At 45.7% G+C, this 144,179-nt stretch overlaps 5 protein-coding genes across 8 annotated transcripts in view; 1 reads left to right on the top strand and 4 right to left on the bottom strand.

Annotated features, from left to right (window-relative positions):
- The window catches only part of LOC142771803 (uncharacterized), a 479,046-nt gene extending 450,658 nt beyond the window's left edge, over nt 1-28,388 (bottom strand). Inside the window, exon 1 of the mRNA XM_075873675.1 lies at nt 27,965-28,388. Within this exon, the coding sequence (XP_075729790.1) occupies nt 27,965-27,978 (14 nt within the window). The 5' untranslated portion in view covers nt 27,979-28,388. The remainder of the gene's footprint in view (nt 1-27,964) is intronic.
- A 3,876-nt stretch (nt 28,389-32,264) lies between these two features.
- LOC142771341 (uncharacterized) lies at nt 32,265-64,361 on the bottom strand. 2 transcript variants are annotated; one of them, XM_075872820.1, is made up of 11 exons: nt 64,056-64,361; nt 63,360-63,446; nt 56,577-56,659; nt 52,126-52,171; nt 48,981-49,063; nt 41,832-41,921; nt 41,280-41,303; nt 39,233-39,268; nt 36,819-36,878; nt 33,583-33,633; nt 32,265-32,444 (listed from the first exon to the last, which is right to left on the bottom strand). In XM_075872820.1, exons 3-11 carry the CDS (start codon nt 56,628-56,630, stop codon nt 32,391-32,393), a joined length of 498 nt encoding a protein of 165 aa, XP_075728935.1. In that variant the 5' UTR covers nt 56,631-56,659; nt 63,360-63,446; nt 64,056-64,361; the 3' UTR covers nt 32,265-32,390. The 2 variants fall into 2 exon arrangements, with proteins under 2 accessions (XP_075728935.1, XP_075728936.1); XM_075872821.1 differs by lacking the exon at nt 33,583-33,633.
- Nucleotides 64,362-67,993: 3,632 nt separating this feature from the next.
- Nucleotides 67,994-88,520, bottom strand: LOC119165640 (uncharacterized). Of its 3 annotated transcripts, XM_075872817.1 has the most exons (10): nt 88,370-88,520; nt 84,884-84,965; nt 83,901-83,946; nt 78,359-78,441; nt 74,882-74,971; nt 73,838-73,873; nt 73,037-73,072; nt 72,176-72,235; nt 70,376-70,426; nt 67,994-68,123 (listed from the first exon to the last, which is right to left on the bottom strand). In XM_075872817.1, the coding sequence occupies exons 2-10, from the start codon at nt 84,935-84,937 to the stop codon at nt 68,067-68,069; spliced, it is 513 nt and encodes a 170-aa protein (XP_075728932.1). In that variant the 5' UTR covers nt 84,938-84,965; nt 88,370-88,520; the 3' UTR covers nt 67,994-68,066. The 3 variants fall into 3 exon arrangements, with proteins under 3 accessions (XP_075728932.1, XP_075728933.1, XP_075728934.1); XM_075872818.1 differs by lacking the exon at nt 70,376-70,426; XM_075872819.1 differs by lacking the exon at nt 83,901-83,946.
- Nucleotides 88,521-89,497: 977 nt separating this feature from the next.
- Nucleotides 89,498-105,372, top strand: LOC142771340 (uncharacterized). The gene is made up of 5 exons (XM_075872816.1): nt 89,498-89,753; nt 90,790-90,913; nt 96,346-96,567; nt 104,041-104,189; nt 105,101-105,372. Exons 1-5 carry the CDS (start codon nt 89,534-89,536, stop codon nt 105,148-105,150), a joined length of 765 nt encoding a protein of 254 aa, XP_075728931.1. The 5' UTR covers nt 89,498-89,533; the 3' UTR covers nt 105,151-105,372.
- A 26,406-nt stretch (nt 105,373-131,778) lies between these two features.
- On the bottom strand, nt 131,779-137,861 carry LOC119165054 (uncharacterized). The gene is made up of 3 exons (XM_037417246.2): nt 136,605-137,861; nt 133,949-134,278; nt 131,779-133,265 (listed from the first exon to the last, which is right to left on the bottom strand). Exons 1-3 carry the CDS (start codon nt 137,646-137,648, stop codon nt 133,128-133,130), a joined length of 1,512 nt encoding a protein of 503 aa, XP_037273143.2. The 5' UTR covers nt 137,649-137,861; the 3' UTR covers nt 131,779-133,127.
- Nucleotides 137,862-144,179: the final 6,318 nt, after the last annotated feature.

Below are 144,179 nucleotides of genomic sequence, written 5' to 3'. Positions count from 1 at the left end.
TTCAGTATTTCTGTTATTATGAAGAGGTTTCCCGAAATATTTATTCTCTCTTACATAGCACTTTCTGTTCAATTTTTGGGGTTCTCGTAGTTAGTTTCATATGCAAGACCATTTTGTATTCTTCAGACTTGCATCGTAGAAATAAACCAGTGGAGAAGGTGATTTTCTATTCAGTGAAGCTGTTTGCAATAATGAGAGCAAGCTTTTTAAACATTGGCATCAAGTGTACACACCATAAAAAATACTCTCCTGTGGTGCTAATGTTAAGGACTTCATGTTCAGACATTGTTGGGCTGTTCAAATTGTATCGTGCATCGATATTTGCCGGGAAGTGTTGCTCCGAAATAAGAGCATTCAGTGTTCCAGGTGTTGAGGGTGCTAAATATCGGATGGTTATGACATTTTCGTTAAAAAGTCCGCAATGCCCCGCGTCATTGCCAATTGCCTCTCGATTCAGATGCGGTCTCGAACAGAAGACATTGTGGTAGCCCAACGTAAAAACATTTGAAAAAATATTCTCTACTCTCCCCCGCCTCTTGCATTCTGAAATGCGTGTCTGCGTCCCAAAGTGAAATCCCGGTATTAGTGACAGGGCGCAGAGGCTTGTCGCGTACTACCAATAGTATATATATACAAATATGTGTATCTATATATATAAATATATAAATATATTGTGTATACTCCGCAAGCGTACATGTGAACATGACATCTAGCTGTATAAGCCCCGTCAGCAAAGGTTCTCTTGTTCGCTTTAGTGAATGTCAACTAGTCATTGCCTGCTCCAAACTGTTTCTCAACACAGATACCTGCTGTCCTCTCTTTTCCTCTTCTTCCCTTCCTTTCTTTCTTTACTCTGCTGTAGTCTCTTTAAGCGAATAAATTAAATTTTTTGGCATTTTTACACGCTGTCCTTGGTTGATGACTGGTCACCTCTCAGTCTTTCGTCTGTGGGATATGATTTGCATAGAAGACAAGAAATGGTACGAACTATGGGACAGAGCCTGTTGCTGTCATGTTGTCCATGCTGCTTATTGTCCATTGTGGACTTACCAATGGGCCCGAATAAGCACTCTATTGCAGTTAATGTTTTTGCTGTCTTTCATTTGTGTGAAAGGGAGGGGCTACTAACGTGACTGTGAGAGAGCGAGTGATTTCTATTTTAAGTACTAATGACGCGACATGCTAATCATACGAGCCAAGCTGTAAGGGTTTATTACAGCACACCCCATAAACAGAAGCACCACCATGACAGAATGTCTGATTCAATATCAAGTGTTTGTCCTCTTTGAACTTTTACGTAGCCATGCCGTAAAACAGCAGCGTTTTTTCAAATATGTTTTCATGCAATAATAAGTACTAAATATAAAAACTGATTATGTTTTCAGTACACTCAAACCTCAATATAACGAACATGGATTTAACAAATGATTGGTCATGATGAAGTTAACGACGAGCAGTCTTGTAATGTATACAGTGTAATGGATAATGTAATGGATACCCATAATGTAATGTAATGTAATGGATACCCCTTTATAAGAGACACTAATATAAGAGACAAATGGGTATAAGAGACACCAGTTTGCTTTCAGTAAAATACGAGTGGATAAGAAAATGCATACAAGATACCCTGCTTAAAAGAGACATCTCTTATAAAATACAAGAATTGATGCCCAAAGCTCGCCTCTTAGCAGTTTAATTGTATCACAAATTTTTGGGTATAACAAGCTTTTTTCTCTACAGATGTGACTGTTATAATGAGGTCTGAGCCTATTAAGAGGAAATGCGAGTCGAAAATGCGTTTTTTCCCAAAATTGCGTATTTTTAATTTTTGTTTGGTATCAATACATTCACAAAAAAAAAACAATAGCAGCAGATTGAAATTGAGCTCGAAGTAGGTTAAGATCGCTTTTAACAAGCTCAAAGTAGATACCAAAAGCTAAAAAGAGCTAATTGTCTTCAGTCCCCCAAAAATTGTCACCTGGCTCCTTGCCGTTTTATTACATTGCGTTTCACTATAGTCACAGGGCTCAAAACACTGGTTGCCAAGCTGTCATGACGAAAGAAATCATTTTTAAAAAACTTATCGTTGCCGCATTGACGAGCTCTGACTTACACCTTTAAAATGCATTTTTCTCAAGATCCACTTATGGGCAACTTCTTGAGCTTTGACATGTTTTCGGTACTGATAGCCTGATCAGGATGAAATTTCGCCCAGATGTTATTCAACATGTTAATGATACAAGTATCTCCTTTAAAACTTTATTTATTTATTTGTTTATTTAAAAATACTGCCAATCCCTTGTCGGGATTTTCGCAGAAAGGACATCGGGAAAACACACAATAAAAGCACACAATAAAAACATCCGTAAGTTATACATCGTTTAGGATACGCGTTACATTGATGCTACCAAGTTCTCACAATTTCTAACAATCAAATTCAAACAAATTCTAACCAAATTCTAACAATAAAGTTCTAACAGTAATTGTACTATATCCAAATGATTACAGTGTGGAAGAGTCAAAATAACACAGTCTAAAACAATGGATTTTGCAAAGATGACCACAATAGCGGAATATTAGGGTTCCAAACGCAAATGTTCTTCAACAAGACGTGAAAAAATATTTAAAGAATTGCTGCTAGTAATCATAGCTGCTAAGCTCTTCCATTCCCTTATTGATGCTGGGAAGAATGAGTGTTTGAAACATTCCGTACGGAATGCGTATTCTTGTAGCATTTCGGGGTGCTTCTTACGGGTGGGTCGTGATAGTTGTAGTGTAATGTACCTGGAGGCATCGATGTTGGTTTGCTTATGGCGTAGCTGGTACATGAATCGTAGGCGTGCTAGTCTTGCTCGTTTTTGCAGCGTTAGCATGCCCGCTTCTTCGAGCATTTCAGTTGGTGAGTCTGTTTGCCTAAACTTGTTGAAGATAAATCGAACAGCTTTTCTTTGCACGCCTTCTAGCTTCGCAATATGTTTTTTGTGTACGGGAACCAAACAATGTTCGCATATTCAAAAACAGATCTCACGTACGTGTTGTAGGCTAACAGTTTAATTTCAGAAGGTGCTAGTCGAAGGCATCGTCTCAGAAAAAAAAAGTCGTTTCAGTGCGGTAGCTGTAACGTTAGAAACGTGGGCATCCCATCTCAGATCGCTAGTAAAGGTGAGGCCAAGGTACTTATGATGACTTGTTCTAGGAAGTGGGATACTATTGATGGTATATGAGAACTCTGACCATTCCCTTTTTCTTGTTACTGTCATTATAGCTGATTTTTTAACATTAAGTATCATTTGCCAATCTGAACACCAGTTTGATACTATTTCGAGGGCTTTATTTAAGGCAAGATGATCTTCTGCAGAGTTTATTTCATGATAAATTATACAATCATCCGCGAATAGTCTGACGTGGACGGGAATTTGACAGGGTAGGTCATTGATAAAAATTAGGAATAAGGTCGGAGCAAGAACACAACCCTGAGGAACACCGGATTTGACGGGAACTGTTGTGGATACTTGTCCATTGAAATCAACAAATTGTGTGCGACCGGTAAGATAGTTTTTTATCCATTTCGTAACGGAGCCATTGCCTAAGGTACATTCTAACTTTTGTACTAGTTTTTTATGCGAAACCTTATCAAAGGCTTTTGCAAAGTCCAATAGGATAAAATCGACCTGTTTTTGGTTGTCCACACTTAAGGATAAATCATGGGTTAGTTCTGTTAGTTGCGTGACTGTAGAAAGCCCCCTACGGAAACCGTGTTGAGAAGGCGACAGGATGCGTTCGTTTTCAAGATATATATTGATATGTTTTAAGATAATATGTTCAAGAAGTTTGCTGCAAGTGCAAGTAAGAGATATAGGCCTGAAGTTATTTACGTCATCTTTTGGGCCTGATTTGTGTACCGGTTTAACTTTCGCTTTTTTCCAATCATCCGGTATGGTGCATGTTGCTAGGGATTTATCAAATATGATGCACAGATATTTTGCCATCCACTCCGCATATCAGTTGAGAAACAAATTTGGAATGTTATCTGGTCCTGAGGCTTTTTTTGTGTCAAGTTGGAGGAGCAGATGAAAGATACCTTGTTCGGTTATCACGGGCAGTTCCAATGGTTCTTTGTTCAAAATGTCGATTGGTGGTTGATTGCCGTCATCGGCCGTGAAAACTGATTGGAAGTGCTCATTGAGCGAAGAAGGAGTAATAAGGCCATCTTGAGGATGACTAGCGTTTTCGCTAGACTTTGAATTTTTAAGAAAGCCCCAAAATTTTTGCGGCGAGTTTTTGATGAAACTAGGAAGGGTGTTAGTGAAAATAGGAAGGGTGTTAGTGAAACTTCATATCACTTGTAGAATTACTATTAAGCTAAAGCAAGCAATTAGTATGGGCAGAGAATTCTCTCACTAAAATTTTTCTTGTCCCATAAAAATATCTTTTATGTTCTTTCTTGTTAGTTATTTGCATTCTACAAGTAATGAGCAGCAATATGGCTCACTGAAGGCTCAGAAGCGTAAAAGAATAATGGCATAAAAAGCTTGTCCAGAATTAACTGTACTTTACACACTGTCATGGCACAAAACAAAAACTGTGAAACTTACTACAGAACTAACTACGTATTAGAAATCTGTATGAAAGCCTATGTATACAGCGAAAAATTTTGTTGTGCTAGCCTACAAATTCAAGAAATTTCTTTTTCGAACTGAATCTCTCCTTAAGTACAGGATATGTCTGCTAATTGTATTGGTAATTTTGTGTAAAAAGTTTCAATTTTAGTTCATGTCTCCTTTATCATGATCTCTGTTTCTGCCTTATTGCAATTCAAAAGTTGCAGAAGTAGTTTGTGGGTTTCGCTGTATGAATGAAATCAGAGAGTCTAGTTTTGCATTCTTGTCATCTGCATTTTAGATTAAGCAATTACATTAATTTGCTGTTATTGTTCTCATTAGTAATGCCCTCCTGGTATATATACAGCATACAATATATTTTAGCTCCACTGCTCACAAGGGCAGAACATTAAAAAGCTCCACAGCTTTGCATACATGCATTGCAGTTTGTGCCAATGCCTGTGGAGCTGGTGGTACAGTCGGAGCTAAATGTAAATGTCTTCAGAGCAAGTTTCAGGACACACATGCAAACTTAATAGTAAAGGCAAGGGTCTTAATAGCTTGTATCTCAATGCTTGGCTACTGTGAAAGGAAGAAAGTATGACAAAACAGGGAAATTACGCAAGGAGGGCACTGCTTCAGGCTTGAAGCTCAACATGCCTGAAATGTTTTGCTTTTTTGCGTATACTGCGACCTGCGATCTGCATTCCTGTTGTCTTGAGCAGGTAAACTTTCTCGCCACGCCCCTACTAACGCATACATATCTGAACCTTTATTTGAAGCTTCCATTCACCCCACATTGTACAACCATAACTATTCGTGGTCCGAAGACTGGCCCCCCTTCTCACACACAACGTGGGATTGCCAGAACAGGCCACCTGTAATTATTGCGCCGCAAAGAGCCGGCAAAAATTTCGGAAGGGAACAGCACATACGAATACTTACTCAATTTCTTGCATACTATGTATAGCATCCGGTGAAACAAGCTAAAATATAGTAATACGTTTTTATTTTGCATTTGGCAGTGCAGTGGAGCTTGCATGAACACCAAAGAATGATGAGATACAGGAATCAGTGGCGCCGCCATTTCTGCTGTGGATCGCACTGCGTGACGTCACGCCTGCCGCAGTTGCGCCAGAGGCGCTCGCACTTGGGCAGCTCAAGGTCACTGCGACGCGATGGATGACCTTGGGAGACGCTGCGGTGCAACAGCTTGACAACTGAATTAAAACGGCAAATTGGGCGAGTTTGTAGTTGTACATACTTTTGCTGTGTGAATGGCGGGAGCCATCATATGTGTCCGCTCCTTGAAGTTTCTCTTTCGGGTCGCAATGCCCACATCGCACAAGCATGTTCTTCTAAAAACAACATTCTTCTCGTTCAATTTACTGGCATTGCGAAACGATCGACCTCTACATGTCCTGTCAATTAGCTAGAGCGCACTTAAGCTACGCGTCGTTAGCCTGCACAGTGGACGTGTTCTGCGGCAGATCTGCATCCACGGCCGCCTTCGTTGCCGCGAACGCGAAGCTCGTGCTGCTGGCGCCTCGTCGCCCTACGGTTGGGGCATCTAGCCAAGGCGAAGGTGGCATGTTGGCTTCTGAATTACCCGCACCGTCTGCAGTATCTTCCTCTTCGCCCCCAATTTTTGCTGCCGCCGAAGTTTTCCGCGTCTCGCGAGCCGCCGACTTCTCACTCGCAGACCGCTCATCCTCCGATGGGGACGCAGGATCGTACGGCTCGTGCAAGTGAGCCCTCCGTCTGCTCGCGGTGGCATTTGTCTTCCGTCGTGTGACTTCAGTGGGTTCACCTTCTCCGGTGGTAGTTTCGGCATTGGCGGTGATGTTTGTCGAGTTGAACGGGACGGCGGCTGTTTCGTTCTTGGCGTGGAGTTCGTCGCCCCGAATGCCGAGATTCGTGTAGTCCGCGTAGACCATGAACAGCACGATGAACGCCAAGGCGAAGACGCTTGCGGGAAAGAACCAGACGTTGCCCCTGCAAATTTTTGCAACGTAGCTGTTTTTAGTTGACCATTCGGCGTAAGGCGGGCACGTCATGCGCGGCCGCGACGCTTGCAAAGCTGCTACTTGCGTTCCAGTGTAGCCGTAATAGTGGACTGCACTAGAGTGGACTGCTTTGAAATAGGGTACACGAAAAACTTTGCGTTGGCGTTCGTTGCCTCTGCGTTTGCGTCGAACATAAAGTCTGCGGAGATGCGTTCGACGCATCTCCGCAGGCCAGATGAAGTACTGCAGTGGGTAACTGACACCGGCCTTAACACAACCTGAAGAAGTGCTGCTTCGGCGCAAGTCAGCTCGCCGTCCTCGGCCATGTTGTCTGCAAATACGGTGTTCTTTTGACACCGCCAAACTTCGGGCAGTTGCAGAGTTTCCTAAACCCGCGTCTCTGAAGGAACTGCGCAGATTTCTTGGCATCTATTCGTATTTCGCCGCTTTATTCGGAATTTTGCGATGATCACCGCCCCCTTGACTGATCTACTACGGAGTGACTCGAAAAGTAACGCTTGGTCGCCCGTCTGTGATGATGCCTTCGAAAAGTTGCGCCGCCTGTTAACCTTGCCGCCAATCCTGCGTCACTTCGACCCGACTGCTCCGACTGAGGTACACACCGATATGGCAGCGGTGTTGGACTCGGCGCCGTGCTCGCGCAGCGTGAATCGAGATTCCAGGAATACGTAGTCGCATACGCAAGCTGTACCCCCACCAAAGCGAATAAGAACAATTCTGTGACAGAGAAGGAGTGTCTGGCAACTATATGGGCTCTATGTAAATTTAGACCGTACCTATATGGTCACCCGATCGACGTAGTCACCGATCACCATGCGCTTTGCTGGTTATCCACGTTGAAAGACACCTCCGGCAGCTTAGCTCGGTGGGCTTTGCGGTTGCTAGAGTTCAACATGCGTGTTGTCTACAGACCTGGCCGGCATCACACTGATGCCGACGTCCTATCGCATTCACCCGTCTCATCCGGTTGCGTTCCCAGCAGACTGCGACATGGCGTCTGAGTAACTTAAGGATGACTGGATCAGCGCTCTTCTGCGATTCCTTTCAGACTCGTTGACTTCTCGATCTTCTCGAACATTACGCCGTCAAGCGGCTTACTTTGAGATCCGCGATGACCTCCTTTATTGCAGGAATCACACGTCTGATGGCCAAAAGTGGTTACTGCAGTCATACCTCGCCATCTTCGTGCTGCGACATGTTCAATTTCCCACGCTGACCCTCATTTCGCACATGCGGGCGCCTTAAAAACATACGCTCGCCTTTGCTTCCAGTTTTATTGGATGTACACGTTTGTGCGCAAGTACATTCAGTCATGCCCGTGGTGCCAATGACGCAAAGCTCTACCTCATCACGCCTCTGGTCCGATTCGGCCACTTCCTTAAGTGCCCAGCCAGGCTTTTCAACCGCGTCGGAATTGATCTGTATCGGCCTCTTCCATTCACGGCTTCCGAAAACTGTTGGATCGTTGTCGCTGTCGACTACTTGACGCGATACGCTGCAGAGAGAGCCGGTTTGCCTGCTGCCACAGCACGTGACGTATCATCTTTTCTCCTGCGGAACTTCATTCTCCGTCACGGCTCACCGCGTGAACTTCCCAGCGACAGATGATGTTGATGATGATGTTTGATGTTTTATGGCGCAAGGGCCATTTCACGGCCAAAGAGCGCCAGTTCATCTTACTAGAATTATGGACAATGATTGTGATAAGCGGCTGTATAAGGGCCATAAAATTCCTCGCAGTAAGGCGGGTAAAAACATACAAGTAATAAAATCATGACCATGCGGTGAAAGGTGTGTGTGATGTGAATAGATGACAAAAGTTGGTGATAATAAAAGACGATGGTGCATATGTATGGCATTAGCACAAGTGCCTCAATCGTTCATACCCTTGCGTCCAAGGGCCGTGAGGCATGTGCTTTCTTGTGTAGCCACCGCAGCAAAAACCTCTCTGGAGAGGTCATGCTACGGTATGCCCGGGTATATGACATGAAAGCTATGAATTTCTTTTAAAAACGCTAACAATGATTTATAACTAAAAAGCGGTTCCCTACCGACAAACATTGCAGGGTGTAAAGGTATATGTTGTCGGTAGGGTAATGGAAAGTGTTGTTTTCTTACAGTGTCCAATTGTTTGCACTCAATTAAAATGTGAAGGACTGTCAATGCTTCACCACATCTGTCACACAATGGTGGATCGCCACCGGACAAAAGGTGTGTGTGTGTCGTGTATGTGTGTCCTATCCTGAGTCTCGTTAGTATCACCTCTGTATAACGCGATTTCGATACGGGCGGCCAATGACCAAGGTGTGGCTTAATAACGTGTAGTTTGTTTTGTGTGTGTGTATCCCACTTGCTCTGCCAGTATACTCTGAGGTTTCGTTTGAGGGATGGTTTAAGATCGAGGGCCGGGATTGATATGGGTGTAGGGGCAGTGCTTTTGTGCACGGATGCAGCGAGCTGATCCGCCCTCACGTTGCCTTGAATCTCACGGTGCCCTGGCACCCAGCACACTACAACATGTTGTTTGAGTGTGTAAAGTGTGCATAAAATAGAGTAAAGTGAGACAAGGACTGGGTTTTTTTGTTTTTTAAGACTGTGCAGAGCCGTTACCACACTTAGGGAGTCTGTATAAATTACTGCTTTTTGTATTTGTAATTGTTTGATGTGTTTAGCTGCCACAAGTATCGCGTACGCTTCCGCTGTGAAGATACTTGTGCGTGGATGTAGTGGACCAGCATCCGAAAAGGATGGGCCTACAGCAGCGTAGGACACAGAGGAGTTAGTCTTGGAGGCATCTGTGAAGAACTCAGGACATGTGTATTTGTGTTGAAGTTCCAAAAAGTATGTTCGGATATGGGCAACAGGTGCATGTTTTGTAACTTCTAGGAAAGACACATCGCAGTCTATAGTCTGCCATTGCCACGGTGGCGGATATGCTACAGGAGCCATTAAACTGTGTTCTAGTGAGATTCCAGTTTCCTCAGCTAGACTCTTCAGGCGAATAGAGAAGGGCTGCCTCATCGAAGGCCTGTTTTGAAACAAAATTGAGCTCGACAAATCATTAATAGTAGAGTATGAGGGGTGCTTCTTGTCTGCTTTCACCTTAAGGTAATAAACAAAGGACATGTAAGTTCTCTGCAGATGAAGCGACCACTCATTTGACTCAACATAAAGGCTTTCTACGGGGCTGGTGCGAAAAGCACCCGTAGAAAGGCGGATGCCCAAATGGTGCACGGGGTCCAGCATCTTCAAAGCACTTTGAGTCGCAGACTGATAAACAACAGCCCCATAATCTAAGCGGGTGCGAATGAGGCTTCTATAAAGGTTCATGAGACATTGCCTGTCACTACCCCACCTAGTACGTGACAACACTTTTAAAACATTCATGGCTTTTAAACATTTTGTTTTTAGATACTTGATGTGCGGTACGAAGGTCAACTTGTTGTCCAAGATTAATCCTAGGAATTTATGCTCCGTATTAACAGACAGACGCTGACCGTTCAGTTCAATGTCGGGTTCCGAGTGCATGCCTCTCTTTCTGGAGAACAGGACACACGTGCTTTTTTGTGGGTTCAGTCGGAATCCGTTTTCCTCTGCCCATTTTGAGAGCTTGTTTAAACCTAACTGAACCTGCCGCTCACACATTGCCAGATTGCAAGACCTAAAGCCAAGCTGGACGTCATCCACATATGTACAATAAAACATATTGCGAGGGATGGTCAAGCGCAAGGAATTCATTTTTATGAGAAAAAGTGTGCAGCTAAGTACACCACCTTGTGGAACGCCTGTTTCCTGGACAAATGTTTGAGAATGAACCGTGCCCACTCGGACACGGAATGTCCGGTTTGACAGGTAACTTTTGATTATGTGAAACATTCTTCCGCGCACGCCAAGGTTGGATAGGTCTCTTAGAATTCCAAAACGCCATGTTGTATCATAAGCCTTTTCGATATCGAGGAACACGGAGAGAAAATATTGTTTATGGACGAAGGCGTCTCTGATCTGTGCCTCGATACGAACAAGGTGGTCTGTCGTGGATCTACTCTCTCGAAACCCGCACTGAAATGGGTCGAGCAAATTGTTTGTTTCAAGAAAGTGTACAAGTCGGCAGTTTATCATTTTTTCGAAGACCTTGCACAAGCAGCTTGTAAGTGCAATAGGCCTATAACTCGAAGCTAAAGAAGGGTCCCTGCCCTCTTTCAAAATGGGAATAACAATAGCCTCTTTCCAGGAGGTAGGAATAGTGCCAGAAGACCAAATAGCATTGTACAAACAAAGTAAGGTTTTTCGCGTTTCGATTGGTAGGTTCTTTAACATTTCATACATCACACGGTCAGAACCTGGGGCAGAAGTACTGCAGGAGTTCAGAGATGTTCGGAGCTCAGCAAGACTGAAAGCTTGGTTATATCCCTCGTATCTAGTGGATTTGTGTTCAAGTTTCTGCTTTTCGATTCTTGTTCTGTATTTTTGGAAAGTGTCAGTATAGTGGGACGAGCTGGATACCTGTTCGAAGTGTGCACCGAGGAAGTTTGCCTGATCTTCCAAGGTATCACCCTGAGTGTTTACGAGTGGAAGTGTGTGTACTTGTTTTCCTGCTATCCTATGGACCATGTCCCAGACTTTAGCCTTCTGTGTGTATGAATTAACCCCTGATAAAAACTTCTGCCAGCTTTCTCTTCTGGCCTGCCGACGCGTTCTCCTGCCTTGAGACTTTATTTTCTTGAAGGTTTCAAGATTTTCGGCTGTCGGCGAGTTCCGAAGCAGCCTCCAAGCTCTGTTTTGCTGTTTGCGCGCGTTTCGGCATTCAGAGTTCCACCATGGCACACGTCGTTTTCCAGGGTGTCCATTTGTTTGTGGGATGCATTTTGTTGCAGCATCGATCAAAAACGCTGTGAAGTAGTTCACCGCAACATCAATGTTCAAAGTACGGATGTCATTCCAACCTAGACTAGCAATAGTATAAAACTGTTCCCAGTCGGCTCTGTTTATGAACCACTTGGGAACACGTGATGGACACTCAGTTACTGTCGTGCTCAAAACTACGGGGAAGTGGTCACTTCCGTACGGATTACTGACGACTTTCCACTGGAGTAGAGGCACAAGAGATGGAGATACTATGCTCAGGTCTATGGAGGAGTAGGTGTTATTGGCGAGATTATAATAGGTTGGTTCTTTTCGGTTTAGGAGACACGCGCACGACGAGAGAAGGAACTGTTCGATCAGTCGACCTCGCGCGTCATACCGAGAGTCTCCCCATAGCCTGCTATGCCCATTAAAGTCTCCAAGGAGAACATAAGGTTCCGGAAGTTCATCAATTAAAGAGTGTAAATCACGTTTTTGTAGCTGATAACTAGGAGGAATGTAAATCGTGCAGATTGTGATCAGTTTATCAAAAAGAACCGCTCGAACAGCCACTGCCTCAAGGGATGTTTGGAGTTGTATGTGTGTGCATGCAATTTCTTGATTCACTATGATGGCAACACCTCCGGATGATGTCACGGCATCATCACGGTCCTTTCGAAAAATAACGTATTTGCGAAGAAAATTTGTGTGTTTTGAATTAAGGTGTGTTTCTTGTACACACAGCACTTTTGGTGAGTGTTCGTGTAGGAGTTCTTGGATGTCGTCAAGGTTTCTGAGAAGGCCCCTGACGTTCCACTGTATAATTTGAGTGTTCATGGTGAATGTAAAATAATGCTGTGTGTACGAAAAACAAGTGGCTGTTTAGACGGGGAGTTTGAGTTCACTTAACAGGGCCATCACCAGGCCCTGTTATTTGCTTTTTTGTTTTCTTGGCGCGCTCCAAGGAGCCACGCCGCTCTTTCGGCACCAAGGGTGCCGACGTATCCATTGCCTCCTCGGAGGCACTGGATGCCCGCACGTGCGGGCTGTTAGTTTGGATTTTGGGCCTCGCCTGGTGAGGGGAGGCCTTGAGACCCGAAGACTCTGGAGTCTCCGGTCTCTGTTTGAGAGTAGGCGGTGTAGCCTGGGCTACAGCCGCCTTGGGGGCAGGTGCCACAGCCGACGGCTCGCTCTGCGCGGGCCGAAGGGGTGGCGGGGGCTGGTGCGGCGGTGCCCCCTGACGCGCCGCATCAGCGTATGTAGGTCCATAGAATGGAGCGACTCTTCGCCGTGCTTCCTTAAACGTAATGTTCTCCTTCACCTTCAATGTAATTATTTCTTTTTCTTTTTTCCAGTATGTGCAGGAGCGTGAATATGCGGCATGGTTTCCTTCGCAGTTCACACAGTGTGCCGGTTCTTTGCAGTTCTCGGACACGTGGCCTAGGACTCCACATTGTGCACAAGTCTGGCGACCACGACAGGTCTTAGAGCCATGGCCATACTTCTGGCATTGGAAGCAACGACGAGGATTTGGTATATACGGCCTGATAGTTGTTTTCGTGTACCCTGTTTGAATGGAATCTGGTAGTTTACTGGATGCAAACGTGAGTATCAAGTGTTTCGTTGGAATTTCCTTATTATCTCTTCTGATGACGATTCTCTGTACATTATTGACATTTTGGCTCTTCCACCCTTCCAAAAGTTCAGTCTCGGTGAGCTCAAGTAAGTCTGCATCAGATACCACTCCGCGAGTGGTGTTCATGGATCGGTGTGGTGTTATGGTGATCGGTACGTCACCAAACGTTGAGAGGCTGTTTAGCTTTACATATTGTGCTTTGTCCCGAATTTCTAGAAGAAGGTCTCCGCTCGCCATTTTGGTTACTTTGTATCCAGCCCCGAGAGTTTCCGTAAGACACCTGGCAACTACGAAAGGAGATACGGTCCTGGCTTGCTTTCCGGTTTTTTCACAGTGAATGACGTGGAAGTGGGGAAAAGTTTCTATTGGCTGGTTGAAGAGATTTATGTCGTCGGTGCGTACCCGCTTTAGGCCGGTACGATCAGATAGTAGAGGAAATGCGCCTTGCATGCCGGTCTTATTTTTGTTCAGCAGCGTTGGCGGCCACCCACCACGGAGCCCAACAAGGGGACGCTGCAAGTTTACAGGTGCTGAAAGCTTGCAGACGTCAGCCGTACAACACTGCCATAACCCAATGCGCCTAGACCAAGGTAGGCTATTTGCACAGGGTTAACCCTTGCCGCCAGGAAAATTGGAAGTATACAGAAGAGAGTAGAAGACAGGAAAGATGTAAAGTGAGAACAAAAGACGAAGATGTAGGGAGAGAGAAATAGGAAAAGGCGACTGCCGATTTCCCCTGGGTGGGTCAGCCCAGGGGTGCCGTCTACGTGAAGCCGGGGCCAAAGGGGTGTGTTGCCTCTTCCGGGGGGCCTTAAAGGTCCAATCACCCAGCGTCGGCTCAACCCCCAGGATCCCCTTTTCCCCGGACACGGCAAAGCCACGCACGGCTAGGCGTGGGAGGGAGTAGAAACTCCCCCGTTAGCTCGGGTCCGTGGTGTCGCTACACACCAAACGCCTACTTGCGCAGGCGCCCCTGCGGGGTCCCAGCGACAGAGGACGTGTGTTTCTCTCTGAGGTCGTCAACGCACTCCTAGTCGAATGCCGTATCATTCACCGGTCTACCGCCTACCATCCTCAAACGAATGGCTTGACGGAAAGACATGATATCCAAGTACGTTGTCTCAGACCGCTACGATTGGGACCTCATTCTGCCTTTTGGGACGTACGAATAACACTGCTCCGCAGGCGACTACGCGCTTTCCCCCATTTTCCCTCTTGCATGACCGAGACCCTTCCACCACACTAGCTACCTTTCTGCCCTACCACCCCGATTCCTCTGAGTCTACGCCTATCTCTGAAGCTGACCGCTGCGCCGAGGAATGCCGTATAAGCTCGCCCGTGCACTCGTTTACAACCATCGACTAATGGAGACAACAATCTCGGCGTGACGATAACCACCCATACCCTAAATTTGTTCCGGACACCCTTGTGTGGCTTCGAGTTTCTGCTGTTCCTACAAGCATTTCCTCGAAGCTTGTTTTGAAATACCAGAGACCTTACCACGTTGTCTCGTAGACTTCACTTGTTAACTACATCAGTCGAACCCGTTACGCCATCCACAGACCAGCGCTTTCACGGTCGTGACACCGTTCGCGTACAGCTGTTTAAACCGTATTACGATCCGCTCGTACTCTGTTCTCCGTGAGTCGCCAGGATGGCTTCTTTTCCGACGGGGGGACGAATTGGAATGAAGAGGAATGCCCACTACTGCAGCGACATCGACACGTTGGCGCGAAGCGCGTGCTAGGACTGCCTGGTTGCTGCTGCGACGCTGCCCGTATACCCGGCCAGCTCTTGCCGCTTCTGTCCCGACGCTGCTACCGCTTTTGACCTTGCATATACATTATACTTCTAATTTGGTTAGTGGGTACGTTCATGAGTGCTTAAATTTGTTAAGTCGTACTCGCAATATTTTCTAGCCTACAGTGGGAAATAATAATTTGTTCGAGTAAGCTAATTTTTAGTGGGGCTCTTTATGCGGTCACAATACGTTGAAACAATCTTAAATGAAGAGTACCTAATTTCAGTGTCTACTAACCGATTTTCGAGTGAAGATACCGTAGTGGAGTACCTCGTATTCTAAATCGTTAAAAACTTTTTCCAAACACACAGTTTGTTGTTGGTATGCGTCTCGAATCCTGACGTCAAATCTGTTGCAGAAATGACACATATATGAAGTAAGGAGAGAGGTCATCTTTCAAATAGTAACGTTAGCTAACAAACTTTGTTACACTAACTGCCCCCCCCCCTCCCTAGTTTTAACCTTTACTCTCCTGGCCCTTGCGGAATCATATTTGGTGAATGCGGCTCGCAGTCTGCTGGTTGAGGTGAGCTTGAACCTCGAAACCCCTGGGTAAAGGAAGTTACATCTCACTGTCGTGTCTTATTGAGACCCCTGGTAAAGAAAGTTGCATCTCACTGCCGTGTTTAAAAAATCGTTATAGACTCCAGCAGTCTCTGTGAGACAAAACAACCTCAAGAATGTGCGAGCCTTTATCCTTATAGACTAGCCCGGCTAATCATCGTTTAGGTACCGAGACGTAAGGCGCGCGCTTTGGCCCATATGGAACCAACGCCCCATGCAGCAGAAGCAGGCGCTCACCAGTCCCAGACGTAAACAATCGAGGGCCGCCGTGGTGCCGACGACTCCAGGTCGGAGGGCAAGACGAGCTCCGGCAACGGTGGCCGCTTCAGAGGCTTGAAACTCGCCGAGGACATCGCGCTTCCCTCCATTGTGCTGGAGGTCGAACCGCGGGCGCGGCCCGAGGTGGTCGACGGCTTGGAGCTCACGGTAGACGAGTGACCCTTGGTAGACGACGCCGAGGACGATTTCTTTTCCGCAGAAGATCCCTTCCTTCCCTTCTTTCCCTTGCTGCCGTGCTTGGGTTTCTTGGCTTTGCTTCCAGTCTTCTGCTTCTTCGCCTTGCCCATGGTTGGTTCGAGGTTCGGTTAGCGGGTTCCTCGGTGAACTGGTGCAACCTGGTCTGGGTGGTTCGTCATGAATCAGTCCAAATGATGATGATGATGATGATGATCCTTGACACTCTGGCGCACACCCACAAAGGGGGATCGGCCAAGAACCGGGCGGCAGGATCTTAACTAAAAGGCTAATGGTTTTTCAAAGAAAACGTAATTTTGGGCTAAAAAAATATAGAAAGGAAAGCCGAAAATCGAAAAAGGAGTATATCTGAGCAGGGAGCGATGCAGGCCATCAGATGCGATTATCAGTCCAAACAACGACCGCCAGCACACGAGGCAGCTGATGCTCTTCTTCTTCTGCCGAAAAGCAGCACGTGCTACTTGAGGTTTGCGATACTTATCGAATAAGTATTGTTTTGTCTTCAAAAAAAATGGCGCGTTACTATAGTTAATTCTATGACAATACGCTAAGGCATGCTAAAACCAATGAAACTAATGCTTTTGTCAGAGGGCAATGTTACAGAGATGATGGTGATGCTCCTGGGATGATTGCTATCTGCAAAGAAAGCTGGTCTACCACGTGGACGTCCATTCGCGTCGTTTTCTCTCCCCTTTCTCGTAAGCAGTGCCCACCAGCAGTGCCCACCAGCAAAGAACATTGCCCAATGCCAAAAGTTGCATGTGCGTTACCACCAGGCCACGAGAAAAAAAAAAGCTACGAGAGAACTAAAGCTGTTGCCTGTGGTTAACTGTGAAGAAACCTACAGGAACAATCGATGTGTCTGCACGACGTTCAACCGTTGCTGATGGGTCGCCTCATCATGGTCACTGTGCTACGCTAACACGCCCATCGCTATACTTGCCGCTCTATTATGGCGGGCCCGCCACCGTAGTCAGTGGCCTAACCGAAAAACATTTTTTATTAGAAATATTCGAAATAGCTCCAAGGGACCTCTTGCGAGGGTATTTCAACAAATACAGCTTCAGCCGCTTCAAGACAGTTTCGGTCAGCGTACGTACCAAATGATGCCGATGGACCTGCAGTCCTTAAAGGGACACTAAAGGCACATAACATATTATGCCAGAGTGAGAGCTCACTGTATGATAACGTCTAAATAGGCAATGTTATCAACAAGAGTGCCCTTCTTACCAAAAAAATTAAACTAAGTGTTCCATATGACGGGCCCCGTGAGTGGGATCTTTTGTAAATGATCCCGATGACGTGAGCGCGACCGACTGCATTTGCCCAATATTAATCGAACTGCAATAAAAAAGAACCTTCCGCGCATCAAGAGTGGTTTAAAAGTTATATTTCCGCCCACTTAAACCGGACAGGTGACGCGATCAAGCGGGGTTTAGTTGAACCAAGCACGCCCGCCATCTCGAATGCCATGGCAGAAAATTGTTCAATGGTCGCTGTCGCTGCTTTGGTTCCCGCTGTTTTCGCCCTACTGCGAAACAGCGGGAAACAGCATTGTCGGCGGCCGCGCAGTAAAGCCGGGCAATGTTGTCCACGGTAACAGTGACCTTCAGGTGGGAGATTTGGAGTGCGCTAACACAATGTGCACCACTGAAACGTGATTTCGTTTCAAAATAAACACTTTCTTGGCACAAAAGTAGTCCTACGAGGTTTCCGGACCGCTATTTAAGCAATCAACATCGACTTAATGTTTGACTTAAGTGTCCCTTTAAACGCCGCTTTCATCTGACCCATTTTTTATATGTTAACTACAACCTATTTGACGTTGAATCGTTTGTCACCTAAACACTTTGAAGTTTAGAACTGTTAAGATTCATTGTTTCGGCAAATGAACACTCATTTGAAACTGTCTTGAGGGCCACTCAACAGGGTGCCCATTATAGCAGAAGGTTTTCAAATCCTTCTCAGTTAAAATGGATAACAAGCTAACTTCGATAACTGTAGCAGATACCAAGGTGAATTCCTAACTGCAGTTAGGATTGCTATAATATTATCATACCGACTGTTTATCCTTTTCAGCAGTTACTGCTAAAGGAACAAGGACGAAGTATGAAGCAGGTGATGACAAGGGTGCTGACCTCTACTCTGGGATACATTCACACGGATGTTTTATTCGCCATTGAGCAATTCATCAGTCAGTCTAAAAGAATATATAGCTAAATTCTTCATCCTTCAAATACTTCATTACCAATAATTCGTACTTAAATTTGTTATATTAGTTAATTCAAGGTTATGCGAGTATATACATACACTAATGAACACACTTGGAAATTCGCCTACTGCTCCGGGCCAATCTCCTGCAGCCATGAGATGAGAAGATCTCCGTACTTCGTCCTCGTCCCTTCAACGTTGAGAATTATCAAAACTGAAGTAGGGTATCATAAGCAGGCCCAGGCTTCTCTTACTGTGACTGATTTAACAGCAATGTTGTTATGGCTGAGGCTTGCTGCGCGTCGCAGGTAAACAATTTTCAAAAATCGGCACGTGCCCAACGATTGTCCAAGCAGTCTGTGCAGATGGTCACCAAGAGAAGAAGCTGAAACGTGCACACCAGCTCTGATCGAATCAGAATGGTCGGGATCGCAAATCTTGAAATCGGAAAGAAATCTTCTTCCAACCATTTGACAATTCATTAGATATACGATAAATATGTGATCTCTTCTAACTAACTATTCGTTTCTTGTTCAATCACCCACAATGGGTGTGAGCCATACATATAGCCCATTATCATCTTCATCAGCTGTGGCTTCGACTCAGCCTTGCTCGTGGTAGAGTGTGAGCTGCGCCAATTTTTCTTAAGAGCGATGCGTTTCCACTAACCACTTTCAACACTGTAACAGCCCGCCGAGTCTTAAACTTTCTTTGCCTTAAACATCCATTTATGCGTTTACGTAATCACACTTAATAAAGCGACAACTTCGGAGTCAGTCTGTCGTAGTGGGTAAGCGCCAGGTATTGAGAAGGGGCAAGAAAAAACGCTGACGGCCGTAGCTTCCGCCCCGTGTGCTCGTCATGGCGAAAGCCAAGAATGCGAAGTCCGGCGGAAAGTCGAAAAAGCACAAGCACGCAGGCAAAGGAAAGAAGGGCAAGTCCAAGGGAAAAGGTAAGAAGCACAGGTCCGACCGCAAAGAAAAGGACGAGCTTGAGAACCAGGAAGAAAAGACCGGCAGCATAGGTAGTAAGCACAAGGCCGGCGGCAAAGGTAAGAAGAAAAAGCTCGGAAGCAAAGGAAAGAAGGGCAAGTCCAAAGGTAAAGGTAGTAAGCACAAGTCCGGAAGCAAAGGAAAGAAGTCCAAGCGTGGAAGTAAGGGCAAAAAACACAAACCCAGAAGTAAGGGTAAGAAGGGCAAACACGGAAGCAAAGGAAAGAAGGGCAAACACGGAGGCAAAGGAAAACAGGACAAACCCGGAGGTAAGGAGAAGAAAGGAAGCAAAGATGGAATCCTTTCTGTTAAGAAGTCGAGCACACCGGACCGTGCCAGCAGTTCGGCACTGGATCGAGCAAGCGCCGCCTCCTCGGAGAGTCTTATCAGGCCGTTGAACCGGAAGCCATTCTCGCCACTGGTCTTACCCGCCGACCGACAGCTGACGACGGTGCGGAGACCGACTACCATATACATATGGAACTGGTGAGTCCGCGTTGGTGATTCGGTGGTTGTGATTGTTGAATAACACGCAGATGTTTTTGTTAAGGAACGTCTTGCAACTGAGATGTCTTCCCCCCCCCCCCTAAACGCTGATGGCGGCATGGGAAGAGTATCCTCTCCTCTTGCAGTTTCATCGAGTGTTTCGTTTTAATCACCCAGTTGTGCAGCCGCATCTGGCGTGAACCAGCTATCTCACATTTCAGCATTACGTTTATTTCTGGCATCGTTCTTTGTGCGGGGAGACGAGCAGAAAACACCGTCCTAGCTTTCAGTATAGATGGTTAACCAGCGAAGTTGAAACGTGCGGAAGCGTTGTTAATCACTTTTCCGTTCGACTCACGAATGTCCCTGAAGGGAACCATGATAGATGCAAAGCAGCAGCGGTGCACGCGTCCTTGACCCGGCTGAAACTGGTGTCGACGCGGGCGGCTAGAAGAACGGTTTGAAGTGAAATTCGTCATAGCCTTTACGCAAGTAAAGCTTTTTTTTAGCGCGACAGCGTTAAAGAGCTCGTGTTGCAGAAATTCCACCGTTGACGTCGGTACCGTTGGTTGTGAGCGATAACTCGTCCGTGAGCGAAAAATTGATTGATTGATATGTGGGGTTTAACGTCCCCAAACCACCATATGATAGTGAGAGACACCATAGTGGAGGGCTTCAGAAATTTCGACCACCTGGGTTTCTTTAACGTGGCCCCAAATCTGAGCACATGGGCCTACAACATTTCTACTTCCATCAGAAATGCAGCCACCGCAGCCGGGACTCGATCCCGCGACTTGCGGGTCAGTAGCCGAGTACCTTAGCCACTAGACCACCGCGGTGTGGCGAGCGAAAAATTCAGAAGGAAGCATATTCAGAAAGAAGCAAGAATAAAATTGTCTGTCCCATTGAGGATCGAAACCCGGCCGTTTGCGTGGCAAGCAGGTGTCCTACCACAAAGCCACAATGTTACTTGCAGCTGCTTCAAAAAAAAAAAAAAAAACACTACATAAATGTCACGTGGTGGAAGGAGTCTCCTTAACGCATTTTGTTCGACAGGTGTCACGAAGAAAACGAGCCCATTCGGCGATTTGTAGGCACATTTGGGTGGCCATCAAACTACGTCAAAAAAGGCCGAGATAGGGCAGCCACCGCTGCTAAAAACGCACAGAAACTTTCAAACGGCTCTAAATATGGACAACTATGTCCATCTAGCGGGAAAACATATCATGCCTTTCCAGAGGCGTTGATCAAGCAAGCAGCAAACGCTAGATAATGTGCTGCCACGTGTGAGGTATTGTGGGACTCTTCATGCCACTTCAAGGAAATGCCATTTCAACGAACCACAACACTTGCATAGATTTACCTTTTCAATCTCAAGACACCATTGAAGAAGTTAAACACTGCAGTTGCCATTTCACCGACCATAAGGCGATGCTTGCTGCGGTTGGCCGGAAGAAGTCTCCAGTAGAACGAGTCGAACAATTGCTAGATAACTAACGCAAGACGGGCGACAGAATGTGACCATTTACAAATACAAGTGCCACGCCTACGCGCAGTTCATAATACAGGACCATGCGACTATATCACTGTACAATATTTCCATGAAGTTGTTATAAAAGTGATGTTAAATAGATCGAAAACCTGTGCCATTGCTATAGATACGTCGCGCTTGCGCGCGCGCGTTTGTGTGTGTGTGTGTGTGTGTGTGTGTGTGTGTGTGTGTGTGTGTGTGTGGGTGTGTGTGTGTGCGCGTGCGTGCGTGCGTGTGCGTGTGCGCGTGTGTGCGCGTGTGTGTAACAAAACATATTAATAAGTATGTACTTAGCGGTTGAAGGGTGCACAAGGGGCCGGATTTCGCTATCGCGTTCAACTCTTAGAGGCGAAGCTTAAAGGTCCTCCAATTTAAAGGTCCTCCAAGTAAAGAGATGAGCAGCGGGTTGGGTTTCGTGTAGGTTTTAATGCAGATAAACTCTTTCGACTCGACGTGAAGTCGAGCGTTAATGGGCAGTGGAGAAGGCTAAGCGAGAGAAAAGTGTGTTGCGAACGGTTGGAGGAGCAACATCATCTAAATGCGCAGCTTCTGCTAGTGAGGGAGAGAGTGACGTCAATATGCAGCTGTGACGACCTACTTGGCATCGTTCCAACAAATGCGGCGGGGGGAACGCGGTGTGGCGCGTTGGCACGGAGACATGGACGGACAGCGTTACACAGGCTAGTCGAGAGCTCCTTCGCATCTAAAGAAACATTCGTTGCGCGCTGAATGAGAAATGTCACCGCGGAAATAAACTACATCACAACACATTTCTTACTTTACGCAGGGACAACGTCTGGTTCTTCCCCACGGGCGTGGTCGCCGTGTTCCTGGTGGTCCTCGGCATGATCCTCATGTCGCTAAACGTGCAGGAGGCCGACGAACTCCAGGCCGAGGAAGCGATGAATGCCACTTACGCCAGGAACGTGACCACTGCCGCCGGTGTCGTCGCAAGACGGACGCGTTGGTCCAGGACTGACTATTCAGAAGCCACGTCAGCCGAGACGTTCACCACGCGCAGAAGAAGAGAGCGTGCGAAAAATCCAAATTCGCCGAATCCATCTTTTCCCGGACGCATGTCAACGTCGGAGACCTGGTCTGACTCGACAGGGTCAAGTGGGGACGGTGATTCTGCGGTCGTGATTGTGCGGGGTGAGGCCGAAGAAGAGCTTTTGGAATCTGATAGCACGCATGTTAACGACGCTAAGACGCAGGCCCCTTTACTCGACGCTCCTATAAAGGGCTCGCAAGGAAACGAGTCCAACGATATTGTAATTTCTGATTCGAGGGGTGATATCAAAAGGCGTTGACAGTGACGCGTGGGCACAAAATGCCACCGCTGTAAACGTGTGACTAAATAAGACATCACAGGCCCGACTGTGACGGAATTCGAAGAACGTCGACTCGCTGGAGCGCGGGCGTTGATCCATACCATTGTTTAGCTTTAAGTGACAGTACACAATTATTACGCGTCCGTTAGGAAACGGGCTTCTGAAGATATCTGTGTTAATCACAGTTGCGATTGGGATGCAGTAAACGTATTTCTACCATAATAACGAAATGGTGCATACATTTACCTATACACCGGTAATCACCTCTTATCAACGATTTATCAATTCTTAACTTTTTCAGCTTTATATATACTCAAGTGAGCAATGATGGCCCTCAAGTATTGAGGAGAAAAATAAAAAATAACCAGCAGAATGAAGTGCATGCCTTCAGGTAGACATTTTAAATGGCAAACATTTCTTTGCGTACGGCAAGCACTGCAAGCGCGGTCAAACTCACTGAAATTCGCTAAGACATGCTTAGCATTTAAAATAAATGTCAGTGTGCCAGCCGGAATTGAACCCGAGCATTCTGCGTGGCAATGAAGGATTCTACCACAGAGCCACGCCCGGTTTCCGAATTACTTTTCAAATAGACCGTAATATTATTCAAACGTCAAATTCAGTTGCAGTGCTGGCAAATAATTTTTTAAGCATTGCACATTTACTCCTATCATACAGCCGTTACGTCAGGTCAGGTTAACGTCAATTGTATTTAGGTGCCATCCGCTGAAGTTGGTTTATGTAGCCGTGTCAAATGGAGTATACCATCCACGCGAGCTCCAGCACTTCATATCAGCTTATTCCTTCTGGTGTTGCTGATACTCACGTTCCTGTGGCCCATCGTTGTGCAAGTGCAAACAAATGGATATATAAACATCTGCGACTGCTCAAAATATGACTGGGCATGCCACATTTGTGCATATATCTAGCGTGATTTCATGACGTGTTGCTCAATAATACAAAAATAATGGCAACGTTCCCGCCGCATGCTTCGCATAACGTCGATTCCCAAGGTATTTGAGATCTGCCGTACTTCAAAGAAAATGGTCTTTTTTTAAATAAAGCATGGCGTTTCTACTGAGATTAGTGAACTGTTTAAGTAGTGTGAATGTGACTTGACCAACCGCGTCCACACAATATACAGGTGCATTCTGCAAACCTCGGATAATATATTAAATGATATGTGGAGTTTCGACGTTCCAAAACCACCTTATGATTATGAGAGACGCCATAGTGGAGGGCTCCAGAAATTTCGACCACCCGGGGTTCTTTAAAGTGCACCCAAATCTGAGCACACGCGCCTACAGCATTTCCGCCTCCATCGGAAATGCAGCCGCCGCAACCGGGATTTGATCCCGCGACCTGTGGGCCAGCAGCCGAGTACCTTAACCACTAGGCCACCGCAGTGGGGCTCGGACGATACATAATAAATTTTTTTTTTGTTTTGGCTCGTGTTTTGCACACTACACCGTAACAGGTCCATGTAGATTCGCAATCATAGTTTTGTTGCGGAGGCAACCGTACGGAACATTAGGTTGCATATACAAGCGCGATGCTTTAAGCACGCTCTTTAATTGTTAATCCCGGCACTCGCCGCATATCGCGAACACATGCCTGTGGCACGGAAGGCAGAATGAGGTGTTGATGAATATTAGTATTTTTTTGAATGAATGAACATATTTAATTTCTGGAGAGATACAGGAAAACGAAGCGAAGCTAAAGGCCATTCGGTCTGACGTGGTTTCGCTACGCAAATTAATGCGGTCACACTGATAATGCCATGATATTATTGCAAATTTCCGTCGTCTGCGTGTTATTGTTTCTTTTCACGTGATAGTTATGGTGCATACCCAGAAAGATTAGCCAAGACTTGAGTCCTTTTAATATTTTGGCTTTCGGAGCCTCTATTTCTGGGTTCTCCAATGCGACGTTATGCGTGGCTGTCACGGACTACATTATTAAAATCGTTCGGTTCACAAACTAATCACAGTAATCAGTATCATTATCCTAGTACGTCTGCACAATATTATACGTATAAAAAGTAAGAATATTACTTTTTTGTTACCTTTTACTTAAAAAAAAGGACAGAGAGCATGGTTTTGATTGTATGTTTTTAATAGAAGTATATGCATTAGATCGAGTACCATAATTTTATGTGATATATAACTTGTCTAATTTATAACTTGAAATTTATATTCTTAAACTTCTTTTGTGTTCCTTAGGTGATTTCTCGCCTTTGCCGCGCTGTAAAAAGTAAACCAGTACTACATAGCCCGCCTCAATGTACTATAATTCAATATTAATAATGAAAGCAGTGAAGCGTCGAATAAGAAAGGCCACACAAATGTCTTGATGAAGTACTGGCCTAGCTGCAAAAGCGTGGCCAGAATTTTTTTATAGTTCATTTTCGTGAGTGCGTTTTACGTGTATCTATATATACATATACAAAACAGACAAAAATTGATAAGTACTGGTTAACGCAGAAGGTTGAACATCTACCCTTTGGCTACGCTGTGTCCACCAAAGACTCCAGTAAAATCAACTCAGATTGGTGCGGCTAAGAAAAAAAGATGAAAAAAAAAACGCCGACGAAGCACTTGGGTTAGGTACTGTAAAGTTCGAATAACAATATCTGAAAACGCAAAGAGCGAGAGATTTATGCTCTCCTGGCGTTTCCAAGTCTTTTCCGCACAGTTCTTGACTCTAGCAGGCTGTTCACGTGACTTCACTAAAAAACAAGCTCTTCATTGGTCTATATACGAGGCGCCACAGTGACGTTTGGCACACATGGGCCCGTGCCCCAGCCCCACTGGCCTCCCCCTATTCTTTTTCTGCAACGTATATAGGAAAATCTGAATGAAATGACATTCGACTTGGCTGTCCAGAAGTCATCAAGGGCGGATGAAGGTTAGATACACTGCGTATACTTGCCAAACGCAGCAGTAAAAAAAAAGAAAAGCGCTTCGAAAGGCCGGAAAAGAAAGCTCTTTTATCAACATCTAGTGTCCCTGAAAAAAATCGCCGCTTGTCGTTGTCACCGCTTATTGGAACAACGGCTCTTCCATCGACGATGGACACGTGAAAAATAGCGTGCACGCGACACTTACGGGAGTGTTAATAGCAATGCTCATCGGCATTACCATAAATGTCTAAAATTCAATAGGAAGAAAAAAAAACGCAGTATATCCATGAATTGAATGAAGATGAGTGGGCAAAGCAGTGGCATCATTCAGTGTTACCGCAAATCACCCGTGATTAGTTACGAATCTAGATGACTTACAAAGTGGTGTATATTTATGTACAATGTTTATAGGTCACAACAGGTATGTTGTGTTGAGTAGTGAATTTTGTTTAGCCCTCCATTATTACTACTTTGTGGTGTCGGATTTAGTCTTAACTTGGCGAAGACGAGGTCTGGACACGTTCCCCTGGTGGTTGGTGGTGGTTTCCAGTCACACGTTTGTATCGTAAAGCTCAACTGCGCGTGCAAGCCAGTGGTTGTCTGAGATCAATAATCGTAGTCGTCATGACGTATAGTGGGTACCTTGAATATTCTGTGCCGTGACGGGAGAAAGATAATGTGTGGTCTAGAACGCGCTTGTTCTTCATCGTCATCAGCATCATCGTCAGCGGTGGCTACGACGCATGACTCCAATACCGCCAATGGACAAGCTTCGACCTTAAGAAGCTTCGCGCCTTAGAGAAAAAAATAAAGCTTTATGTTCCTTGCCTAAACGACGTGCGTGGCCGGAAAGCAAACGAAATGCTGTTACCACACGACAACGTCCCGGATGTCTTGTGTGTCCCGTCCACATTTGTGGCAATGGTTTTGGTCGACCCCCGCCAATGCCCCGACCAACTGTGTATTTCAGAGTAGGCTAAAGTTCGTAAGCTTTGAAAGTTGTTACTTCGAATTTTTTGACGATATAGCCCACCTAAAATCGAGAAAATATAACAATTTAAAAACGACAGCATTTTGTGAAATTAGCAGCATGTCGCCGACGCTCGGCGAATTGTGCCCGATTAGGGAAATTTCTGCGAAGGGGCACCCACATCACCTCTATAGTTTACGTAAGATGACCTTGCTCTTCGACTCGCGAATCTCCCGCCGGAGAGAAAAAAAAAATCGAATCCGTTAGGTGTAAGCGTTGTATACAAGTCTAGCTCATAGTTCGTGAACATGAATACTAAAATAGCGTGGAATGTACGAGACAAGTATTAAAATGAAAACAAAAGGAGAACCAACTTGCAACTGCCTTATCAAAAAGAAAAAAAAAGTATTCGTCTTTATTTTCATCACTTTTCTTATGCAGTGGTGATATTTACAAATCCTGATGCTTATTGCTTTCCATTCAGTGTAAAGCTCGTCTTGTAGATAAATGGCTTTCGCTGGCGTCACCGCGATGCGACTCTGTGACGTCACGTTAAAGTTATCAGTACGTCGCATGCTGCTTCCTTGGTTATTCATGCACAAATGCAAAAAAAAAACATTCTAGCGACGCTGTTATCACAATGAAGCCGACTAATCATCTTAACGTCATCTAACCCACCATGAAGGAGTTATGTTATGCGTGCACGAAGTCACGCGCAGTCTATCAATATGAACGTCATTTCTTTAAAGGAAACCCGGCTGCTTTCGCCCAGGCGCAAATTTATGCATGGCGTATTGCTGAAAGGAATGATACAGAGGCTGCTGCCGGCGGCAATTATGGCAAAAACTAACAAGCAATACAACACACGTATCGCAACGCAGTGGTTACGCTTAACGTAACCACTGCGCGAAGTAATCGTATATTGATGCACCTGGACTCGATTCTGAGAGCGAGTCGACATCACACCGCAAACCGCTGTAGCAACAGCTTCAGCCGGCTTCGTAATATTCGTGGCACTTCCTCTTAGTGGATAATGTACTCGCAAAAGTAGTCGCACTTCACGCGGAAGTTCAGCTGAGGTGGTCTTTCGTAGCCACCGCTATCCACCACGCTTTGTGCGTGCAATTTGGGCGATCTTCGCGTTCCTTAGCGTGAGCAGCGTCGTTGGGCGTGCGTTTGATCGCATGAAAACTTTTAACTTAACGTTCTGGGACATGTAGCTGTCCATTCAACAACGCCGCAGGACTCGGGACGGTGCATGGAAAGCCCGGCCACTCCCGCGAAATACGGAATGGTTTAAAAACACTGATATTTGGGCGAGTTATAAATACCGGAATGGTTGGTAAACCTATGTAGATCGACCCCCTTTGTTTTTCAGATAGAAGTAATGTCTTTTTCAAGCAAATTAGCGTAGTTTACTGTCCACTCTTCATCACCGTCGGAAAGCTGCATGCCCGCCAAACGTGGCGCGACCTTATTAAATCTACAGACAGTGTCGCGCAGTGTTTCACGATTACGCCATGAACAGCTGCGCTCGCTAAGAAATCGTAGTGAAAAGCGATAAGGCACTCAATCAATCATTCAATCAAAGCTTACCGACATCCCCGCATCCTTGCACACAAAACCGTTGCTCCGAGGCCAGAGAACAGTGTGTTTCGAAAGCGGGCGCATCGTTCTTTTGGGTCACCGTTGTCTCACGAAGATTTACCGAAGCCAACGCCCACCCGGTATTTCACAATCACTTCACTTACAAATGAACAGATCACTCTCGACGCAGGCATCTTCCGAAACTGGACGAAATTCGGGCCCACAGAAACTCCGACATCACACGGTAGAATCCAGGGCGATTTGAAGGTTATCGCGTCAGCTTGCACAGGCCTGCATACCGGCCCACCCGTTTGGGAATAGTGAAAATCAAATATTTTGCGCTCTTCTTTCTCTCGTTGGCTGTTCCATGCTGCAGCGATCACCCCAACAAGGAAATCACCATCTTTTCTCTCTAGATTGAGTATTTACTGACGTCGCTACGGCCGCCACTTTGTAGTACGAAAAGCACAAAGAAAGGCACTCTTTCTTATCTTAATCTGCTTAACTTCAGAACAGCTGAAAGCTGAGAGTTGTATAACAAAATGGCGTGTGACGACGGCACGTAAATATCCCGTATTTTATGTGTTGCATTCGTCGCGATTCTGCGTAGACTCGGCTGGCTCTTCACGAACGATAACAAAAGTTGCGGGAAAGATCTGGCTGCTGCTTGGCATCGGTTCATTTCAACGACTCGCTGAGTTGCTCTTCTCAGTTCTGGTTTCAGTCTAATAAAAGAACGAGTAAATAAGGACGCAATAGTTTTCTCCCACAACAATAATCATGTTCTGCATTTCTTGCATTTTAATTCTTGAATACTCGACACTCAGCGCTTTCGTATGGACATAAATAGTGTTTATGGCCCTGTTATAAGAGAGGACAACCAATATTGGCATAATATTCGATGTCGGACCAGCGTCACCACCCCAGCTGATTTTAAACAACTGTCACCCTAACTGCTCTCGTAATAGGCTTGTTTGCGATCTGCACTACGCGCTGAAGACCGGTGAAGCACGTTTGCCTGCTACGTTGAAATCGCCAACAATAAAAAAAAGATTGATCTGTCACTTGCCAAACTACCGCGAAATGCATTCTCCAATTACCCGCTGTGAAAGCTAAACATAAGGGGCATAGCAAGGGGTGCTCTCTGAACTCTTTCAATATTGCTTGCGTATATATACAAGCACACATACAAACGCACGCACGAACCCACATAAAGTATGGCTGAGCCTCCCCCCAACCCCCTTCAAAAAAAAAAAAAAAAAAGTCTGGCATAACTCTGCTGGTGAGCTGGTGAGCTTGAGCGCGCTGGTGCGGTTCCATAGTATGACGGTTGCACATAGAAGGCGGAGACACTGAAAAACGAATATTATATATAGCAGCCTCACATAGGTGGGTAGCCAGACTGAAGGAAGGGCGGAATTCTTCGACCTCAAGTTCCTAGATTCTTAAAAGAACCGCTGTTAAACCACACGCACTAGTTGCAGTACGTCGGCACGTGTCTTTTTGACGCGGTGTCGAGCTTTCTCCCATGTGAAGACAGAGAGAAAGAGAGAGAGCGGCTTCACGTAGCCACGCGTCCACACGGCGCCGTGCTAAGGGCCGTTCCACGCGCTTCCCGCACTGCCGCTCCGCACGAGGCGGGACCCCCACTGCACGCAACCTGGAGACAAATAAGCCGATTGGCGACGCTGGGGAGGGTGAAAGAGCGTCGCCGATTGGCTTATTTGTCCCCCACTTGCGTGCGGGAGGGGTCCCGGCACGTGCGTTGCGGCTGTGCGGAAAGCGCGTGTAAAGGCCCTAAAGAGCCTCGCACTGACGCGCTGCGACGGATGCGTGCTAGATGCAATGACAACGACGAGTGTGGTGCAAATGTTTGCACGGCGTTAATATTCACGAACTGTACAGACAAAATGATCGGCCATGCGCCGTCTCTCGCGTGGGTGACGCGGCACCCGGTCACCATGCCCGTGTTCCACGTAAAAGCTCGCAGGTCATCACTGTGCAACCGCGGCGACCTCGTGCACGGTGTGAACGTGGTTGCTCTATGCCTAGGGACGAGCTTAGCAAGCCGAACTGAAAAGGGGTCTTAATAAAAACACGCACGTGCAAGTTACTGTGGGCACATCTAACACGAAATTACGTATGTGCATGACGCCCTCATTGCGTCTTGAGGGTCACAAATGTTTTGTCCGTTGTCACAAGCAGGAACACTGCACAACCGTCATTCACCTTCGAGGCGTTCGTCGTGGTTCCGTTTTGTCATGGTGTCCAAACGCAATTTCGATGAGCACTTCAAACACTTCATCCGTCGCACGGCACATGGATATGCGCGTTCGTTCTACGCACTGTTGAAACCCTGTGGCTAAGAAGAGGTTTTCTAAACGTGGCTAGGAGAACAATATCCGCTGGAAAAACACTGCGTATCTATTAACGCGGCACGAAGCACGGATTTTCCCCGCCACGGCTCAGTACGAGACCTATACGGAGGTGCACCCGCCACCATCACTCACTGCTACACCAGCTACACTGCGCAACGCGCAACCACAGCAACGCCGCAATTGTGCCCAGAAGATATGACCGCCGTGACGACATTTCTTCGACACGTTTCGCGTAGCGCGTCGGATGGGCATGTGCTCTCCGCTCATTCTTTCCTCCGTGGTCATGCAGCCACACGCAGCATTGTCAAAGTAGCAGGTACCTCGTTTGTGCGCAGAAAGGCGAATAATGGCGCAGGGGGTGCTTCTTGCGGAAAGCCAAATCTTGAAGCACATTGACTTCGCCCCGACATGAAGCTGCATGCGCGCAGAGTTCACATTCGGCAGCGCCGTATCGTCAGTAAATGTTTTTACTGGTTACTTTAGGGTGGCTTTTCTTGTTTCTCTTTGTTTTATTCTCTATCTCTATGCTTCTTGTATAGTTTTCTTGTAGTTAGCATTTCTTGCTTCTGTCTTTTTATCTGTCTCTTTCTTTGTCTTTCCGGTTCTTCCTATGTTTACAGCTCTATTTTCTCTGCCTTCGTCTGCTCCTTTATTTCTCTCTTGATTTCCCTTTGTTCGTCATTAGTTCTTTTATCTATGGCTTGCTTTCTGTTTAACCTGACTCTTTCCGGTATCAATTCCTTTCTTTCTGTTTCGATGACTTTCGGTGTCTATTGTTGTCTTTACTCCCTTTATTGCTGTCTATATTTGTATCTTTTTTTTATTGCTTCCTCTCTTTCGCTTTCTTTCCTCTCTTTCTACCTCTTTTGCCCTCGTTCTCCCATGTTTCACGTGCTCGACATCGGCGAGCAAAGTGTTCATTTAATGCTCGCACATGCATTTGTCGGTGCGCACCAGCGGAGTTTTGCATAATGGAGCCCAAGTTACCGATAGCCTTAAGCAGCTTCGCTGTTTGAAAAAAAAAAGCCAACATTTAGTGACGTCGCTAAAGCTGATGCCACCACCGAAGCAGGCTGCGGTTCCTTATTCACAATGCTAAGTCTTAGACAACTTTTTAAAACCAGGTCATCGACTTGTACAAGCCAAGACCATGGCCCAGTGGTTATCTGTCCATGCAACTCTGTCTCTCCTTTTGTAGACCACGTATGCTTACTTCTTTCCTGAACGAATATACAAAACACACCCGAAGACCATGATGTACGGTCCTAAGACGTAAGCGGTATGCGTGTTACGTACCTCATATACGTCATAATGCGTCAACTGATTGATTGATTGATTGATATGTGGGGTTTAACGTCCCAAAACCACTATATGATTATGAGAGACGCCGTAGGGGAGGGCTTCGGAAATTTAGACCACCTGGGATGCGTCAATTGCGCTCATTATACACCTGTGCACTCATATAATGCGAATATTGGATCTAGGAAGCTACGCGCTATCTATCTATCTATCTATCTATCTATCTATAGATAGATAGATAGATAGATAGATAGATAGATAGATAGATAGATAGATAGATAGATAGATAGATAGATAGATAGATAGATAGATAGATAGATAGATAGATAGATAGATAGATAGATAGATAGATAGATAGATAGATAGATAGATAGATAGATAGATAGATAGATAGATAGATAGATAGATAGATAGATAGACAGACAGACAGACAGACAGACAGACAGACAGACCGACAGACAGGGACAACGCTTGATGTGATTCATCACGCTTGATGTGATTCTATTGTTTGCTCTCGCATCATGTTTGCGTGCACATTTCTGTTGGCGTTGGCCATGGGCAGATCATTTGTGTGCACGTGTGTGTGAATTGCACAGCATGTTCCCACAAACAGAAGTCAGAAAGAAAAAAAATTAACTCAAAAACTTTAATTTTGCGGTGCAGTGTGTGATGTTACACAAAATCGTTAGCAGTGTTGCACTGCGTAATCGCACGACGTATATCTTGCGCTCGTAGCTTGCCAGCACAGCAGGTGCCTACTACTGTCCCAGCTTGTTGTCGGAAAACACTTGCACCCGGTAGATGACGAACGCCTGCGAGAAAACAAGGAAAATTATTGACTCGAGGGCCTTAGATGCGTCATAAAACGCGAAAACTGACCGCCCGTGGCGTCAGCGCCCAGCAATGTCGGCGTCAACACGATGGAGTTATCAAAAATCATCACGTGCTGACGTTATACACATGGCTTCAGTGGCGTAACCAGGGGCAAGGTGGCACACCGGGCACACGCTTACAAAACCCCCGAAATATATCTTTGGTATCAAATCGCATAAAAAGTGAAAAATAAACTTTTCAAGGAGATGCCCTTCTTTTTTTTTTTTGAAATCAAGGAGGTTATCTACGAAAAAAATTCTCCTTACGACCCTGTATGGCGTATGGCGTTATAATGAATTAGACAACTCGAGACGCTGGGATTGGCGCATCTTTAATAATAATTCGATGACGTCACAGGACATGACGTCACTGTGACATCAGTATCACGAGAGCTAAAAGAGGAAGTGCAGAAAGCTTTCAAAAGAGTCCGGGAAGAATCAATACATTTAATGAAAGGAGAAAGAAGATTGATTTCGCCTTCAAGTCACCTGAGGCGTATGCATAATCAATCCTCAGATTTCTATGAAAGCCAGAAGGCTTTCATAGAAACCGGCAAGTCTAACTGGAAAACCGGTTAGTTTACTTTTGATTTTGGTGACGTCACAGAAATATAAAACATCGGATCACAGTCACGTACAGATTGCAGTGCTGAACATAGAACAGTTCATCAGCCTAACTGTTCGTTGCGTCAACTCTGACAAAACTGAATAAGGCTGTGACCACACAAAACTGAGTCAAGAATGTGAACGGCGTCAGAATTATCATCATCAGCCTCACTACATTCACTGCCGGGCAACATGCCCTCCATGTTTCCGCCAATCAACCCCATCCTGTGGTTTTTGCTGCCGCGTTATACCTAGCAGACTCCTCAATCTCATCTACCCACCTAACTTCTGTCTCCCTCTGATGCCTCAAAATATAGTAGGACAATTGGTGGCTTAACCATGGAACGAGGAAGTTATGAGAACGGTAAGTGAAAGGGCGCGTAAAGAAGTCGTAGAAACATTATGGGACTGCAGAAGCAGGTTTAAGAAATTTTACTAGCAGCCTCCAGAGTAAGTTTTATTGTGCACTTACGTCGGCCAGGATACTGATTATGATGGTTATCAGGATTGCAGTGTCGCTCAGCTGCATAAAACAAGTGATACGCATACGTTAACCCTACGTAAGTAAAACACGTGGACAAATTAAGAGTAACGAAAAAAAAATACTACAGATCATTGCCACTCGATTGGTCATAAAATAAGTAAAGCCACATTCAAGCATTGATAGGGGTCAAAACTGCGAAGCGCTGTTGTGTCTACTCCTCCGTTAGAGGTTGGCAGTGCCTTCCGCCAGCGTATAAGATGCTTTGCGCATCTTTGGAAAGGCTACACCACATATGTATACACCGCCGCTCTTATAGAACCGTAGCTGAAAGAAAAGCCAGGGTCGGAATCACTTGGTTGTGCATCGTGTAATCTTTTTGCGTGCTACAAGGAAACTAAAAATCTACGAAGAACGATACATAACCGCATGACCGTGAGCTAACAACTGTTTACGTTTACGGAAACCTGACAATATATATATATATATATATATATATATATATATATATATATATATATATATATATATATATATATATATATATATATATATATAGAAAGAAAGGGGTGGAAAAAACAAAAAAAATAAGGAACCAATAATGCTTCGCCTTTAAGAGTTGAACGCGAAAGCTGTATCCTATTCCTAGTGGGTACTTTGAGTACACAGTGCATGAAACCGTTTCGGACTTGCTATACACCCACTACGTGGCCTTAAATGGAAGAGGTGCAGTGGCGTGTGTGCCTTTGTATTGGGTGACCAGCTTTAAGCCACAAAGTCATAACGACAATCACATGTTCTAACGCCCGATCGCAGTGAACGCTTATACCATGCCATATTACAGCAATATTACAGCAATATGCAGGACGTCCCCACTCTTCCCCATGAATTCATTTTTTATTCGCATTATTCTCGATTTTTCGGTCACGCATAGGATGATGATTTTTCCCTCACAACCAATGACCCGATGCTGGAATTTCTGTGAAACGAGCTCTTTAAGGCTATTGCATTAAAAAAAAAAAAACACCCGCACATACGACAAAGTGACGGAAGTATATCTCTATTTCTTGCGGATGTGGGAGTATTTATGTTGTTTTTTTTTTCGCCGCTTTCTATGTGTGTGTGTGTGTATTTTTTATGACTCTCTAAAAATAACAGATGTCAGTTCGCGCTTGTGTTGTCTGTTATCCTTCGTTCTTCGTCAATATTGTTTACCTGTAGCGTGCAAAAAGCTTAGACCAACGCCTCCTCTACAAAGATGGCCACCGTGTGATCCAAAAATTTTCTGCTCTACCCTTACCCTCCTTCGTTGTTTCTAATGAGCGTGGTAGCTGGCGACACTTGCGGCTGCTGCTTGCAACGAAGTGCGCATGCGCAAATTCTCGCTCCGTTGCAACCCCCCCCCCCCCGCCCACAGCTACATCTTACACCGTGTCCCAGTCCCATCAAAGACAATAGGGTGGAGTGTGGTGACATCGATCTGCAACAGATGACAAACAGCTCTAGGAAGCACGGCTACAATGGGATAGCGTGCCCATAGAGTTTATTAAAATAAACTAGAGGGCACTCTGGCGCTGCGATCGTTCAGCGACCATGGGAATGATGGGTAGTACACACATTTGCCTAGTCTTCGCACTTGCGGGCAGTGAATCATATTTGCGGCTTTGTTTATCACTGGTTACGGTTTTGCTATGAAAGAAAGAACGAGCCCTTTTGAACTTAGTGACTCGATTCGAAATGGTAAGCCTAAAAAATAAGGTTGTGGAGCGCAAACGGTGAACATTTGCTAATTTATGTTTTCGTGAAAAAAAACAGCTCCGAGCCACACGAACACACACGGAGCCAGAAGCAGGCCAGAAGTACGAAAATTAGAGAATTGTGTGTACTACCCATCATTCCCATGCTCGCTGAAGCGCCGTGTGTTGCAACTCCCATAAACACTAGCGCCAGTGTTCCCTCTAGTAAGTATTGTGGGAAACTCTACGAGCATGCCACGCCACAGGCACCTTTTTAGAGAAGGCGTTGACTAGACCCACAGCTGGTTGCTCTCGTCTCGACCGTGACTCTCCCATCGGGGCCCAGCGCAGCCGCGCATTGGTCACCACCTCTCCGCTGCGCCCCTACTGCCAACGCCGCCTAAAAACACCGCGGGAAGCCACCGAAAAAAAGTCCCTCCTGTAAGGCAACGCTGAGAAGCGATAACGAAGCTGATAGCCCTCTTCCTGAACTGTTCATTACGTCTAATGTTCTGCTCTCCGGGAGAGAACGCCGCTGAGGTTACCGACTCTGATATCGACACTTCAACTGTTCGTGAATGTAAAGGGCAAATAGAATTAGTGTTCCGAGCGCTACTCCTCACGTAAAGCCTCTAAAGCGCCCCGCAAGCCAGGATCCCCTGGTACTTCTCCAATACATTGGCAGGTGTGGCTAGGCTCTCAGCGAACTACTGTGATGATGCCGTTTATGAGCATTGAATCTACGTCAAGTGAAGATGACGCCTATGTTCTGTTCAGCACGTACAAAAGAGGATGAGAACATTTTAAGTTAGAATCACATGGTATAACTGTCAGTTCAAGCGCACGAATAAACATAAAGAAAAAAACTTTCGATTCTGTTAGAATTGCATTGCATTCCAACCCTAATATAGAGACAACTGCGTGCATCAGCTATGGGTAACGTGGTAGCGATCGTATGCATTGTTGCTTTTTCCGCGGGTGGGATGTCAAAATCAATGTTTCACGACATTAGTGAAGAAAAGGAACTAGAAATGTGAGCCTAATGAAAAAAAGTAGAATACCAGTGAACACAACAGCAAATATTTCCGTTTCCCTTAAGTCCTGTTCCTAAAAGTTTTCTGTCCTTTTAAAGCAAATCTCTAATTCACAGAGCAACAATGGCGTTCGGCGGGGTGTAACAAGAGAAATATGCAAATTAGGCAAATTGTTGGCCATTTATGGTGATGTGCGTGCCGCGCGTCAAGAAGACATGGATGCAGGGTGGTAGGCAAATTGAGTGCTTGTTTTCTTCCTGTGTCCTGCTGTTTTTGCGCACTGCAATTTCGTCATGAAGTGGGCAGTGCTCTAAATGGAGCATGAAAGCCCGTGAACAAGCTGTCATTGCGTTTTTATCTATACACGGTATGCGTGTGAGTGCATGCAATTCACATGTATGCAGAGAGTGAGTAAACAAAAAAGTAGATGCAGAAACATCTGAACCTGCAGACTTACCTGGACATCAACTACTTGCTCGGACTTGGCCATCTTCGCTGGAAGCCAGGCCAGAACATACTGAGAAACATAAACAAATGTATCCATTAGATTTCGAACATTACCGTGTGAACTTGTGTAATTCTCAGGCCATAACAGTGCGGTTGAAGTTATACGTAGCTCCAATGACGACTGCTGTCTTGTGGTGAGAAGACACTGTTGATTGATTGATATGTGGGGCTTAACATACGAAAACCACCATATATGATTATGAGAGACGCCGTAGTGGTGGGTTGCAGAAATATCGACCACCTCGAGTTCTTTTACGTGAACCCAAACCTGAGCACACGGGCCTATAAAGCATTTCCGCCTCCAAGAAGGCACTGTTGCGCTTGCTTTGTTGTGAACAGACCAGTGCGACATCATATGGCCCAGCTAGTGCTCAACTTAGTGACGACAAAGCGTGTGCTTTCAGTTCATGAAGTACGTACGTATACGTGCGTGCGTGCTTGTATGTGTGTGTGTTTGTGTGTGTTTGTGTGTGTGTTTACGTGTTATTTACAGTGGGAATTCGAGCTCTTTTTATAAAATATGAGTTTCAAAGCAAATGTTTTGCGATAGACTTAGTTATTGAAATAACATGCTAAATAAAGTTAGCCGCTGATTCCTTTAACATGGAATCACGCGGATCTCAACAAAACCTTGGCGTAACGAGAAACGGCCGCTGCAGCGAGTTAACTGATCGACCTTTGAGCTGTCTTTCGAATCAAGGCTAAATAACGAAGCGAACGAAGCGCGTACAAAGTTGTGAGCCATCTTTTGAAGCACGTCAACATAGGCCACGCGCGACCACGCCGTGATATATCGACGTACTGAGTTGCTGAGAGCGACGGCCCCTCCCGTTCATTGCCGTCTTCTATGAGTGTCTTCATCACCATCAAGGATGTCTACCCTCGTACGATTTAACTCGCGCATAAAACACAATGCGTGGAGCGATGTTACTGACCCTTCCCATTATGTGGAACCTCACGGCGACGGCAAAAAAAGAAGAGGCCGGTGTTTTCACGTAATTGCCCTAGCAACAGTGTAAATTTAGAAATCCTATTCAAACAAACGTGTAAGCCATCTGCAGAGCCTCGTCAATGTACGGGGAATGCCACCACGCTCGGCATATCAACTTGGCGAGTGTGCAAGAGCGACGACTCCTCCACTCCTCGTTGCTCCGTCGGCTTAATGCATGAGCATCAAGCGTCGGCTGCCCTTGCTCGCTTTCATTCGCACATTGCACGCCTGGTGAAAGAACCTGGTGTGTCCACATATTTGCCATAGCAAAAAATACTGTTTACGAAATCGGCATATAGTTTCAACATTTTGGCGCAAAGTAACAGTGATGTTGTATGGGCGTCGTCACGTTACAAAAATATTTGCGTATTCAAGGGCTTATTTCAGTCAGTTGGTAGGGGACCGACGACGCGAAAACAATATTTCCGGAGCCCTCCACTTAGGGCGTCTCTCATAATCATATGGTGGTTTTGGGACGTTAAGGTCCACATATCAATCAATCAACGAAGCGAAAAACAACACGACACACGAAGCAGTGTAGCAGCTAGAGACTTAAACAGCAATGTGTCGTCGAAAATTCGCATCGAATACGTGATTCGGCGCATGTTTGAGCAGTTCGCTTTCTTAGTAGCAGTATTTGTTGTGCTCTTGTTTTCTAAAGCTTACCCTGTATAAAACATTTGCACGATTCAAGCTCGAGTATGCTTTATCGATTTGAGACCCATCCAAAACGCAGCTGACATATTTAGTTGAAGCAACGTAGCATTAGTCTGCCCTATTTACTGTACACAATTGTTCTCGCAGAGTAAGCGTATCTGCTACCAAAACCAACTTCATTCAGTCAGTTCTGTCTTCCACAAAAAAAAGACCAATTAGTTTTTTCTGTTTCGCAAAATTCCTTCAATTAACCAAGAATAGCTGAATTACCATCTTGTACCACATTTTAATGCATCACGCCTGAATCGGCATCAACTTTAAGGTACAAGTATAATGCTGCGAAATATTTTTTTTTTCATTTATTTCGGGCCAAAACTGCATCGAAATGAAGTCAGTTTCCCGCTTCGGTTTCCAACCATTCGTCTATTCAAGTTGGTTCGTCTAGAATGGCAGAACGTCTCCGTAAACCACTTCCTTATGCAACGCTAATATACGCTGAGAACTGAAGTAAAGTGGTGTACTGGTCGACTAGGTATGAATTCATGGTGGACTTAGCGGGCAGAAAACCGGACGCGCAAAAGGAGACACGGGCAGGCGCTGATGGTCAGAGCACCTTAAATAAATAAATAAATAAATAAATAAATAAATAAATAAATAAATAAATAAATAAATAAATAAATAAATAAATAAATAAATAAATATATATATATTCTCACCGGAATAATCATGAGTGGGTGTACGATACCATGGCCCTGAAAAAAAAACACAAAAAAATCAGTTCATACGAAATTTGCGGATTAAGAGAAAAATAACGGTTACTGCTTTCACTTGAAACACGCCAAACCATTTTGATTCCGTACTTAGGTGTCCACACAAACAAATTGAACAGACAAACAAATACAGGCGGGTCCACTGCTAAAGCGAACACTTGCGTGCAGGGCAGCAACATCCATGCAAACAGGTTTCGAAGCTTCGGGAAAAAAGACGTTCAGAACTGATGACTAGCGTGATTAGCAAGGGGAATTAGGTGTGCTGCGACTGGAGCGTGACTAGGTGTAGAGAGATGAAATAATAATAACAAAAATCAAGTATTTTTCAAAGGAGAAGGACAACATCAAGTCTTATGAATAGAACAGAAAAACGTCAAATTTGCAGACAACATGTTTATATCCCCAGCAAAATTATGCAGGTGCTACGTGAAAACAATTCAGACAGTGTCTAATTACAACAAAAAACTTTTTTTTTCCGCGCCTTCTGACGAGAGACGCAAGCCATTACTATTTTGCGCAGCTAATGCGGTGCGCGGAAATGCGTGCTTTTAAAGTTCGTCTGCGATGACAAGCCCCTTCACGCTATTCTAAGATAAACAACACCAAATTGTACGTGGGGAAAAGACAAAGCTCAAACGAAAATTTTGGAAGCCTTCCACAGCGGCCACTAAATAACAGAGGAAAGGGGAATATTTCTGGCAGTAACAAGTCGGTGCAACTGCCTGCTAAGTAGATGGACGTTTTTAGACGCCGGGATAACTCGTTAATTGAGATTTTTTTTGTATGACGCATGGCTGCGACACGCACGCTCAAGTTGGTTGCCGGCGGGTATAAATTTGTGTTTCAAGCATGCTTTGATCAGTTGTAAGTGCTAGCGTGTCCCATCGCGTTCTTTCTTTGTAGTTCGTGTTTCCCACTGTAGTTGTCGTCCAATTCGAAATGTACCAACTAGTTCAGTCCATCACCTTAAGACATTTTTACAGAAATTCAAGGGAAGACCAAGGAGAGCTCTGAGATCACAACCTATGGATGCCGAACCAGGGGTCATGCGCTAAATCTATATATGGTCACCCACAATTTAAGGAGGGTTGACAGCAGATACGGTGCTCCGATCGTTTTCTCAGCACCGCATTAGTTAGCGAAACTGTGCCTCAAGGTGGGCAGCGGCAACCAGCCGATTCCGCAGGCTATCTAACGAAACACATCAAGCCATACGTGCCGTGTGGCACGGGTGTGATCTGTACGAGTCATTCGCTTTATCTGGCACGCCGGTCAGACAGGGCACTGCATTAACTAGCGCGCCAAGGAACATAACAGTCGTTAGACGATTTCCTGGCGTCGTTTCGGAACCTATTGTCACCCATCGTAGCACGTGCATAAGTTGTGAACAACGGCTTGAGGAAAGCAAAATTGTAAGCAGACGTAACGACAGATTAGCTTGCGATTTATCGGAAGCAGGTTTTATCACACGGAATGGCGACACGTGCGTGAGCACCGCATCCGTGTTTTTGCGTGCCTGCGATTATGAAATGCTCAACGAAGGGTGACATTTCTGCGCAAAGCCCACCGTGTCTACTGTTCCTTTATGATTTTGCACGCGTTCGTCACCCTCCATTGCTATAAAATTCAATACATGTGATTTACACGAAGACAGTTGGAGTCAGCTACTGTCCTCTAATGTACTTCATGTCTTGTCTTCGCGAAATGTAGACCTATGACATTTTAAGTAATGAAGAATCGATGTGCAGAACGGTATTAAACAAAGAAACATTAAGACAGCTCCTTTTTTAGGTTACTCTGGCTGCGTATGTGAGTGCGTCCATTTACATACCGTGTACACCAAGAGCGACTCGTATGATAATGCTGGCAATCTGCATGGCCATAGACAAACAGGCAAGCTATTCTTGGTTAGTTACTCCAGTTAGCGTTGTGCTGCCGAATTATAACACTTGCAACCATAACAACTTGGAAAGATTGCTACGCTCCTACTTACTTTGCTGCCTTTGGAGCTGTATATCTGTAACGAAAAAGAGCACTCCAGATGATGCACTCAGAAGAAGCAGTCTACCTCTCGGTTAAAGCCGATTTTCTCGGCTGAAGTGTGCCAGGTATGCAAATAGCTTTATAAAAAAACTACCAGTTTCTTAGTTATGTCCCTGGGTGATTGGCGTATTGGTGCTGTGGACAACAAAATCAGTACTACGAGCAATAGTTACATATAAAAAAACATGATCTCACGACTTTTCGCAAAGCCCAGCAAGGCTTCTTCAAGGGTGTAGGTAACGGTGATTTATATATAGAGAACCTGCCATGGGAAAAAAAATCTTTCAATATATTTCAACGCATTGGGCCGTCCGGCAAGCCAAAGATGCCGCCTGGGTCCAAGGACTTGAAGCGGTCACTTGAGGCACCGCCATCATCATCGACAGACAGTGGGAAGGGACAGGGTTTAATTCCCTCTTCCTCCCGCCTCACCCGAAGGGCACTGCTGGACTTCAAACGAAGTTTGTTCATTCATTCAATCAATTGCACAAAATGAACTTGCCGTAAAAACTAGGAAACCAGCCAGCAGGCAGTACAGCAACAGCCGTATCTTGGCGCACAACACGAAGAAGTCCACCATTCCTTTGTTGCCCTGTGAAGAAGTACGTCAATTAAAGAAATGCAAATGACGTTGAAATACGCAAGGAAATGGTATTCAAATTAACCTATAGATTGTAGGATTCATGTTAGTATGCTTTTCTGGAGTCCTCCACTACGGAGTCTTTTGTTATCAAATATTGGCTCTCGGACGTTCAAGCCCAAATATTTTTTATTATGGTTAGAATGTTTACGGGAATCTGTGTCAGGTGCGAATTAGTGCAGATGTTTTTCCTTCTAACTTTTCAAGCATAGATACACTCTCAGTGCGGCGAAGTGTGGGCCTGTGGTGCACATTCCAATGGTGCAAACGCGCATTTTCATGCAGTCACGAACTATCTCTCCAACTTGGTGAAAAAGCACATCCCGCGTAAAACAGACACTGCTATATGAAAACCCGAAGTCTGAAGTTTCATGTACCAAAACCACGACGTGATTATAAAGCACGGCGTAGAGGAGAGCTGCGGCGATTTCGACCACCTGGTGTTCATTATTGTGCATTGACACCGGACGGTAGACGGGTCTCTAGCCTTCTCTGGATAGGCAAGATACCGTTTTCCCAAGCACTTTCTTTTCATAAAAAAGCCGGCACACACTCTCTGTACGTCTGCAGGCTCCCGCTGTTAATGTGGCCGATGGGTTGACCCCGCTTTACCGTATTTGCACTGCGCAGACGTGTCGTTAATCTTAAGAGACCACTTTCACGTTGAAAAGATAAGCCCCCGGATGGACAGTGTGCTATCGGCAAAGTCATTTGAAGGTGTCAAAGTGGAAATACCTGTGGTACACATGCACGAATACGCGAATGAAACCATACCATTGAGGGATCTTTCAAAAGCAAAAATATAAGATGGAAAAGAAAAACGTGTTGTCCCGTGACCGAAAAAAAGATGTCTGCAATTTACAACTCTCCTCGAAGATCTTTTTTTTTTTGTATTAGTATATATGGCCCCTTCGAATGGTTTTAGGAAGAAGCTGGCCTCTTTATGAAGTCTCATCTACAAGTGTGGCAGCTTGGGCTAGTTGGTATGACATGACTATAGTTATATAGCGCGAGAACAGAACGACGACACAGAGACAAGTAGCGTCCTTCGTGTCCTTCTTGTCTCTGTGTAGTCATTCTGTTCTCGCGCTAAACTATCCTCGTCTACAACACTGCATTGCGCAACTCACCCGAAACTACGCGCCTCCACAGAATGCTGTGACGCGAATTTAGGAGCCAAATAAAAAATCCTGTCTTGCTCAACCTTGTGCAAATTCGTGCCAGAGTGTCGCTACATTCTCCGGTCGAGGGGTTTTACCATCGCAAAGCACCAGCCTTGCACTAGTGTGCTCGATTTCATCAAAGACAATACTGTACATTTTTTTTCTTTATATTATGTAAAACAGTCGCTTTTCTGAAATAGAACCAGCCACGGTGGTCTGGTGGCTAAGGCACTCGGCTGCTGGCCCGCATGTCGCGGGATCGAATTCCGGCCGCGGCGGCAGCATTTTCAATGGAGGCGAAAATGCTTGAAAGTCTGCTTAGATTTATGTGCACGTTAAAGAATTCTAGGTGGTCCGGAGCCCTCCACTACAGCGTCTCTCATAATGATATTGTGGTTGTAAGACATTATATTATTATTATTATTATTATTATTATTATTATTATTATTATTATTATTATTATTATTATTATTATTAGTAGTAGTAGTAGTAGTAGTAGTAGTAGTAGTAGTAGTAGTAGTAGTAGTAGTAGTAGCAGTAGTAGTAGTAGTAGTAGTAGCAGTAGTAGCAGTAGTAGTACCAATCTTTTTCGAAGCAATACACTAACAAAAGATGGGCACCGGTGCGGCGCTGTCTGCCAAGCTCTCGCGTGGTATACCGTAAAAATGACAGCTGTACACAACACTGTGAAGCCAAACAGAGAGGCGAACTAATCGGTACTGATTCATCATCATTATCATCACCATCATCATCATCATCATCACCATCATCATCATCATCATCCTGACTACGTCCACTGCAGGACAAAGGCCTCTCCCATGTTCCGCCAGTTAACCCGGTCCTGTGCTTGCTGCTGCCAATTTATACCCGCAAACTTCTTAATCTCATCTGCCCACCTAACCTTCTGTCTCCCCCTAACCCGCTTGCCTTCTCTGGGAATCCAGTTAGTTACCCTCAACGACAAGCGGTTATCCTGTCTACGCGCTACATGCCCGGCCCATGTCCATTTCTTCTTCTTGATTTCAGTTATTATATCTTTAACCCCCGTTTGTTCCCTAATCCACTCTGCTCTCTTCTTTTCTCTTAATGTTACACCTACCATTTTTTTTTCCATTGCACGCTGCGTCGTCCTCAAATTAAGCTGAACCCTCTTTGTAAGTCTCCAGGTTTCTGCTGCATAGCTAAGTACCAGCAAGATACAGCTGTTATATACTTTCCTCTTGAGGAATAGTTGAAATCTACCTGTCATAGTTTGAGCGTGCTTGCCAAATGTGCTCCACCCCATTCTTATTCTTCTAGTTACTTCAATCTCGTGGTTCGGCTCCGCGGTTATTACCTGCCCTAAGTAGACATAGTCCTTTACAACTTGAATTGCGCTATTACCTATCTCGAAGCGCTGCTCTTTTCCGAGGTTGTTGTACATTACTTTCGTTTTCTGCAGATTAATTTTAAGACCCACCTTTCTGCTCTCCTTGTCTAACTACGTAATCATGAGTAGCAATTCATCCCCTGAGATACTCAGCAATGCAATGTCATCGGCGAAGCGCAGGTTACTAAGGTACTCTCCATTAACTCTTATCCCTAACTGCTCCCGTTCCAGGCTTCTGAAAACCTCCTGTAAGACAAAGACTTGAATAATTACAGGCCGATTAGCTTGCTCTCTGTAGTATACAAGCTATTTACAAAGGTAATTGCTAACAGAGTAAAGAAAACATCAGAATTCAATCAACCAAAGGAACAAGCAGGATTTCGAAGGCTACTCAACAATCGACCACATTCATACTATCAATCAGGTAATAGAGAAATGCTCAGAATATAACCAACCACGATACATAGCCTTCATAGATTACGAGAAGGCGTTTGATTCAGTAGAAATATCAGCCGTCATGCAGACACTGCGGAATCAGGGCGTCGATGAAGTATATATAAACATCCTGGAAGAAATCTACAGGGGATCAACTGCTACCATAGTGCTTCATAAATAAAGCAACAGAATACCAATCAAGAAGGGTGTAAGGCAGGGGGACACAATCTCCCCAATGCTATACACCGCGTGCTTACAGGGGGTACTGATTCACAGTGGCGTAAAAATAGCGCAAAAAGATCAAGACAAGAAAGTCAACACAACAAGCGCTTGCTCACAACTGAAAGCTTTAGTGCTTGAGCAGAAATTTTATATCTAAACTTGGTGCGTTAGACGAATTTCCGCGCATGTGCATCATGGCCAAATGAAAAGACAAAAACCCCACCTCCTCGAAGACAAGAACACACCTCCTCCGACCCCCTACTTCTCACAGGCGACCCCCTCTGCTCGGGAGTATCGCTTTCTGTTTAGATAAGGCTTTTTCTCGAGTTGTTGCCTTTTGCCTTGCGCGTGATGCGCATGAGTGGGAAATGGTGATTTGTCAAATTTAGATATATCCACAAGATTTGATTGATTGATTTGTGGGGTTTTAACGTCCCAAAACCACCATATGATTATGAGAAACGCCGTAGTGGAGGGCTCCGGAATATATCCACAAGAACGTAAATGTATCACGAAAACGGATAAAAGGTATCGGTGCACGCAGTCACGACACGGCTCAAAATGATAAAATAGCTGTAACGCTCTCACATCTCAAACAGCGCTCTCACGTGGGCTTAAGAAAACCGCCTAGCGGTTTGGTTTGAAGGTCGTTTTTTTTCTGCTAATAACAAGCTAGGTAGACTATGTTCAATGGTCGGCAAAAAGCTTTACAAGGTCGCACGCGCGGTTGCTCCGTTAACCAGAAGGTTACATTCGTGTCGTGTAGAGCTAACGTCGTTTATTGCATCCCTCTGCCATGTGCTCGTGCCTACATGGGCCAGACAAGCCGATGTTTAAACATTCGACTTAGGGAGCAGCAGTCTTCCTTGCAGGGAAGACCCCTAACGCACCTGGCCATGCACTGCACTGAGTGCCAGTGAAGCGCCATTCTCTGCCACAGAGATACTGTTCAGACACCACGATTGCACGATGCAAGAACCTGTCGAGGCCTAGCACATTAACGCGAGGGCTAGCATGTACGTTTTCAATCCTTCTTTGGCCTTATCGGACAAGGAAGTAGCGCTACTCAAGAAAAGCGGTTAGACCGGTGGGGAAGGGGTGCAGAAGGTGTGTTCTTGGTTTGTACAATAGTGCCTTTTGTTTCGCCCACGATGCACATGCGCGGGATTCAGTTGGCCACCTGGTGTAAGGGTTATATATATTTTCGGTTCAAGCGTTAAAGCTTTCAGTTGTGGTAAAGCGCTTGTGGTAAACCCTTTCTTGTCCGTGTTTTTCGCACTACATTTACGTCGTTATGGATCATTACCATCTCACTCACCTCTCCGTTTTGCTTTACTTTAGATATATATTTTTTGTTCAATCAATGAAGGTTTCACTTGTGAGTGAGTGCTTGTGGAATTTCTTTTCTTCTTATTTTCGTGCTACTTTTACGCCATTATTTGCAGTGTCGCCCTCTCTTGGTACAAACACGGCACCACGCGCCGCGGTGCGGCCGCGCATCGAAGCTTATCGGCGCAGGCGCACAGGCACTGCTCTTGTGACGCGCTGGCGCGCCGTACTGACCTTGCTGTGAAGCACGCCTATTTTTCAGCGTGCCAGTAGCGATTGAGTGCGCGTCAACGGCTGTTGCAGGAAAGCGCACTTGGCTTACTGCATTTTTGTGCAGTTGTCCGCGAACGATGTAAGTGGTTCCTCCTTTCAGAGCCACAACCCGTGTTAAGGGCATGCATCTTTTCAAATTGCTCGGCGTTACTTTGGCTTATGTGATTGAAGACCGACAAGCAGATTTGCATACGCGGAAGACGTTGTAGAAGGCGACTGCGGATGATTTCGACCACCTCTGCTTCTCTAGCACGAGCTGGCCTTAAGTAGCTCGCGGGCCTACTTGAATCTCTTGTTCATAAAGGTTCACCCAGGCCGCTCCAGTTTCGGTCGCGCAACATTGATCTCGAAGTCTGATGACAGCCTTCGTACTAGAATATTTCGGATAGTGTTCATGCACGAAAGACGATCGTCCTGCCCTGGTATGCTGAATGATAATGCAAAAATCCACTTTGCACAGCATTCATGGCTTGTTATTTGGACGCAGTGGTCCGGTCACTTGTTGGTACCCGCTACGTATCCTTTCTTTTTTGCTACAAAACATACTTACCCGCAATGAAGTACTGCTAACACTGACATTTTGCAATGATGACCAGTTCGCCCCACCGAACAGCTTCTCGGTTCTTGGTGTTCACAGCTTTTGAATTCTCTTTATCATCCGTAAAGAAATGGCCTGGTTGAACTTCATGCAAAGAAAAATAATCAATGTTCAGCTAATTTTCATCTATGCAGTTGAATCCAGAAGAATCATACAGCATCCTGCCATCCATCACATTTGCTGTTCAACATTGTACGACGCGAGGGAAATTCATTCTCTGCTGGATTAAACGGGTGGCGTTCTACATCTAGCTTGTACACAATCCTGAAAAATTTGTAACCCCTTCAGAGACATTGTAACCAACTCTAAAGCTATTGTGGTTGATGCTACCATGGACTTGACATTCTCGTTGCTACTAGTGACACTGCAAAGAGGCTCCGGTTGCTTTCCAAGCTATGTTCCTTGTTAGGCTACAACGAAAACGGTCTAACTTGGTTTTGCATGCTCAAGCCAGAAGGCTTTTTTTTACTCGTTGTGTTCTCGACTGCAGTAATCTCACAATATGGTAATTAACTTTACTATTGTGCTCTATCCATTTCATTACCAGGCTTTGCTACTAGTAAACGTTAAATAACGGTTTTGTGACGTTGAGTAAGCACGGGTTGTGAAAATAGGTGTTACCCCACGTGCTACCGCTTACGCAGGGGCATCAGTCGAAATTATAGAGATCCTTCTTCTACGTCGCCTCTTATATATGTGAAGTGGATTTGCTGTGTTAAATTCGTTAGTGCAAAGCAATGCTGCGCCGTTTGTAAAAATACACGCAATGAACAAGGTCTGTGTCAAGGAAAACAGGAAAAGGTCAAAGGTATCAAACTCACCTCAGCTAGCGGCCCGCCGTCCCGAAATTAATTTTTCCCGCAAAGGTCGAGACCCGGAAGTATGGGTTGAAGCGTGGCAGAGAAAGGGGGCTAAGGGGCAGTGTTGCTGAATAAAATAAAACCTAACACTACCTATTGAAAGAACGCATTTCCGATTTCTCATATGTGGATCACTTCTGATATGGACTTGGCGTCCAGATTCGAGAAACATGTCGATAGAGGTTTCCTTAATGACAGATGTAGGTGTCGGTTCTAATATATACTACAATTTCTTCCACAGTACCTTTCAATACACTGTGACCGTGTGAACTGTCAAGACCAGTCCGGCCTCCGTAGCTTGCCCCAACAACGAGTTATTAACCGCGATAGGCAAGTACGTAAGGCAAGTGCGGTTGAGCAACGTCAGAAGAATTTCATTTCAGGAGAAGCCACGGGCTGCATTCGTCTCGTGGGGAGCATGTTAGATACTCTTTCTTTACGCAGAAAACCATGTCACGCTGCAGCAAGTGACGAGAGCTTTCCAGCAACGACAGTGCGGCGCGCTCAATCGCTATTGGCATGCTGACCGTTAGGCATGCTTCCCGGCAAAATAAGCACGGCGCATCATCGCCTCACAATAGATCACGCAATGCCTGTGCGCCTGCGCCGATAAGCTTCAATGTGCGGCCGCATGGTGGCGCTGCCCTCCACCCTCCACGGTGTGCGGCCACGTGGTGCCGTGTTCGTGCCGAGGGTGGACGACACGGTACATACTGTAAACACTACAGCAGAGACTTCACATTGTTCATGTAAAATTCTTACCATCATGGCACCCAGCAGCAGCACCAAAGCGATCGCTGCAGATGCTCCATAATAGACAAGCGTGACGTAATCACTGGTTGTTTCTGAAAGCAAAAGAAAAAAAAAGTTCTGCACTTGCATTCAACGTGAAAGCTGTAGAAAGTGCGTAGCAGTGATTGGCCTTTTTTGAGCGACACCTCCAGGGGCGTGTGTTGGGGGGTGGTAGTTGGTAAAATACCATGTGAACTTCGGCGTTCCTTCGCCGAAGCTTGTATTCGCCGGTAAGCGGTCTCTGGCGTTGTAACAGTGCACACTGCAAGGCTTCCAGGGTGGAAAAAGAAAGCATTGGTGTTGAACTGGCGCCATCTACCCTCCCCCTTTTCACCTTCCCTCTCGTGCCACCTTCTCACCCTAATTTAAATTTTCCCTCTTATGGTTCTACAAGTCCTATGCAAGAGTTATGCAAGTCTATTCAAGTCGTATAGCATAGAAAGTTGTGCTAAGCTCCACCCTCTCAACCCTTCTCCTCATTTGCTATACATGACCATGCCATACCTTGGTTCGCTACGTATATTTCTGCCTGCCTAATTTCATACTTAACTATGCTAGACTTTACCCTCTCCCTGCCCATTTTCATGCTGCTAACCCTCACTTCCTTACGCTTGCTAAACACGGCTATCCTGTGCTTCAGTTTTGCCTGCGTCACGCCATACATGGCTATACTGTGTCAAAAAAAACAGGTATCTTTACCCTTTTCTATCCTGCTTTCCATCCTCAGCCACGCTTTCCTTTCCCACTCAATTGTCAAACACGGCTATGCTATGCATTGTTCGACCTGCATTACGTCACGCATTACTATGCTATGGTTTACCCCATCCTTTCCTTCTTCCTCGCAAACTCCCCTTTTCCACCCCTTAAAATACACGGCTATGCTATGCTTGTTTTATCATGATATTAATTTATCATGTAGTCATTTTACCAGTGGCTGCACCACGCCGCTCGCGCAGCTCATGCTGGAACTCGATATGCGAACCGGAAAAGAACGAGCTCACGCTAGTAGTGGACTGTAAGACTTCAGCTGCAGCCGCTCCGCTTAGTTCGTAATAAATTGACGAGACCGACACGGTCACCTCGGCCGCCGACACGTCTATCTCCTTCCTCGCTAGAACTGCTTCATTTACCCTTTCCCTCCCTTAATTCCATCTTCCTCCTCCCCGTTTCCTTTTCTTACCCATAATATATCATCATCATCATCACCACCATCATCATCATCCTGACTTCTCCCACCGCTGGACAAAGGCCTCCCCCATGTTCCTCTAGTCAACTCGGTCCTTTGCTTGCTGCTGCCACTTTATACCCACAAACTTTCTGATCTCATCGGTCCGCCTAATCATCTGCCACTCCCTCACCCACTTGCGTTCTCTGGGAATTCAGTCGTGACCCTTATTGACCAGCGGTTATCCTACCTACGCACATAATATATGTGGCTATGTAATACATGATTCCGCCTGCCATACATGACTATGCTATGCTGTACCCTCTCTCTTCTTTCTATCCTCCTCACCCTGGCATCAATACTCCTCACACTCACTTTATACATAGCTATGCTATATCGGCTTTGCCTCCGTGAAGCCATACAAGGCATTGCTAAGCTGTACTCACCCTCTCCCCTGCTTATCCTCACCGCGCTAACTTTCCTTTCCCGCCTGCTTGCTTTACATGACTATGCTCTGCATAATTTTTCTTGCCTAATTCTTAAAGACAGACTGAAAGTTAGAAGGCAACACACACACCAATGCCATAGATGGCTTTTCCATGCCTTAACCTGTACACTACTCCTTTCCATGTTCCTCGCCCTCACACCACTCCTGGGCCCCGCTTCTTTCTCCAGCCTACTTGCTGTACTTGGCTATGCTATACGAGGTTTTGACTGCGTTATGTTAACTACTTTTCAAAATATCCTATTGAAGAGTGTGCAAGAAGTGGCTGGCTATGGACCTTCCATCGGGCTAGAAGTACCAGACTGGCAACACAGAGCTTTCCTACTTTCTAGCTCAGACACGACAGCATCGAATGCGCGGGATGGTTTGCAAGAACGAATCATGATGGTCTCGTTCGCTGATTCGTAAGAACTACAGTTGTACTTATCGTGCCCCGAAGGACCTGTTTCAGTTGTTTGGTATGTAAGGTTTAGCGTCCCAAAACCACCATATGATTATGAAAGACGCCGTAATGGAGGGCTCCGAAAATTTCGGCTACCAGGGGTTCTTTAGCGAGCACCAAAATCAGGGCAAACGGTACTACAGCACTTTCATCTCCACAGAAAATGCAGCCCCCGCAGCCGGTATTTGATCCCGTTACCTGCGGGTCATCAGGCGAGTATCTTAGCTACTAGACCACCGTGGCGGGAGAAGGGCCTGTTTCGTTTACTGATTCAAGAAATATGCAAAGTTGTAGTGTTGCTTTCCTGCCAACGCGTTAACAATCAGACTAGCACGGACTAACAAGGGAACGGCTGCCAGAGGTGACAATTGGCCATATGCTAACACTCCTCGACGTGGTTCTCCTGACATTCGCTGGGTGGTGTGAAATTATCAGCATTGTGAATACCATCGAAGCGGGCAAGCTGACAACTATTGAAATAGCTCGGAGGAATGCGTATGTAAAAGTGGCACAAAAAGCTTCGTCGGAGTGTAGACGTTCGCAAAGCCAGAAGCTTGATGCATCATGGCCCGTGAGTGTGTCAGTATTACTCTGCTCTAAAACAATAGGCTGTGTCTAAAAGCGTATCATGTCCCGCCACGGTGGTCTAGTGGCTAAGGTACTCGGCTGCTGACCCGCAGGTCGCGGGATCTAATTCCGGCTGTGGTGGGTGCATTCCCGATGGAGGCGGAAATGTTGTAGGCCCGTTTACTCAGATTTGGGTGCACGTTAAAGAACCCCAGGTGGTCTAAAACCCCAGAGCCCTCCACTACAGCGTCTCTCATAATCATATGGTGATTTAGGGACGTTAAATTCCATAAATCAATCAATCCAGTAGCTTATCATACTCCATAATGAGTTATCAAATGTTTGCATGAAATTTTTCTCGTCAACACCCAAGGAATAATCCACATAACAAATACTAAGATTGAAAGTTTGGTGTCCCATGGCCTTTAAAACTTACTTGTTTCCTTCGTGAGAAGTACGAAAACTGAAAGTCCGTGGTATAGCTGCAGGAAAAGAAGACTTCCAATAATTTGCATCGACACTTAAATATACACACATGAAAGAAACATGCACCCTAATTAATGACGTCACGCGTAAAATATGTGAGACACAGGACAAGGAAAGGGACAAGGGGGAGCGCTTACTAGTGCAAAGTAAGCGCTCCGGTACAAAATAAACGTTCCCTTTTCTCCCTTACCTTGGCCTGTGTCTCATATATTTTGCGCACTACGTTCCGTATTCTTTTGCTCATATGATGTAAGGCCCACGGAACGGCTTTCAGCTCTCCAATAGTAGAGTACCGAGTACTCTAAATCGTTCACCACTTTTTCTAAACACACATAAATTATGTCTTACTAACACGCCCAACATTATACATTGGTAAACATGCAGCAGTATCGTACTCTTTTTCGATTAGACGGATGCTCAACAAAAGAAAAAAAAAATAAATGACAAAATCATCGAGATTATCGTTAGGGTGTGTCTGTTCCGAAAAACATAGCTTATTTCACACATCTTTTAACAGTCGGCTACATTTTTGGACGGTTGTGAGCATGCGGCAGCTGCGCATGTGTGGTTCTTGAAGGAAAAAAAAGGAACTAATTTATGTCCGCCTAATATGGCGAAAAGGCGAAGCTCCTTGTAAGGTAGGGGATAAAAACACAATTGGCCCCTTATCTGCATGTTTCACTGCAAATGTCATCAAAAGACAATATTCTTGCGCCTGGAGAGAGTGAACAAAACGTTTATTTGACATTCTTCACGAGAAAATCGGCGAATTATATTCTGAAGGCGCTCCGTTAGAAAGCCTCAATTTGTGCAGCGCAAGCGAACAAGCACATCGGGGCACGTTAGACACGAGCGCTAACTGGCCGTTATCTTCAAAAACAAAGGAAGGCGTGCACGCCTTTCTCGGAGGTGATAAGGTGTAGAACGCAAAGCGACGGGCAGGTGCCACCACCATGTCGTTTTAGTAAAGCGTTGGAAACGCTTGCCTTTTTGAGCATCTCGTTGCATCGTCAGCGCAGCGTGATAAATGCTATGGTCCTTAGAATTACTTATGTATGCATTCTCTAGTATAAAGACACAGGTACACAGTATTTACGTGCTGTTATGGTGCCTCAGATATGCGCAATATCTGCTTTTTAATTGACAATCGCACAAGTATGAACGCTGAAACTTGAGCAATATTGGTGGGCGTTGCCGATGGGGCTGGCCGTTTGGGGTATCGCTTGGGGCGTTTGGGGTATCGTTACGGCGCACAAACAAACAAATGTACAAATAGAAAGACAGACAGACCAAAATTTCGCGTCGAAATAAGTACCCTAAAGAAGGCTATCGTCTTTAATAATAGTAGAAAAAAATTGGTGGACCCTTAAGCTTCGACATTAAGAGTTCAGCGCGATAGCGAAATCCAACCCGTCTCGCAATGTCTCACAATGTCTGACAGGTGGCGCACGCACACACACACACACACACACACACACACACACACACACACACACACACACACACACACACACACACACACACACACAAGCGCGCGCGCACGCGCACGCACGCACGCGCGAGCGAATGGTACATACAGGTTTTTTATCTAAAGCAAGAGACGCATAGCATCCAACACACACGCCATGCGCCCGCCCTTTAAGGGGCCATAAAGAGTCTCACAACGCTTCACAGATGGCAGCACATTATCTATTATCTAGCGTTTGCTGTTTTCTTGATCAACATCCATGGAAAGGCATATGTTTTCCGCTAGATGGACCTAGTTGGCCATTTTTAGGGCTGTTTGAAATTTTCTGTGTGTTGATTAGTTGACGTTTTTAGTGGCAATGGCTGCACTATCCGGGCTTTTTTCGACGTAGTTTGGTGGCCTCACAAATGCGCCTACAGATCGCCGAATGGGCTCGTTTTCGTCATGACACCTGTCGAACAAAATGCGTTAAGGAGACCCTTTCCACTACATGGCATTATGTAGTGTTTTCTTTTTTTTTTGCGAAGCTGCTGCAAGTAACATATCGTGACTCTGTTGTAGGACACCTGCTTGCCACGCGAACAGCCTGGGTTTGATTCTAAATGGCACAGAAAATCTTAATCTTTATTTTATTTACTTTCTTTCAATTTCTCATTCACCACCAACGGTGCCGACGCCAACAGCGGAATTTCTGCGACACGATCGCTCTAACGCTATTGCGTTAAAATAGAAGAGAGTGCACTCGCCACACAGGATTGACAGAAAGAAGAGAAAAGAAATAGGAAAGATTGGGGACAGGGTCGAGGGAATCCCAGGACGGGACACGGATCAGCGAGAGCTACGCTGGCGCCGCAGATCGCAGGCGATAGTCGAATGACAGCGCGCGCGGAGGTGCACATAGACGGCTGTGAGGTAGGGTGTACCTTCTGCAAAAGCATGGTCCCGCTATTTCCTTTTCTCTTCCCAACCTCTCTTCGACTTCACACTGTCTCCCTTCCCCAAAGCCTCTAAGACGTGTACCACACGGGAGCATAGTTCAGGCACTGTGCCATGCTCCTTACCGAGCTCCAGAAATTAGACGCATTCTTCCTCTCCTAACAATTGTGCTTAGAAAAAGGTGTTTAACGATTTAGAGTACATCGTACTCCACTACGGGAGAGCATAATGCCGTCCGGTTACCCAGCGCACAACTACCACCGTCAACATGGTTCGCAGCTTTTGCCGTTCGTACAGGTTCGATAGACCCTTTCAAGGTTTACAAACACATCCCACTGATTTTCTACAGTTTTCTTCTCTTAATTCGCAAAGTATATTCAAATAAATGTTGTTTTCAGCTACATAAAATTTATGAAACATTGCCTTGTAACTTTACGCACGTTTCTTTTACGTGAAAAACGAAAGAAAGACTTTCCTTACGCTTGAAAAGAAATTGAAAACATGCTTTCAGATTCGACGTTAGGAGCTGGTAAATGAGGTGACCGGAAGTTTTTTTTTTTTTAAGTACAACGCTTGTGACCTTGAAACTGTCTCTAATCGGGGACAACTTTCTGTAGCAACGAAGGGAAGGCTAGGGAACAAAAGCGGGCGCGTGCCACCGCTGGGGAATATAGTCCCCCAAACGCGTCGCTGTTTTCCGCGCAAAAATAATTAAAAACATTTCTTTATTTTCTACAGGATGTAGTTTATTAAGAGGTGCTGAACTAACTAAGGAGGTATAAATAAATACTTGTTTTGCTTTACGAAGTGTAACTTCGCGTTTTGCACGTCTTCACCTTTAGGCGTCTTCACCTTTAGGTGAGCGCGCGCTGCCCTCAAGCTGTTACGACGACTCGCCGATGGGACTTGTGTGAAATTTCACTTACGAATGGCTGTGTAAGCAGACGGTGCAAGTTCTATGCTGTGGTAATAATCGAACATGGCCTTCATTCGAGAAGCGAGCCTAGCCAGACTACTTCGGGGAGGAGTGCATATGCAGTAGCTCCGCCCCCGTAGATTTCCCTTCACTGCCACAGAAAGTGGTCCCCGTGAGTAGGAGTCTCAGCAGGAGCAGAGGGCGATGGCTGGCAGGGTTGGCACGCCCGCTTCCGGAAACGTTAAGCGTCATCTCCTCAAATTGATTGATTGATTTGTGGGGTTTAACGTCCCAAAACCACCATATGATTACGAGAGACGCCGTATTGGAGGGCTCCGGAAATTTCGACCACCTGGGGTTCTTTAACGTGCACCCAAATCTGAGCACACGGGCCTACGACATTTCCGCCTCCATCGGAAATGCAGCCGCCGCAGCCGGGAATCGAACCCGCGACCTGCGGGTCAGCAGCCGAGTACCTTAGCCACTAGACCACCGCGGCGGGGCATCTCCTCAAATACAAGGCATGTACACGAGAGGGAGTATTTTGCTAAGGACACAACAAATCTGTTTTGTTTTGTTTTGTTTTTCAGTTGTATCAAATGTTGGTTTACCCAAATCAAGCATAAAAACTTTGGAGTTCGTTCAAAATATCGATGCCTAAAGTTTTTTCGTTTTTTTAGTGCCCCTTAATTGGAAGGTGGCTCAGTAGCAATACCAGGTCGGCTTTTAGAGCATAAAGGTAGGTTTCAAGTTGAATGTGCCAGAAACAAGTATAAGTGGATGATCGTAGCAGCTTGGGTGAATTCATTAACACGCAACGAGGGGGGAAGGGATTGATCGAGGACTGGTCCATTCGGTCATACCTAACGAAACCAACAATCAATGAAGCTAAAGAACGCAAAGCGAGAATTTTTCGTAACATTTTAACGCTACCAAGGGATAATGACCTAAACGCAAAACAATTTAAGGGGATGAAAAATCAGCTATTCCCTTATGCTTGTCCAAAGTACTTGTCCAAAGTACTTCATACGCCCGAGCGAAACCTAGTTCACTTGTAGAGTCATGAATCGAGGGAACTTACGAGGCAGAAGCAGGCCAGCGCGCACACCTCGAACGTGGTCTCGCACATGCACATTGTTTGCTTATGTAGTTAGGAAACAGGCCCTGTAAAAAGAAAAAGAAAAAAAGGACAATCAAACGAGATTTTCGGATTCTCAACTTCTTGACACGGTCGGTGTGTCGTTCTATGCAGAAAAAATAAATAGAGGTGACGGTAAACTTAGAGATAGGTGTCTGGTAGTAGTATTTACACGTTGGTGCTCCTGTATGCTTTAGTGTATTTCTTGGGTTAATTGTGCATCGCGTGCGGCAGAAGCGGATCACTGAGGCTACGTAGAAGGAAGCGCATGGTTGAGATAATCTCCACTAGATGTCACCACGATATCAACTAGTCACAAGGAAACCGGCCGTTCATTCACCGAACTAATTCAATTAATTTTGCTCAATTCGTCTTGGTAACTTTGTCCCCATCTGAAGAAAACTTATGCTTTGATATCATATGTACCCCGTAAAATTCTTCACTTGAGACAGAATCGTGGATTTCGTGTCAATTTCACCACGGCCGCTGGATTTACTTTAATCGCAGAGCACTTCAGGGCCGGACCGTCTTATGCACTCGGTGGGTGTCATCATCGCTAGACGTAATGCTCCATATGTAGCTTTTAAGTTTGCACTTGCGCCTGGGACAAGTCTTCTTTCTCCTGCTCTTCGGGCCCCTTGATGATGATAAGCGCGGAACACTTTCGTCATCAAGACACTCGAAGAACAATCATCATGAATACGCCTTGTTAATAAGCACGTATGAATAATTATTATAAATAATATTTTAGGTTTAACGTCCCAAAATCTTGGTATGATTATGCGAGGCTCCATAGAGGAGGGCTCCGGAAATTTCGACCATCTTGTGTTCTTTAATGTGCGCTGGCATGACACAGCACGCGGGCCTCTACCATTTCGCATCTATATAAATGTCACCGCCGCCGCTGGGAACGAACCCGCGACCTTCAGGTCAGCAGCCGAGCACTGATATACCGAGGAAGACATGGAGCACTTATCAACAAGGCACTCGGAGGCGCTGATGTGATCAAGAAGTTTATGCTCAAACCGCTGATTAAGTGGGGCGCACTTAACGGCATTAGCAAAAGACAACTATTCTGTTTGACGTAGCTCCGGTGGAACTAGCCGAACAACATACAAAATAGAAAAAAAGGAAGCGAGCGCAAAATAATTGATTGATATGTGGCGTTTAGCGTCCCAAAACCACCATACGATTATAAGAGACGCCGTAGTGGAGGACTCCGGAAATTTCGACCACCTGGGGTTCTTTAACGTGCAGCGAGCGCTAAATAGAAAGACAGAGAAAGAGAAAGAAATATATGAAGACTAATAGAAAGAGCAAGCCAAAATAAACAAAGAGAAAGGACTCGTAAAAAATTAAAAAACTTTAAAATAGAAAAAAGAATTAAGAAGAAGAGGAAAGCAAAAATGAAAGAAACCTGAAGAGTAACAAAAGAAGGCCGTCCAGCTTTGTTCTTCGTTTGGGCTTGGCACAGCTAGCACGAAGTCACCCTAATAAAAAAATTGCCCGCAGCTTCCCTCGGGGGAACACTGAGGAGGATGCGGAGCATATAATTGGTTAACGGGGTGTTAAAGTGCGACTTACTTGGGTCGATGGCTAAATTGGTTAACGTGGTTGTGAAATGGGGTGTTAAATTGCGACTTACTTGGGTCGATGGCTAAATTGGTTAACGTGGTTGTAGGAGGGGGTGTTAAATGAGTGAACACGTACACACGTATGCGAAAGGGCGGCGCTGGTCGAAGGGACGTCGATCATTGTGTTTGTGGATTCGTTGGAATTCATTTCACGCGACCTTGGACGTCGACGCGCCGTACAAACCAACCGACGAGCGGCAACTGAGCGAGCGAGCGCCGACCTTGAGTATATATACAGCGCGACGGCGCATGCACTGTCAGCTGTTGAATGTTCTCGAAGCGCGACGCCACATGCGCGTCCACTGGAGAATCAGGAAAATTGTAGATGTCGAACGCGGTGTGTAGAGGAGGAAGGGTGCACAGATGGTGGAGGAGTGAAGCGCGCGCGGTGTGTAGAGGAGCAAGGGATGCACAGATGGTGGAAGAGTGGGCGACGGCACGACGGCGCATGCGCGCGCGTCAGCTGTCGAATGTTCGAGAAGCGGTGCGGACGGCGCGGACGGCGCGGACGGCGCACTACAAGGCGCGAGTATAAGATGCTTCCGCATCTAAAAACAAAACACTTCCTGATCATTCGCGAACCATGAAAGAGGATACTAAAATCGAAACTGCCTCAAAGAGAAGGAAAATTATCACTTGATGCTCATAGCAACTCAGAAAACCAGCTCCATGGGCCAGGCGCACTCGAACTTCCTGATGTGACAGCAGTGCCAGAGCGCACAGCGTAGTGAAAATATCAAAGCAGCATGGATAGGCGCGATAAACATTAGCCATGGTGTTGTATTTTTAGATGCGGAGCATCTTATACTCGTGCCTTGTAGTGCGCCGTCCGCACCGCTTCTCGAACATTCGACAGCTGACGCGCGCGCATGCGCCGTCGCGCCGTCGCCCACTCTTCCACCATCTGTGCATCCCTTCCTCCTCTACACACCGCGCGCGCTTCACTCCTCCACCATCTGTGCACCCTTCCTCCTCTACACACCGCGTTCGACATCTACAATTCTCCTGATTCTCCAGTGGACGCGCATGTGGCGTCGCGCTTCGAGAACATTCAACAGCTGACAGTGCATGCGCCGTCGTGCTGTATATATACTCAAGGTCGGCGCTCGCTCGCTCAGTTGCCGCTCGTCGGTTGGTTTGTACGGCGCGTCGACGTCCAAGGTCGCGGTAAAATGAATTCCAACGAATCCACAAACACAATGATCGACGTCCCTTCGACCAGCGCCGCCCTTTCGCATACGTGTGTACGTGTTCACTCATTTAACACCCCCTCCTACAACCACGTTAACCAATTTAGCCATCGACCCAAGTAAGTCGCAATTTAACACCCCATTTCACAACCACGTTAACCAATTTAGCCATCGACCCAAGTAAGTCGCACTTTAACACCCCATTAACCAATTATATGGTCCGCATCCTCCTCAGTGTTCCCCCGAGGGAAGCTGCGGGCAATTTTTTTAACAAGAGACAAAAGTGTCAGTCATCTGCAAGTTTCCAAGTGCGCATGCGCTTTATGCGATGAGTGATAAACCACGAAGCATTTTTTGCCTTTTTATTTTTAGGACACTTTGCAGCCCTATACGCCGATGTCGGCGAAAATTGGCGGATAAGTGAAAGCTAGGCAGCGCCTCCTCGCCAGTGCGCCGCGCCATTATGGGGTGTTTGCAAATCGCTTGAAGCTTTTGTAACGAGCGCAGTAAGAGAGAAGGGGTGAATGCATAAAAATATTTGTTAGCTAAAGCTACGACCTAATCTTATGAATAAACACTCCTGCCTCGTTCCCAGCTAGCATCACACCTAAAGTTACTTTGTTTTAGCTGCGGCAACTGCTTGTCACTGTTTTTCGCAAAAGAGTGTAAAGTGCATAAGTAAAAATTTGTGTGAAGCCTGGAAATAAAGCATAGCCAACATTTTCTTTTTTTTTCTTTTTCTTGAGTTTATGCCGTCTGTAGTCGAGTGCTGCGAAAACTACTGCTGTGTTGCATTGTGCACTGTGTGGGTAGCTGTGTGAGTTTACTGCAGCTGTACTGCTGTGCGGGTCTTTTTATCGCGATGGCAATTATATGGACACTTTCGGCTGGAGTTCGCCGGCGGTGTCACTGTCACTCACTTTATATGTATATATATCAATATATTTGAAAATTCAAGAAAGAAAAAGAAGTCACAGTTTTGCCACAGAGGCGAAGCAATGAACGCGATAGCAACAAATTGGAAGGTCGCGTGCAGAATGGCAAGCAGGCCGAAACGTCCCCCGCATTTCTCACGCACAAAGGACGCATGAAACGTACAGGTACAGATTAACGCGAATAAGCGTCTCAGTTGTTACTTCGCTGTGTCTGAAAAGCTGGCCCTTTTCGCAAACAGAGGCTGTGCAATGATTGCAGTGATCTTTGTGCGCCCGGTAACTACAACAGAATTGTTCCGATGAAACTCAAAGGCTAGCCAATACGTACGATTCTCACTACTGCAAGATAAGGGAGCGCGATCGAGCGTACACCCCCTCATTTTCTACGCGGGCCAAAGTAAGCGTGAGAGATGAGAGCCACCGCGCGCTTACTGCGCCATCTTGCTGATAATGCTGAAAACACAATAGTCCCCCCCCCCCACGAGATGCCCGCCAACAGCTGTAAGTGGTAGATATGAATAGCTTGCCGTTTGAATATTGAAGGAGGAACGTCTCGGTGGCGCAGAAGACAGGCGCGGGCTCGGACGCTTGAGAGGCAACACGGCTCCCGACCTGGTGTATTCTACGTAGATATAGCAGGGCCTTCGCCTACGGGATTTTACACGGCCTCTGTAGTTCACCGGGAAAAGCATGTCAATGGGCTCTCGTTCCGAGCACAAAATCCAGAGCGCGCTGAGGAAGTCGCGATAGCGCTTGCTGCTGCGGACCCCAACTCGAAAGTTATCATCACGGACTCCAGGAAAGCATGTACTCATTATTTGGTAGGAGAGATATTCCCCCTAGCCAGCCAAATTCTAAAACGGGCTCTCGCTGATCCAGCCCCGAAACGCATCGTATGGGCTCCTGGCCATCAGGGCCTACGAGGTAATGAGGCCGCTGACGCGGCCGCCCGAGCGCTTACCCACCGGGCTCCTCACCTTGGCTCTTATGACTCGGAGGCCAATACACCGCTGCTGCGGTTCAAATAAATTCTCACCTATTATCGTGACACTCACCGCCTTTACCCGGCTCCTGCAAAGGGGCTGAGTAAGGCGGAAGAGCGAACTCTAAGGCGCCTGCAGACAGGTACTCTACTCTGTCCTGCAATCCTAAAGCATTTCGATGCGAACACAGATGGGCGGTGCCCACACTGTGGGGAGACGTGTGATATCTTCCACATGGTATGGGCATGTCCGAAAAATCCCCACCTACCCCCTTCCCCTACCCCTTCCCGAGAGGCATGGGAGACTGCCCTCCTCAACTGCTCATCACTAGAGTCTCAACGGGCTCTGGTGAGACGGGCGCGAGTAGGGGCGTCGTCATGCGGTGTCCCGGACTAAGGACGCCAACCATGTAGCAGGGTCATGCTTTGGCCCCGTACCTCTCTCTTTTATAATAAATGTTTTTCATCATCATCATCTCGGTGGCTTAGCACGACGTGGAGGTCCTATGTTCGATTCCGCGCGCCGGAGACTTTTTCTGAGATTTTTTTTCTTTCTTGTGTTTTGATATATGTAGATACTTATACATATTCGGTGCATGACATCAACGCCGACGCCGGCGGCGACGGCGAAATCCAGCCGAGAGTGTACATATATTTGCTATCGCAATAAAAAATCCAGAAAAACATTTAGCCACGCGGAATCAAACTTGGGAGCCTTGAATCGTGAGTGCGAGGCATTAACCACTAAGGCATCGAGGAGCACGGCCATCAACGTTCAAACGGCAAGCTATGTCTACCACTTACAACTGCTGACGGGTATCTCGGGTGGGGGGAGATATCGTGTTTTTTAAGCATTACCAGCAAGATGGCGCTATGAGCGTGCTTAGCAACATCGTCACGAAGCGGCGGCCACGCTCTCTTCTCCCACGCGCATTTTGCCCCGCAAAGAGCTGAGGGTCGACGCTCCTCGCAAACCCTTATCTCGCGGCAGGGAGGATCGTGCGTCTTGGCTGGCGTTCGGCTTTTACCGGAACGATTCTGTTTTAGTTACTTGGCGCAAAGAGGTCACTGCAGTGGTTGCCCAGTCTACGTTAGCGAAAAGAGCACGCTTTTCAGGTACAGTGAACTTAACAACTGAGTCGCTTATTCCCGTTTACCTGTACACGAGAGTACTTTTTGTGCATTGTTTGGGGTTTCGGTCTGCTGCCCGTTCTTCGCATGACCTTCCAATTTGTTGCCATTGCATTCATTGCTTCGCCTTTGCGGTAAAGTTGTTGCCTTTTTTATTGTCGCCTATATGTTTATTTATTCTTTGTAATATATACTCATGATATCGTAGCTGTATTGCCGCGTCTTGCAGTGCAATGAAACTGTCTCTTCATGGCCGCGTTCATCAAACATTGAGAAAGAAAGTGGGCATGTGCTTACCAAGAATATGACCTGAAAATAAACGTTTTCACTATTCCAACGATTCTCAAGTATTATTTAAAATGTGTGCCTAGGCACACAGTTGCATTGTATGTTTGCCGCTCGGGGAGTGCAGCTTACACGAAGCTAATCGATGCATGCAGACGACACGTGGCCTCAGAAAGAAGCACGCACACAGAAGTGATTTCAGAGGCTGTCTATTTTTTGAATCGTTAGAAAATGACTTTCAAGGTCACCAGTTTTGTGGTCCCCATCTCCGAGACTGCAAAATTTCCCCACGCCCGTTTGGTGCGCTGCGAATCCAAATCAGCGGCAGGGACCTATGGTAGTGTCCTCTCTTGACTTTTATATATCGCTCTCTGGAGCAGCGCTCAATCTGGTCATGTAGACGTACGTTCAACCACCATCATCGTTATCGACGTAAGCAGCGAGTGACTTTCACAAAGAGTCCAAATCATCACTTTTTTGAAGCCCAGGGAAGTAATTGTTCGATTAGTTCACAACAGACAAGGTTCGCGTAGCGTAATGGACGAGGAAATATATGTGTGGCCGCTTACCGTTGTGCTGCACGTCCACCGGATTCGGTCTTCGTTCTCGTCTTCAACCCTGTTGGCTCCACGTGCGCCTAAACACCATGCTGCCACCTACTTGGTTTAAAATGAAGATACCGGTAGTGTGAGGTATTGCTTGAGTCGACTCTAATAAAGTGATTCCTCACATTATGTAGATCCTAATTTTTTGGCCCACACCCACCCTAGAAAATTGGGGAATTACCGCGTCGTCATCATTTCTAGAATATACAATGCTGTTTTTACTGCGACCATGTCATGATGCATTGCCACAAAGAACACTATATAGCATAGTCAGACAAAGTGGTAAAGCGAACAGACGGAAGATCAAACGTTTGGCCTTCGAGTATCGGCTGTGGGCTGTTCATGAGTTAATATGCGATGCTGCATTGACGCTCGAAACGAGCAATATTTTTCGCTTTATACGTTTTCATCTCATGGACGTCAGCTTTGGCATTCAACGATAACAGATTACAAGTTTCACGCTAATACGAATGCTCCAGTAATCAGCTCATGAAAGAGGGGGTGCGGTACCCTTCTTGGAGCCTCGTCATCCCCGCCGCAACATGTGGGCTTGCAGTGCCGTTATCTCACGGGTTGTAAGGGAGAGTAATAAGGCACTAAGTAAATACATTGTAATGGAAAGCATCGAGGCACTAAATCAATAAATCAGTCATAGCTCACCGACATCTTACTGTTTCCTTGCACAAAGCATCGTTCGTTCCCGTGCAGATGAAAGTATTCGCTGTTTCACAGCCGGGCACGTCGTCCCGTTCGGTCACCACTGTACCACAAACACTGATTAACTGGTGCTTAACTGGCGTTTATCGCTCACTTTCCCTTGAACAGAATCACTAATGATGTAGCACGTCTCTTACATGGGTAGAACGGCAAGGGTAAAATTTTGGCCCAGGGAAATGCGGATTATACAGCGCGGTAAAGTAACAGTCCAGTGGGATTTAAAGATAACCGTTCCAGCTTGCACCAGGCTACTGGCCCATCCGCTTCGCAAAGATATCGTATTCTCCTTTCTTTCGTTGGCTGCTCTATGCTGCAGCAATAACCCCCGCGATCAACGCGCCACCTTTCCTCGCTATGCTAAGCCTTCCATTCATGGCGATCGTTTTTACTTGGTCTGCTCTTCACGGACGACAACATACCTTGCTGGAAGGATCCTGGGACGCTGCCGATTGATACCATTTCAATTGAACTACTCGCTGAGTTGCTTTTTTTTTTCAGAGCTAGTTTCAGTCTAAGAAAAGGTCGAGTAAAAAGGGGCATAGTTTCGTTCAACAAAAATAATCACTATCGGGCTTTCTTGCATTTCGTTTCTTGAAAACATGGCGCTCACCACTTTCCAAAGAACACAAGTAGTGTTTACCTTATCGTGATAGGAACGAATAACGAACAAATGATATAGGAACTGGTATAATATTTAGTGTTAGAAAAGTGTTACCACGACCGCTAATTTTAGGTGACTGTCAGCCTAACTGCACACGTGATGCACTTATTCGCGCTATGCACCCAGTGGCGTAGCCAAGGAGTAACCGACCAAGCCTGTGCCCTTTTTCGCCTCCCCGAATTTTTTTCGCCAGCGCATAGAAAGAACAAATGGACACTCGACCACATCTGCTTGCCCGGCCCCCCGTTCAGATCAGAATAGAGTCCTCCACCCACCCTCCTCTTCAAAACGAACAAATGTACCTATGCCTCTGTCTGTAGAGCAGGCTGAAAATCGTTGCACCGCATGCATCCGCCACATTGAAATCACTGACTCGAACATGCGATCAGTCTTTTCCTTGCTTAACTATCGCTAAATGGCTGCTCTAATTACCCTGTGTAATAGTTAAGCACATACGCTTTCGCGCCACTCACGTTGAGTGCGCAGGTTCGGTTACTTACTACGGCGGTTGCATATTGATTGATTGATTTGTGGGGTTTAACGTCCCAAAACCACTATTTGATTATGAGAGACGCCGTAGTGGAGGGCTCCGGAAATTTTGATCACCTGGGGTTCTTTAACGTGCACCCAAATCTGAGTACACGGGCCTACAACATTTCCACCTCCATCGGAAATGCAGCCGCCGCAGCCGGGATTCAAACCCGCGACCTGCGGGTCAGCAGACGAGTACCTTAGCCACTAGACCACCTTGGCGGGGCGCGGTTGCATATTAGTATATCAGCTTGCATTAGTCAAGGTTTCATATTAGTAGCTTAGCACTAGTGGTGCCCAACCCGGAGAAATTACAGAACTGGTTGACCTGGAGTACCGAGATTTTTTTCTGGAGACTGGGCGATGACCTTCCTTCTCACTTTTTCCCATCATCTGTGTTTCTGACATCTCTTCTTCGTAGCTGCTTCGTTAACTCTTAATCTGTTTTTCCTTTTTATTCTTTCTACGTTTATCTTTTTCTACCTTAGTTTTTTATCTCTCTTTCCTTCGTTCTCTTCGCTAGTTTTTTTCCCATGTCGCTCTGTTTTTCAGTCTTTCTTGTACCTGTTTCTTTCTATCGCCTTCGTTTCATTTTTGTCCTCCTACGTTCATTTCGTCGAGATCGTTTGTCTTTCATTGTTCCTGCTTTATTTCATCTATTTCAGTCCTTTGTCTTCAAGCTCTTTATCACGCCTGTTTCTTGATTTCTCCTTCTGCCTCTTTCTTTTTTGTTTTTATTCTCTTTATTTCTTCCACTCTTTTTTGTTTCTATCGCTTCATTTCTTTATCTTCGACGTTTTTCACGTGATCTGCTTGACCAAACAGTGTTTTCTTTTAACACTTGTACCTGCTGCACTCGATATTGCGGCTTGGCAAATCACAGTGGCGCACAGCCTCGCGTGGAGATTAACATGACGGAGCTCAAGTCAGAGACGCTACAAAAAAAGAAAACAAAAAAAGGCAGATCCCACGTGCAGTGGGAATCAATGATATGCGAAGCACGAATGAGGAAGGTTGATATGTCACTCTAAAATCAGCACAATGTTACGAGGTGGAGGTAAATTATGCAATTCATGACTTCCGTGTGATGATCATCATGTTTGTTTGTGTCGTTTACCTTCGTCATCTATTCACGTCACGTGATACCAAACTTAGTACACGTGGAACTAGCGAAACGGCCGCGAGCACGCTAGGAGCGTGGTATGTTGTCATCTTCTTGCATAATACGGTTGTCAGGGTTATCAGGTTTGCACCAGTCATATACCTTCGCAATCAATTGACTTCCCGTAACACGAACTTTGGTACATGTGGGGCTAGCAAAACAGCCGCCAGTGCATCATGAGTACGGCGTGTAGCCATGTTGTTACATGACACGCATGTTGTGATTATCATGTTTAGATGTGTCATTTACCTATGTCGTCTGTTCACGTCTCGTAATACCGAGTTTGGTACATGTGAATATAGCGAAACGGCCGCGAGCGCATCATGAGCGTAGCATGTAGTCAGATTGTTACATGACGCTCATCTCATGTTTATCATGTTTGCACCAGTATTATTCCTTCATCATCTATTCGCGTACCGTAATACCAAATTTGGTATATGTGACACTAGCGAAACGGCCACGAGCGCATCATAAGCGTGGCATATAGTGATGTTACATGACACGCATGTGATGATTTTCATGTCACTGATTTCAGTTCATGTCAGTTTCATAGCACTGATCATGTTCATGTCATTTTCATTGTGATGATTTTCTTGTCTGTCACTTGTCTGCGCCATGCAATCATGCCATGCCATGCTAGTTTTGAAACATGGCATGAGAATGAAACCACCGCAAGAGCTTCGGGACCATGAAATGTAAATCATGACGTTCGTGACACACGTCATTATTTTCATGCTATGACTAGTCAAATATGTTCTTCATACAATCATGTTATGCCATACCAATATTGGTATTGATACCATCACCGAAACGGCCAGGAGAGCTAAAAGTCGTAGGCGGATAGATAGATAGATAGATAGATAGATAGATAGATAGATAGATAGATAGATAGATAGATAGATAGATAGATAGATAGATAGATAGATAGATAGATAGATAGATAGATAGATAGATAGATAGATAGATAGATAGATAGATAGATAGATAGATAGATAGACAGACAGACAGACAGACAGACAGACAGACAGACAGACAGACAGACAGACAGATAGACAGACAGACAGACAGACAGACAGACAGATAGATAGATAGATAGATAGATAGATAGATAGATAGATAGATAGATAGATAGATAGATAGATAGATAGATAGATAGATAGATAGATAGATAGATAGATAGATAGATAGATAGATAGATAGATAGATAGATAGATAGATAGATAGATAGATAGATAGATAGATAGATAGATAGATTCAGTTCCCAAGGAAATGCTTCACATTAAATATTGTAGCTGTTTAAAGCAGGAAGTCCCTGTATAACGCGACAGTACTTACACTGGGTACGTTTCAAGTGGTTGTATGATTGCTTGCTCCCGCATTAGTTTCTCGCTGATCACAGTTCTCGTATGCAGATCTTAAAGCATGCGCACTTAAGTTACATAGTACGTTTTTACCCAAGCGAGTCATTAAAAAGTATTCGAATATTTAATTTTGTAGCGAAGTGCGCGACGTCGCGAAGTTGCGAAGTCCGCCCACGAAAGCGTGAGCAGTGTTGAGCTGTGCAGTCGCGCGTCGCCTAGCTCGGAAGGAGAGCAGGTGCCTACGATGGTGGTCCCAGCTTGTCGGAGAACACCTGCACGCGGTAGATGACGAACCCCTGCGTGAAACGAAGGAAAATTATTAGGGAAAAAAATCTTGGATGCCTCATAAAACTGACCGCTGGTATCGTCAGTATCTCGCTGCGTCTACTCCAACACGAATGAAGCGAGAAAAATTACGTCCTGTCGTTGACATGTGCTGTCATCATATAACGTCAGAGATCAACCTAACTTGTTACGGAATCACAGTGTCTTAATACGTCATGTAATGGGACGTCATAAGACAATGTCACTCGGTGACTTGGTCACAAAAAAACCGATCACGGAGGCCATTCAAAAACAGGTGATGTGCATAAAGCTTGCAATGCCACTAGTCCTGTAGGCACTGCAAGAGTACGTTAGGTGCATAAAGTCATTGTAGAGGGGTACAGGAAGGTCAATACATCGACTTCATCTTAATACGGCATCTAATATGACATCATATGAAATTGTCGTTCCGTCACGGGTGGGCCGATCACGGAGGCCATGCGAAATAGGTGAGATGCAGAAACCTTGCAATGCGACTGATCCCGAAGGCGATGCAAAACCACATTAGGTACAGAAGGCTTTTGTAGAAGGGCGCAAAAAGATCGATACATCGACTGAGAAGAAAACCAAGAACCATGCTTTCACCTCTGAGTTGCCCTGGGCGAGTGCATAATGGACCCCGTGAGTGTTTCTTTTTAAATTAAGGCGAAGCTCTTCCATGCGACAACATACGCTATAAGTGAACACCTGGGTCAACGCGAGTGCCGTGCCGTTTCGTCATAATGCGGTGACGTCACAATGTGACGGCATCATGACATTAGAAATTTCCAATTTCATGACATCATGACTACGCCGTGAAATCAGTGTCATGACATTACGTATAGTCACTTGAGCTAAAGTGGGCGTATCCCGGAGGAGCTGTAAGTGCGCAATGCTAGAAATGCTTCCGATCCCAGAGGCGACATAGCACTATGCTCGCTTTTTTTTTTTTACATCTGGTGTTTTACATCACAAAGCAACGATATGATTATCAGAGACGCCGTAGACGAGGGCTCCAGATATTCGACTATCTGGAGTTGGTGCATGGGCACTGCCATCGCACGGGCCTTCACCATTTCGTCTTCATCGAAATGCGACTGCCACAGCCGAGATCGAACCCATAACCTTCGGTTCAACAGCCAAGCACCACAGCCACTGTTTGGCAGACAAGAGCCCCGTTTGTTGCGGAAAGCTTTCGAAGAGGGGGAGTGGATAGGAGAATCAACACAATTGGTTGAGAAGCAAGCATCGATGGGAATGCAGCACACAGCTTTTCTTCGGCCATGAAGCACTTAGCAAGTTAATGGAAAGTGGTATGGTTTAAAAAATGTCCATATGCTTTTTATATTTATAAATGGACATAGCCTAATCTATTATATGGGCATGTACCGTTTCTCACTGGTGTTATCATTTGCTAATTTAGTATGTCTGAGCATTGGTCCCTACTCAAGCCAGCCGGGCTGTTTAACTTGAAATGTTTTATCGGCGTTTTTGTACAACGTGTTGAAAGTGACAACAAAAGAAGTAAGAATTGCTATCAAAAAATAAAGGCGGCTATCACCATCAAGCCGTAAGCGCGAAGATATACGTGAGGGACCGCGTAATCGAGTTATTCTATTCAAATGAGAAGTCTTATATCTAACCAGAGAGATAATTACATTACGTTTTATCGGGGTGATGTCACAGTGCTGATAACGTCCTATCACGATCATACTTGATGACTTCAGCACTGAGCCTTGAACTATTCATAATACTGAGCGCTTATTAGGTAGATACTGACACTAAACTGATTAACATTTCGCCGCAAAAACACGTCACTGAAAAATGTAAAAATAAAGCCAAATCTCGCTTCGGGATCCCTACGGAAGGTTTGTTCACAAAGCAATGAGAGATGAGCGGCCATTTCTTTAAATAACGTTGAGTGCATGATGCAAAGTCCAGGAGTTGTCTACACGTGTTTAAGTGCCACATGGTATAATGATGGGTTCTTTGCCTCAGTTATTAGTCATTGGAATGCGGTTGCGATCGAAGAAGGTTGTGATCACACTAAATGAGACGCGAAGTGTAAGCGGTGTCAAAATTTAACTGCTGGTTACAATATAGAACCATAGGATATCGAGAAACTTATCAGAACGGTCTATGACGTGTAAATTGCATAAATCACTTAGAAGTAATTGTGGAACTGCGAAAAACACTTTTTCTATTAAATTTCGCTGGCCGCCGTAGCCATCACGTGTATACTTACGTCAGCAATGATACCAATTATGACGGCTACCAGGTATGTAGTTGCGTCCGGCTGCGTAGAACGAGGGCTATGTGTAAGTTCACTCTACGTCCGTGTAATACGTCGTTACCGCCTCAAGCAAGCGGAGGGTGAAAGAGCGTCGACGTAACGTTCATCCTTCACCTTCCGCTTGCGTGCGGTAAGGTCCCCTATAGATGAAACAAGTAGCGTGTGGCAGGTGTCCCGCCACGTGTGGTGTGACTGTGCGCGTAGCACGTGTACAGGCAGCAGGCCCTTACCGGATGTTAGACAGTTATAGTTTAGCGTTAGCGTGATAGCGTAGGTTAAGGGAATGACGCTACTGTGCAGCAAACGTGCTTTGTAGGCAGCGTCTTACAGTTTATCGACATAGCGCTTACGTGGTTTACGTGCCCCCAAGTGGGATGGTGGCGCCACCTATTAGATGGTTAATAAGTTAAACAGTGAAAATGAAAATAAAACGAGAATGTTTGCCTATGCCACCGCGTGAAGCATTGTTAGAAATTTATTTTTGTGATAATAAAAGTAAATAAATATGAACCACGTACAAAACGCGAAAACACCTACGTTGCCGATTTGTTTACATTGATCTCTTAGTTAGGCCTAGGAGCGTTCGAAATGGGAAGCTATCGCAAAAACTACGCCAACTTATCCGTAATACCCAGTCATCGAAGCTAACTGAAGGCAAGCGAATCCATTTTGAACAGTCGTTTGCTGCGAACAAAGGGAATCTTTCAACAACTACGCCAAAATCATTTTGGAGCGGGCGTCCGAGAGCGCCGCCATGTATATGTACACTACGTGCACCTACGCTACCTCAAATCTCATAAATACCGCGCGTACGGTAAGCGGTACGCGTAACGTACGTATCTGCGCATGCGCACTTCGATTCCGGTATCACGGCACGCCCGGTATCACGATAAGCCTGGTATACTATAACTCTCTTGTATCCGCTTCGTCTATTGTGAGCCAGAACCTCACCTCTACTCTTCGCGGCCAGTACGGCCTCGCATTGGCAACCGCCTCTCTGGTGCCCCCCTCCGGCCAACGCCACATCAAAATCACGCTACGACCACGAGTGAGGTGGTTACACAAGCGCTATATATATATATATATATATATATATATATATATATATATATATATATATATATATATATATATATATATATATATATATATATATATATATATATATATATATATATATATATATATATATATATATATATATATATATATATATATATATATATATATATATATATATATATATATATATATATGTATCCGGCAAGCGGAGCGTGACACACAGACGCAAAACTGTTGTAAGATCTATAGCGCTAAAGAAGCTCCGCTCTTATACACAGAAACGACGCGTTTCATCACGGTCTCTAAGCCAACGATGTATAAACACTTCCGAAGATATTCTAACGGCACTCGTCCGTTCACGAGGTCACGCCTTCATTTATGGGTTGCGACGGGAGCTCTTCGACAGATTTGAACAGGGTGTTACCTTTGATCGAAAACCATCTCTCCAACGCTTGCACGGAACTCTTTTCCCCATGCAGCTATTGCAGTATGGAAACAGCGTTTTCGCCACTCTTTGAGAGTATTCAGAGAAGCTTTAGAGACACACTTGTTGAACGTCGTACAAAAAAACTCTCTTATTTTGTAATAAAGAAAATTGTGAACGTGTTAACACAAAAATTACAGCTCCGCATGACTCGTCAGAGGACTTGCAATAAAGTTACATAGAAAAGCCAGACCCTCCACGCTTACCTTGAATACTGGTTTTTCCTTGTCTTTGGCCATCATCGCTGGAAGCCGAGCTAGAAGATACTGAAGAGCATAAGGGTAGAAGAAGGGTTAAAAATGTTTAACGATTCCGAGCACTTGGTACTCAACTATGGGAGAGCACTAAGCCGTCCCTAAATAAGCAATGAGCCACGAAGATGAGGACCAAGAAGGTAGTACGGACAGTTAGATTTGGCGCATCCACATGTCAGTTTGTGTTCACAATGCTCAGGCTGTTACAATGCAGCAGGGTCTTCGCGTATAAAGTCAGTTGCGCGGCTCTAGTTTTCCAGCTGTAGTTGCGGCTCTAATTTGTGGGCACTGTTGATTGGCTTGTCATCTACGTTAAACGGAGCTTTAGTAGCAACGGACATCGTACAAGCTGTAGAACACGTTTTAATATGGCATTATACCGGTTTGTATTACGCAGGGATCACTGTGTTTTTTTTGTTTTTTTTTTCATGTGGTAATTTTGGAACGTTAAACCACGGGTAATATTTTTTTCTCTTATTTGCCTCTCTTTCGACGCTTCGGTCACGGGCAAGACTGTAATGTTTCGCTCACAGTCAACGACGCCGACACCGACACCGGAATATCTGCGAAAGAAGCACTTTATTGTTGTCGCGGAAATATCTATGTAAGTTGCTTTTTTTTCTGCAATAATGATATGCATTCACAGCTCAAGTAAAATGGTGTAGTGGGCGAGCTGGCACATACTTGTGGCGATGCTTAGCGAGTATAAAACTTGACACAGCAAACAAAACATGTGGCAGGCGCTCACAATGACAGATACTAAATAACTAACTAACTAACTAAATAAATAAATAAATAAATAAATTGTCTCACCGGAATAAATATGCCTTGGTGGACGAAACCACGGCCCTAAAGATAGAAAAGAAAAGTGTAGTCGTAGCGAAGTGGATTGCTTAACGCGAAGTGGAGGTTGCCAATTTCGCTGCCAAGACGTGTCAGAGCATTTTGATATTATCCTTGGACCTTCACGCAAACAGCTTTATCAACAGGCAGACCCGGCACACGTGTGAATCCATTGCAATAGCAAGCACTTGCGTGCTGGGTATGCAAAATCGATATGTGGGTTTCTATCTCTTCAGAAAGCGTAGTACCTCAGATTTGAATAAGACGCTACTATTCACCTGCCCTGACCGCACTTGAGAGTAATGTCTCGTGCAAGCTTTTCTTTCTGCGACCACTTACAAGACAGGGGAGATAACAGTAGAATTGATTGTGAAGAAAGGTTTGGTTCTAGCTTCGAACAGTCTCCGAGAGATGCATGAAGCACCACGCGAACTTAGACCTTCATACCGTGCTTAAAAATACTAAAAACCTCGCTAACTAAATGACTGGTATTGACAAATTTAAGCGTAGAACGTTATTACATGAGGAGACTCACAGCAGTCTCTATTTTAATTGCTCTGGTTGCGCATGAGTGCGCCATATGAAAGCGAATGATTGCTGCTTCCTAATGGTGTACACCAGGAGTTGATCGTAGGATCAGTTTTGATAGACATCTACAAACGAACGTGCTCTTCTTCTTGTTTGTTTGACTCAGTCACGGCTAGTGTTGTGCTGCCGAATGATCACACACAGTCATGCGATTCTCCCCCAGATGATCAATATTTTACTTACTTTGGCGCTCTTGGAGCCGTTCTTCGAGCCGAAAATCTGAAGCGAAAGAAGTACAGTGAGCTTACCAGCTCACACACATAGAATAAGCAGTTTACCTTACCGTTAAAACACATTTTTTTCTACTGAAGCGTTCCAAGTATGTGAAAATGCTGTTTATAAAGCAATACAAATTTCTAATTTTCCTTTTCATGCACAATATGCGTATTGGAACTGCGGACAATACTGTCAGTACTGGTAGCAATAGTAACCCTCCCATGAGGAGGGTCTCACGTTCTTTCGCAAAGCCCAACAGGGCACCTTTCAGATGGTAGACAACGGCACTTTAGAGAAGAACGATTAAAAAAGTGGCCCCATATCTACACGGTACACTGCAAATGTCGTCGAAAGACGATAGTCTTGCGTCTGGAGAGAGTGAACAAAACGTTTATTTGACATTCTGTGCAAGAAAATCGGCGAATGGTATTCTAGAGGCGCGGCATTAGAGTGCCTCGAGCGCGCAGCGGAGGCGAACGAGCTCATCAAGTCACGTAAACGTGAGACATGAGCGCTATCTGGCAGTTATTTTAGAAAACGAAGCGTGTGGCGTGCGCACCAGTCTCGGAGGCGATTGGGTGTAGAACGCAAGGCGACGGGTAGGTGCCACCACCGTGTCGTCTTAGCAAAGCGTTGGAAACACTTGCCTTTTTCGTGCAAGCGTTGCATTGTCAGCGCAGCGTGATAAATGATACGTTCCTTAGAATTACTTATGTATGCCTTTTCTAGAAAAAAGGGACGCCTACAGAATATTGATGTGTTGTTATGGTGCCTCGGATATGCGCAATAATTGCTTTTTAATTGAAAATCGCACAAGTATGAACGCTGAATTTTGAGCAATATTGGCGGGCGCTGCGATCGGGTCGGCCGTTTAGGGTATCGTTTGGTGCCATAAAGGTACTGTTAAGTGCGGAAAAACAAACAGACAGACCAAAAGTTTTGCGTCTAAGTTCTCCAAGAAAGACTATCATCCTTAAAATTATCTATATGCAATGCGTAAAATGAACTTGCCTCGTAAGCCAGGAAACCAGCCAAGACGCAGTACAGCACCAGTCGTACCTTCGCGAAACACACGAAGGTGTCAACCATTTTCTTGTTGCCCTGTCAACAAATACGAGAATTAACGTAACGCAAATTCTTCAACATATCGTAACGGAACTCAAACTAGGCTTGGTCGTAGGAATTCTCGTGAGAACATTCACGGCAACTAGCGCCAGGCGTGAATTGGGGTCAAAGTCCTCCCGTCTGCATTTTTTTTGGATGGGCACCCATGCAGTTAGAGTGACTAAACTGCGGACGCATCCAGCACGTTTAACGCCCTTGGCACACATGCCTTGGTGAACAAAAAAAAATGGCTGCGGCTAAGGTCGGCTAACCTAGGCCCGGATATGCAAGCGAAAGCCTGTTTACTTCGTTATGCTTGTTTAGACTCGTATATCCGAAGCCCAGTTTGTCAACCGCTAGGCGAACGTTCCGTACTGAGTTCACTCACAAGCGCAGTTTCATCAGTTTCCGTAGACGTCACCGAAGTCGATGCGATAAATGCCGGGCTCCTAAAGAGCCGACAGACGCTCGCACTCTTGTGCTTCTCTGCTCGCAGATGCGCGCGCTCTTTGCGTTTCCAGCCATCAGGCCTAAGAAGGGCCTTCGGAGAGATAGGCAGACGAGCCAACGTACGAGTTCGCTTTAGGCACACATCTGCGCTCTCCCGAGGCTTCCTGTCCCATCGACCGCACCAGCAGCCTCGGGACGTCTATTCAGGGCGGGAAAACTTAAGCGAAAGGCGGACACTGACATGCAAGCTCCACAGTCAGCCTATCATGCTCGCCTAAACGGTGAGCCGCGAACGCGACGCCCTACCCTCGGATTTTACTCTCACCCTCCGGTACGGAGGCGAACGCCTGTGGCGGTCGGCTCTGCGAACACAGCAATGCTCTCACAGTGGCCTCGAGCAGCTGTGATGTCACGTGACAGAGCGGTAAGGTAATGTCACGTGACATTACCGTACCACCGCGTGGGACCGCTCGCCTCCGTATACGGAGGCCACACGAGGGGGACAGTCGCAACACGCGGTAGGAGGCATGGCCTCCAAGATTTTGTGCTGGCAGCAAGCTCTCAATTGAAGAGAGAGCCACGTTCCAGGCATAGTTTTTCTAGGAGGCATTGCTCTAACAGAACTCTATCATGCCATGCCTTTCGCTCTTTAATCTTTTCTCTTCTTGCTATCATTTTCAATGACCCCTCTCCATTCCTAAAGCCGTGCTCCCGCGACGAAAACTTTTTTCTCTGCGGGATCATGCACAGCTGCAAAACCACAACAAAATTTTGCACGGCTTGTCAAGGGTGGTGAAAAAAAAACATTTATTAAGGCGAAAGCCCTTAATGTCTCATACTCGCGGTGACCGGTGTCCAGTCCCCTGACATGGTGCCAGCTGCGCCCTCTTCCCTCACGCTCTCTAAGCAATCACGTGATGGCGCAGTGGCCTCACAAAACAAAAAAATAAAGAAAAGCAGAAAATACAATCAAAGAAGCTAAAAACCAGAAAGAGAACCATAAAAAATCACCGCCTAAGCACTCCGTACAAATCATCGATGCCCCCTCTCCTTTCCCAAAGCTGAAACGTCTGATCCCCGTGTTTAACAGTGGATTCAACCCGATGCTGCATTGATGCCTTTAATTATTATTAGTTACATGTTCGTGCTTCTTAATGGGGTTTGACACACGTTTGGCTTAGGTTTACCAGTGTTTATTTCACATGCCGCTTATTGTGTCTCGCATGATCATGGTCATGGGGGAGTGTAATGAGCGGTTAAAAAGCGTTTCTCAATGCTTTAATCACAGTGATTGTTCTCGAACCAAGCACGGTCACAGAAGTCGCAGCCGAAGCCAACGCGCTGCTGAAGAAATTCCCGCCGAAAGTGGTGATTGCCCCGGTGAACGTACTCTTGCAATCATCACATTAATGGCACCATTCTAATTCAAATTCGTCTGGCATCGCAAGCCAACTCGGCGGGAGGTTTCAGGAGAAACTGTTGCTCGCGGGCTCACGCCACTGCTGCGTCGACGTCACTCACAACACAGCCAATGACGCGCGCGCTCGGGAACGATGTAGCTCATGACACAGCCAATGGAAAGCGTTTTTGGCACCGCTGCCGGGCGGTTTTTTGTTTCTTCTATAGCCGTACAATTTCTTGCTGTAAAAAAAAAAAGGCTTGGCATAGCCACTCGAGTGACGACAGGTTTTCACCGATCACACTTTGGCCACGTGCTAGAATGTTCCATTTTACAAACAAAGATACTGCATATTCTTGCTGTGCAAAACACACAGCAGTCACTTTTATAAGAGGAAACAAGCGACCGTGGGGCCACAGCCTCCTACCGCATTGCAATGTGGTGCACAACAGTGGCGAAGTATGGAAATAAAAAAACAAGAAAGTGGCGTCATTTCTTTTGTTGAGTACATACCCCGCTACTTCATGCTGTTGTGGCCACTACAATCCTTGACGAAAACAATATTCATGCAACAAAAACGAATATCTAAGAGAGGACGTAAAATAAAGATAAACGCTATCGTGAGGGAAGTGTGGGCGGTAGAAGGAACGACAACCCTCTCCTTTTACTTTCGCATATTAATAAAACGTCACAGTTTTGCCAAAAGGGTGGAGCAATGAATGCGATAGCAACATATTTGAATGTCTTACGAAGCAAGGCTATCATTATAGGAGCAACAGTAATTGTAGTAAACATGCGCTTGCTAAGTAACCACGTTTCCTGCAGCGCGGCCATGGCAGGTGACCACAGCAAGGCTCGTGCGTAGTGACGGCGTCTATAAACGAAGTGAGGCTGGCAGTCAACTCATTTAAATCCGATCTCACGTAACTCTACAAAAGGCTGGTGTAAGAAGCTCCCGCCTGCTGTGGGGGCACAAGGCGCGCACTGACCATTGCCACGATAGAGCGGCAGCCATACACGCTTCCCCACCCCCCTCATGTTCACTGGCGAGACGAGCGCGCGCGCAGACGAGCCCGACCGAAAGGCGGCGGCGGCGACAGCAAAGACCAGCCGAGACTGTCGATATAAGTGCTATCGCAATAATAATAGCCAAAATGTTATCGGGATTCCCGTCCCCAAAGCAACATATGAATATGAAGAACGCCGTAGGGGGCGGCTCCTGAAATTTCGACTATCTGGTGTTGCTTAACGTGCATCGGCATCACAAAGTACGCGGCGGGCCTCTACCATTCCGCCTTTATCGAAATGCGACCGCCACGGCCAGAATCGAACCTGTGACCTTCGGATCTGCAGTCGAGCACCCTAACCACTGCCCCAGCGCGCACATTTCGCCACTGCACCGTGCCGCATATGCGATACGTAGCTAGCTGCCAAGCGATCGCGCGTTACCTTGCGTAACAAAGTGATGGCTGTACATAATGCAATGTGTACACAGCACATGCACGTACTGCACACTAATTATGCGAAATTCTTACGCTCATGGCACCCAACAGCAGCACCAAAGCGATCACCGCAGAGCCGCCAAGGTAGGCAAAGAGGACGTACTCGGCGACTCCTCCTGAAGAAAAAGAAAGTAAGAAGACTGTGCAGTTGCGCTCAATGTGAAAGCTGTAAAAAGTGCGGGGCAGTCATTTACTTTTCCGCCAATGACGAACTCAAAGAGCTTATGCCGGAGGGGTGGAGGGCTGAGATGGTAAGACATAATTATGTGCTTTTTTAAGTGCGCTTGAGACAAGACACCACAGTAGAAACAAACATAAACAGGACGAACGCAGCTTGCGACCATCGCTGGAAGATCAGCATTCTTTCCCTGGCGATAGAGTTTTTTGATGTACTGTCGTAATTTATTTGCACTAGATAGTTTCTTACTGCATGCATCGAAATTCCCTTTTTATATCTTGTATTAACAACGGAGCCACACTGTGTCTCAGTAATCGTCTTAGAAGGCATGAGTGATCACAATATTTTGAACTGTGAATTTATATGCGAATATAAAAAAACAGGATAATGCAAAAAGGGTAATTTTTGATTCCGTACGAGTGAATGTTGATATGCATGCGGAGTGCTGACCTTTCAAGCTTTTTGGCTAATCTTATGCCTTCCTTCCATCAGCGCAATGCAAACATGAACTGTATTCTTATTCATGACAAGTTACTGTTACTTAAAGAAAAGTACGTACCTAAAATGAGAATAGCGGTATCGACGCATAGCGTATGGTTCACGACGCATGTGAAACGTTGCATGAACAAAATAAACGTTTATACCCAAAGGCGAAGTTATCAAACACTGAGGATGATTGGAGACGCTATCGTGAACATGCGCATCACTGCGAAACTGTAATATCAGTAGCTAAGGACAAATTTTTCAACAACAATAATTATAACATGCTACGAAATAAACAAAAAAAATTTGGAAAGTGATTAATCCGAAATACGTCTCAAATCCAACTGTATCATTAGTGAGAGCCGGGAATACTGTTTCTCCTGCTCAAGTTGCTGTAGAATTTAATGAGTTTTTTTTTTCATTTGTTTTCACTGATGAGAGTCCACTGCCAAATAATACTCACTTTTGTCATTTAAATTCGACCATGCATAATGTTGCTATTACTTCTAAAGGAGTAGAATCCGCCATCGGCCACCTGCCAAATAATTCTGCTCTAGGTCCTGATGGCGTATGCTCTGAACTTCTGAAACTAGCCAAACCTGTGACATGTGAAATTCTTGCCGCCCTATTTGAACAATTCATTGACATGGGAAGTGTTCCAAGCGATTGCAAGCAGGCTCGTGTCATTCCCATTTTTAAGTCAGGTTTCATTAATAAGCACGTGCTGTGAAATTCTGGAACATATCATTTCATCAGCAGTTTTTAAGTTCTTAACAGAACACAATTTTTTTATAAATCAACACGGATTTTTGCGTGATCGATCATGCGAGGTGCAACTCTTTGAATCGATCACTGACCTCCGCCACTCTATTCATTCATTATATGATGTTGATGCTATATTTGTTGATTTTGCGAAGGCCTTCGATAAGGTTCCTTATTTGTGCCTAATGCACAAGCTAACGCGCCTCAACATCAATAGGATAATTATTAAGCGGATAACCAATTTTTAACTAGCCGCTACCAATCAGTTTTCGTAAATAATCACTCTTCCCTTTTGATGAATGTTTAATCTGGTGTCCCTCAGGGCTTCATGCTCTGGCCCGTCCTCTTTTTAATTTATATTAATGATATTGCCAATGATTTGTGTTCTACAGTGAGATTATTTGCGGATGATTGCGTACTTTAGAGAAAAAATACTAGCGCTATGGATGCTCACTACTCACAATCGGACTTAGATAAACTCGGTAAATGGTGAGAAGATAGGCAAATGAAAATTAACCTCAACAAGACAAAAGTCATTAGATTCTCGGCAAAACCTAACCCTGCATTATCCAACTACACATTAAACAACACGTCCATAACCTCATCAAGATCTATGAAGTACTTGGGCGTTCATTTTTTCATCTGATTTGACATGGAACACCCATATAGACGCCATGGTTAGCAAAGCATCTGGGACACTTGGCTTCGTTCGGCGAAACCTAAGTTTAGAGAACACCACCACTAAACTTGCTTACGACACTTCGGTAAGTTCGAAAATCGAGTGTGCATCACTAATCTTGAACCCGCATCAGACATACCTCATTCATGAATTGAAATGTCTACAGAATGAAGCTGCTCGATTTATTACCAAAAACCACCGGCAAACATCAAGCATAACAAAAAATTAAATCTTCAATTCATCTTATTCCTCTGGAAACGCGTAGACTTATCACGCTTCTTTCTTTTTTTCATAAAATTTATCACAATCCGCCATCACGCGCTGCTTTTTATATCAAAGAAGCTCATCATGTATCGTCGCGACTTGATCATGAACATAAAATCTAGCCGATCTTCACCCATACCAATCTTTTCTTTAACTCCCTGCTACTACGAGTCATCCGTTAATAGAATATGCTTGCTGCTGACATTGCAGTTATTACTAATCATAATGCATTCGTAAACAGTCTGAAAGGTGACTTTAAAGCTTAAATTTTTGCATGTCTAATTCCGTCCTTCCCTCCCACTTTTTTTCTTCGACTCATTGCACATTAAAGTGCAATTCGTAACTTTTGTTCTTAGTTGCATTTTGGTGTCGTTTGTATTTATCGCTCATGCATTATTATATATTTGAGGAGTTTTGATTACTTTTATTTTCAATATTTGCATTTATCCTCTTTCAGAAGACAATACTTTTGTTGTAAATCAAGTAGTATTGTACTATCTTATCCTTTTTTCGCTTACTTCTGTTTGTTGAAAGAACTGTGTTAAGTCATACTTTGGTTGCAATGCCGCATGTTTTGGAGCATTTTTAAATGTCTGAGGTGCTTGAATTACAGCTGTATTTACTATTTGTACATTCATTTAGCTTCATAGAATATTGATATTGCTGCCACGAAGACATTTCTGTACCATCTCTTATGTCTGTTTTGAACACGTGCTACGCTGTATTATTCATAGTTTTGTACCCTCTATGTTATGCCTTCGGGCATTCAGGGTACATAAATAATTAAACAGTGCTTACGTACGAGCGCACCCTGGCCTTCACAGCCGTTCAGTTTGCTACGCCTCTATGGCGAGAACACAGAAGATGTTTGGCCTCTTCCATAATCTACTCTTTTCCATCTTGCTCTTTCTCCCGACACTCCCCTTCGTTTTCGTTTCTCTTTAATGACTTATCGCTATACCCGTCCTCCACACCCTCACTTTGCTTTCCCGTACCCTTACCGTTACCGTACTTGTAACATACCTTACCATACCCTTACCACTCTCTTACCATACATGGCTGCGTGGAACCACATATGGCTGTGATGGTTTACCCTCTCACTTCCTTCTTCCTCTCCTTCTCACCCTCACTTTCCTTTTTGCTACTCCTTACTATTATTAGCTGTTACCTTCTCCCTTCCTCCTCTACACACTCATCTCAGTTCCTTTCCCCATACCCCTGCTATACACGGCCATGCTATGCATTAGTTTTGCCTGCGGCACACCATACGCAGCCATGATACTGTTTGCTTTATTTTACGCTTTCTTTTCTCCTCAACCTCGATTCCTTTTCGCGCGCCTTGCTATAGTGGGATATACAATGTATTGCTTTGCGTGCATGACGTGAAGCAGTGGCATCAGATGTCGTCATATTTTATCCTCCTCCCTCCCTTTCTTTTTCCACTTCACATTCAACTAGCTCCCCCTCCGCTTTAGTTCCCTTTCCTGACTCCTTACCGTGCATGTTTAAGCTATAGATGGCTATGGCATATGTGGCATTGTTCGTGTTACATTAGCTACCTTTAGGAATACTTCAATAACGCACTATAGAATTAGCTGTATGTAAACACTGCCCACCACTGGAGACCTCCACGCTTCTATGGCGCGTGTAACGTCATGCGCTGCATAAAGTAGAGCCTCAGTTTTTAGGGGCGAAGCTCAGCGTGGTCGAGGCTTGTCCGTTAGCGTTGCCGTTGTGTGCCGCAGAACAAGCGTGTTCCAGAACGCGCATTCTCTTTCTGCCATCACGGCATAGCCCGTGCAAGGCCCCCACTATACGCCGTGACGATGACGATGGAGCTGACGACGCTGATGACTATAATGATAATCACTGACAACGACTGGCTTGTGCAGCAGATGACGTCTCGACATGCTCTACACTGCGATTCGTATGACTGGATACGATCAACAACCACCAGGAAAACGTGCACGGACTTTGTCTTTGGAAGCTTCAGACTAGATACTTAACTAAATTCAGTATTCAGCACAACACGCCAGTTATGATCGATAAGCATTGTATACAACTGTACACCGCTTGCAGCTCAATTACATGCGTGAGGGGTCAGTGTTACGTGTGATTTACCGTACCACCGAATGATCCCGCTGCTTCATCAACTCATCCTCATTCACTTCGCGGATATGCCACGAAATTTTTCACTAAAGTTTTAGCTACTACAGATTGTTAGGTTTTATTGCGAAGCTGAAAAAATAGCAATAATAATTGCGGTTCTACGTGAAGCGAATGCGTCCTAGAATGACTGAAACGTCGTTAGCCCGATTCATGAGAGCGTTTTTTTTTTTTTGACAAAGAAATAAGTGCCCTATGCTAAACAATTGAACATTTGATATTTCTCGGTTATACAAGAGGCCTCCGCGAGCCCGGGCTGTTTCCGCGTATACAATGTTATGGTATTCATATATTACAAAATTACTGGCGAATGCTATATGTAAGCAAAACACGGCGTGTTACAATTGAAAGGTCACGCGATAACACTTAACAATGTACGTGGCTACAGAAAACCTCGCGAAGCTGATGTGTACGTTGTGGGCAATCACTGAAAGCGCGACTTGCCATTTATTTTCACGAGAAATACGAGTCTCGCAAGAATGAAGCAGATTTATCGTTTCAAGGAGGGCTCGGTTCACTCAGTGATACAGGAAACACGCGAAGTCGCACTGTTGCTTTCCTGTCAACGCGTAAGCACTCAGACTAGCACACACGAAGAAGAAAACGGATGCGACAGCTGCCAGTATGATAGGTATAACCCTCCTCGAGCGGGTACTGCTGACATCCGCTCCGAGGCGTGGCAGTCTATAGATGGGCATTACAGATACCATAGTGGAGGACAAGCTGAAGAATATTGAAATAACTAAAATACAGGCATATCTGAACCCTGGGCAGAATGATTCACCAGAATTTAGACAGTAAGATTTAGACAGTAGAAGTAAGATGCTTTCTACGTCACCTCTGACTGGTGCGTCCGAGTTGCACCAGTCTAAAAAAGTTCGCGTATTTAGAAATAGAAAATTATCAAGTTGAATCGCTCGTATATTTACTCTAAAATGTCGCCAGCTTCTGTTTGAACGCATGCGGAATAACTCATGATAACACACTTTGGGTATGGTTGAAAACTGGGAGTCTTGGCGCCTTTAAATTCCCCCGCAACTTACTTGTTTCGCTCTGGAGTAGTACAAAAATATTAAGCCCGTTGTATAGCTGAAAGACAATGAGTGTTCCGATTATTAGCTTCAATACTGAAAGACGTACAGATAAGATAAACATGCAGTGTTATCTCACTAAATATATAAATAAAATTAGGGGGACACTAAAAAAGTGAAATAAAAAATGACAAAACCATCGGAATTCTACTAAGAAAACGCAAATGTTCAGATAAATAGAGCCTATTTCACGAGTCTACGAGCAGAGTGTTGAATTTTCGTAGGATTGTGAGGGCGCTGCACGCCAGCGCGCGGTTAGTTGAGCATCGATGGCCGTGACGCTAAGAGTGCCCTCAGCGAAAGCACGGTGCCGCGACCTTTCTGTTACGTTACTTCTCTTTCTCCTCTTCTCTTTTATATCGCACTGTTATCTCCGAAGGGACTCAGATGTGCTTCACTAAAGCGCTATTCACACGGGCGACAAATGAGAATTGCGGATCACGTGACAAAGACGTCATAGATCAGTGAGTAAGCGCGACTTTTTGGTGCATCGGAGAAACTTTGGGTGACAAGACAAACTATCCCCCTGTGGTGGCGGATATATGGGAATTTCGGGAAGGTCTATGGCCACATTGTTGCATTTTTTCTGGCACATAGCGGCGGCACGCTGATGGTTTCGTTGTGAACAGCTGGTGAAAAGGGCAGTACGAGCCACTAGAGTGGTCTGGTAACACTGACCTCCACCTGCGTGCACCTCGACCGTGTGAGTGGAGGACATTTGTGGGGACTTCTCTCCGCGAGATGACGTTGTTGCTAGGCTCCGCCTTTATTCCCCAATGATTTGTCTCCCGTGGGAATGCACCTTAAGAGGCACTGGCATAAGTGAAAACAGATTGCGAATAAAAAATTAGGATGCTGCAAGTAAATGCTTGTCCAAACTATTTCATATGCAGGAGTGAACGCTTACTCGTAAAGTAAGGAATCAGTGTACTTACGAGGCAGACGGCGGCCAGAATGGACACTTCGAACGCAGTCTCGCATATGCACATCGTTTCTTCTGTGCTTTCAAAACAGGCCCTGGAAAAAAACAACAACAGGACATTCAAATGACTGATTAATTACAGTGTTTGACGTCTTGACGCACATACTATGGCATTCCACTCAGGAAAAAAAAATTGGAGGCGACACTAATCCTTAAATTAGTTACCTCGTAGTGATATTCATTTGTCGGCAATCTTTTTCCTTATGTTTATACATTGTGTTAGCCGTGTCTTTCACGCGCTGTCATATATAAGATCTCAGAGACCACTCGGACGAAGGCACACGGATGATACCAGCTCCGCCAGGTGTCACAACAATTTCAGCTGCTCAAATGAAAACTGTCAGCTGCCTCTGCAAACTCATGCACTTGGTTATCTTTATTTATCCTTACAGTTAGTTGGGTCTCTCCAGTGAACGTAAAGTGGCCATGACACGGCCACCAAACTGTTTCTGGTTTTCAGCCAAAACTAGTAGTAAAGAATCGCTTATGACTATGTAGATATAAAATGGGAGCCACAAAATTATTTTTTTCCAAAACAAGCCTTAGCAGTTATCGGCCATGAATCTCGCCCGACGCTGTCGGCCGCCACGTTGTGATGGTGCGCGTCATGTCATGTGACGGAGGGAACACAGACGCCGAGTTGTACCCAACTTTAAGCTGCCGCAAATCGTTAAAATTCAATGCCAAACTGAAGGAAGCTAACATCGTTCAGCGGAATACAGACACTTTATCAGCTAGCTTCGTGTTACGTCACGGTTTGCGAGCGCGTCAGTGTTGCCTTCCTCTCAGGCCACTCGATTGTTAGTAAAAATATTCAAGGATGAATCACTCGAACAAATGCGCTAAAACTCCGCCAAGTTAATTGTGAATGCGCGAGGATTAACTCACATGACACAGATCATGATAAAAAATTTTGTGTCATAGCCCCTTTAAGCGCTGATATCATGAGTACCCGATAAAACTCCTAAATTGCACTAAAACCATTGCTTTCATACCTGCTTTATTTTTCAGAATTGTTTCAGTGTTCGTAGAAACGGAAGTAAGTACTCAAAGGAAAGTGCTTAGAGGAAAAACAAGAGTGTCACTTGGTGCTCGTTGCACCTAAAAACGTCCTCTCCAGATTCAATGCTCTCTTTAGAAGGAAACTTCAGCAAGGCTTTTCCAAAGGCCTGTGTGAATACTTTGCAATGGCACGCACGGTGTATACCATTTCACGTGGTTCTCCTGTATGTAACAATAGTTGTACGTGATCGGATGTCGTAATAACATACATATAACAGTAGACATGGCGTAGAGAGTTTCGCTACTAGTTACGTGCAAGAGAGGCGAAACAAAGTACCCCCCGGGAAATGAGTGATTGCGAAATATGTTCCAAGTGGATGACATGAAACCTTCATAGAAAACAGCGTATAATTCATCTCTTATAGAAACGTTTCATGCCGCATGCCGCATACCTAGAAATCTCGTGTGAACACCAATGAATTATGTCTGTTCTTGTAGGAACATGCGGAAATATGGAATGCATGTCATTTGTGTCGTATGAAATTTTTTAATAGAGTTAAGCGTATAACTCCTGTCTCATGTGAATCACTTCAAACTAGCCGAGTTTTGTGCCGTGGAAATCAAGTACCGCTTTTATGGCCAACAAAACTGCCCGGTGCGTTAAACGCACGAACCTGAACTTAATGTTGACACAAATTTCCCTCACTCTTTTATTCGTCGACACCGCATCACAAGTAGCGCTCTATACAAACCACCACTTTGTAAAACTATTTCAAATGTCTAATCAACACACCTGTTTACTCTTGTTATCCACTAGTATTAGAAGTTGTGTGGTAGCTATAGCGCCACCAGAATAATGTTCGAAAAATTGTCATCACGACTACATGATGAAAAAGCAAGACACGAAGGGCGCACGGAACTTGTAGGGTGCTCTAAACGGCTGACTTTCTTGTCGGGTACAACTTTAGAAGCCCGCCACAAAAACGGATGCACACGAGCTCGCAACGCTGGCTGCACACACCAGACGGACGTCATGAGCCGTACGGCTGCTGTGCCCTACGTCACTAAGCTAGGATTATTGAAAGCGCCTTCGGAGAGGGCGGGGGTGATACTAGAAAGAAAAATTGAAAATAAAGATGAGCTCCGCAGCTGTCTACACCAGGTTTCGACACCTCAGCAGTAGCTCACAAGGGAATGCGATAATGAGGGATTAGAAGTGAAGTTTGAGAGAAAAGTCAGAGATTGGGACACGGTCAAAAGAGCCCGAGGACGTGGCATCGATCGGCGAGGGCTACACATCAGCAGCAGTTCTCAGGCGGCTGGCCGATCGGCAAGGGCTAGGCTAGCGTCACGAGATCGCGAATGACACAACTGTTCAGCGCGGATTCCGAAAAGCGAGTTCCCGCTTCCGGAGATTGATTGATTGATTGATTTGTGGGGTTTAACGTCCCAAAACCACCATATGATTTTGAGGGACGCCGTAGTGGAGGGCTCCGGAAATTTCGACCACCTGGGGTTCTTTAACGCGCACCCAAATCTGAGCACACGGGCCTACAACATTTCCGCCTCCATCGGAAATGCAGCCGCCGCAGCCGGGATTCGACCCCGCGACCTGCGGGCCAGCATCCCGCTTCCGGAGAACATTGCCGAGTGAATGAGTAGGACATTTTTTTTTCTAGTCGTGAAGGCAATCGTCTGCCGCGGTTCGGTCATTAAGTCATGGGCCTCACTGGACTTTTCGGGTTTTATGCGAGTGTAATTATCTATTTATCTTGTGCCTTAACGTTGTGTCGGCGTGTGGTGTCCGATGGCAAGAACCCGACAACTGGACGCGAGACGCGGCGTGCGCCGGCACGACTCGCGACAGTACCGCTATAGAAGTGAGTCAAGACGCGGAAACTCCAACCATGACTGAGCTGGCCAGCGGTCGTATATTCAAACACATAATGGACATCAGTGCGCGCGTGATTGTCTTGGACCGATAACGCGCGCCCCCACAGAGCGACTACTGTTGACTGCTCAATATTCTAAGGCACGCACTCAGCGCACACATACACTTTATGAATGTGCCTCTACACCACACTTGGAGAGCGGGAAGCTAAAGAAACAGAATGGTCACTTGCCGGCTAAAACACTTCGACACTGTTGATCAGAAGCCGCTTTCTCGGCGATTCTAATGTTGCTTAGCTCAGCTTGATGAAGGCGGGGACGCGATCGGTGGTCTCGAACAAAAGTTGATAGATACATACAGCAGCAATCAGCGTAGTCACGCACTCGCACAAGCACAGCCGAAATAACAAAGCATAAGAAGCGAGTGAATTTCACAGCAGCTTGATATCGTTTCTTCCTTGAAGCCCACCAAAATAATTATTTTATTAGTTTACCGCAGACAAAGTTCGCGTAGCGTAATGAGCGAGAAATAAACGTGTCCACTCACCGATGTGCTACACGTCAACCGGATCTGGTCTTCGTTCTCGTCTTCAGCACTGTCAGACTTCACACGCACCTCACCGCACTGCTGCCACCTATGACATAAAATATCTCCCAACGCAAGTTGCAATTTATTATGGTCCTGTTATCTACTGTTTTCAGTTACTCTGGTGTACTGGTTATGAGAATGTTATTTGACGCTGCAACAAAAAGTTGATTTAATGCCACAACATACACAGGGATGTAAGAAAATGGTAAAAGGTAGTACGTGCTGCTTAGTTCGGCCGTCGAGGATCAACTATGGTTCGTTTATGTGCGAATATAAGCTGACCCATGGAATGTGGATTGTTTGTCGTTTCATATAGCCTTATTTCAAGGGTGTAATTTTTTTTCAGTCGACAATTAGGAGTTGCGTGACTTGTAGAAAGACAAATGTTGGAGTAACTATCGCAGGTTAGAGAGTGCTCGGTATAGCACTCCCGCTCTCTTCGTTAACCACACAGCATCCAAGCAGTGCAATCGCGCCTTCTACAATGGAGCCCGGTAAAGAAATTGTCACCTTTGTCACCCCTGTTTCACTTTTTTGTTTCTACAACAAAGCGGGCTGACAGCAGGCACACATTCAGCCACACGTGGTCTTTTTTATATCGTTTGTTTTCGCGTTGGCTTCTCATTCAAGAAAACGTTTCCATATGGCGTTTCATGACGATGATCATGATGTTCTTTTCGGATATGACTCGTACTCGCATCGAAGACTTGGCATACAATTCCTCATGTGAAATTTAGAGTACTTGGAATATTACTTATAGATGAAACAGAAAAGCAGTTGTGCAAAGGGAAGATTATAATAAATATTTAATTCTACATTTAGACAAGAAAGCGAAAAGATTATCCCGAATAGACATAAGATGTTTGCTTATGGAGCTAATAAATCGGCTCCTCCTTATTTAAGTTAACCTTCAGTAAACTTTTCAACCCGGTGCCAGCACAGCGCAGACTGCGTACAGTGTTCTTGAATTAGTTCCGCATATGGTGCTTATCGTATATGCTCATTTAACATTTCACGTTCTCAAAGTCCCCCGAGCGTTCAATCTTCCAAAGTAGTGGATATGACCCATTGACGAGGGAATGAGAACAAGAATAATCGTAAACGGCAGCCGACGATAGCTCGATGGCTCCCCTTGCTGTTCTTGCTCTGGTTTTGTGCTGGTCGATCGTGTCGGAGCCCGTATGCGCGGCTAGCGAGGAAAAAGATCCACAGGACATCACTCTTCTAGACCAGTTCAGGCGGCTGCTAACTTGGTCCGCCGTCAACGATGTTACACCGGTGTTCGAAGACTCGGTTGAAGACGACGACTACCCCGACGATCAAGCGAGCGAGAAGGCCGAGGGTGAGCACGGCACTGTTTGGGGTTATTCTGGTTCGATCGTTGTATTTTCAATTCGAGGCATTTGCAGCTCAAGCCATGACGCGAGTACAAGGTGCTCTTTAGTCTTGCACTCCGGAATGACACAGAACAACGGCTTTGAGTTCCCGGGATGTATGTTGACGGGCAGGCCTAAAGGGATATATTCCAAAAACTGGTGTTTTTCTCTTGGACATATGTACAGTCATCAGCAAGCTTAATACCAACGTTTCGCAGCCTGTTACGAAACAGTTCTGAAAACAGTTATGAAACAGGCATACTAATCAATCATAACGACGTATTCTCTCGGCGAAAGCGCTCTGCGCTACGCGGCTGGCAACAGTCAAGGTAGTCTAGGTCACGTGTTGCAGCGTTCATGTTGAGCTTGCTGGTTACTGTACTCTGCAGAAGCACACGCACCAACAACCCTATACTTGAGGGTTCTTCGATATCAAGTGCTGTTTCGGACCGGTTTATTTGGCTAATTATGAAAGATGCGTTTACCCTGCACTAGGCGTAGTGATGCCGATGGCAATGGGCTTTTCATATGTCACACCAGCGTGCGCAAATGTCAGTTCGAGCCGCTGCGCTAACGCATACGGCTACGGCGTTGCGTGAGGAGGCACGAAGGCGCGGGTTTAATTCCCGCTCGCCGGAGGCCAAATTTCCCAGGAAGCGGAATTTAGGACCACTATGAACAACTCCTAATGGCAGAGGCGAAGGTAGCTAGTCATTTTATCGAGGAAGGAGGGGGGGGGGGCGATCGCTTGAAGTTGAAGAGAAACCGGCCCCGACTTTTTTTTGTTGCTTTTAGTAGTTATGCTGTTACCGCAATAACACCGTCACAGCATAAACACTATAAATTTTTACGGTAGAGTAGACTCACTTTCAAAAATTAGTGTAACTACCCTTTTAATACCAAGTGAACGATGGTGCTGTATGTTAGTAATGCAATTATGCGATAATTTTATTCATAAGGTGATTATGAAGGGACCTTGACATTGGTGTTCCTTCTTGACAGTTTGCCAGAAGCTTGAGAAATCGACCCTCCAGGAGCGCTTCTTGATGGCGCTCAGCTATGCGAAGAGGGCTGACAGGCCCTGGTGGTTCTCGTACTTCGCAGTGTTTTTCAACGCAAACATGAGGTATGCACTGACGGCCTTCAGGTACAGATGTTGTATAAAACACGCAAAGTGAATGTTATCTAAACGTTGTTCAATGACATCCATTGCGAAACTACGTTCCACATGACTATTAACAAATTTGCAAATGATAGTGAACTGAAGTAAAGTAGGAAATTGGGCTAGTTGGAACATACTCAGCACGATCAGCCCACCAAAAATGTTCAGAAAACACAAGAAAGTGCACGACACGAGCGCACGTTCTTGTGTTTTTTGTGCTTTTTTGCCCACTGACCGTGATGAGTGATAGTGAACGGGCACGCCAACTGCGAGTGATGGTAGAAAACGCACCTCGTCGCTACGATCACTGCATTCTTTGCAGTCATAGCGTGAGTTTTGCTGCAAAAATTGTCCTTGACTTAGTTCCCCGACAGCAGTACTCGCGCGTCGGCGTTCCTGTGACCCTGGCGGATTCCGCAGGTCAACTGCGTTCTTTCTTCGCACTGCCGAAGCGAATCTCGGGGGCCACATAGAACTAAGCGCGTAGTTGAGACCTGCTCCACCAGGTGCCACAACGATGACAGGTGCTCAGTACAAACGCCATGTGCTCTTTCAAGAAGCTCATTCAATTGTCACTAACTAACCTAACAGTTAACTGGCCCATGTTATGGGTAAACTTGTGTTCCAATATGATGTGCACCGAATAACCTTTTAAACTTGAGTGAGAACCATGTATTTCATTTCAGTTTTAGAAGGCTTATTCTGAATATTCGGAAAACCGGGGTATGTACTCAATTTGACATGCTTAAAAGAGAAACAAGAATGTAATTTCATGCTCGTGCTACTAATAATTGAGATAATTACTTTGAAGGCAGGTTCTAGGGCTATAAAGTCACATAATCATTTGCGAAATATATTCAGCAAGCGTAATAATGCGGCTCGTTTCATCAATGGGGCATCGCTTGTTGGCTTGTGCAACATACCAAACGAGAATGCCATGTTTTTACTCGTCTTATGTGATTCTTAAAGAGAAAAGAAGAGAAAAGTGTGCCCCGTAACTGTCTGCATCAGAGTGCGACACCTCAACAGTGGCTTACGAGGGATGGGGGTAAGGAGGGATTAAAGGTACAGAGATAGAGAGAGGAAGGAGAGAACGAGGTGCAGGGACAGCGAACGACAGAAAATTACGGAAGTAAAGAGGAGATAGGAAAGATGGACACGGTCGTAGGAGTCCGAGGACGGGGCACCACTCGGCTAGAGCTCTCGGCAGCGTTAGGAGATGGCGTAGGGCGAGCCCAGTCGGCCAGAGCTGCGCTGTCGTCAGAGATCGAGGGGGCACAACCGGTCGGCACGAAATCCAAAGAGCGAATCTGTTTTTACTCGTTTTTCTTCATACAGATGGTGCTGCAAGCACTACACCTCATTTAATCAAGATCTATAGAACCACCTATGCTGCATGCGCTGCTTAGATGCGCTTTCTCACCCCTGAACTGCACACCGTTTTCATAGCGCATTCATACTTGATAAGCGTAGCAAAAAGCTTAAGCACCAGAGTGGCTGGAAGACAACGTTCGCGCGCTGAAAACGATGATTGATTGATTGATTGATTGATTGATTGATTGATTGATTGATTGATTGATTATTGATATGTGGGGTTTAACGTTCCAAAACCACCATATGATTATGAGAGACGCCGTAGTGGAGGGCTCCGGAAATTTCGCCCACTTGAGGTTCTTTAACGTGCACCCAAATATGAGCACACGGGCCTACAACATTTCCGCCTCCATAGGAAATGCAGCCACCGCAGCCGGGATTCAATCCCGTGACCTGCGTATCAGCAGCCGAGTACCCTATAGCCACTAGACCACCACGGCGGGGCCGCACTGAAAACGTTCACATTTGAAATGCCACGCATGCATGCTTCCGCCGCGGCGTTGCAAGTCGAAAATTCAGTTCAATTTGTCCATTGTTAGCGCACAAAATACAATACACAATTGAAGTTATGCGTGCTAAGCACCGAAAAGAAAGAGCATTCACCTCGTCAAATTATTGTTCCGAGAGACGCAGTGACAGGAACAACACAAGCGGCCACACCGGAAGCGGCAGTGGCGGATTCTCCCGGCTGGTCAAAAGTGAAATGCGTATAGAGCAACGCCGACTCGCTGCGGCTTCATCTTCTGCGAAATACAGTCTTCCCAACAATTTCAATCTAAATAAGGCTTCCGAGGACGCGTCCTCGAACAGTCCTTAGGATTTGTTATGCTGCAAGGGTACATTGTAATTGAGCCGATGCGGACCACCGCTGACTCTTAGCTCATCATGTTGAAATTGCGGCCTGTTGTTTACGTCATGCGCTTCACAAGCTAACGCAGCCAATTTACTGCTTCCCGAGCAGTGGAAATGCGTGCCACTTTCTCGAGGCGGAAATGTCGACCTCGGACCGATTTTTTCGTTTTGGCTTAAGCTCAAGGCGTAGTTTTCCTCTGCTTGGGAGGCGAAGCGTGTGGATTTTCGGTGAGTTTTGCTGCTTTCGCCCTCTTAGAGACCAAGTGTGAACACGCCTGCGCTACACAGGGCTGACAACGTTAGCCGACAGAGCTTCTTCACTGCAGACAGAGAGAAGGCTAGCTATGTCTTTTAGTTGAAAGAAATAGGATTGCCTTTGGCCATTGGGTTCCAAACACCGCTCCCGTACCCGATGTGTCTTTTTCTTAATGGGCAACTTCATTTAAGGCATGAAGATAAGTGACGGAAATTTTTTCAGGAGCAATGGTAACTATAAATTTTTAGTCTGTAATATAAATCACATTTGTTGAGGCACATGGATAATTATAAAGCGAGTCATAACTTTTTTTTTCATTTTTCATAAATGAAGAGAAATGTATGCCTTGCGCGAACACTCTTAACTCAAGTTCCACTCGTTCAAAAAATTTTCTTTTTTCTGTAGACATGCATAAAATGCTTTGGCCTGTGCAATTAACCAAAACAAATGAGATCTGGTAATTACTAAAAACGTAGTAATTCAATGAATAAAAAAGCATGCAGTAGCGCAAGGGGCACCTTCGTATAACAGGCAGTCACAATTATTATTGCGGTAATGCACGCCTATTATTGTGCTAAGGGTGCTAATATTTAATTAGAGCAGCAAAAGTCGTAAGTTAGCAAAAAAAACTTACGACTGTTCACGTACGGGAAAATCTCAGAAGTACAAGTTTCGAGAAAATCAACAAAACAGTTTTTAAACGACGTAGTGTTACTCAGGAAGGCTAACATTCTCAATACTTGTAGCCTGTTTTATCGCGTACCTTACTACTGTGTGTCGTTTCTTTTGCGGCCACTAATTTTTTTTCGAGCCTGTTTCGCGGCAGCAGTGACATGACGGTGACCTTTTGCGTTGCTGTGCTGATCACTTTTGAGAGACGCTTTTCCAATGTATGGGTCAGGCTCGAACCAATTTGCATAAAAATATCAAATTATCTTCATCTGGCATTATTTAAATGACGTACATTGTCAAACAAAGCAAGCTTGATGGCTTACAGGCTCACATATGTGTCCTTGAGCGTGAGCGACCTACTTGCCACTTTACGCGTTTATGTAGTGACAATTTTATAGCAGTTATGATTGAAAATAATGTGCTGATAATAGAATATTTTTAGAGCATTATGACATGTTGCCGCGCAATGTAAATTCTGAATAGCCAACGACATGCTACATGTCAAATCAATCTTATGACGCACACAAAACTGGCACTTTAGGTTTTGGTTTCGTAGCTGATGGGTGGCCTAAAATTCTTGCTTAAATCATTTGAAATGAACCGCGTAGACAGAAGCTTTATGCATCAAAATGAAGAAGAATATATTGCTTATTTAAGTTAGCCAAAAACCGAAAAACAACATGATGTAATATACGAAGTGTTTCTATCTTACACCGTGGCCATGGCACACGAGTGAAGCCATGTGAAGTCCACCGTGTCGGCCCAACGCGTGATCAAAACATCACAGCGTGCGGGAAGGCTTTCGTACTCTCGATGATGTTTAGTTTCTGAACCTCCTGCGTGGGCCGACCAGTCTGCGCTGAACAAGCGCTTTTCAGATGCCACGATCTGAAGTATACGCAAGTGTCTGCCTGCGCGATCGTGATAGAAAAGGTCCCGCGTTGAGCCGACACAGCTGGCTTCAAAACGGGTTGGCTTGCAAAGGCTGGAGGGGTGACTTTGTTTCCTCTCCTTTTCTTCCTCTATGGAGGCAAACACAAAGAGATTTATCGATCGATGTGTGGGGTTTGTAGTGTACGTGTATCCCGGAGGATTACGGCCACTAGCGTGGGTCCGGTCTTAGCGAGCCACAGGGCACGCGTTAACCGTCGCCGTGGCGAGAACGCGGTACTGCTCAAGGTCGCAACACTTTATTGTCTGCGGCAATACCAAAAACCGCAGTACAGAACCCGTTGTAAAAGGAGCGGCGGGAAAGGAAATGGGCTTATCCATGCCACGTGCGAGAAGTACTACACAAGAGTGCCGCGAGCGCGTCTCCGACAGCGGAGGAGGGGGGTCATCATGTCGGGACATGAAAACGACAGAAAAAGGCAGCAAAGCCCGCGCAAAGGCGGTGGGTTAGGCTTGATTCCCACAGGTTTAACGTCCAAAAATTACCATAAGGTAATGAGAGACGTCGTAGTGGAGAGCTCCGGAAATCACTACCGCCTGGGGTTCTTTAACGTGCACCCAAATCTGAGCACATGGGCCTACAACATTTTCGCCTCCATCGAAAATGCAGCCGCCGCAGCCAGGATTCGATCCCATGACCTGCGGGTCAGCAGCCGAGTTCCTTAGTCACTTGACCACCACAGTGGGGCGCCAAAGACAAAGAGAGCCAGATGTGCCACGTTTGCTCATAAAGCTTCTTCACGAAGAAACGTGATCATCCTCGGTTTGAGTGGCACTTGAGTTTTGTTATAGGTGGGTTTGCCTGTGCAAGTATACAACTACGAAGGCGCCGGGCAGACTGAGGAGGCTTCGCTGTACAAAAGCAATCTTGTTTCGGCACGGTACACGAGGGTCAAAAGCTTTATAGTGTTCTGAGGTTGACGTCTCGATGGCATGTCTTGATATCATTTTGATATCCCGGAGCCTTGATGGTGTCTAACACTGTGGTTGTGTGGATTTTACAAAATTAAGGGCTTTGCTGTGCGTGTTGGTTCATTCTGGAAGCTTTTGACATCTCACTTGAATTGCGTGCAAGTGAGCCTGTGGTGTACTTAGGTTTACATTCTCCAGTTTTTTTTTTTTGTTCTAAATAAAGCCACTTGGTAGTGAGCACTTATGTAGTCTTCTCTTTCTGTGCCGTGCAATTTCGCGCTCAAATCTAATGCATTTTGCAGTTTGATGGTGGGGGAATCACCCCCCCCCCCTTTTTTCCCTAGTATAATTCTTCAACATCAAATGGTTTGTTCTGCAGCTGTCCAGCAAATAAGCGCAAAGAGAAGGAAGGCGCCACGCTGCACGAGCGGTTCATGCGTGCAATGCCCGGTTTCGTCAGCTCGTTGTATCACATCCTCCGCCGACTGCGGTTCATCTTCGAGGACGCTGTGACGCTCACCATTGAGTGGTTGTACGGGGCCTACTCTTCGGGGGTCACGATCCTGCTGCTGCCGATCCTCATAGGCTGGCTCTTCGAAAGGTAAGGCCCCGTCTCTATAGCGCGATAGGGACACCGGTAAACCCACAGAATGTTTGATCAAATGCGTAAAAATTACCAGTAGGAGAGTGTAGAGCACTGTGTAAAAAACACGTCTGTTGCTCTTTATAGCACAGAAACCAATTTTCTGCGCAGTTGTTGTTGAACTCAAGTAATCCTGACATGCATATGATGCTCCTTTCTCCATCGTCCACTTCAATCATTTCTTAGGACGTGTGAAAAATACCTATATACGCAGTGACCAAATTATTAAAGCCAGTTGATAGCTTGCGCTGCTCCCATCTACTTCGCTTCAAATGCGAAGCATTTCTTAGCGAATTTCAGCGACTTAGAGCGTATGTATCTATCTAGCCGCCTACGAATTTTAGCTCTCCTGGCCGTTTCGATAATGGTATCGATACCAAACTTGGTTTGGCATAACATCATTGTATGAAGAACACATTTGAGTAGTCATGACATGAAAACCATGACATGTACGTCATAAATGTCATGATTTACATTTCATGGTCCTGCAGCTCTTGCGGAGGTTTAGTTCACATGGAATATTGCAAAACTGGTATGGTATGCCATGATTGCCTGGCGAACACAAGCAACAGACCCTAACATGAAAATCACGACATGCGTGTCATGTAACAACATGACTACATGCGACGCTTATGATGCACTCGCGGCCGCTTCACTAGCGTCATATATACCGAATTTGGTATTACGGTACGAGAATGGTTGACGAAGGTATGTGAGTGGTACAAACATGATAATCATTAGATGCGTGTCTTTTAACAACATGCCTACATGCCACGCTCATGATCCACTGATGGCCGTTTCGCTAGCTCCACTTTTACCAAATTTGGTATTACGGGACGTGAATGGATGACGAAGGTTTGATACCGGTGCAAACATGATAAACATGAGATGCATGTCATCTAACAACATGACATGCTACGCTCATGATGTGCTCGCAGCCGTTTCGCTAGCTTCACATGTACCAAACTCGGTATTACATGACGCGAACGGACGACATAGGTAAATGGCACATCCAAACAAAATGATCCCGACATGCGTGTCATGTAACAACATAACTACGTGCCACACTCATGATGCGCTCGTGGTCGTTTCGCTAGCTTCACATATGCCAAATGTCGTATTATGTGACGTCAATGGATGACGAAGGTATGCAACTCTTGCCAAAATGATAATCATGAGATGTGTGTCATGTAAGAACATGACTGCAAGCCACAGTCAATGCGCCAATATATTTCGGCGTGACGCGTTGCGCATGCTCGCCGGCGTTCATTTTTTCGAGTCACACCGGCGTTGCCACGCCAGGCACCGCCGGTCCTGCCATACACTCGCAGGCGCGCGCTGCGTTGCTTTGACGCATGCGCGTTTCAGCGCATCCGGCGTCCCTCCGTCACGAAAAGAGGAAGACGCATTGTTGTGTTGGTAACGCACCGGCGCAAAATTCGCGCCGGTTGCCACTCAGCCGTTGTTACTAACACAGTGGAACTGCAGAGGTCTCAAGAACCCCAAGAAGCGGGCTCATTTCCGCCTCTATCTTGAGACCTTTGAGTTCCTCGTTGCCGTGGTTGCCCTTCAGGAACCCGGCACGGACGTCAAACTCACAAATTACACTACATTTCAACACAACCCGGAGACATGTATACTTGTTCACAAGCAATATACCGCCCAGGAAGTCACTTTCCCCACAACACCGCCTTTCCCATACACGATGGTGTCAGTGCTGCCTATAAGGCGATCTGACCCACCTGTTCATATTTTAAACATTTACTGTCCCCCAAAGCTTAAGAACGTCACGTTCAGCGCAACTTTCACACAAGCTATGCAGGTGGCAGGAAGGGACCTCCTCCTGATCGTCGGCGACTTCAATGCCCCAAGCAGGTTATGGGGTTACCCACGAGAGGACACGCGTGGAAGGAAGCTTGCGGAACTTCTTTCTACACTTGGACTCACCCTCCACACTGATCCCGCCAGCCCAACACGTGTAGGCAACTCTGTTCAACGAGATACTTGCCCGGACCTCACAATTACACGCAACATACGCCATGCCGACTGGCTGAACACACAAGACACTCTCGGTAGTGATCATTGTGTATTGAACACAACCGTGTACATGCGTCCCTTAAAACGCCCACTTACACAAGCTCATATCCCAGACTGGACAACTTTCCGCACCACTCTACCTATTGTAGACCCTCCCCAGTCGGGATACGACACCTGGTCTAAATCACTGACGTCTGCACTGAAACAACACGAACGGCTGATACAGCTCACGGAAACTCAAACGGACGTGAACAACCACCTCCTCCATCTTTGGCAGGCCCGCCGCAGCCTCACAAAATGATGGAAAAAACAGAAACATAACAGACGCCTCAAGAAACGCATCCTAGAACTCACGGGGCAAGCTGCGGAATATGCTGCTCAGCTAGCCGACACTAACTGGGTGGACAGGTGCAACACGGCTGCACGCCAGATGTCTGGTCGCAACACGTGGCGCCCGTTTCGCGCTCTCATCGATCCAACACAAACACGCACGGAAACTCAACATCACTTACATAAGGTCATGCACAACTTTACAGGAACGACAACACAGCTGGCAAACACGCTCAGAGACCGATACCTGTGCACCACCAAGGACCCCCGGACAACCGCATACTCCTACGCAGGCAAAAAGAACACGCAGTTGGACACCCCGTTCCAGCTCCACGACCTCCAGGCGGCCTTACGCAAGATGAAGCGTGGCACTGCACCAGGGCGTGACCAGGTTACGGTCAAACTGTTGGCCAATCTTCCCGACGCAGCCTACGCCACGCTCCTCAAATACATCAATAGCATTTGGGACGGAGAAACTCCTCTCCCTCTTGAATGGAAATCAGCTCTCGTGACCTTCATCCCGAAGGCAGGTAAACCTATTGACGTGGAGAACCTTCGCCCCATCTCCCTCACGTCTTGTGTCGGCAAGCTGATGGAAACGATGGTACGCGACAGACTCTCCGAGTTTCTAGAAACACAGCACACTTTTGCGGACACCATGTTTGGATTCCGCCCTCAGAAGTCAGCCCAGGATATACTTCTACAGCTCCACCATGACATATTAGATCCTGTTGAATGCCCCCACAATGACAAGGTAGTCCTGGCCTTGGATCTTAAAGGGGCATTCGACAACGTGAAGCATGAGGTAATCCTTGACCACCTCAGTCAGACCAACTGTGGTTATAAAACATTCAATTATGTTAGACAGTTTCTTACAGACCGTCAAGCCTACATACGCATACAAGATGAGGAACATGGGCCTTACGTCATCGGTTCGAGGGGAACTCCTCAAGGCGCGGTCCTCTCTCCCCTCCTATTTAATATAGCCATGCTTCATCTTCCCCCCAAATTGGCTTCTCTACCAGGGATACATCACGCTCTTTACGCGGTTGATATCACGATCTGGGCCACGCAAGGTAACCTGGGTCACATGGAGTCATGCCTGCAAGCAGCAGCGACTGTAGTCGACGACTACGCAACCTACTGCGGACTCCAGTGTGCCCCGGCTAAGTCAGAATTTGTGCACGTACGTCCCTCCCCTCAGGACACAACTCAGCTCCATATCAGTCTTCCCTCGGGACCGATCCGTGAGGCCAAGGAGATCCGCGTCCTTGGCCTCTTCATACACCACCAACGCAAGGCCGACACCACAATAGCCAAACTTCGCACGGTCGGAGACCAGGTGGGCCGTATGGTCCGCCGGGTCTCCAACAAGCGGGGCGGATTACGAAGCAGGGATGCAATGCGGCTTGCCCATGCTTTCGTAACGAGTAGAATACTCTACTCGACTCCCTACTTGCACCTACGCAAACACGAGGATGATCAACTCGAGGTCATCCACCGTAAAGTTATCGAGCGGGCTCTCGATCTCCCTATCACCGCGTCCAACCAGAGACTTCTGGCCCTAGGCGTGGTGAATACCTACCGGGAACTTCGAGAAGCCCACCTCGTTAACCAATACACGCGCCTTGCACAGACCCATTCCGGTCGCCGCCTCTTGGACCGAATACACATCAAACACGATTACTATATTGAGGAAAGGGTGAGAGTGCCAGAACCTTGTAGACGCGCCCTCCGGGTCCGACCCCTTCCCCGCAACATGTCCAAAGAAAACCACAGTGGTCGCCGCCAGGCGCGCGCGGAAGCGTTGCAGCGACACTTAGGTCAAGAGGAACACGTGTGCTACGTGGACGTTGCCGGCGCGCACCATGGAGGGTGGTATACGGCCGCAGTAATACACAACGCAAACACCGTAAACGGGCTCACTTTCAAAGCCTACAGCGCAACACACGCGGAGGAGATCGCCATCGCTCTGGCTCTCACCTATCCCTCTTCTAAACATATCATCACCGACTCACGAGGGGCCTGTCGGAACTATCAGCTAGGGTGGGCTTCACCGCTTGCTCAGCGCATACTGGAACCTAGCTGCCGATACGTTAATCCAACTCCGCGAAATCTGGTTTGGGCACCTGGTCACCAAGGACTCAGGGGTAACGAACAGGCGGATCAGGCCGCCCGCGCACTCTCTTCCCGGGCTATCTCCCTGTCTTTGGAAGCCTACTCGCAATCAGACAATTCGGCCCTTTCATTCAAAGATATTACCAATTACTACAAGGAGGAGCACCGGAGATATCCAGACCCTTGTAAGGGACTGCATCGCGCTGACGAGCGCCTCCTTTTAAAACTGTTTACCAATACTGTACTGTGCCCGGCGGTGCTAAAACATTTCAATTCATCCTTTGATGGCACGTGCCAGTTCTGTGGTGAGGTGGCTGACACCTTTCACATCGTCTGGGCGTGCCAGTCTAATCCATCTATACCCCCCAACCCCAATCCCACGAGAGAGGACTGGGAGGCGGCCCTGCTCGGCTGTCAAGACCTGAAGGCCCAAGAGGCTCTGGTTCAACGGGCGCGGGCGGCGTTGCTTGCCATTGGAGCCCCGGAATAGGGGTTCCACCTAGTGCTGTGAGGGTAGGAGGCCAATAAGGCCCCAACCCAATCACCTCTCTGTAACCATTTAATGGTTATTAAATGTTTTCACCACCGCCGGTTGCCGTCGGGCAGCGGCGACGGATGCTAGTCGCGCCTGGCATCAGACTAGAGAGTGCTCGCGTTTTGCTATCGTAGCGTCGCTGTGCCCAGCGTGCGCGCACGTCAACGCTACATTGGCGTATATTGGGGCCCTTCATGATGCGCTCATGGTCGTTTAGCTAGCTCCACAGATAGCGAATTAGGTGTTACGTGACGTCAATGAATGACGAAATATATGAGTGGTGCAAAAATCATAATCTTGACACACATGTCTAGTAAGCACAAGACAACATACCACGCTCATAGTGTTCTAGCGGTCGTTTTGCTAGCTCCACATATACTAAATTTGGTATCACGTGACGTGAATAGATGACGAAGGTAAACGACACATCCAAACATGATAATCATGACACGGAAGTCATGTAAGGCATCATTTACCTCGACTTCGTAACGTTGTGCTGAGTTTAAAGTGGCATATCAAGCTTTCTTATTCGTGCTTCGCATATCATCGATTCCCACTGTACGTGGGCTCTGCCACTTTTTTTCTTCTCGTGGTCACCCAATTTTATGCGGAACGATTGCCACCACAGAAATGCACCAAGTCACGCAGCAACAACTTCTAAAATAATTACACCATCTCCCATCAAAGGGAACCATGCGTAGATGCGAAGCAGCGGGCGCTAATGCTTACACTGGCGGCAGCGTTGACGCTGTAGCTCATCGCGGCATTGCGTATGAGATGAACCTGGGGAGGCACAAAACACGTAGTGAAGGACCGTGTTTCGTATTGGAGCATGGCAGTCGCTGCTAATGACAATGAGAGACAAATGACTCCGATTGGACACAGAGACCCGCTGTGCGTTTAAAGTGAAGACACACGTTGCGAATTGTTATCGTTCAACAACGCACCGGAAAAATCTCCCTTCGGCACTACCTTGGAGGTCAAAATCCAGTGCCTATATATGCGGGGGCGGCCATTCAACGGTTGTGCATTGCGAGTAATCGTTCTTTCTTTTTTTTTTCATTCAAGAAACTCGCTATTAGGCGCTGCATGCGTTGGCGTTGCAAGGTGAGAGAAGGGGAGCGTAGGAAAGGGGAGGGGCAGGAGATGCGCATGCGCAGTAAGGGTGGTCGCGCCGCACACCAGATTGAACTCAATCATAAGCTTCGCATCTAAAAACAATTTAAGTCCTGAGCTGTTCGAGTTGAAAAGCCTTGGTGGCGTCAGTTGACAGCCTTAGTGCCGCGGCTGCAATCTATACTGGGATACGACTTCTATTTATAAGTCCGCGGCATTCCACTCTCAAGACAGATGCAGACAAGCCTTCATTGACGGGTGCGCGGGCGTTTACTCCGGAGTGACGTCATGAGCCGCGCGGCCAGTGACCCCGCCTTCTGAGAACATTGCCCCATGCATGAGTGAGACTGCTTGTTAATCGCGGAGACGATCGCGTGGCGCGCTTAGGTGGTCTACGCGGCGCCTCTGCAAACTCTAAGAATACAAGCTCTACCCTCAACACCACAACATGTTGGTGAAGATTCTATGCAAGATATTTGCGCAAACTGGTTATATTTGGAATCACAAGGTCTTGTTCTCGGCTAATAAAAATGTCACGAGTGTCGACAGCTAAAGGTTCGTCGTTCCCATTTGACTTGTGACCCTTAGCACAGCAAGGAGGCCAGAATATTTGATGAAGATGGCAAGGACGTCTAAACTCTTGGTGCAAAACGAGCAACACAATCACGAGTTTTTATGGTTTAGTTTTCCCCCCCCCCCCTTTCGAGCTAACCTGTTTCGCCCATCACCATTTAAACATATGAACAGCTCGCCCAGCAGTTCGTGCTTCTCAATCTTTATGGAAACGCTAAGTATCCGAATTGCGTGATAAGTTGGTTCGTCCTGAAAGTGAGTAAACGTCACTTGATAGCGAGTTCTTTCTGATTGGGGCTGCTATGGTTGTAAGGAAAGTTCGTGTTAGGTCTTAGGTTGTAATTTACCGTAGAAGCTTCGCAAAAAGAGATAAGTGACCACCAGCGCCTGTGATGACAAGAACGGCTGAAAAAAGCAACACTGTAACCAGTGTGCCTCGTATAGCTCCATGCGTCATACGGACGCCTAAAGTCCACTAAACACTAGAAAGGGCAGTAAAGAGTTGCTGAGAGAAATTAAGAAAAAAAATTAGATTGTATAGGAAGTGCATGTACGCGCTTTAGCACTTTATCCTTTCATCACTCTTTTGGGTTCTAGACTATCGTCGTAAGATCACTGCTGCACTCCCACGAGACCCCCACGTGATAATCTAAGTCGTTTCCCTTGCGCGCAAAGTATCTGAGGCCTTGAAAACAAGATTCTCTCTTCATCCATCGTAACAGGGCAAGCGAGTTCCTTCACCGGGTAAAGGCCGGGACCGAGTGGAATCTCATCGTCAAGAGCGACTGGATGTTGTCCGACTCGGAGCTGGCGCTCGCTCTTGAAGAATCCTTTCAAGGCGAGGAGTCGTTTACCGGACCACATGTGCTAGGTATGCTTACGTCAATATGAAAATTTTTATCACATCTGCAAGGCCCACGTTCTATTGTCCACGAAACATGTCGAAGACCTCTAGCAGGGGTTAAATATTTTATCCTTCGACCGCAGCGTTACTTTTGGGCGAAGCATTTGTTAGAAAACAAGAAAGTTTATATGCCGGACGCCATGACGGTTTTCTAGTGCCCAGCCTTTTTCTAACATTATAGTAGTGCGTTGCGGTGGTTGCCGAACTGAACGTTGAGTGGTAATTATAGACCGGATATTGCTCATAGGACAGTCGATTGACGAATACTTCAAAATATGCTTGCTTGGTGTTCACGCCACACGCACTTTTTTCTATGCGGACTTTCAGTGCTCATCAGTATGTGATCATAGTAGCTCTCACTAAAACAGTTTTCCCCTTTGACAGGACCAACACACAAACACACACACAAACCCATACGCACACAAACGCACACACACAGAGACACACACAAACGCGCATGCACGCACCCACGCTTACATCATTATTAGTGACTACACCCACAGCATGATAAATGCCCTTTCTTTATTCTGCCAATGAACCCCGTCTCGTGCTTTCTGCTGCCACGTACGCCAACAAATAAAAGGCAAAGAACTATCTTTACGTAAACCGAAGTCAGTCCTTCCATAAATAAGGTCGCATGCCCTCCTTTCAACGGCAGCAGTGCAACTATAGAGTTTAAGCAAAAAGTTAAAGAAGGTCATTACTGTCCAGCCCCAATCAATCAGTCAATCAACCAATTAATCAATCAATTCCCAATTTATGGACTGGTTGGTCGATCAGCTTAGACGAGTGGCACATAATTCGTTGGTAGACAGTACCAGTGTAAAGAGAGTGACGTGCCGATCCTGCAGCTAAATGTTTTTACTTTGCCCCCCCAGGTGTCGCTTCTTCATACGACGCCGCGAAACTTCCTTCCGAGGAGGTGTAGAAGGAATCAGCGGCCACCACCGCCGGTGCCTCGGTGGCCGCTTTGCAGGAAAGCACTAAGTCACGTGAATCTGCGTCACTTGGAAGTGCTAGTCAAGACAAGCCTCACGGACATCCGTAAAGGACGGACGCCGTGCGGGGTGACGGGGACAGATATGCAAGCGGGCAGTCGTTTCAATTCGCAAGACACCATAAATTTTCTTCACCTCGCTCAAGTCTCAAAGTCTAGTCAACGCGCGTCTCAACTTCCACACACAAATGACGACATGTTCGTCATATTGTGCAGAGCGGAGACATGGCCGACAGACTGAAGACAGTCAGATGCGAAAGTGAGGATAGATATAAATATGCATCTGTAGTACGTTGCTGAATCGTAGGTAGTAATCGCTTCAGTTTTCTAGTGCGTTCTTTTATTGCGGCAGAGTAACAAATGTGGCTTCGAAGAGAAGGCAAACGCGTGAGGAGGAAAGATGAAATTAGGTGGGCCAAATAGATTAAAACGTTTGCAGGTATAACGTGGCAGCAGAATGTACAGGACCGGGTTTATCGCTGGAACATGGGAGACGCATTTGCGCTGCAGTGCGCGTAGTCAGGTTGTTGTTGATGGTGAACAAATCTGGCCGGTGATTACTCGCCTAAAACTGCGGTATTCCACGTGTACACTGGAATACAAGCTTGTACGACTTAATGACATTAAGCAAGTACCAACTAGGCTAACAATCAGTATTGTACGACTTAATAGGCTAATAGCTTGGGTTTACGGCCCGATGTGAATAATGAGAGACGCTGTAGTGGAGGGCTCCGGAAATATCAACTCGTGGTGTTTGTGCTACATTACAAAGCCTCGGTGGGGCCTAATCCATAGGAAATGTTTAGTTGCCGTGAATATTGTAGAACTGAAGCCACTTCTGACTTTGACCGCTGCTCTGTCTTAAAAACAACCGCGTAGGTTCTCTCAACCTTCGAGAAAGTTTCGCTAAGGAGCAGAATAGTTTCCTCTGCATATTTAACAAAGACCAGATTAACAAAATGATAAATAAATAATAAAAGTATTAGTCATCGTGGATACTTCTGCTCAGAACCGTGTTTTGTGAGCTAATGGCGTAACATTAGCATATCTGCACGTTGGAACGTCACCATCTCACTTCCGTGGAAGTGGAGTGGTGCAGCTGTTTATAGAACAAGTCTGATTTTCGTAGAACTGCTTTCCTGTAGTATCAGAGCAGGCGTAGTTATTTCGATTTTGTCGGATCATGAAAGGACAAAAATGACGATGATTAGGTATTGATTTCTGAACAAAGCCGAAATTTCAAACAGCAAATGGACCTTTACTACATGTGGCTGATGAACTATGTGGCAAACACAGGAGTGTAACTGCTAAGTGTTGATTAACCAAGCATATACAGCCTACACACAGTCAATATAATCTTCTAACTCATAGGACATTAAAAATAGGATCCAGGGAGTAGACAACATAGCGTGTCTAATGCAGTGCAGCTGCACGCATTAACTGCAGATTTTCTCTTTGTGTATAGAGTCGTGAAAACTCGGCAATGCATTGCTAATACGGCACGTTTCAGGAGAGTTTTGATCCCTGTTCTTCTGTCGGCAGCCTGGCCCCAGCACAAAAGAGACAAGAAGTAATATTAGAAAAACGCGATAAGACACCAACAAAGCCACATTTTTCTTTACTTCTCTTCATGCACACATTCATTATAATTCTTGCATTAAAAAACAGACATGTATTTGCTTGAACTATTCAGCTTTGACCATATTAACACTGCTTTGGCTCAGGCACTTGGGCAACTGAACAGGTTATGTGAGTTCATCGTTTAATTTCTCGAATTAGTAGCGTAGTCAGCAATTATTTTTCGAGGGCAGGGGTTCATCTACTACCTTATGCATGTACGTCACTGTGTTTGTATTTTGGCGTGTACATATGCGAAAAAAAAAACAAAACTGTGGAAACTTTGGGCTGAGGGAGCTTGCACCTCTGCCCCCTAGCAACGCCCCTAACACAAATGTATATACCGTATGCTTTTTTTTTTGCAATTTCCAATCGTTGCTTTATTACAGGTGCGATTGCTGAGCGGCAAAATAAAATAATCTTATAATGTCTCTGCTGTATTTCTATCACATCTGTTTGCGTTTTCATACGACACTGCGTGTATTTGCGCCTACATGCAGGTTTCATTGCGCGCAACCCTCTGTTTGATTTCCTGAAGCTGGGCTTGGTCGTTAATTGGTATTGCGAGCTGCATAACCATTGCATATCGAAGCTATTTTTCACGCGTAATAGCGGGAAACAGCACACTGGTTGGGTCCCATTACTTAGGTTTTTGTTTTCCCTAAACTTTCACGAATAGTGACCTGATCAAAGCAGAGACAAATGTATAGAAAGCACGAAAGAATTTACCTTCTCGCTGACATAAAAGATCATCTAACGAAGGCATGCCTCACCGCATATTTTGGTTAGCGTAGCGAAGATTTATCTGAGAGGAAGCCGATCAGGGGTGCGGTGAAGGCTATGCATTAAATTTTTGCTAGTACGTTTTCTTTCCGCTTGTTTGTCAAGCTTACAATCGCACCACGCTCCGCCGCAGTGGTCTAGTGGCTAAGGTACTCGGCTACTGACCCGCAGGTCGCGGGTTCGAATCCCGGCTGTGGCGGCTGCATTTTCGATGGAGGCGGAAATGTTGTAGGCCCGTGTGCTCAGATTTGGGTGCACGTTAAAGAACCCCAGGTGGTCGAAATTCCCGGAGCCCTCCACAACAGCGTCTCTCATAATCATATGGTGGTTTTGGGACGTTAAACCCCACATATCAATCAATCAAGCAATCGCACCACGCTTGAACTAATGTGATGTGCGATAATCATCAAAACACTTGAAAGCGCTGCCATTGGTGGAAAGATTTGGAGCACTGGCACGACGACTATGCACTTCGGAAGGCAGGTAACTCGCTGGCTCCTCCACGAAACCCATCACGGCACTAGCGAGCGGTCCTCCTGACACCATGCCCGCTTGTCTCGGCGCCACTGTAGCCGCTGCCAAAACGTTTGAAGACGGCTCCATCGTACATGTGTACCGTCGCTGTCGAAAGGACACTGTTGTGGCAGCTTAATTTTATCGATGAACGCCGATAAAACGAGACGCATTCCACTATGAACGCAATGTGGGCGCAGAAACTTTACTCAAGGAACGATTCAAGGTAGCTCGATCACTTTTTTGGCAATCTCGAGGAAAACACTCGATAATATCTCAAGTCGAGGTGCATTTTAAGTGAAGGGCGGTATCTTCTACACCTCAAGAAACGTCAGTTAGAGAAAAAAAGAAATTGCTGCCCGGTTGTGTATTGCTGATGATTAGACAGGAAAAGGCAAAGCCACGACAGAGTACGGGAGCCGAGGCGGACAGTTTTGATATTGGGCGAATATGTGCAACCCGGTTAAAAGCCTTCGAGTAGTCGAGGAACGCGCAGTCAGTGTAGCAATTGTCGTCTATATTTGCATGAAGGTCTTCGGTTAATTCAAATGGAGTCTCACACAAAAAGCCCTGTCGGAAACGTTGCTGATTTTCGAAAAAGTAAATGATCGTGTTCTAGATGCCTGTAAATATGCACGGCTATGATGTGTTCTAGATTTTTACAACAAATAAATGTAAGCGAAATAGGACGGTAATTTTCGCATGAGGTTTTATCTACATGTTTTATTACAGGTATTATTTTTGCCAACTTCCAGTATGACGGTATCATGCCAGTTTCGAGCGACGACCGGAATATATGAATTAGTATTTTGTCTCATACGACTAATATATTCTTGAGCACCTTTGAACTGATTCCATCAACACCACATGAAGAAGATAACTTAAAATTCTTCATGACTATGACTATGATTTTTAATGGATTGTATACACTGGTTCCATTAATTGAAAATAGAGATCTACGTAGGGTATGTTGATACTGTTCTCTTTTGTGAAGACAAAAGCGAAAAAAGGAAGTAAATGATTTTGGCCACTGGCTAGCTCGGAGGGGGACGTTGTTAGAATTGTGCAATGAGATGTCTTGGTTTTCGCTGGTGTGTTTTGTGCTTTGCGAAATTTAGCTGGGTTGTTCTTCAGTGGTGTGGTTATATGATTAGAAGAATACTTCTCCCTATTCAAAGCAGTGCATTATGCTTTTATGCAGGTTTTACATTTAGGCCAAGCTGAAGAATTTCTCGAGCACTTAGCATTATTGTTGGGCAGCTTTTTTCTTATTCAGCATATTCTGTAGATTTTTAGTGATAAGTGGATTTGATTTATCCTTACTAATTTTAACCAGTCGAACATACTTTTCAACTAATGTACACAAAATTTGCTTCGAAAGCAGCCAGTTCTCTGTGGCGAACGTATTGTGGAAACATGGCAGGTAAGTATTTTCGAAGAACAGCGCTAGTGGATAATTATTCTCCTGATTACATGTAATTATAGTCCCAAATTTATTTTATATGTACACCGGTAACATGAAGAGGGATGTTCACATTTGCTTGGGGTAACTTACGTGCACTGAGTACGTCCGAGAAATCCACATTACGTATTGTTTCCGGACCAGTCGTGAGGATAATATCTGAAATGTTCGGACCACATGTTGGCTTCATAACAGTCTCAAAGCGATTGAACTCGAGAATTAAGAAAATCATTTGATGCATGACAGCGTGACAACGTGGACTAATAATTGACAGCGTGGACTAATAAATCGGCGGAAAGTTAAAGTCGCAAAACAAGTAAATTATGTCAGCTCAAAAATTTAGGATGACTTGTTAACACGTAGCATATTACTGAAAAAAGAGTGCAAGTCCGGCGAACGATAGCAAAACCTGTCAGGATTTTGGAGGAAGGGACAGCACAAGCTGACCAAACTGTTACGAGGTCAGAATTAATGTTCACTAAAACAATGGCAGCTTATACACGGGGTGAATGAAGAAGAGTGGGGCGAAACATCCGTCCGTCCATTCGTTCTTGCTTCCGTCTGTCCATGCGTCCGTCTGTGTGAGGCTATGCGACCATCCGCCCGTCCGTGTGTGCGTCTGTTCGTGCGTACGCACGCCCATCCGTACATCCATCCCTGCGTTCGTCCATGCATCCTCCCCTGCGTCCGTCCATGCGTCCATCTGTCCGTGCAGCCATCCGCGCGTTCGTCCATGCATTAGTCTCTGTGCCCGTTCTTTCATTAGTCAACGCTCCAAGTACCAGCATCTCGCATCTTTTCATCACATATTCCGCTTATAGAAGCACCGTCATCCAGCGTACATCCCAAGGACTAAACGAAAGGTGGCACACGCACACTTTCTTACGGCTTTCGCTTCGGGTCTACTTTTTACCTTTAACCACGTCGAGTTCATGGTATACACTAGTTCACTGTATTTATTCATGGCACCGCGGTCCAACGCTCGCTAAACCTTTCTAAAACCAAGGAGGTTACGCACAGCGAGTATAAAGTAGACCCCCTTCCTTGTCAGATAGTGACCAATGTACATGGCAATGGCTGCAAATGGGAATGAGAGACAGGAGAATTCAGCTTTTAGTGAACGCGCATGCTGCAAATTTTTTTATTGTTCAACAACGCACAGGAGAAATCTCCCACCGGCACCACCTTGATGGTCAAAGCGTAAAACATGTTACGCACTACGACGAGGGACGAACGAGTGCAGTTTTAAAGAGCTTCGCCCCTAAAATAAAGTCATGATTTTAAAGACGGTAGTTTTTCTTGGGGTACTTCCGTAGAGTAACATAAAAGTGGTCACTCGGGCCAAAAAGTGGCTGAGCTACGCAGCTTCACCCCAGCCTTAAGATGGCAACACATCATGCTCTGCTTCAAGAAAACTCGTGTGATAGTTATTTACCTACTACAGTACCTTTCCTAGTGCATTATAAGTCTACGTGTTTTTCTGTGTGACAGTGGCCTCAATCCGTCTTTATCGTGTGCGACTGTACGCTGCGATATCGTCGGGCTGGGATCAAGCATGATTCGAACGCGAGAGAAGTGCACATGTCATCGACGCGACGGCAATGTTGTCACTCACCGTGGTCATGAGCATTTACGGCAATGAAGAAGTACGGGCAGCAGCAGGGAGATGTCATAAAATATGTGTGATAACAAGCCCGGCGTGCGTCGTGGTATTCGCTTGTTCCGTCTGCCTCTCGGCTTGGCTGCTGCTATAGGTACGAACGCCATCAATAGTTTGTTAAGTGTGTATAAGCACCCGGCAATGCGGTTTACGAGATGTGATGGCAGTGCCAGAACACACAGCCTAGTGAGTAGGCGTAGCAAAACCGGGTCTTCCAATGCGTAGCCTAGCAAGTAGACGCAATAAAACCGAAGTTGCACGTGCATATAATTTTCTTTTTTAGTTGTGAGCAAGGAGGTCACGGCTGATTATGTAAGCGCCCAGGAAGCGTCATTTGAGAACGTGCCAAAAAGGGCACCGACACTTCAGCGTGTCACTGTCTTCAGCGAGCGTTCCATTTTCTTAGTATCCCTGGCGGTCGGTACCAACAATGCTGAAGCCCAAAGAGCTTCGTCGCGCCCTCTGGTCCACTGTCAGGTGCCTATTCCATTTGTGATTGATGCCTTAACCTAGCGTTTCTGACATTGTGCTGTTCGGCGCAGAGATCCTTTTTGTGCTCTTCACTTCGCGTACTGTTTACGTAGATTGCTTCACACGAAAGGAAACTGCTTGGAATGCATCGCAGCACGCTCGCGAGAAAATTCTTCTTTGGCTCAAGAAATTGAGTCGCCGCTCACGTTAGGTTTTATTTGTGCCGCTACATGTATTGAAATTCACTGCATGAGTCAGATTTTGTTAAAAGTGCAGCCATGCTCAGTATCGTAACTTGTACCTTTCGCAAAATGCTTGAAACTCTAACGAGCGCAATGACAGAGAAGTGGTGGCTAGAAAAATGTTTTCTGGCTATAAAGCTAGGTTGTAAGCATTGAGTAAACGCTCCTGCCTCGTCAACGGCTTGCATGAGATCTAAAATTGCTTTGTTTTTGCTGCGGCCACTGCTTGTCACTGTTATTCGCGAAAGAATGATGTAAAGTGTGTAGAAGAAAATTAGTGCGAAGGTTGGAAAGCAAACCTAGCCAACATTTTTTTTTCGATTTTTCAGTTCATGTCGGAGTCAAATGCTGAGGCAACTATACTGCCGTGTTGTATTGGGCGCTATATAGGTAGTTGTGTGCGTTTATTGCAGTTTTACTCTGCTGCGGTTGTTGTTATATTGTTGCCTATATGTTTATTTTTTGTGTGTAATTTATAACCATGATATGGCAGCTGTATTTTCGCGACTCGCAGTGCAATGAACTTCTCTTCGTGCCTGCGTTTATCAAACAATAACGAAGAGGGCGTGTGCTTATCAAGAATATCACCTGAAAATAAAAGTTTTCGCTCCTTCCAATGATTCTCATATTTTAATTAAAATGTGTGCATAGCCACACATTAGCATCGTGTGCTCGCAAGCCGTCGGATCGAATCCAGGCTGTGACGGCTGCAATTCAGACGGAGGCAAAAATGTTGTACGCTAATTTGCTCAGATTTGGGTGCACGGTAAAGAAACCCAAATGGTCGAAATTTCTGGAGCCCTCCAGTACGGCATCTCTCATACTCATGTGGGGGTTTTGGGACGTTACACCCCACGTATCAATCAATCATTGGCATCGTCTGTTTGTCGCTCTAGCGGTGCAGCTTACACGAAGCCCCTCGATGCATGCAAACGACGCGTTAAAAAAATTATGGCCTCAGAGACGAGCACGCACGTAGAGATGGTTTCGGAGGCTGTATAGGTTTCCTAGTCATTACAAAATGGGCTTCGAGACAGTCCTTTCTGTGTTCTGCCATCTCTGAAGTTGCGAAGTCCCCCCCCCACACGTTTGATGCGCTTCGAACCCAAATCAGCAGCGGGGCCCGGCATATGGAAGTGTCCTCTCTTAACATTTTATATAACTCTATGGTACTTCAACGCAAAATTCTTGGTCTGTCTGTTCGTTTGCCGAAATGATAGTTGAAACAGCCAAAATTCAACCCCTTCCGCAGCGCCCACCAATATTGCTCAAGTTCCAGCGTTCATACTTCTGTGATTATCAATTAAAAATCACTTATTGTGCATATTTGAGGCACAATAATAGCACGACAAAATTCTGTTAGAAGGCATACGTAATTCTAAGGACCATAGCGTTTATCACGCTGCGCTGACAATGCAACGCTAAGCACGAAAAGACAAGTGTTTCCAACGCTTTGCTAAGACGACATGATTGTGCCACCTACCTATCACTTCGCGTTCTACACCTTATCGCCTCCAAGACAGGCGCGCACGCCATCCTTCGTTTTCAAAGATAATTGCCAGATAGCGCTCGTGTCGCATGTGCCTCGATGCGCTCGTTCGCCTCCACTGCACGGATCAAAACACCAACGCAGTGCTTCCAGCATACAAATCACCAGTTTTCTCGCACAGTCCATTAAATAAACGTTTTGTTCACTCTCTCCAGATGCAAAACTATCATCTTTCAACGACATTTGCAGTAAACACGCACATACGAGGCCATTTTTTTTCTTATGCCGACCAAAACACCACCTCATCTATTACCAGTGCGATCAAACCAGTAGATATGCCAGATGTTAGCTGAGGTGAAAATTTATTCATGACTGGGAGCAGGATTTAGCCTAATTTCTGTGAAAGCGACAATATCAAAAATACTGTCATACAGAAAAGCAGAGATCCAATCTTGCTTCGACATAATACAGCGTGGGCTATAGCGATTGACAGTGACACTGAGGTATTAATATGCTTTGGTCATTGATTGTGCACGCGCGCGCAACGCTGTAGCTATCTCAGAGATTCGATAACTGCGTTCTTCGAAGAGTGATAAATGCATGTCTTGGAAGCAATGCGTAACTTGTTCACAGAGAGCGTTTCGGCAAATTCAATCAGCTTCCTTCGCGGGAGCCGAGGGCAGACATCTTCATCCTAAACGTCCAATTAGCCTAAATATTCTTGCATCGATGTCTGCCTCGTGCTCCCGCGTGGTCATTTGCGAGTGACTGACCACAAAAAACGATAATAAAAAAACGCTAAAGTACGATCACAAAAAAAAATCCGGGACCATGGCGACACGTGGACTCTGAGTTGTTGAGTGCTTCAATTTTTTAAGGTCAACTGAAACCTAGAAATTGGCTGGGATTTCATTGTAAAAAAAAGCTTGGCAGATCCCACGTACAGTGGGAATCTGTGATATGCGAAGCACGAATGAGGAAGGTTGATATGTTATTTTAAAGTTAGCACAACGTTACGAGGTGACGGTAAATTAGGCCGTACCTTACTTCCTTGTCATGATTATCATGTTTGAACGTTTTATTTACTTCCGTCATCTATTCACGTTACCTGATACTAAAATCGGTATATGTGGAGCTAACTCCGTTTCATACAAGAGGTGCAACGCTGTGAAGGCTAGGCAGGTAGTCCGTAAAGAAAACACGAGGTGTTGCTCCGCGCGGTTTCATAGCCCAGTGGTCTGACGCGTCGCTCCGGAGAGTTCACCGTAGTTTTGAAGTGCATGGGTTCCATTTTTGCCATTTTCGGTTCTATTTTTGAAGTGCATGGGTTCCAAAGTGCCAATTTTTCGAAGCTGCCACAACAAGTTAAAAAAAAACGGCGGCGCGGGTCCCGCGGAGAGGGAAAACCTGATACGAAAGCGACAAACATAAATTACCAACTCGCATATTTGGATTGTTTATCCGACAACAAAGGCGTTTGTTTTTTAACCTGATGACAAATATGTATGCTTAGAAGTTTCCCGAGAAGCATTTATTGATTCTCGTACACCCCAAGCGACGCACTACTTTTTGGTCGCGGCAGTACACAGCGGAAACAAGAGCGCTAGCTTTGACAGCATTGCACATGATGTATGAAACGGAGTATACTGAAACGGCGACAAGCGCATCATGAATGACCAAATACACTCCGACGGAATGTTGACGCGCGTGCACACTGGGCACAGCAACGCTGCGCTATCAACGTGAGCACTAGTCTGACGCCAGGTGCGACCGGTGCGACCAGCGTTCGTCGGCGTGGCCAGGCGGCAACTGGCGCAAAATGTGACATAGTGTATTTCGGGCCGATGACGTTACCCAGACAGCAGTGCGTCTGCCTCTCTTCGTGACGAATAAACGCCCGCCGTGCTCACACGCGCATGCGTCTAAGCAACGCAGCGCGACGCACGCCTGCTAGTATATGGCAGGCAGATCGGCGCCTGGCGTGGCATCGCCGTCGTGACGCGACGAAACGAACGCCGGTGCGCACGCGCGCCTGGTCCCGTCGAAGCGTATCGGTGCCTTGAGTGAGACATGTAGTCATGTTCTCACATGACATGCATCTCATGATTATCATGTTCGCACCAGTCACGTATACCTTCGTCATCAATTCACGTCACTTAATGCCAAACTTGGTATATGTGAAGCTAGCGAAGCGGCCGCGAGAACATAAACAGCGTTGCATGCAGTCATGTTGTTACATGGCACGCGCTTGACGATTATCATGTTTGCACCAGTCACATACCTTCGTTATCCATTCACGTCTCGTAATACCCAATTTGGTATAAGTGAAGCTAGCGAAACGACCGCGAGTGCATCATGAGCGTGGCATGTAGTCATGTTCTTACATGAGATGCATGTCGTGATTTTCATGTTAGGGTGTGTCGCTCGTATCCACCATGCAATTCTGCATATATCATACCACTTCTGCAACATGACATGTGAAAGAAAGCACCGAAAGAGCTGCAGTACCATGAAATGTAAGTCATGACATTCATGACATCCATGTCATTATTTCCATGGTATGACTAGTCGAATATGTTTTTCATACAGTCATGTTATGCCATACCAAGTTTGGTATTGATACCATTGTTGAAACGGCCAGGAGAGCTCAAAGTCGTAGGCGACTAGATAGATAGATAGATAGATAGATAGATAGATAGATAGATAGATAGATAGATAGATAGATAGATAGATAGATAGATAGATAGATAGATAGATAGATAGATAGATAGATAGATAGATAGACAGACAGACAGACAGACAGACAGATAGATAGATAGATAGATAGATAGATAGATAGATAGATAGATAGATAGATAGATAGATAGATAGATAGATAGATAGATAGATAGATAGATAGATAGATAGATAGACTGACAGACAGACAGACAGACAGATAGATAGATAGATAGATAGATAGATAGATAGATAGATAGATAGATAGATAGATAGATAGATAGATAGATAGATAGATAGATAGATAGATAGATAGATAGATAGATAGATAGATAGATAGATAGATAGATACGCTCAAAGTCGCCGAAGTTCGCTAAGAAATGCTTCGCATTTAAAACTGCGGGCTGATGGCGCGGCCGTGGTCCCACTCAGTGTGACACTGTGACACCGGCGCGTAAAGGTGTGGCGCGGCGGGCTGGTGCGTCACAACGGCGAAACTGGAATACGGAGGGTTGTGCAGTGAGTTTTTTGCGTCCTTCTTGGAAAGACAAGTTGAATTTGATTTCTACTTCTATTATTTCCTTCTCTCATTTTCCACGAGCGGCATTACCTTGAGTAGGTCCCCTCCACAGTTCGCACAACAGGCTTCTGAGGCGCAGTTATCCGACAAGTGTTCTTTGAATGCACATGCCCTCTGCAGCTTTGCGACCAATGTCGAAAGCTCGGACATAGGAAGCAACGGCGAGGATTCGGTACATACGGTATCACGTCCGTATGTACCGAATACGTAAAGTGTCCATAGCGCTCTCTCCGTCCGATGTTCGTGCATCTGTCCGTCTGCGAGTCAGATCAAGTATTTGTTCGCCCAACCTTTATATTATTAGCGACTTCGACGTTGATATTACGGGCCTCAAGATGCTCCATCATCAGCATTGACTTCATGGATCGGTTGCCAATTTGTTTGGTGAACCATTGGTGAATGGTGGAATTTATCTAATCTCTGGCAAATCTTCGTGTATAATCATGGTTGTTTTCCGAGCCTACTCACGAGACACAAATTGCTAAGCAGTTTCACCATTGAAAATCACTGGGCTTCGCTTCGACGCTCTTCTCAGTGTGTAATACTGAGAGGTGCTCAAGTTCCACACATGGTTACAGGCAGTGGCAGTGTATGATAATATAGATTTGGCAACGTATTACAGTGCCGGTGGCAACGGGTATGATGCGGGATCCCTTTTTAGAGCAGTGGGAGAGGCTATTCTGACCAGCTCAGACGCAGTCCCTCAGATAAGGGTCATGGTGAGGGCCACAAATTTGTCCGTCAACCTTGCCTTCATGGTCGTCCAGCACAGAATCATCTTTCTTACTGAGTAACTTTCAATCCATCTCAATAGATTATAACAATTACTATACCATCCGCAGGTAAGTCATCGCGGTTTGAAACTAGCGGCCCCGCACATTTTTCGCTTGCGCGTTTGATTTCTCAGTGTTTATGGCTACTTCGCACTAACAAACAGACCACCCACCAAAACCCTCTCTTTTTCCGGTCCCCACCCTTTTCCCAACAAACTTTTTGACCTCAAAGGCCGGGCAATAAACTCGATAACAAGGAACCGGAATGTTACACGAATTAAGGCTGACTCTTTCGGTTTAGCTAATAACTCTTTCGGTTTGTTTTTGTCGACTAATTCACGGATACTGCCAGCTGGTGGTCGATACTACAGGCGACAGTGTTGCTTTGGGTACTTGCTGAGGTCATGGCAACAACCTGTTCGGCAACTTTGCTATAGTGATGGGCAACAATTTTTGTGGAATTGAGCTATCGGCATCTTAGGTCAACGCACAACGTTTTCGGCTTGAGTCAGTAGCCGGTTTACATGTGTGCACGTTACATATGCTTCGGCTTTTATATCTGTACACGTGACAAGAGTATTTTATTTATTCGATAAGTGCTATTACTCCTTTTCTTGGAACACGGCCCTGGCTTGGAGGGGAATTCCTAGAAGGTAATACAGCGTAAAAATCTACAATTACTCGTTTGTGCAGGTAATGAGGTTGAAGATCTAAATGGTCACTCAATACAGTTTTTTGCATTACTTTTTCAAATGTAGGTTACCGGTAAACGTACTTGATAGGCACCAGCAATCTACAAAATAACCGGATAGTGCACGTAGGTTTTTCGAGTTGACACCCAAAATATCCCATCAAGTAGTTGGCTTGATCAATAGTCCTGCTGTGTGTTCACCTGATTGTGGAACGTGATGGACGTATGCTCTCCCATTAGTGAATACAAAGTACTCTCATTAAAGACCTTTTATGTACACGCAAGTAGCTGCTGGGCAGGTCTATATAATATGGTCGAAGGCGTTGTGCCTGACGTTCAAAGCAACCAGAAGAATCTTTTAGTGAAGCCGACCAACAGAGTGCGTGATGGTCCTTTACCACACCAAAAGTTTGGCCGTACTAATAGGAGCGAAACTTGTTTAACGCCCACACATTTGCGAGGCAGCCTTTTTCGGTAACAGAAAAGTTGGCTTCTTTCTTAGTGAGGGCGTGGCTGGCATAGGCGACCACATACACTATAAAACCTGGTTTGCATTGCGCGATTACTGCCCCAAGGCCAACGCCACTTGCATCCGTGTGTATTTCGGTCGGTGCCGTAGGTGCAGTACGGATGATGAAGTAAGGAGTTGGCGCAGTGTTGCGAAGTATTCGTCACCGGCTGCTGTCTAATTCGAAAGATCCGCAGAGCCAGCAAGGAGCTTGGTGAGCGGAACGATGATGGGAGCAAAGTTCCGGACGAACCGACGAAAATAGGAGCACAGACCCACAAAGCTCCGTAGTTCTTTAACTGCAGTCGGCTTAGGAAATTTGCCAACAGTACGAAGTTTGTCAGGGTCGGGGAGGATGCCGGCTTTGGAGACGACATGACCAAGTATGGTGAATTGTTGAGTCCCGAAGTGACATTTCTTCAGATTAGGCTGAAGCCTGGCGTTTGTAAGGCACTGAGAGTCTTACGCAGACGAGTGAGATGCGAAGCAAAATCAGGTGAAAATATCACAACGTCATCAAGAGAGCACAAGCATATGTTACATTTGAGACCACGTAAACTGCTGTCCATCATTCACTCGAATGTGGCGGGCGCATTGCAGAGTCCGAATGGCATTACGGTAAACTCATAGAGGCCATCTGGTGTGACGAACACTGTTTTAGGATGATCAGACTCAGCCATTGGGACCTGCAAATAACCTGAGCGGAAGTCAAGCGATGAAAAGGATTCTGCACCTTGGATCCAATTGAGAGCGTTATCTATGCGGGGAGGAGGGTGAACATCTTTCCTCGTAATGTTGTTTAGGCGCCTGTAGTCTACGCAGAACTGGATGGAACCATGTTTTTTTTTACTAGTGAAATTGGGAAAGAGGTGTTGGTGGAGAGGCAGACGTCGGCAATGGCAACGCCTAAGAGACCTGCTTCCGAACAGGTCTGATTGTTGGCGTTATTCGGTTCGCTGGTATTTCGTTAGTCGGCAGATACGAGAGACACGAAAGCTGTCGTGCGACCTTTTCGCGCGCATATTATTTTATCTGCGCCAGCAGGGTGCTGTCACCACCGACAGCCAGGTCAGCGAGAGTCTAGTCTGCTGTCATCGACCCCCGAACTGATGCACGTTGTTTTCTAATTTCTTCCAAGCTCTGGCACAAGGTCACAAGTTCAGACATGATACTTGGGCCCTTTGCCAGCAACATTTGAAAGGCATCATCGTCTATCCCTTTGAAGATATGCCTGATGTTGTCTTGTTCGGTCATCTCAGGACTAAAGCGCCTGAATAAATTGATGACATCTTCGATATAGCTTGTAAAGCTTTCGCCCTGCCTTTGCACACGTCCGCGTAGGCGCTGTTCAGCACGCAGCTTGCGCACTGCGGGGCGATCGAACACAGCTGTGAGGGTGGTCTTAAAAGCGGCCCAAGTGGCAAATTCAGCATGGTGGTTTGTGAACTACAGGCTGGCGACGTCTCTGAGGTGAAATTGAGCATACTCTAATTTCGAGGGGTCGTCCCACTTGTTGGCAGCGCTCACCTTTTCAAGCAGATTCAGCCAGTCTTCCACATCTTGTTCCTCGGTGCCGCTGAAGAAGGAGGGATCCCGTTGGCGCAGGATGGTAGGTACAATCACCATTTGAGATTAAAGCGTGCTTTGCTGGGCGGTGCTTTTGCTCGGTGGTCTGATCAGGCATTGTTAATGCAGCGGGTAGCTTCCGGCTTCAAAGTTACAGATTTGCGTACCCAGCACACTTCCACCACTTTGCAAGAGAGTTCAATAGCAACTCCAGGTAGTATAGGCAGACAGCCGGTACGGACAAAAATACTCAAACAGTCCCGCGTCTACAGCTCGTGCACACGCTCGCGCTTCGCACTAAGAGATGGTCCCACTGGTCATATACTACGCTGCTTATACTATCCATCTCCTTAAGGGCGAGCTATATGTATATGTCAAGGGGTCGTGACGTGAACGAAGGGAGCAGACTCCACGTCAAAGAAGGAACTGTTTATTCTGGCTGAACTTGTTGCCACGTAAAAAGAAAGCAAGACACTGGCACTGATAGCAGCGGACAGAGCGTCGGCCATCGATCAACTGACAAGCGGCGAAGCGTGTCGGCATTTATACTTTTGCATTAGAATATTCTAGCGTTATCGCTAGCGGCTACGTACTTTGCGTAATATTCTGAAAGGCTCACGAGGTGGGGTAATCTTAACAAAACGATCTAATCTACTACTGTCTCGAAACTTTTTTAACACCGTAGGCGCGGATTGCGCTACGGGTGATAACAAAACTTGAGGAAAGAACGTGGCAATATATATGTGTTTGCTCTATACATTGTGCTGAGTGGTTTCTTGTGGTGGCATGTCATTATGTTCTCCCATAGCAGGGTGCCAAGTACTCTGAATATTTAACCACTTTTTCTAAACACATACACTATTTGCTATTTGCTTACTCTTAATGAAGATTAAAAAACTTTCTTGCACAAACTTATATGTCTCGCTTGAACATATACAGCACAAAAAAATGATACAGCTAGTTCAACTAAAAGTTAGGATCAGCCAATCCCCCGTGGTGGGTAGTGGGTATCAAGGAACAAGCAAGCAAGCTTCTCCCACCATCCAGTGCCTTCTGACGTCGACGCCGACAATAAAATGTCGGGGATAATCTAAGGTGGATGTTTTGGTGAAGCTGTACTTTTCGCTACCATCACCGGTATTATCGACGTCGACGACAGACGTTAAGGAGGGAAAGGAAACGCTGGACAAACGCCGGTGAAAACGCTGTGTGTAGTTCGGCCTTTGTGATGACCCCCCCCCCCCCCTTGTGCCGTACGAACGAACACCTGCAGAACAACTTCAACGGAATGCTGGTCGCGCTGAAGGGAGATGGGCTGGCATACATGCCCAGACACAAAAAGAACGTCCTGCTGCGCATGTGAGTAATGCTGCCGCTAGACTCGCATTCGACCATCACTGCATATAATGTCGTTCCTAAATCTTCTAGCCTTACTTCCTATAACAATCCAATGGTTTGCTATCGCAATCATTGCTTGGGAATTGTGGCGAAATTGATTTTTTAAAGGGTTTCTTCGTGAGCGCGTTCCACGGATCGAGACATATTACGCAAAACAAGCACTTTTCTCGTACAATTACATCTGGTGAGTGAAGCTCCTTAGAAATAGGATGCATACGAATATGCACCTGATCTTGTTGACAGCTCTCATGAAGACGGTAATGTGGGTAGCGGCTGGGGAGAGCATCTGCTGCGCTCTGTGGCGGGAACGACTGAGCAAGTGACTGCGCGGCACGTGAGGCGCAGCGCCAGCCATTTGCGGCCGCGCCTGCGCTGGCGCTGCACCAGGAGCGCTCACGTGTTACGATCTGCACGTGTGTTCGGCGCCAGGAGCTTCGACGGCGACAGCGGGGCGCGGACCTAAAGAGCTTCGCTCCTGAAAATGATCTCATCATCATTTATAAAGAGAGACACGTGCGTCTCTCTTTCAGGGGCAAAGCTCCTTATGGCCTGACTTGTGCGTCCCTCGTAGTACATAACCCCCAGTGGCACATACCCGAAATAAGTATAACATTTGACCTCCAAGGTGGTGCCGGGGAAAGATTTCTTCTGTGCGCTGTTTAACAATAAAAATAGTGTTCAATGTACATGCCAATGGCTGCTAATGGGGAATGAGAGACGGGAGCATTCGGCTTTTAGTCAACGCGCACGCTGCGATCCTCATTATCAGCCATTGGCATGTACATTGAGCACTATCAGACAAGAAAGGGTTGCTACAATATACACGCTGGGTGTAACCTTCTTAGTTTTAGAAAGGTTTGGCGAGCGTTGAGCCGCAGGGCCATGAATACAATGAACTAGTATATACCATGAATGAATTCGAGGTGGTTAAAGGGGGGAAGCAGATACGAAGCGCAAGCCGTAAGAAATTAAAAGCTGAATCATCCTGTCTCTCATTTCACATTAGCAGCCACTCGCATGTACATTGAGCACTATCTGACAGGAAGAGGTTGCTACTTTATACTCGCTGGGCGTAACCCGCTTGGTTTTAGAAAGGTTTAGCGAGCATTGGGCCGCAGTACCATGAATACAGTGAACTAGTATATACCATAAACTCAAGGTGGTTGAAGGTGGGAAGTAGAGCCGAAGCGCAAGCCGTAAGAAAGTGTGCGTGTGCCACCTCTCGTTTAGTTCTTGGAATGTCCACTGAATGGCGGTGCTTCTATATGGGGAATATATGATAAAAAGATGCGAGATGGTGGGACTTTGAGTTTTGAATGTATGGATGAACGGACACACAGACAGATGCATGGATGGACGCATGAACGGACGCAGGGGCGGATGCATGAACGAACGCAGGGACGGGCGCACGAACAGACGCATGGACGGTCACACAGACGGACGCATGGACGGACGAACGCTTCGCCCCACTCTCCATCATTCACTCCATAGATATACTGCCATTTTGTTTTGTGTCCATGTCGTGGTGCGCTGTACCCTTATAAATGATGAGCCCCAACCAACTAGCCCGGCAACGTGTCTTAGCAGATCTCATCATACTGTTGCGGAGGTGGCGCTACTGCACAGCTGTCAAGAACTATCGTGAAGCCATTTTTGGAACCAATCTCTTTAGGACAGAACTTTTTCCGTCCATGGTGTCCATCACAGGATAATTCACCCATACGAGACCGAAAGAAAGTTTAACAATAGACTAAGATCAATTATAATTGTAACACAACTATATAAGACCCCTGTGTGTACGATCCATTAATTCTAGTTGGCGACTGAAAGACCCTCGCCCTAAAATGATGAATTTCTGTTCCCATCATCCCTGGCCAATTACCTGTAGCACATACCCGCATACCTGTGGCAAATGCCCACTGATGGGAATAAAAAGAAGGTTTACAATAGATCAAAAACAACATATTTGAGCAGTGTGTAACACCTAAAACCACAAACCTTTTAAAGTAGTCGGTATCTTTAAAGTAGACAAAATGGGCCTTACAATCTAGCTTTGTCATCGACCCCTTAGCTCATTTAATGTCACTCAGTTTACATTTTATGGTGCGACACACGGGCACCGTATGGTTACTTATCGATACGAGAGCCAGGGCTTCGCCCTTTTCACTTTGTGAAATGTGTTGATTCACTTTGTCAAAATATGTTGATTTTTTAGCCCACAGGTTAATTTGTGGGCTAGATGGGTACTGAACATTGCCAGAACAGTGCGGACAATAGAAAAAACAACGTGCAGAACAGAGTGCTTCAGAGCACTCCAGTATTCACTTTATTTTCTCCACTCCAAAAATTCAGAGTCAGCACTTCGTCATGAATTCCTCCAATGGTGGTACAAGAAATAATCATGCAAGAAACTAGCATATTTGCAGCGTAAACGGAAAGGCCGCTGACGCACTTCCAAGGCCAACACAGCATGGGCAACACGGCATGATCCAAGTGAGCATGTGTAGGTAGTTGGTCGTGTATCAAAGTGAATAAATTTCCTCTATCAAATACACAAGCGCGTTTGTCCCAAAACCTTGCTAAGCAAACCTTGCTTGCAGTGTCACATATTTCATGCAGCAAGTGCAGATTTTTAGTGTCGCATTATAAAGACGCCCAAACGCCTTGTCATTTTCATTTTATTGTGCAAAATAAAATAAATATATCCAGAACTGCATGTAAATATAAATATTTTTATGTTTTTCTTGCGGAAAGGTGGAAAATAGTGCAAAGTTGCACCCAAAATAGTGATGACACCGAAGTGCATTTGGAACAAAAAGAAAAAATGCAAACCAATGAGCATATTTTCACGTCCTGTTGAATCGTTGTGTAAGCAAAGCGACGGCTTTACTATTAGAACGCCCATGGTCTTCAAAACGTTTTTCGACTGGCCGCTACGTAGGAGCGGCACCGTGCCTACAAATGTCGCCCACATTGGAAATCCAGCTGGGTCCCGACACCGTCCAAAATTCAGTCTCGGGAATTCTCTTACTAACTCGGGTTATAGTTACTTGCCACTTGCATATTGCTGCCGTACAAGTGACCGGTTCCTACTCGCATTATCGAGGCCATACCACCTGTTCGATTTGCTAGCCCGTTGGCGTGACACATTTAACAAGTTCCTATGTTCGGTGTAACCACGAGACAGAAGTAACTAAAGGATAAGAATGGGGTGAAGCACATTTTGCAAGCACTCTCAAATTATGACAGGTAGATTGCCATTATTCCTCAAGAGGCAGGTATATAACAGCTATATCTTGCCGGTACTTAGCTATGAAGCAGAAACCTGGAGACTTACAAAGAGGGTTGAGCTTAATTTGAGGACGACGCAGCGAGCAATGGAAAGGAAAGTTGTGGAAAGCACCGGGTCACTGTGGTCGCAGACAAGCGGGTCTCACGATGACCTGGCCGGACAGACCGAAAGTGGACCGTGTGTCGCGAGGTTATGTCGCTAACGTTGGCAGAGGGTCGGCAGTGCGGGTTTTGACGTCGGGGTCGACGCAACACAGACCTCGCAGTCATGCGGCGTCCGGCGTGCCAGTGTGGATAGACGTGTCGATGGACGCGGAAACATGTCCGAACAACGGCACCACGTGCACGGTGCGTAGTCGGGTACACGACAAGTGGTGGACCATTGCGTCGAACAGACCGAGTATATAGATGTGTGTTTAGGAAAAGTGGTAAACGATTTAGAGTACTAGGCACAGAGTAACATAGTGAACGTTTACTATGTTAGTAAACGTTTAAACATGTTATAAACATGTTTAAACATGTTTACTATGTTAGTAAACATAGTAAACGTTTACTATGTTACTCTATGTACTATGTACTACTATGGGAGAGCGTAAAGCCGCATTCCTACACGAGAGACAGCGAATCAAAACACTGCCAACGGATCAATTATGGGTATAATGGACCTACTTATCACAAAATCAAGTCGCTCGAGATGTGGATCCAAATACTCATCCTTGCCTCTTCTCTTTGCTTTCGCAAGCTACGCACAATGCAAAATGCTTCAGATATTGCTAGCAAATAGCCCAAATTATCATGCTTGCAAGTGCGCACAATAATTTTAATTGGTGCTCTATGTTCTTTATTTAAATTCGTTTGACAGAAACAGAAAAACGGACATAACAAGATATTCTGATGATCACATTCTACGACGTAAACATCGGCGAATGGAGTCGTCCGACGTACTTCGTAGCACGTTTCATACAACGTTGCGTTCGAGATAGACCCTTAGGCTGCGTTCACACTGAGCATTCCGGCCGCCGAAAGTGCTCCGAATCCGGTTCGGCGGCGGCGAGTTCCGCCGAAAGGGCCCTCTCCGCGCCGATCGCTCTCGGACCGATTTTTGCGGCGTCTGCCGCCGAAACGGTCACCGCTGACCAATAGGAGTGCAAGTCAAGGAATTTTGAAAAATGTCGGCCAAGCCCTACTCACTTGTTATGCCGCAGTGCACGTAACTGAATTTTAAAACCAACGGGAGTTTAACCTACTCTGTGCCTATTTCGCCTCCGTATTTCGTGAAAGAGGTGACCGAGCTTGCTTTTGGCGTGACCCAACTTGCTGCGGTCTTGCAGAGCAAAACGAACCCACCAACGCCGCTGGCGTTGGTGGTTTTTCTGCTCTTCGTGCATTACAAGACAGCCACTTGCCAGCGAAGTAAGCAGTACTGTCTTTTCTTGCTTCTTGCGTACGAGAATCGTCGAAGTATACACCACCGGATAGCGTAGTAGCGTTTGCGAGCCGCGACAACAACAGGGTGACAGCGCATCGATCCCGCGTTCGCCCCGTAGTAGATGGCATATTCGGCGGCGTGGGGCGCATCCAGTGCGAACTACGCTGTGTTTCGGCGGCAGGGGAATTTCGGTCGCTGTACAAAGCGGATGTTTCAGTGTGAACTAGGCATTACAGCGCACGGGAGTGAGCAACGACCAACGTTTTAGGGGTAAAGCTCCTTATAGCGGCACCCGTTCGTCCCTCGTAGCCATTGTAGTATGTCAAAAGTATAACATTTTGACCTCAACGGTGGTGCCAGTGAGATATTTCTTCTGTGCGTTGTTCAAAAATAAAAAATAATGCTCAATGTACAGTACGGTCCACTCTTGGAGGGAACACGGCAACGCGTGGCTGGCAGCCCTCGTGGCGCAAACTGGCGGCGAGATTTGTAAACGCTGCGCACGCGCATAGACGCGAAAGAGTGGGGCTCACCGCCTTTCGTGTGCTACTTCCCGCTCCGGCGCTTTCCGTGCGCAGGATACAGCGTTCGCATTTCCCCACTCTCCCTGCCCCTCCCCGGGTAATCGGCGTGCAGAAGAAAAGTGCCTCTCGGTTCTTTTTGCGCTTTCTCGGCAGCTTTGTTGCAATTCCATTCATGGCCACAGCAGCCGATTTTAGATTACAGGCGAAATGCAAAGAAAAGCCATGTGACTATAGTATTTAGAAACACGTTAAGGAAACTCATGTTTGAAAATACTTCAATGTATGCCACTACGGCGTGACACCGAATTATTGTTGTGGATTGCAATAGGCAGCAAATGTTAGTTCTAACTCGCGTTACATTTCGTTTTCTTCTTTGAAGCGAAAACGCCGGAAGCTCCTTATTTCGAATATGCGATAGCGTTCACTTTTTTGAAAATCATTACATTCACCAATACGCGCGCTGAAGAATGGTGTACGTGGAACACTATGGAACAAAAAAAATTAATTTCGCAAACTTAGACAGGTTGAGTGAGGTGTGTCGAAACATTTGTAGCCTCGAAACATTTGAATAATGCAAAGGTAATGAAACACATCTGAGCCCTGTGAAATACACAATAAAATGCAAATCTATGTAAGCAAAATAGGATTACGCATGACAGAACATGGCAATGAAAAAAAAAAAGACATTCGTAATGCCGACGATTCCGCTGGTAATGAGAAAGTGGCCATTTCGCGATGGCAGTAGCATCACGCTGGCTGTATTCTTTGCTGTACAGCTCGACTATTCGAAGCCTTTCGTCCTCAGGTACTCTAGCTATGCCGGAGAACTAGCTCCACCGAAAATGTGATCAGTGAATAAATATGCCCCCAGCTGCGGAAGTCTGTGAAAGCGATAACGAAGCCCATCACTCGGGTAGCCAAATGTTTGTGCTCACCAAAAATGAAATCGTAAGCTTTACAAAAGCCGTTCAAATCAGCCAGCCGCTTTTGATAACAGACTTGGAAATTGATGGTCGATGAAGCGAGCACCGCAAGCTTGTCGCTGGCGCGCGCCGAGCGTAGGGCACGATAGTTTCACACGACGCGGGCAAGTACCGCCCTTGCGATTCTGCGCGCATCCTCCGCGTTTCCAAATCTCGCCAGCAGATGGCGCCCCGCGGACCGCCAGCATAAAGCCCCTATATTTTGCCAGCAGCGTGCTCGCGAGTTCCCCCTAACAGTGGACCGTACTGTAAATGGGGAATGACAGACAGGAGCATTCGGCTTTTAGTTAACGCGCACGCTGCGATCCCCATTAGCAGCCATTGCCATGTACATTGAGCACTATCAGACACTCGCTGGGTGTAACCTCCTTGGTTTCAGAAAGGTTTAGCGAGCGTTGAGCCGCAGTGCCATGAATACAATGAACTAGTATGTACCATGAATGAACTCGAGGTGGTTAAAGGTGGGAAGTAGATATGAAGCGCAAGCCGAAAGAAAGTGTGCGTGTGCCACCTTTCGTTTACTCCTTGGAATGTCCGCTCGATGGCGGTGCTTCTATATGGGAAATATATGATGAAAATATGCGAGATGGTGGTACTTGTAGTGTTGAATAGATGGACGAACGGACACACAGTCAGATGCATTCATGGACGCATGAGCGGACGCAGGGATGGACGCACGAACAGACGCACGCACGGACGGGCGGATGGACGCATGGACGGTCACACAGACGGACGCATGGACGGACGGAAGCAAGAACGAATGGACGGACGAACGCTTCGCCCCACTCTCCATCATTCACTCCGTGGATATGCTGCCAATTTTTTTTTAGATTTGTTTGCAACGACGTGGAAGCGGTACGTATAGTTAGGTTTTCGAAATGTAGATATTGAAGAAGGCTTCGTGAATATCGCCTTGTGTTCTGCGAAAGCCTCTGCTCATGTAGACAGGGCCGCTCAGAATGAAGCGCGATTCACGCGTATTCAATGTTGCATGAGAGGGTGAATTGTGGCCTGGCTACGAGGCAGATGCGTGCGCGAGGTAATGACTCAAGTGCTGCAACGAGTCGTCTGACGAAGGAGCGCTGTCGCACTCGCCACTCAATCGGGGCATGATGCACCTGCCGGCTCAGCCGGCACAACATGCGTTGTACGCTGATGACATCACCATCGCGAGCACGCTATGAGCGTAGCATGTAGTCATGTTTTACATGAAACGCATATCACGATTGTCATGTTTGGACGTCTCATTTACCGTCGTCGTCTATTCACGTCACGTGGTATCAAATTTTGTATATGTGAACATAGCAAAACGGCCGCGAGTGCGCCACGAGCGTAGGTAGCATGCAGTCATGTTTTACACGACACGCGTGGCACGATTATCATGTTTGGACGCGTCATTTACCTTCGTCGTTCATTCACGTCCCGTAATACCCACTTTGGAATGTGTGAAGATAGCGAAACGGCTGCGAGCGCTTCATGAGCGTGGTATGTTGTCATGTTCCTACGTGACACGCATGTCATGGTTACCATGTTTGCACCAGTCACACACCTTCGTCGTGCATTTTCGCCAGCTTCCGCGAGCAAGAGCACACAGCTGTTCACTGCAGATTTCGCAATTACGGGTGTGTGACCCCGTAATTGACGTCCAGAGCAGAGATTGCTTGCTTGTTCCCTATATTTGCTCGTACCCTCACTGGAAGACTGCTCAAGCAGCAGTGTTGTAAGCTACACTATAGACCCTTTAACTACAAACACAGGCTCTTGATGACATCCGGTTTCGTCAACCAATGTGCTTTAAAAACATTGGGGGGCAAAAAAAAAACAAGCTTTACAGAATAGCCCGCTAATTTTCTGCAGTTTCCTTCGCTTATTTGGCAATGTAGTTTCAGATGAATGTCTTTTTGAGCTACATAAAAATTACGAGAGACCCCCTTGAACCATACGCAAGGTCCTTTTGGCTGAATAACTACAGAATTTTCGTTCCCTTACTTTAGAGAAAGCCTTGAAAACGTGGTGGCAGACTAAACGTTACGAGCTGGTAAATAAGGTGGTCGGAAGTTTTGTGGGGTACAGCGCTTTTGATCTTGAAACCGTCTTTCGTACCTTTTAGGGTCGAAGCTTTTTATAGCGGCACTTGTTCGTCCCTCGTAGCCGTTGTAGTAGTTTGTAACAAGTATGACATTCTGACCTCCAAGGTGGTGCCGGTGAGAGATTTCTTCTGTGCGTTGTTGAACAATAAAAAGAGAGTGCTCAATGTACATGCCAATGGCTGCTAAGGGGGAATGAAAGACAGGAAAATTCGGCTATTAGTTAACGCGCACGCTGCGAATTTTTTATTGTTCATTAACGCACAGAAGACAAAGGGTTGCTACGTTATACTCGCTGGGCGTAACCTCCTAGGTTTCAGAAAGGCTTAGCGAGCGTTCGGCCGCAGTGTCATGAATACAGTGAACTAGCAGTATATAACATGAACTCGAGGTGACTAAACGTTGGAAGTAGACACGAGCGCAAGCCTTAAGAAAGTGTGCGTGTGCCTCCTCTCGTTCAGTCTTTGTAATGTCCGCTGGATGGCGGTGCTTCTATATTAGGATTATATGATGAAAAGATGCGAGAGGGTGGTACTTGGAGTGTTGAATAAGTGGACGAACGGACACACTGACAGATGCATGGACAGACGCATGGATGGCTGCACGGACGGATGGACGCATGGACGGACGCAGGAGCGGATTCATGGACGAACGCAGGGACGGACGCACAGATGAACGTGCGGACGCACGAATCGACGCACGCACAGACGCACGCACGGACGGGCGGATGGACGCGCGGACGGCCACACAGACGCACGCATGGATGGACGGAAGCAAGAACGAATGGATGGACGGATGCTTCGCCCCACTATCCATCATTCACTCCATGAATATGCTGTCATTTTTTTTTCTGCGTACCTTCTTTTCAAAAAAAAAAAAAATATATATATATATATATATATATATATATATATATATGGGTTTAAGTTTGGGAATAAGTTCACGTGCTACGTGACGCCAAACATGCGCATAAGAGTGTTTTCACACTCGTCATTTGGCTTATAGATGGCGCTGACTGTCACTCCTACTTCTAAATTCACATATAAATAAAAAAAAGTGGATGGAGGGAAGGCCGCTGTGATAGCTCAGTGGTTAGAGCATCGAACGCGTTATTCGAAGGTCGTAGGTTCGATTCCTGCTCACGGCTGGTTATTTTTTCATCCACTTTTCTTTCTTCTTTCTTCTTATTTACATTCCATTGGTTCTAATAACTTCCCCTGTACATTCCTTGGCATTACTGTCTGTTAGTTCTCAGTATTATTGTGTTAAAACACGTAAAAATGAGCCCTTAGGTATACACTTCTTTCCCTTATATATATATCTATATCTATAGTGGGAGTAATAATTCAATGGGCCAGTTAGTCTTCGTGAAGGTATGGGATATGGCACAACGGGAGCGTTGTCAACAAGGATAAATATATTTATTTCCCAACAATATATATATATATATAACTCATCCCCTGATGAAGGGAGGTCCCCTCCCGAAACTGTTGGGAAATAAATATATTTATCCTTGTTGACAACGCTCCCGTTGTGCCATATCCCATATCTATATCTCTCTCTCTCTCTCTCTCTATATATATATATATATATATATATATATATATATATATATATATATATATATATATATATATATATGAACACTTATGAAGCTAGCTTGGGAAAATATTCTTATGATCTCATTTGTCATATTGTAGCTTGGCTAGAGTCGCGAAGGTTCAGTTATAGAGAGAATGTGTGTGAGAAAAGGTGGAGGGAAGAGGAGAGAGCAAGCTAGAAGTCGAGGGGGATTTTTTATTTTCTTTTAGAAGGCTGAACAGTTCGGGCAGAGCTAGCTTGCTCTGGAATATATCTGAGCGAAGGAGAAAAACAGCAGTGAAGTGTACTGAGGGTGATTGGAAGATGTGATGGGCATATACATACACCACGTAACACAGCGGTTACAGATAATCGTGTTCTAACCAATACTCTAGAGGAAATCTATAGCTGTCTTTGTAGTAGTGCGCACCAACTAGGAAGCAAGCATGCAATAACATGCACCATAATCTGATTTGGCATTGGGTGATTGTGCTTGATAGAAGATTGCTGCACAAAATTCGCCCTTTTTATTTATTTTTACCACTGCAATGTTAACCGGCATAAACGACAGCGACCTTCATTGTACTGCGTAGGGAGGGTAGTCACGCAGTAAATGTTGTAACATCTCACGCAGTTGACAGCATTCACTGCTAAGGATATTCTATTAGGCGCGCGTAGCGTTGAACAACAATTTCAATGTTTATTTTGAATTTACTTCTTGTAGCATATCTTAGTTGTTGTTTTTCTTTCAAATAAAGACTGGTCTAACGTAATGAACTAGTGGTGATTGAAACAACAATGTGACATTCGACTTCTACGGCTACCCTATGTACACATGTCAGGGCTTTTTATCGCTTGTAAATGTATTGATGCATTGATATGTATTCATTAGAATAGTCGCACTAGTTGTGATAACGATTGCGTGTATTTTCTTTGGGAATTGTTGCAATTACAGCTGTCTTAGTTTTGTTATATCACTGACGGAGGTCCGACTGAATTCTTTAAATTCATAAACATTATATATGATTATTATGTGAACCTGTTAGTGAGATATAAATCAGGAAGAAAAATAATGAGAAAATACGATAGCAACAGAACATGTGCCCTTAGTAATTATTTCCATTTTCCTACCACGGTGTCCAACAATTGAATGTGTTTCATATATACTTTAGGCGTTTTAGGTCATAGTTTCTTTAGTATCGCATAAATCATTTTGCTTTTTTCAAGACGATTGTGAAGACAAATTAACGCAAGACATTTATAATACACATATAGCTAGACAAACTAACATGGTATATCTTAAGTGAACTACACAGTCAAGGTGCAAGCGCTGGCAATGTACAAGGGCCTAAGGCAAGCACTTCATAGGCAACTCGTATATTGTAGAAGCAGCGCGCTAGGCCAACTAACAGGCTATACCTCGCGCTCTTCATAACAAATAGTGTGGACGTACATCGCGAAAATAATATAATAAAGTTGGTCTTCAGTACTCAGCGAACACGTTTCCCGCACGTAGGAGTACGAGCGTGAGTGACAGTACTGAGTCTACAAATTCTCAAGCTGGGCGTCTTCGTCGGGAGGGTCAGGCCACGTGAAGTTGATCCATGGTAAGTGATTGACCCCACACTTGAAAGCTCGCCTGAAGACCGGAGCGGAAGGCAGGGCGATGTTGCAGATGGCCCTCTACGGAATGCACGAAGAAATTAGCAAAAACACGTGTGAAAAAAGAATGTCAGCATCTTTAGTTTTAGTAGGACGTCAGCTTTATAACGAGCTGCTAAGTAATGACAAGAGTTATGTAAACCATTGGCGTGTGGAAGGTTTTTCGTTGGGGAGGGGGGGGGGGCACTGGCAGCGCCAACCCCTCCCCCCTCCTTACTTTTTTTGGTGGAGTGTGAACGAAAGAAAGGAAGCTTCCGAATGGATTCGGAAATAATAACGATTTCTCGCTTCTGGCAACGATCTGTCTCTGGTCACCGTGTTTTCAGAGTCGTGAAGGTTTTCTGTTTCGCAACACTTCTCGTCCTCAGCAGCCAATATGGTCAGCTTTTGTGCTCATGTCCGTAAACCTTAAACGTAGACGCAACAGGTCAAACTGAACAAATGTATGAAGCACACGTGGCGCCATACCTTTGTATTTTTTCTTGCAATTTACTTCTTGTGAGACAACAATCTAATCTCGATACGTGACAACGCATTTCCTTCTCCCGTCAGGATGAACAGCCTAGAGAAGCTGGAGCTTCTTTGCCCTTTCTGGAACAACCGTTGCCAGACGTTTATTCTACCCCCGGCTAACAGAGACGGCGCCACAGTTACGCCTCGCGTCATCGACAAAAAGCTTGAGCGCCCCAAGTGGCAACACTTACATTTACTTCGAGACGGCGGCCTATATCACCACAGCGTGCGAAGCAGCTGACGAGGAAGAACAGCTGGTCCTCGGGAAGCGTGGCGAAATACGAGAGTCTTCCACCAGTCGACTCGCCCGCCTTCGTAGCGTCGTCCCTCCCAACTGCGGCCTTGGCGAGGCGAGGTATGTGGCTGGTGCTATGCACTGCCCAGCTGGTAAATAACAGCTCGCGCCTCTCATTGGACGTGTGGTTCGCCAGAGCACCGCTTCTGTTGAAGGCAGTTTCGAAGCGCCTGATGTCCTTCACTAGAGGCTCAAGCTGGCGGTAGATTGGATTTGCGGCATCGTACTGCGAGAAGCCGCAAGTGGAAAAGGCAAAGTTTTTGAATAAAGCTGTAATGTCTGCATTCGAAGGTATGAACGCACTTGTGTGTCAACTACCTCAGCTTTGTTATTCCGAGCCCATTTACGTGTTCCTTGCCCCGACTGCGTTTATTGGACTTCTCTGTTGTGTGCGTGTTTTCATGACTAGTGTTTTCTTATACATACACACTGACTGACAACTCAGTCTATGTTTTAATGTTCAGTAGTCAAGGTGGGCGCAAAATAATCAATAGTCATTCAGAATAATAGAGTCGATAACAAAAGAGGGCAAGCGTTTGAAGAAGTAGCAGTAAGTTAGCCGGGCACTGGGAAAACATCACTAAGAAGTCACTGGGAAAACATCACAGCATCAAAAACTAGAGTTAAATGAGGTAGCGCGGAAACTGACCTTTGCCTGACAGTGGACGTCTTCAAAAGCACGATGATAGTAACTCTTATGATGATGATTATGATATCAATGTTGCCTTGAAATCGCATAACGAACATTGCCCGCGAATGGCTACCCAGCACTTCGACATTACGAAGTAATCGTTAAGCAGGGGGTACGCACAAAGCACGAATTCATCAGTAGTTCATTAAAAGTACTCTTCGGGCCATCTCTCACAATCATTTACTTACGTTTAGCAAGTATTAATTACCACCTGAGTAACATTAGCCATGAAATGAGTCAACACTAGCCGACGTCACCCCACGCTACTGGCACGTGAACGAAAATGGCATTTGAATTAGATCAGGAAGTGTGCTGATTGATTGATTGATTAATGATTGATTTGTTTATTGATCGATCGATCGATTGATTGATTGATTGGTTGATTGATTGATTGATTGATTGATTGATTGATTGATTGATTGATATGAGGCTTAACGTCCCAATACCACCATATGATTATGAGAGACGCCGTAGTAGAGGACTCCAGAAATTTCGACCACCTGGGTTTCTTTAAGAGGTCACGAAGTGTTGTCAGTCAGTACAGTTATTGAGTATTGGTGCAAGTCCAGGAATACGATGTTCGGGAAAAAAAACGACACGCTTGAAACGGCCAGGTGGATGAAAACAGCAGATGGACCATGCGACGTTTCCAAAGGTTAACGGGACACAAAATGGGTAAAGCGAATTTCCATATAGATTTGCATCTTATCGAACGACGCTCATTTCAGCGAGCAGGCTATCAGTCATTTAGTCGAGCGCTGTGCGGAATGTTGACATTGCACAAAATGAGGACCAAACACAAGATGAGCGCCGACTATCAACTGAAAGCTTATTAAAGCATTAATATTTATAATTGAACTTTTTTGCTAGTGCCAAGGCACATTTATGTTTATACTTTCGGAACGCTTACGAAATCAGAGACGATAGCTATATACTTGTGCATGTGGTTGCTTACTATGATATGTCAAGTTACATAAGCTCTTGATTTTGAAAATATACAGAAGCACGACTGACGCATTCCCCTGTCAACTTATGAAAGCTGTACGCTTGTACTTATCATTCTGTCTTCGTTCCCGATTCCCCAATTTTCTCGACAAAATAACTGGGAATTGCCTTAGAACATTGCAAAAAACAACCTCCACGTTACGACGACTAAAGTGTTTCCTAATCATATATATAAGCCACATGATGTAAACGCCGGTGCCGAGGCCGCCTCGTCTTCGCGGCTCATGTGGAACGTGAAGGCGTACTTCGAGGCCCTGTTACTGGTTATCGTAAGTGGGCTAAATGTTCTTCCACAGAAGTCAGAGTCTAAAATATTGAATGTTTGTAAACGTTTACTGAAGCAGGGAGAGCCGATATTAAAAGTGAACACTAAAACACTGGCCTTCTCGATAGCCTGACAAAACGGCTTTGCAAGCTTTATTGCGCCTCGTAAGAATGACCTGAAACTTGACAACACATTATGGGAGGCCCCATTGTTTCACTTGTCTAATTACATCACTAATCGCTATCAATGTTTTGTCAACATTGGCACTTTGTGTGCGTTCTTACTTCGTGGCTAAATTGTTTGTGAACACATACCAACCACGCTAACAATGAACCTGCTTAAAGCGTGTGTGAGCGAGAGAGTGCCGGGTTGCGACTAAAACTCTAGATAACAATCACACAAAGCACAAGGTACATGTAAGCAGGACGGCACTGTCACGTGTGTTCCTTGTTTGCATGTCTCTTCCTTGCGCCATAGTTGTTGTTTGCCATAAAGTTCCATTATTTCAGTTACCACTAGCTAGCTTAAATTTCTGCTTTCAATATTGCATCTCACGTTGCTTCGTCATAAATTGGGTGCTCATGGACGTACCGAATAGTCTTCATCAAAGTAGAAGACGAAGTAGCCTATGAGAACCAGCTGCTGCGCCATGACGGTGCCAACGAGAGCCGCGTTGACGGCGAAGGGAAACCACGGTTGTAGCAGCGGTGGCGACCTCATGTGGTTGTGCACCAACACCTCGCGAGCCACCAGGTTGCGGTACAGGTAGTAGCTCGCGATGCCCGGCGGGTGAAGCGCCAAGTGGCGCGGCCGGCGCATGGACTTCTTCAGCAGGTCGATGGTGACTCGCCAGCTGCGCAGAAAAAGCTCCAGACTCCCGCCCTTCTTGTCGTAAGGCACGTGCGCGTACTCGGCGTCCAGAAGACCCCAAGGGAGGCTCATGTTGTACGCGTTGCTCAAGACGCGCTTTGTGACGGCTGCGAACACGCTCCGGAAGGCCTGGCCGTAAACGCGTCCCGCATCGTCAAAGGCCCGGCACGAGAGGCGAAGCATCTCCCACGTACTGGCCTTGTCGCCCATGGTGTCGTGCTCTGCTTTCCACTTGGCCAAGGGTAGCGTCAACTCGACCGCTTGCATGCACTTGTATCGCAGATACGCCGCCGCGAAGTTGGGCACGCCCATGTCGGCCATCATCGCTGCCGTGAGGTAACGCGACACGACAGGCGAGAGTAACCAGACCACGTAAGCGCCCAGGAAGAGCTTGAAGCCCTCGACAAGCTTGTAGTCGCTGAAGTGAGTAACGTTCAACTTGTCGAACAACGCAGGCTGCAGGTTCACGATGTTGTCCTCCGGCCACAGCTGGGAGTCGTCCGGGAGGTGGCCATTCAGAGCCCGCCTCAGCTCGGAGTCCCTCAGGCTGAAGAATACGGGAACCGTTGTGCGAGACCACAGGACCTTGACCGTCCGGGCGATGTCGAAATGCGCGACGGTGACGGCATCGATCATGTGCGAGTATGACTGTCCCGTGCCGCCAACAATCTCTGCGCAGCGCCTCAAGTACTGGCGGTGCCGAGCGCGCCTGACGAGCTGCTCGAAGTCTCCAATCCACTCGAGACAGCGTTCGTCCAGTGTCATGTAGATGGTGTTTTCGTAAGGTCGCGACGGGTGGTGACCCACGTAAAAGGACCAGAACGCGTAAATGCCGAAGCTCAGCGACGACTTCACCAGGATGTCCAGAAGCGAGGACCGCGTGGCTGAGGACCTGTGCGGCCATGGAAGACCAAGGTCCAGCAGCAGCTTGCGAAGGGTCGAGCTGTCGTGCCTACCATACGGTGATCCCTGACATAAAAAAAACAATCAGTAATGGCTGTTTGTACTTGTTGCATTACATCGAGCATCTCGCAGCAACTTACGATAGTGATCGTTGCTGTTATCGCAAGCTAAGAAGATGGTTACTTCTATTTAGCGCTAAAAAAACGCACGAGAGATGACAGTACTAGTGCGTATTGTTTTGTCGCTCGTGTTCACTAAAATAAAAAGGGGAAGTATTTATTAACTCTGCCAGCCACAACAAGTCCTTACGAAAAAGCCACCAGGACAATAAGCCACTGCCCCGCCACGGTGGTGTAGTGGCTAAAGTACTCGGCTGCTGACCCGCAGGATACGGTATCAAATGCCGGCTGTGGCGGCCACATTTACGATGGAGGCGGAAATGTTGTAGGCCCGTGTGTTCAGATTCCGGTGCACGTTAAAGAACCCCAAGTGGTCGAAATTTCCGGAGCCCTCCACTACGGCGTATCTCATAATCATATGGTGGTTTGGGGATGTTAAATCCCACATATCAATCACAATAAGCCACTATTCTCAAGAATGTGTAGATGAATGCAAATCTTTTTTGATAGTCCTGTGGTGTACGACTCAACGTCACATTTTTCAACTGAATACGCATTATTATAGAAGTGCGAACTTTGACAAACATTATCAGCCTCACACCTTCCACCCAAAAAAAGAATTTGATATTTACGTACTACAACTTCCTAATTGCGGTCGAGCCTATAGACGGTTTCGCCAGAGCCTGCCGGTCTCTAGCAACATTGTGCGTTCACCAAAAAATCCCCCCTGAAAACTTCCGGTTTAGCTTGTTCTTGCATGGTTTTAGCATTTGTTGTTAACCGCGGCTGCTTGTGTTCAGATGTGTTATGCAGATAAAATTGTTCTGGCGAAGCGCTGGAAACTCGAGCACAGCTGTGTCAAGTCATGATGGAGTCTAAATGCCTGAATCAATTTTATATGCTAGTCAAAACATTGTTTTATGGCCGATGACGATAGAAAGAGCGCCTGCATTGCAGCGATCACGCGAAAAAACTGGATGCCGGCTAAGAACACATAGGTTTGTTCTGCCCACTTCGTCAAAGGCAATGTAAACCTCAGCGCATACTAATGGCACAGAGGCGATACTTTGACGTTCGACTAGTCGAAGGCCCCTGGTTACCGGGAACACATCAGTCACTGTCGTCTTCCACTCGTGGCCGATAAGCATACTTATGCCTGAAATGGGTAGCAAAACGTGGAAGCTAACACTGAAAACATCGCAAAGGTGTTTATTTTATAGTTTGAGCTATATAAATGATGCGTACTGTTCGAAACAACACGGGACACAAAGTAGCCGCGCTTAACATTGATCGCCGCACAGTGTACGTCATGGTGTCCACATTTCGTTGTCGTTGCATTTGAATTTTTTTAAGTGATGCCGTCGAGTGGGCTCTCATATGTGTGAGCAATTATGACTCATCGCCTGTTTTTCTGTCGCTAATTAACATCGCCGCATTCAAGCTAATTTATATTTTGGGCATGAACATAGACTGTATATTTTGGCAGGTTCGGCTTAAAAGTTTGATTCATGAATAGCTTACTCGCGCGTAAACCATAATATTTCGTGTGACCCCGCAGCCGCAGTAGACTTATCACATCAGTGCATTTTATAATTTCTCAATCCCACGAACACGTCAGATTTCGAGCGATTCTGATAGCCCCTGATCTCTTCAAAAAGTGCGGTGTGACACAGACGCAGAAATAAGCGTTTTATCCTGAGGTTGCGTGCTGAGACGAAAACACAAACATGTTCGGGGTTCAGCAGGAGGAAGGTTTAAAGTTCTACTCGAAAAGCTGAATTGAACAACTTCACTATGGATCGAGCGAATCTTCTCCTGCATGTCGACGGTGTGGGTGCGCTTTGAAGCCGCGGACAGGGAAAATACAGATGTGCGCTGTCGATTCCCGGTCTGCCTCTTCAAAGCGCATCCACATCGTCGGCATGCAGAACCCACTGGCTAAATAAGTTCGCCAACAGACGTCTTCTGCAATTTTTACATTTTCTGTTTGTATAGGCGCGACCCCTCTCAGAGCAGGCCACACTGAGCAGGGGACCACGCTCATCGGAACGTTACGGCGTGTATTTTGCAGGGCGCCCGTCGACCGCGCGAGCCGTGCACTACGTCGAGCCCCTTCATTTAGCCTCTAGACGTTGCTCCAAACACATCTCAAGAAATGTGTGAGAAATTAATAGAGCAGCGAGCTCAAACACGTCACGAAAACACCACCAGGAACTTGAGAAAAGCATTGCCGGAAGTGCCGCACTTGAAATCAGCTATGGTAAGGTCGTTCGGTGGGAGCCAGTTTGTTTACCAACACTGAAACCGTCTATTCCGAACCTTTATACAGATCAGGGTCCCAAACATGCCGTCTACCGCATGTTTTGGGGGTGTCGCATTGCTGCCTACATGCCATAGCTTTTGTGAGCCACCTGTGAAGCTTCCATGCTTTGAAATATAACGATGCAACAAAAACTATACTTTCTAATTGCAGCCGAGCTATTACTAATAATTACATAGAGTATAATTACAAGCCTATATAAGCACTTTCTGTATTAGTGAAAATGACCGAGCGCATTATCAATGAGAGGATTGCAGGTTTTCTAACAACAAACAATAAAATGGCAAAGGAACAGCAAGGATTCTGCAAAAATTATTCTAGTGAGTCTGCTCTCTTCAATTTTTAATATTACATTCTATAAAACATTGAAAACGCATTCTGTATTTCAGGAAGGCATCTGAGAGAATTCAACACAATCTGCTTTTACTGAAACTTCTGTACTACGGTATTCGGGGTACCATAGTCCAACAAACACTAAGTTACCTGTCATCCAGCAAACAATATTCAACCATAAACAGTATATACTTTCAACTCGAACTTACTTAGTATGGTGGCCCAAGGATTAAGTACGGTGTTCCAGGAGATCAATCCTTGGACCTGTCCTATTCTTACTGTTCATTAATGATATTGTAAATATTGATGAATATAAAACATAATTTTGTATGTAGATGACACCAACATATTCTTTGCAAGGTCAGACATTTGTAAATTATATAAGGAAGCCAACATATGAATGAACAAGTTGAATGTATAGTTAAACATGAAGAAACGTCTACAGAACATCAGTAAAACAAAACACATGTTGTTCAAACTGAAAGGGTTAACTTGCATTTCATGCGCACCAATTTACTTCAAGGGCAGTGAGATTCAGCAAACAAGAACAATAAGATTCCTAGGAATTCTACTTTAAAAACAACTTTCTTGTATCTCTACATAGACACGATAAAAAAAAGGTCTTTGCAGAAGAACCGGCATTTTAAATAGACTAAGGTACTACGTCCCCGCAAATATCATGCGACAAATTTACTATGCTCTAGTACACACACCGGACTAACATGCTGTTCCTTAGTGTGACCAACAACGACTATCACAAACCTTATTTCGCTTTTGGGGCTGCAAAAGCATAGCACACGTGCAATATCTAACACTCGATTCAATCCACGAAGGTATTCAACCATATTTCAAAAGCTACAAAATATTGCCCATCAATCAGTTATACAGACACAAGCTACGTTTAGAGATACTACGCCAGTATAAATTAAATACATCTCTAGGATACATATTTTGTCAAACAAACACCATATGAACTACGTAAGATCTCAATGTGGATATCTAGATTACCCACAATCTGCGGTGACCAACAGTTAATGTCACGCATATCCGACATCTTAAACCATATCATATCAGCTTCTGCAGTGTTTCTAATATGCATGTTCCAGTTGGCATCGTTGGCAAGTGCAAACAACTGGTTGTGTAAAAATCTGTAACTCTTCAACATATGTCTGTTCGTGCAACATGTGTACTTTAGCGTCATTTCACGACGTGTCGCTCAATAAAAAAAAATTCAATATGGTAACCTTCCCTCCGCATGCTTCGCAAAACATCGATTCCCGAGTGCATGGGATCTGCCGAATTTTTTTTCATAAATAAATGAATAAAATAAATAAATAAATAAATAAATTGTCAAAATAGACATCGTTGTTTCTGCATTTATGAGGTATCATTCATTTCAAAAGCTCATACGTGAGATTGGAAAAAGCTGCGGTCTGTCAACAGTATAATAATCATAATAATGTATCGGGTTTCACGTCCAAACACAATGATGCCATCATGAGGCACGCCATATTGGAGGGCTCCGGAAATTTAAACTCTGGCGTTATCTAAGAGCGCTGAGATCACACTGCACACAGAACTTAATTGACCTCCATCGCAATGTGGCCAGCCCAGCCGTGGTCCAACCCGCGACCGTGTCGGTTCAGCAGCCGAGTGGCATTACCACTGCTCCACCACGGCGATCAACCGCGGTCTTCCAAATGGCAAGGCTAGCTGAAAGTATACTTACAACACCCTCACTTTCCTACTAATCAAATTTTCTTTACTGTTTTGGCCGTAACGCATCTCCTCTTTAATTGCGACCCACTGGCTGAGGCAGCCTTGAAACACTCGACCCTGGTGGTTGAGGAAATGACGCCACATCTTAATATTACTATGTAATCAAGCCCCGTAAAGCTAAGACCGTGCTATCTAAACCACCGTTCTCTTAGGTGGAACAGTGACTACGGTGCTTGGCTGCTGACCCAAAGGTCGCGGGTTCGATGCCGGCCGCGGCGGTCTGATTTCGATGGAGGCGAAAAGGTAGAGACGAGTGTACTGTACGATGTCAATGCGCGTTAAAGAGCACCGAAGGGTCAGAATTTCTGGAGCCCTCGACTACGACGTCTCTCATTATCAATCGTGGTTTCGAGACGTAAAACTTCAAATAATATTATTAACTAAAGCATGCTAGTTGATGCGCTAACTAAACCACGCTTATTACCGCGACGCACATTTACCGCAACCATGCTGATCCCGCGTGCATTTTTGATGCCGGCGCATTCTTGCAGCTATTTTCATCAGCGCTGCTATAACCTGCTCCGCACTGGGTTCAAGCCATGGCCGCCGTAGAGTGAACTCGGAGGTTACTCATCTGCCCGAGAATCTCAGGCCCTTCTACATAGCACATAATGACGCGGTCATTGGCACCTTTCCGAGGGGTAACGACATCGTTGGAACATCATTGCAACCCGGAGCATGAAAACGAATGAACCCGAATGCGATGCTCTGATAACACTGACAAGACATGATAAAGTTCACATTCTACCTTGTTGATGCTCCTACGTGGCTCAAAATGGCCTCGGTTCAAGCCCTCCGTCAGCTTTACAACGAAAAACACATTCACGCCTTTCCCTTTTTTTTCTTAATTTTTCCAGCTATAACCGATGTTCTGAATCAAGTATATATTTTGAAATCCAGGGACTTTACAAAATAATACTTCCACTCAAGTAAGCAGAGCTACAACTCAGCTAATAACTTTTCATAGCACAGTGTAAGCGTGGACGCGGTGTATATGGTCTCTCTAATGAACGACACAAAGCGCGTACGTATAATCAAGGAAGATCAGAGGAGACCGCGGTATTGAAAGGAGCAGAAACATAGGAACGAAAGATAGAAATAGGTGTAAGGAAGGATATAAAGAATCAGGAATATATAGACAGAAAAATACGGAAAAAAACAGAAATGAAAATGAAACAAAAAGCAATAAGAGAAAAAAGACAGAGAAACAAAGAAAGAGACAGAAACAAAACAAAACAAACAGAAAGGGAAGAAAATATAAAAAGAACGATGAAGGGAAAGAAGTAGAGGCAGAAAGGAACTCACAGTCTCGGCACAAGGACGAAGCAATGAATGCGATAGCAACACGTCGGACTGTTATACGAAGTAAGGCTCAAATATTTACGAACCATACGAAATGTAGTGAAGAAGGTCGAATGTTTGTTGAGCTACAGCGTATCTCGCCCGCGCAACAACCCGTTCATTCTGTGTCTGGGTACGTATGCGAGCCCACCTTTCTTCAAAGGGACCAGCATTCTGTTGTAGCTTTTGCGCAGGTGTTGATACAACAAGCAGTGGCATCACAAAGGCCGGACTAAATGCAGCAATTTCGTCCAAATTTGTCCCGCGTTTCGTTCCTTTGCGTCAGTTGACGTTAACGATACCCGAGATGGTAGCGCAAAGTACAGTTTCAGTGCGCTTCCTCAAAACTTCCATCTGATAAGAGTGGAAGCTTGGGCTAGTTGGTGCGTATTCATATTTGCAAGGTGTTTCAGCGCGCGAACAAAGGAAAAAAGGACAGGGTAGACAGAAAGAGCGCTGACTTCCAACTAACTTTATTTCGCAGAGTGGCAAGAATTTATA

The sequence above is a fragment of the Rhipicephalus microplus genome, chromosome 9, assembly GCF_043290135.1.
Source record: "Rhipicephalus microplus isolate Deutch F79 chromosome 9, USDA_Rmic, whole genome shotgun sequence".
Classification (NCBI taxonomy): domain Eukaryota; kingdom Metazoa; phylum Arthropoda; class Arachnida; order Ixodida; family Ixodidae; genus Rhipicephalus; species Rhipicephalus microplus.
The sequence above is the reverse complement of the archived record's forward strand: the minus strand, read 5'-3'. Positions and strand labels throughout refer to the sequence as shown.

Excerpts from the sequence above, each read along its gene's own strand:
- LOC142771341 (XM_075872820.1), bottom strand. The coding sequence starts at position 56,630 with ATGTGCATGTGCGAGACCACGTTCGAGGTGTGCGCGCTGGCCTGCTTC. Across the intron at positions 49,064-52,125 it reads ACTTCTCACGAAGGAAACAA|AAACAACCAGTGATTACGTC; the intron begins GTAAGTTTTAAA and ends TTTTGCTTTCAG. Across the intron at positions 41,304-41,831 it reads CTGGTTTCCTAGTTTTTACG|ATATACAGCTCCAAAGGCAG; the intron begins GCAAGTTCATTT and ends TTTTCGTTACAG.
- LOC142771340 (XM_075872816.1), top strand. The coding sequence starts at position 89,534 with ATGGCTCCCCTTGCTGTTCTTGCTCTGGTTTTGTGCTGGTCGATCGTG. Across the intron at positions 89,754-90,789 it reads AGCGAGCGAGAAGGCCGAGG|TTTGCCAGAAGCTTGAGAAA; the intron begins GTGAGCACGGCA and ends CCTTCTTGACAG. Across the intron at positions 90,914-96,345 it reads TTTTTCAACGCAAACATGAG|CTGTCCAGCAAATAAGCGCA; the intron begins GTATGCACTGAC and ends TTTGTTCTGCAG.
- LOC119165640 (XM_075872817.1), bottom strand. The coding sequence starts at position 84,937 with ATGTGCATATGCGAGACTGCGTTCGAAGTGTCCATTCTGGCCGCCGTC. Across the intron at positions 70,427-72,175 it reads AGGAAAAACCAGTATTCAAG|CCGGACGCAACTACATACCT; the intron begins GTAAGCGTGGAG and ends CGTTCTACGCAG. Across the intron at positions 68,124-70,375 it reads TAATTGGTATCATTGCTGAC|GGGTTCGTCATCTACCGCGT; the intron begins GTAAGTATACAC and ends CGTTTCACGCAG.
- LOC119165054 (XM_037417246.2), bottom strand. The coding sequence starts at position 137,648 with ATGACACTGGACGAACGCTGTCTCGAGTGGATTGGAGACTTCGAGCAG. Across the intron at positions 134,279-136,604 it reads ACTTTGATGAAGACTATTCG|TACGATGCCGCAAATCCAAT; the intron begins GTACGTCCATGA and ends GGCTTCTCGCAG. Across the intron at positions 133,266-133,948 it reads GCCGCCGTCTCGAAGTAAAT|AGGGCCATCTGCAACATCGC; the intron begins GTAAGTGTTGCC and ends TGCATTCCGTAG.